The sequence below is a fragment of the Desmodus rotundus genome, chromosome 2 (assembly GCF_022682495.2).
Source record: "Desmodus rotundus isolate HL8 chromosome 2, HLdesRot8A.1, whole genome shotgun sequence".
NCBI classification, from domain to species: domain Eukaryota; kingdom Metazoa; phylum Chordata; class Mammalia; order Chiroptera; family Phyllostomidae; genus Desmodus; species Desmodus rotundus.
Window position 1 is genome coordinate 69,097,872 of NC_071388.1, and position 121,896 is coordinate 69,219,767.

General features: G+C 34.7%; 2 pseudogenes; both read right to left on the reverse strand.

The window, feature by feature from the left end:
* Nucleotides 1–57,848: 57,848 nt before the first annotated feature.
* LOC128780294 (glyceraldehyde-3-phosphate dehydrogenase-like) lies at nucleotides 57,849–71,892 on the reverse strand (annotated as a pseudogene).
* An 18,182-nt stretch (nucleotides 71,893–90,074) lies between these two features.
* Nucleotides 90,075–120,812, reverse strand: LOC112302564 (tropomyosin alpha-4 chain pseudogene; annotated as a pseudogene).
* Nucleotides 120,813–121,896: the final 1,084 nt, after the last annotated feature.

Sequence of the window (121,896 nt, forward strand, 5' to 3'; positions counted from 1 at the left end):
AATTCCTACTCCCTTGAAACAAAAGCATGCAACTGACAGACTCATGTGGATACATATTTTCTGGTTTAATGAGAAACCATCATGATAATTTCTAAATAACTAGACCTGAATGATTATGAAAGAAAAATAAGAATATCTTAGGATAAATAAAGTTATAAAAGAGAACTAATGGATATAAAGAAACAAGAAAGGCAATAACCTAAAATATATAATAAATCATGTGGAGTAGACTTAATAAGAGTGGAAATGATGAAGGAAAAATCTTTGAACTAGAGAATAGATCAATGAAATTTACTCAAGACTGAACAACAAAGAGGTAATAGACAAAGAACAGAATCTCAGGAAACTGTGGGACAATAACAAAAGAACTAACCTTTGAATCATCATGATCCCAGACCAGAGATGAAAGATAATGGAATACTATTCAGCAGAAAAAAAGGAGGGATTCCTACCTTTTGTGACAGCATGGATGGACCTGAAAAGCATTATATTAAGTGAAATAAGCCAGTTGGTGAAAGACATACACCATATGGCCTCACTTATAATTGGAATCTAACGAACAAAATAAACTAATGAGCAAAATAAAACCAGAGACATGGAAACATGAACAGACTGACAGCTCTGAGAGGGGAGCAGTGTCGGGGAGAATGGTGGAAGGAAGGGGAGGGGATTAGTCAAAGAACATATATGAATGACCCATGGATATGGAAAATGGAGAGGGGATTGACTGAAGGAGGAAGGGGTGGGCTGAGTGTAGGGGGACAAATAGGAAAAAATTGGGACAACTGGAATAGAATATACAATAAAAAAGAAAGACTATGTAAAGAAAAATAACAGGTAAAAATTTCCCAAATTTGCTCTAATGATCTAAACCCTGTATGTTAAGAAGCCTAATAAACTCCAAGTAGGACCAAACCTAAGGCACATCAAAATTAAAAGTCTGAAAACTAAAAATTAAGAAAAAATTTCAAGCAACCAAAGAGAAATTGAATATTATTTATATTCAGTGGAATATTACAATAGGAAAGACAGTGAATTTCTTATTTAAAACCATGGAGGCCAGAAGAGAGCAGCATTGCTTTTTCAAGCTGAAAAACAAGAATTCCAACCATGAATTCTAGAAAAAGTACTTTTCAGGAGTAAAAGCCAATTAAAGACATTCTCAGATGAAAGAAAAGAGAAGGAATTTGGTGTTTAGCAAACTTACCCTTAATGAGTGGCTAAAAAAGATCCTCTAAAAAGAAAATGATAGAAAAAGAAGGATTGATACTTCAGAAAGTAAAAAAAGAAATCAAAGTAAGTAAAAAGAGGGGTAACTAAGATAGGCTATTTTACTTCTCTTGAGTATTACAAATTATATTTAATGGTTGAAACAAACATTATAGCACCTCCTGAGGTACTAGTCAATGTATATAGAGAAAATACTTAAGACAATTACATTTTAAAGTGTAAACTTGTGTAGAACATTTTAAATTTTTTAAGTTAGTCAGCCATGGAAGCATGTTTTATTTAAAAATATGTTTCCTCCACTAAATTGAACTAGTGCTTTGCCATGTATTAGTTTTCCTGCACATGACGATCTCACCTTGCTTCTCTATAATGTGGCTCTGAGCCACACTAAAGTTATACTTGTGGGATTTGAGTGGGCACTGATATGTGGAAGTCTTTCATTGGTTGTTCCTATCTTCTTCAGTAGTTGCTCTTTCTTTGAGTTTAAACTTCACTTGGTCCAAATTTTTTAAAAACATCAGTTTGTAATAGACTCTCCAATAAAGGCTCATATTTGTTTAAGGAGAATCAATTGTTTACTATAACTCTTCCTACTACATTTTATACATTTCAATCTACTCAGCTCTTCACTCAGATAACTTGAAGTGAGTGTGTTCTGGCTGTAAACCGCATAACCAGATTTTGGTTATACAATATGGTGTGAAATTAGAAAATTGTGTCAATTGTGGTGCCATTAACTGAGCTGGATAATGTAGAGGAAATGGAAAATTTGTTCATGAAAGATAAAACTTGTCTAATATTATAGAAATGGCAGATGACACAAGTGGAACTGATGGCTTATTTTCCCAATGTTATGAATAATAAAATATCATTTGAATGTTAAATGACTGAACATAAATTAATGTAAAATCTTTTCATATAAATTAAAGATGCTATTAAATGTTGGAGGACATTTTGTTTGACAGCAATTTGTATAAAATATGAGGATTTTAATTGACCCCTACACCTCATGAGAGAGTTGGATTTGCTGTGCTCTAGTATGCTGATGGTACAATCAGAGCTTATTAGTAGTACAGACTATCTCAGTCAAGACAAAGAATGAGCACATGAAGGGCTGAAAATATTTGAAAATCATTTCTAGTTATGAGCATATTAGGAGGTCTTAGTCATATTAGAGTACTTTCAAAATGAGTAGGAAAGAGATATAAAAGACTTGGAAAGCAGGGCAGGAGAGGGTGGTGTTCAGACAGAAAATGAAGATGTTGAATAGAAGGGACTACTTTGGAGAAGTAGAGCTGTGAAGGACATGAAACTGGTTTTAAATATTCACTTTTACTATAGATTAAGATTTTAAAGGGAACAATTAAACTGAATTAAAAAAAAAAAAAAGCTACCATTCCAGTCTTGGTGTGGGGTTTTGAAAAGTTAGAAACAAATACAATTAAAATTATTTTTTATTATATTACTTAGAAAATGTCACAGGTTATTCAATTCATAATTCTGAGCTACACTTTAAATCCCTTCTCTTAAATTTTGATCATTTATAGCTACCAGCCGCCCTGGTGATTCCCTCAACATCTTTTAGATAGCTCTTCAATAAGTAGATCATTTTATTTACTTTTCTTTTAGTATTCTGTAAGAAATAGGTCAGCTCAAGAGCTGATCAAACAAATAAGAACCTGTCTTCATTTTTGGGCTGGCAGAGGTTTCAAGAGGGGGTATATTTGATAATATTCATACATTATTGTCTATGGTGCATATGAAATATACAATCCTCTATTAAACTGTTGTACAGGGAAACATTTTTTTTCCTCTACTTTTTTGGATTCTTTATCTGAGTCTTATAAATTGGACTAACAACAGGAAGATTAATGAAAACAAATGTTTTATTAACATATGCACAGTGTACACATAGGGGAGGCTCCAAGATAAGTGATCCAAAGGGGTGCTTAGATCTTGAGCTTATAATGCATCTTATAAAAGGAAAAATACATTTTTAGAGAAAGATAAAGTAAAAGGGCTTTGAACTTTTAGGGTCAGGAAATTGTTAGAAGGAAAATATATTAGAGAAACTAATGGTAGATGAGGACCAGTTTTAACGAGGTTTGTTATGTAGATTCCTCTCTGGGCTGATAGGAATCTAAAGTTGTCTCCAGTGATTACTTAACTTCTGTCTTTTCTGGTAGAGAGGGGAGGGGGTCCACTTTTACAAGTGTATTTCCTGCCCTTAGGCAACTGGGAGAGGGCAGAGAGCTTTTCTTTGTTTTTCCTTCTCTATTGCTTTTTAGCTCAAAACACTCCTCATAATAAAGTAGCATTTTATACGGGCGTAGTATATTCTGCTACCCTTCGAAATATAGAGGCTCTTTATGATATAATGTAGTCTCTGTCATACTACTCGTCAGGGAAATGTGAGAATATTTATTAGCAGTATTGTGGGAAAAATATTTCTGGGCATAATCAATGATAAATTTCCTTCAAACTTTTTTTTTCTGTAGAGGAAATACCATAACTACAATTTATATATATTTACATTAAAGATTTGGAAATATCATTTTATATGTACTTAAAAGCAGAGCTACTATGATAAAAGCATTATGATTTATTTATTTTATAGAAGAAAGTTAATAAAATTCACCCACATCTTTACATTTGCTTATAAAAAACCCTAGAATTGGATTTTGAATTTCTTTAATTTCATAATACCCTGTGTTTCTTCTAACATTAAGTATTTTAAGATAAATACAAGATATAAAAGTATTATCTATTTATTTGATACTTATTGTTGTTACTTTTTTTTTACTTTTAAAAAAATAAACCATTTTATTGTTTTGTTTCATGACCTTAGAAAGGCCTTTTTTATTTTTATTTTTTTAATTTCATGACCTTAGTAAGGTTGGTTCAAAATATTTCTGGTATAATGGCTTCAACTTTGTGGCATATGTATACCAGAAATATATAGAAATAGATGATAGATTGATAGAGATAGAGATAGAGATAGATATGTATATAGTAAAATAAAAGTATTCTGTAATTAAAATATTGATTTTTAGCAATTAAAATGGAGTAGTTAATTGACAATCTTATTATTTCCTACATCTTGTCACCTGAACTTGATAGTGGTACTATGACTCAGAAATCCCTTGTGTAGAGCAGCAGGATTCCCAAGAGGCCCACCCAAGAGCACTCTGCAAGCCTGGACCCATGCTTGGTACCAGCAGATGTCCATTTTCCCCACCAGCTCCTCGCTTTGCATTGGGTGAACGTGGGTGAGCTGTTCTTGGATTTCTAGACCTTCCTGTTTTGAGATAAGAGGCCCTGACTTTAGTTAAACTGGTTTTTAAAAAGAAGTAATCAAAGTGGCGCTAGAAGTTAAGCGCTGAGATAACCCAAGCTAAAGATTAGATTTGAGATAACTCAGGACAGGAGAAAAAAAATGTGTGGCTGGTTTTTAATTTTATATTTTCAATTGGAATTGTTTTCTGATAGTCTAAAACACATTTTGCTGGACAAATGAGAGCCTGAACTCACTGGGTTCTGAGGACAAGGGTTATTTCCTCTCTCTAGCTTGAATTTTGCTTATTCTTAGGTGACTAAGAACATTTGGGGTGGTGTCAGAGGGCATCCCTCAAGATAATCAGGGGCACAATAGGGAATTGCAACAAAAATGTAACTAAATAATTGACTTATCTGGGGCTGAGCACATAAAGGCTGGTTACCTAGCGCTCTGAGTCCTCACAATTGTGATTCAATATTAGACAGCCAGGAAGAGAAACCAAGACACATAAGAGGGTAGAAGTAACTTAGGAGGGACAGCCCCTTGGAGCTCAACCCATAAGCAGCACACCTCAGCCCACTGCACATTATCCCTAGAATTTTTGTTCAGACTCTGCAGATGCCAAGATAAAACTAAAATTGACATGGAAAATTGTGCCTTCAGGACTGGGAACTCCTACACCCTGGTCCCCATTAATACTTCTGCAGATATACAATAAATAGGAAAACTTTAATTGCAGGTACTTACAGAAATGGGAAGATTTAACCAGAAGGGATATTAACTGAAGATGGACAAAATGGAACTTTTTTGACACATAAATTAATTTTTTTCTATGCAAAATTAGAAAAAGCCGGCTGTAAAATTAAACTGAATGAATAGGAAGTTTATCTTGATTGGAAATTAGAAGCTTATAGAAGCACAGATAAATTCCCTTTTCCACAAGAAGTTAATAAAAACTTGTAGAGCCCGTCTCTGAACAAAGGAACCCTTCTGAAGCTGTTCAAGGCCAACACACCATTTTCCCTGCTCTTTAACTGCCCTGCTGTACCCTTTGTTGTCTGCAATTACTCCTCTTTCTTCCTCCCTCTTTTCTTTCTCTTCTCACCTCCTCCACCACAGCTCCCTGCTCACTGAAGGGGCACTCAGAATGGAAAATCAGACCAAGGTAAACTAAAACAAAATTCTGGTAGCTTCCTTTGGAGAAAGGTTAGTTTTAGGAAGAGGGGAACCAGAAATTGTATACATTCCTTGGACAAGAACAGAATTGAGACATCTACCTAAAAATTTCCCCAACTTTTTCCAGAACCCTGATGGGTTCACAAAAGGAATTTAACTGTTAGAATATGTCATGTTGTCTATTCTGATCTATCCTGATTAATATACCTACTGGTTTCTGGGAGCAAAACAACACAATTACTATATAGGGTCTGCTGGGAAGCTCCCGTAGAGGAGTCTACTCTAATTATAAAAAGGCAGGTCACCTTAAGAAGGGTTATAGAAAACTGAAATGGGATTTAAGAAGAGAAAAGAAACAGAGGCAAGCATAAGATTACTCTAAAGACTATGTGAGATGTTTCCCCATCTTTTTACTAATAGTTTAGAAGAAATTAAAATTACCATGAAAGGAGAAACTGCCGAGGCCTTTGCAGATACTGGGGCTACTTTACTTGTTCTTAACCATACCTAGTGAAGTTGCCTTCCCCCTGCAGAAAGCCTCCCTACACATGGTAGGGATATCTGTCAACCAATGGCTGTGTTTAAATTAGAACCTCTTTCCTTACAACTAGGAAATATTATAGGCAGTATATAGTTTTACTAATCAAATCTGCCTCAGTTCACTTGATAGGGCAAGATTTTCTTTAAATCAATGATGTCCACATATTCTTTTTCCAGAAGGGCAAAATGTGTTTAGAACTAAATGAAATGAGATACAGAACCAATGGGGGAAAATATGATTTTAAAGAATCTCCATAAGAGGACACTAATCTTGATGTTGACTGAACATTTGTTAATTTTTTTAGACTCTTGTGCTTTCTCATACCCATAGCTACCTGGCAATTTATGATCTTCCTAGAGAAAGCTGACAGGATATGCTCCCAAGGCCTGGGGTGCTGTTTCTGCCTGGCTGGTCCAGCTAATATATGTAGATACCAGGGATCTTCTCTGATCCCTCTGTGGTCCCCTGTCTTTTAGAACACCTTTTCTACACACTCCCTAAGATCCCTGCAATTGGGAAAGGGACCATCCTCAGCTCCTTCTATATTCGTCTCTATCCATCTTTTCTTCATTATTAACTTCCCTGGGGACCTCAGGGACAGCCTAACTCGGACCCTCTTTGCCCCTACTAGAGGTGTTTGCTTTCTCCCTCCTAGGATTCTTAAAGGACCAGTGCTGCTGAGAAGAAGGAAGGCAGTGCAACAGGTCACTAGCCCAACTACTAAAGACCAGAATGATAGGACAAGTTTTCCACCTAGAGTGACAAAGTTAGGGGCTCCTCACTTGAGTAAGCAGGCCTATTCATCATCCATGTAGAGTGGAGTCCACCTGTCTGAGCACAGTAAGTCCATCTGCACAGTGCCTAGCACCACTGTGACCACTGTTAAGTCTGCCATCAGAGTATGGGGTAAGCACTCTGCAAAACAGGTTTCTCTTGGGTGAGAGGGTGCCCGCTCTACTATACCTCAGGTGGCCCAAAACATCCTAGAGACATGCGGGAGCACGTCTAATTCTCAGCTTTTTACATATCTGTCTCTCAAGAGGTGGGAAACTATTCCATTGTACCTCGACATATTCTTTCTGGGGTATAGACTCACCAACTGGGAGAAATTTGACCCTGAGTCTCTTAAGAAAAGGAGGCTAATCTTTTGCAGTATAGCCTCGCCCCCGTATAAATTGGGTGATGGAAAGATTTGGACAGTTAATGGTACCATTAATTTTAATACTCTCTTATAGCTAGACCTATTTTGATGCATCCAAAGGAAACGGATGAAGGTTCAATACTCAATGACTTAGGGATTTCAGGGATGACCCTAAACTATGTACTACCACCTGCAAACCAGATCTCTCTGTAATTATTATGGTATACTCAAAGCTGCCACCTTATAACCCCTCCTCCACTACAAAGCCTGAAAAAGATATGTTCCCATGTGGAAAGAAACATTCCAAAAGTGGGCGAATGGATTTTTCAGTTCTTTGTCAATATCTAGATGGTAACCCAATTCTTGAGCTATTAAAATCAACTGTCTTTGTTCTACAAATAAAGTCTTTACAGAAATAATTCAAAGCCCACCAATTCCTTTTACTTTCCCAAAACTTTCACTGTTCATCCCAAAAGGCTTATAAATAATTGGTTTTATGAAACCAAATTCCTTCTAAGAAGAGCTTACATTTCTTTTCTTATACCTTTGAGATGCAAATACCTGGTCTTTTTCAAGAACTCTTATCTAGGACATCTTTTAAAGTAAAAGCTTCTAGGAGGTAATTTTTATTAAAAGGAAAAAAAAAATCTTAGCTACCTGACCAGATGTATTTAATTTATGTCAGTTGTTCCTTTCTAAATTAGTGAGTTTTGCTTTCTGGTACCTGTTTTCTGGCTAAAAGATCTCTGTGTTAGTTTGTCTGTATGTTCATATGTGTTGTGATGTTTTCTATACTTTATTAGAAGTATGTCTTTTGAAAGTGTGAGAGTGTTCGCCAATGGAGAAGTCTCTATTTTAATAAGTAATGAGATGCATTTGCAAATCTAAAGAATGTTAATTGCTTACATTTTTTAGCTGTCACTAAAAGTTATTTCTAAAAGGTAAAAAATTTAATTAAGTTGATAATGGAAGGTATAAGATATGGAGACAATTTTTTAAGAAAAAGGAAGAAAGGGAGTTGCTCTAAAGCTGATTAGTTCTGAATGGGTAAAAGAAGTAACCTAGAAAGGACTAGGAAAGTTGCACAAGGCTTATGAGAAGAAATCTTGAGAGGAAATTATATTATTAAGCTAAATTAAAAATTTAAGTACATGAATTTAAATATCAAAAGTAAGCTAATAGTGAAGAGGAATTTGGTTTTTATTCACTTTGTTAAAAGGACAAGGATTTTCTTTTAGCTTTCCAGATATAAAAATACTTATTTTTTTAGGACAATTTGGTAAATTGTACCTTTATAAGTGATATTGAAGTATTGATATCTTTTCTCTTTCTCTGATCCCCCAGAAATTCTTAATGAATGAGCATTATTTTCATGGAAATGTGTTTGTTTTCATGAATCCAATAAGAATCTGATATCTTTATAATAGGACACAATAGAAAACTGGGTTGATTAACCAAGACTTTGACAGAAATGTCATGTTTGAGAGAGACATACCAAGACTCTAGATGTCACCAGGTAGGAATAAAAATTGACTTTGGAAGCTGTAAAAAGCCCCTTTGAAAAACAACCTGTTGCTTTGTTTATGTACATGGTTTAGGGCAATCTTTCCAGGTAAGAGATGAGGGTTGTTTTTAAGGAAATGGCAACAAAAGAGTGTTAAGATATTTGGGGGGATTTAGAGAATTCGAGAAATTTGTCCTAACTTATAGACATTGCAGGGAAAGCCTCATTTGCAACTATGTGGTTTGACTTCCTCACCCAGAGGGGCTAATTGAAGCTTAATCTGGAGATTCCTTATATTTGCCAGCAAAGCAGATTTAGGGGAGCCTAACAATCAATTACTATTCTTACTGTCTTTATTCAAATAATCAGGCCAAATTGAAACTGGACTTAATAGAGTAAATAAATTGGTCTTAATTTGGTTCTTTGATTAAAAATGAGGATGATTTTAGGAGGAGAAATTGTGTCTCAATAGAATCTATAATACACAGTTGTGGATATTAGATTCCAGTTCAATTAATTGTCTTCAAAGTTTTATTTTTCACCTATAGACTAAACTGGATCCAGAAATTTCTAGTTTTCTTAAATATTTGGCTACAATCCTCCAAACTAATGTTCTATTTTTCTCCCATCCTCTTATTTGCAATAATTAAGAACTGAAACTTTTTTCTTAGCTTTGTACTCCCAAATTACAGCCAAATGACATGATATAAACCTGGAAAATCAAAACAATAGCTCGTACTTAAATAATTTATTGACTGATACTATGTAAACCATGCAGAATTTACCTGAGCACCTAGTGACATCACCAGAGATATTACTTATTAGTTAAATCAAATAATACTCTCAATCTAGGCCAACCAACATGAGGGTGCCCCAGTATCATTGCCTGGGCATTCCCTTTTATGAAACCTTTTGTCATAATCCTCATCATTCTGGCTTTCCCCCCAATTATATAATATTTGTACATGATTTTTCTGCTCCAGGTTACAAACCCTGCCCCTACTCTGAGAATACTGCCCCTTACCAACTCCAGATACCAATGAAAGCTCACTCTGTGCCCAGGCCTCACCATTCCTCTGACAGAGAGCAAGGGTCATTTTGCTTTGAAGGAAAACTCTTCACCACTCTTCAGCGGAAAGCAGCGATACAAGAGACCCTATATTCCTTTCCCTTAGAGAATTCAGAGTCAAGGGTCCTTGTGGAGGGAATAATAGAGTACACAGTTGGACAGGCATAGGCCCAGTAGGAATATAGACCAGGCATGGAATCTCACCAGGGCAGAAAATCCTGGGTGTCTAGCAATGAGAAAAACTGGGGAAACAAGTATTATATGTGAGGACCTTACCCCTATAGTGACCTTTCCTCCATTAGCATATTACTAGTCACACAGTTTAGACCCCCTTAGAGGATGAACATGAAACAGAAGAATAAACTCATACAACTCTCATAAAAGTCCTTGCACAACCAATCCTTTGCACAACCACTCCCTTGAGCATTAATCCCTCATGACAACGAGGTTCTACAGGTCTATTGACCACAGAGACAGCGTTTCAGTCCAGCCAGAGATAATGTCAAGGTCTCAGTTGTGTTTCAGCTGCCCACCAAGAAAAGGAGCAAAACCAGATGCAGTGACACCGTGGCTGACATTAAGAACCAGATGTAATGACTAATGACCCCATCCTCTACCCTGACCAATCAGTAAAGACAATAACCCTAAACAGACACGCCTTGAAAGCTGATGAATATTCTATTGAGATCTTCTCCTGAAATCTCCCCCAAAATTTCACCTTTAGAGAAGAGATAAAAACTCTTAAGACATAGGACCCAGAGCACAGAGGCTCTCTCTCTACAGCAAACTTTTGCCTTTCCCCCTCTTCTTTGCTCATGAGTGTATTCTTTGCTTTCTTTTTCCTGTGTGACATGGGTTATTCTTTGCTTCTGTAATTTGTTTCCTGAGTCAATGTAGTCAAGTTGGCTCACTTCTTATATCTCTGACTTATTACATAAATTTTTGGTGTTTAGAGTTCTAGGTTTTGAATTCTAAAGTTCATGAACCATTATTCTACTCTACTTCTAACACTAGTGGCAGCCTTAATTACACAATAATTTATACTTATAGTATTAACTGAATACTAGCAAATACTAGTATTATTGAAATATTCAAGTACCATCTGGCAATTTTAAATTTAAATGTCAGGGGCTATGTTTATAAATGAAGTAAGGAATATGTTTCAAGCTACTGAAACTAATAATGTTTTTGATCTATGTGAAATACTCAATGAAGAAAATTTTAAATTTTAAAATATTTTACCTTAATTGTAGAGAAATTTTAAATCAAATAATTTTATTAACCTTACTATTTAATTATGTTATTCTATTTCAGGCATTGAAGTCAGAAACTTAAAAATGTATCACTTTTTTACACTGTTGCACTTTAAATCACTTTAAATTACTCAATTTGTTAATTTTGTGCAATAGATTACTTGAAATTTTTGCAGTGAAACTAAAAATCTTATTTATTTTTAATTTATACTTAATCTTGTTCCATAAATTAATTTATATAGTAAGGTCAATTCTTAAGACATAGTTTTGCAATACCAGGTATATAAAGCACATGAATTTTTGAAATTATGCTACAAGTTCTATTTTTAGGTCTATTCTTTTAGTTTAAGTCACACTTTTACAAATGTTCTAGGAAAAGGCAAAAACCAAACAAAAAACTGATGGAAAGAAAATATCTCAATATGTCTTAAAAATAAAGCATATTTAGTACTAGTAGGAGATTATATACTTATTTATAGACCTTATACAATTATTTAACAAGGGAAATAGCTGATAAGCACTGGTCTATGAAGTTTTCCAAAGTGAAAATAATTTTTATTAGTGATTAAGCTTATTTTGTCAGATTATGTTATCAATGTAACTTAACCTGCTTTAAAAAATGCATATTCTATTTTTCTTACACTTCTCTAAATTTAAATAAGTGGTTTTCCAATCCAGTAAAATAGCTGATCATTTGAGACATAGTTAATATACATATATACACATTTCATAAGAATTTCACATGTCACGAAAAGTGATTTCTTCATACAGAACTTACAGTTTGAGAATGTGACAGTTAGTGTTTGGGAAGGAGAAGAAGTTTATCTAATAAGAACAAACTAAATTCTGAAATATGCAGCAATGCCTTCTCTTGTTCAATTTTCCGAAAGTGCTCTAATATAGCCACAGGCAGGATTCAGTGCCTGGCTCAAGGGTCAAAGAGAAATGCAGTGGCTGTCTTTCCAAAGCTGCTGTTTTTCAAATTAGTCTGCCTCATGGGGAACCAAAGTACTTTTGCCAAGTATCATCCTGAATTCTAAAATCTGGTACTTTAGACATAAGTTCAATTTAAAAAGAGAGGAAACATTTTAAAGATATTTCAGATAATATTTTATATCTTGTGAATAAATGCCTTTGGAATTATTTTTAAAAAATATATAAACCACTCCACCATATTTAAAGATCTTGTCATTAATGATTTTAAACTGTTTATAAACCAAAAAGAGAAAAATACTATACATGAAATTTTTCACAATTTTGTAGACCTATGGCATCAAAGTATTTTATATTTTGCTTTAAATTGCTCATATGACAGAGCCTTTCAAAATGCAATATTAGAAAAAAGAACGCATGTATACTTATCACATATACTATTTATTTTAGGGTGTTTGTATTTGTGTGTTTGTGTGTTTATGTACATGTGAATGTATTTTCTGCCTGGCCCTACTGAAGTCCATAATTCATGAATTTTTCTATAAGCTTTCCTAGTGAATTCAAAGAGCCAAACAACCATTCAGGATAGTTTAGGTTAATGCATATGTGTGAGCTGTGTTAGTCTAAGAATAATTCATTAAGATAAAACAAGTTGAAACAAATAATCTTGGGCCTTTTGTCAGGGACATGAAGCAGAAAACTAAAGATTTGAGGAATCTCAAAAGCAAGTTTGGGTCATTGTGTAACAGTATTCCTTCATTCAACCAGTTTTTGGTCACTGCTTCAGGTGAATTCTCTCTGAACCTTTTCTCTATGTACCTTATCTATTATATAGTATTTTCTAAATAATTAATTATGCTACTTAAAATTTTGGTTTACACATAGTCCATGATATAATTTATGTTCTCAATCTTCCCATTCATTATTTTGTAATTCCATGTTCTTGTCATTATTTCCTAATAGAGTGTTCTGAGGAGTCAGGCTTAGCTAAATTGGCAATAGACGTTTTCATACCATGTCCTCCAGTGATCTGGCAAGCCTACTGAATGCGAAGCTTACCTAAGATATCTACTGCTGGTGCAGTCTTCTTCATTGGGCTCTAAGAGTGGGGAATTTACGTACAAATTAAGCTTGGTTTCTAGGGCTACCCATTAGTAGGAACTACAAAAAGACATTGTTTTTATAAGGGATGATATGACAACCTCAGCAATTATCTTTATGTACTTTCCAAAATTGGGGGCTAAAACTTTTTTTTTCTTTTTTTTAAATTTATTTTTTATTGTTATTCAATTACAGTTGTATGCCTTTTCTCCCCTTACCTCTCCCCAACCCCAGCTGAACCCACCTCCCTCCCCCTAAAACTTTTTTTTTGACTGAACATAATAAAAAGATAAATGCTATCTGCAATGGCTTTCTCTTAAAGAAGTCATGGAGATTAAAAAATAAATTTGCCAACAAGAGCCTTGGCCTACTCAGCTTATCTCAGTATGAAACAGTTAAAAGAAAGGTTGCTGGCTCACAAGTTAAGGATGAGCTGCTCTGACTGATGGACAGGTGGCACCCGTGAGGTTGTGTGTCTTGGCAAAACAAAAACAACACGTCTACAACCACTACTGAAAACTTACCTGAAGATTCAAGATTTGCCTTTGTAAGATCACAGTTATCATAAAGCAGAAAATACAGGATAGTTGGAGTAAAATTTTACTCTATAAGGAAGACACCATGAGGAAAAAATTGTATCATTTATATTTAAGAAATAATTAAATTGATTGTATGAGCTAACTTTGTTAGCTAAGCGAAGTCAGATAGAATAACTAAGTATAAAAGGAGCACTGAGAACCCTCCAGCGCATACAGCAGGTCAGGGGGCGTCCATCCAGTGTGGTGGCACAAGGCTCAAGGGAGCACAGAGCAAACACACATCTCAAACACGAGAGCTCACTTCCCCTGCGGTTCCCAGAGCTCTAGCTGCCTAGCGTTTTTCTCCTGAAATTGTATTTGTCCTAATGAAGACTATGGGAGAATTCTTTGAGGAAGCAGATTTGTTCAAAGAAATCATATTCTGATATTGACATTTGTGGAGCAAGGTGAATCTAGTTCCATGACCCAGACGGAAAAATAGGAAAGGTAGCAAGAGAAAGATTTGGATCTTGGAAGTGAAAAAGAGGTAAGATAAAAAATAAAGTTAGAATATTATGGGTGAGCACAGGGAACAATGCTGCTGGTGTTAACAACAGAGGCCTGGTACTACACAGAGAAACAGAAACAACTGGCAAACTGGAAGTGAGTTTTACTGTTTTTCATGGACATTTTATTTGAAAAGATTTTTGTAAACAAGGCTCTAGGACCATCCAGAGACATATTTTGAAATATTAAAATAATAGAAAATATTATGAAAAGCCTAAAAAGAGATTAAGTTAAAGTTTTTATAACTAGAGATAATAATAATAAAAGCTTACTTACCATTCTATACTGTATTAATACACTGCATAATTCACTGTATATTGATACATCGTTCTATCACTCCATGGTCCCTATTCATTTGTCCTAATAAATAAAACATGCCTTTTCATAGCAGCTACATTGAGTATATTACACTTAAACTTTGTTTTTCTCTATGTACAATGTAAACTGTGTTTTATTTAGGTTGGGGAATAAGATAGGGTCAAAACAATGGACGAAAAATAAATAAATTTAAATTGCAAATACTTTACCTGCAGGTGATGATGTGTATTATTAATCCATTATTACAAAGAATAAACTAATTTAATGTATATTAAAAATATATAAGAAGGGGTTGAGATTTCTCCTTGATCTGGATTCAGACTTTCTGATCTTAAATCCTGACTCTGTTGCACAGTCACTCAAGTGAGCTATTGTGTCCTGTCCATGTTCTTCACATTTAAGTGAAGATAACAATGAGAACTACCTCGTAGTATTTTTACCAGGCAATGCAGACTGAACGTTTGTGCCCCTCCCCCCAAATTCATATGTTCAAAGCTAATCCCGAATGTAATGTTACTCTGAGGTGGGGTCTTTGAAAAGTAATTAAGTCCTAAGTGTAGAGCCCTCATGAATGAAATTAGTGCCCTGATAAGAGACTCCAGAGAACTCCCTTGCCCCTTCTGACAGATGAAGACAAAGCAAGAAAAAGGTTGTTTGTGAACCAAGAAGCAGGCAAGAAACCAGACTCACCAGACACTGAATCTTCTGGTGTCTTGATCTTAGGCTTCCTAGACTCCAATACTGTGAGAAATAAAATTTTGTTGTTTACATACCATCCACTATATGGTATTTTGTTGCAGCAGCCCAATGGCCTAACAGATTAAGTTTTAAATGAGTACTGTTTGTAAAACTATTAGAATTGTGTTTGGTACATAGTAAGACCTAAGCGTTTTTTAAAGAAATAAATATATAAAAGTTAACTATTATATGCAAATTGGAAAATAAAATATACATTAAAATTGATAAAATTATTTTCACATGTAAATGTGTGTGTGCAATTTTTCTCCCATATAAAAATATACAAACATTTCTCTGTTAAATTAAACAGTTAAGAGCAGTTAAACAGCTAAGAGTACTTTATACAGGGTTGGGCAAAAGTAGGTTTACAGTTGTTTATATGGAAAATAATGTAATAACAAATAATAATATAAGAATAAACTGTGTTTTGTGCACTTAAACTTGCTTTTGCCTTAACCTATTGTTTGAAATCAATCACTTTTTATTAAAATTCATATTGTGTAAAATTATGTTTTATATTTTCTTTATATTTGTTATTTGTTATAGGGTCTTTGTATATACTTTGTAGTACATGGTTAACCTATAACTTATAGGTCTTAAAAATCAAATTATGTGCTTTTATTCAAAGAGTACATAATTCAATTAATATGCAATAAAACCTTTATGCTTAAACTGTCAGTTGTGATATTGATAACTGACTTGAATTTAATATGGATCATTACTTTCATAAAACTTGAACATTAGCTGAAGGCATTATAATATCTTAATATTTTAATATTTATCTTTGAATTTAGTCATTTCAAATTATATACTTTTATTTTTTTCAAATTATATATTTTATGTAGTTTCCACATAGATTTTAACCATACTATTCATGTATAAAATTTTAAACTAGGTAGACTTGTAGTGATCCTTAAACTTGATATTCTAACATTCCATCCTATATGATTGTCATTATTGTTAATGATAAATAATTATTAAAATCAAAAATGGCCTTACTGTATATGCATAAATCAAAAATGCATACAAAAGTATAAGAATTTATATTAGTGAAGTTATCACTTATCTGAACACTTTTAGATATCCACAAAATTAGCATTATCTTGCATAATAATATTAGTTAAGTACTAATATTAAAATAAAAGTTTCAAAAATATATATACTTTTAATCCTCACATGAGGATATGTTTTCATTGATTTTAGAAAGAGAGGAAGGGAGATAGAGAGAGAGAAATATTGATTGGTTGGCTCCCACACTTGTCCTAAGTAGGGACCAAAAATTCAACCTAGGTGTGTGACCTGACCAGGGATTAAACCCTCAACCTTTTGGTGAGTGGGAAAACACTCCAACCAAGCAATGGGGCCAGGGCCAGAAATATTTTTAAATATATATCAAGAAAAGTTATTTCATTTTGTTTTTACTTCCATTTATGAGAGCCTCTTTGAAATCTTAAGATAACAAGATTCATGCTTTCATATTTATACATATAACTCATTAAAAAAACTGAAAATGCCTTTCTAGATATTTAAAATATATCTATTCACATCAAATAGTAGAAAATAATGTTTTTATCTTTTTTTTAAATTTAGAATTTGTTCATGTAGATTTTTCTTTGAATCATCGCCATTATTGTTTTTTCATTTTACTCCTTCTTTTCCTTCTCTTTTTTCCCTATTCAGTTATCCAACTAATGCCAACTGCAGGGCCTAGTATTTACTGCAAACTAAACTAAACCACTTACAAAAGAGTCACATTAAGCTTTTAGTTCTCATCAAAAATCTCCTTGGTCTTTCAACTTACTTTATCTGTGACTATGACATCCTCTGCCTGGAATGCCAAGGCAAATCCTCCTCTTTTTTTGAGTCCAGGCTTAAAGTATTCTCTCTGTGTTTTTCCTACAATCTCCAGGAATTTAGGTTTTCTAGCTTGGACCTCCCAGCACACTTTGATTCAAACCTTTGTTATATGTGAGTGTATATTTCTGCCAAATCTCACTAGAATGTGAGTTCTTGAGAATAGAGACATAAATTATTTATCTTTATATTCCTAGCAGTTATAGTTCCTGTCACATAACAACCACTTGAGAGTTTTACATAAGTAAATATATTAAGCATGGCAATGTAATATCACACCATCTTCCACTGATACAAGTAATTGGCTATGAGTCTGTTTTAATGTACATGAAGAAAACCTAAGCATTTGAACAAGAGTGTCTAAGTTAATCAACAAAAACATTATCTATATTATCATAATAAATCAAAATCCTATATTGTCCCAAAACATGATAAAAGAATTCTGTGTAAGACTAGGCTTAGGATAAAAATGCTTCTTTTCAGGAGAGAAGAAAAATATACTTTAACATATTCTGTTTTAAAAGATACTATAAAAAACAAATATAACCCCCCCAAATTCACAATACTATTAATATTTACTTACCATATTATCAATGAGTAAAAATCAATGGCAAAGGGATATCACCAGAGCATACCTTTTCCCAATAGCATTCACCAATAAAATTATCATAAAAATGCAAACTGTCAAATATAACATTTTAATTTCTTGCATAAAGTATTCACACATGGATAATTTTGTAACTTATCTTTCACCTCTAGGCTAAAACAATAATGAAATCTTGTAAAATGAAACACAGAATTATTAAAGTACCTGAAAACATATTTGTTCAGGAAGGTTCTGTTATGTAATCCATAAATCCTAAATTAAAAAGATTATTTTACTAGATCCATCAACCTCATTTTGAGCCACCATGATCTAAGCAGAAAGTAAACTTTCATGTTAAGATTCCTGATTCCACATTTACTTGGTGTGTAACCTTAGGTAATATGTTAAATTTTTTTGTCTGACTTAAGTTATCCTTATTTATAAAATGAAAGTACTAATAATACTTACAGTGTCTTTATGAAGGGAACATAAGTAGTATGAAATTAGCACAAAACTCTCCCTGGCATATAGCTGAGCTAGAATAGATAAAATAAAAAATTAAATTAAAAACAAATTTGTGTCCAAAGTACATTTCAATACAATTTCTAATCTCCATCATTATATCATTGTTTATTGTAAGAGAACACACTTACATGGGTTTATACTTATATGCTGGTCAGGAATCCTGAATGATTTGGGCACTGTCTTTATTGAGGGAATCCCAAATTATTATTCACTTTACCATCCTTATGCTCATGCCTCAAGCTCATCAAATACTTTTATAAATTCTACTTATTTTTTTTAATTTGTTTATCTAAAATTCTCTACTATTACCTCTGAAACCCACTAGCCAGCTGAAGTTAGAACACAGTTTCTCAGAAATGGTGTCAAGATTACACTGTAATAGTTTGGGGCCAGAAGATTTTTCATTCTTAAAATATCTGGTCTAATAGTTTTAAAAGTTTGAAATCATACCCTTTATGACATCCTTAAGTGTTTTCCTCAGGTATTTCCTTAATTTCTGGCCTTATAAAAGTTTATCTTTAAACAGGAGACAAATTAAGTTTACCTGTTGTAATCTAAGAAAATGTGGTTGTGCAAATGTTTTGCATGAGCATTATTAAAAATATGTCACAGACTGCAGTCCTCACTGCATAATGACGTTTTGCTCACCTGTGGACCACATGTACCCTGCTGGTCCCATAAGACTATAATGGAGCTAAAAAATTCCTACAGCCTGTGATGTTGTAGCTGTCATAACTTCGTAGCATGTGCATTACTCATGTGTTTGTGGTGATGCTGTTCTAAAGAAACCTACTAAGCTGCCAGTTGTAAAATGTATAGTATGTATAATAATGTAAGGTACATAATACTTGATGATTATAAATGACTATAGATGGTACTGGTTTATGTAATTACTATATGATACTTTTTATAATTATTTTAGAGTGCATTCTTTCTACTTATTTTAAAAAAAACTAAAAAGTTTGCTGTAAAACATGCCATGTTATGCAGGCAGCAGCCTCAAACATCTATTTAACAAAGTCTTTTGATGCCATCATTTTCTCCTGTGCCTGATTTAATCTCATGTTGTTTTGTACAGTAGCATGTTATACAGGCTTATAGCCTAGGTGCAATAGGCAATGTAGCCTAGGTGTGTAGTAGGCTATGAGGCCTGTCCAGAAAGTATCGAGCCATGTACTATGAAAAATAGAGAAATTTATTGAAGATACAAGAGACAAAAAACATTGTACATAAGACAATGGCACCTCAGTCCCCTTCAAAGTAGGCACCTTGGGACCTCACACAGTAATCTCTGTTGCTTGCAGGGGGTATGCATTCAACATTCTCAGGTGTTCAGCTTGTTACGCAGCTTCAAGAACATGGATCAGTTTCAACAGATTCTCATCCATCTTTGAAGCATCTGTGCCACACTTTTATTAGCTCTGCACTCATAGTATCTATCATCCAGAAAGCCTTCTGAATCATCTGAATAGTTTCTTCAGAGGAATGTTTAAGCTTAATGCAAAATTTGATGCAGATTTGTTGCTCCACTAGCTCAGTCATTTTGAATGCGATGGCCACACAGTACACATACTCAATGACATCTACTGCCCTCACTGACTAATACAGTGAAGTCGTGCACATTGGCCATTGTTCACAGGTGCATATTCCATTCCACTTTCCTTCGTTACCAGTTTACATCCATGTCGCACAAAGCATTTCATTATATTAACAATGGCTGGACGTTTCTGGGCAGACCTCGTGTTTTCAAAAGCTTTATATACTTAATTGTGATTCATAACAGTTTTTCTGTGATACAATATTTATTGGGATGTTAAGGCATTGATAGATCTAATTATCTGTAATAGTATGGTAGATACTATTACATGAAAATTTAAAAATATTTTAACTTTGGCCTCGGTGATCTTCCAATCTATAATATAAACTTTCTTTGTAATAGTGATAAAAACAAATACTTTATATTGCATACATATAGAATGACTACAAGCTATAGATTTGTGTTTGATTATGAGGACGTGAATTTATAATTGTAAGCTTACTATTAAGTTCAAAGTCACTTCTTTACAGCACAGTTAAACATTCAATGAGCAGTTGATATTTTCAATAATTCTGCCTCATTGGAAATGACTTATATCCCAAAACAAGTCTAGTTTTTATCAATTTTGATTTAGCTGTTTATTGATTTTTTGGTTTGTTTTATATTTTACATGTCAGTAAAAGAATCTTAATTCAAATCCAGTAAGATGTTAACCTATTTTTTACAGTTGGCCATCTGATAACAGAGGACAGTGATGAGGGAAGCAGACAATTTTTTAATCATCTCATCACCAACATAATTTACCTTCTCAAATCCAGTGTTGAGAAATACAATTAGTGTTCATTAAATATTCCTTCTCTCCTTCTGCCTCTCCTTCTCTCCCTTTCTTTTCTTCCTCTATTTTATTCTATCTACATCTCCCCCAACTAGTACCCACTCTGTCTAATTCTGTCTTTTTGTAAATGGACTGGCTAACATAAATTTAGGCCTATATTTTGTAACATGTTTTGGACTTATTTGCTGTATTTTGAACCATTAAGTTTATATTTTATCCCAAACAATTATTTGAAATATATTATAAAAAAACTTATTTATTTATTTTTTCAATAGAAATTCATTTAAAAATAGCAGATTTGAACCCCTAGCAAAACTAAAGTTATGCTAAAAACTTCCTGACTGAAGTTGACTTTCTTTTCCCTCACACAGCGTGACCATAGCTTTCAAATGCATTTTGCTTCTAGCAATGCCAACTTTTACCTATTACTTCTGATTAAATATCATGTGTCACTTGTGTATTTGGGCATGCATACCACAGTGAAATATTTAGAAACACAGTTCCTATTTATATTTCCCTTGATCATTTTCACATTTCTCAAGAATTTTATTGAAAATTCCAGAGAATATGTAACTTAACAGACAAATACACTTTTCATTTATTTTATATTAATAAATGCATTTGGATCTGGATTACCCTTTGAGGATTTTGATAATTAAATGTGTACACATTTTATAATAAATGCCTTCACTCACTAATAGAAATATATAAATTTATGCTTTGTGGAATGCAGGTGGGAAAGGGTATGCAGGGTGGAGGGGAATAAAGGGGGGGAAATGGGACAACTGTAATAGCATAATCAATAAAATATATTAAAAATAAAAATAAAAAATAAAAATTGCTATGAATTTTCTAGAATAAAAAAAGAGATACACATAATAAAAAAGATGTAAAATATGACATTAAGCATATAAGATTTGGGAAAAAAGTAAAAATGTAGAGTTTTCAAATGCATTTTAACTCAAGTTGTTATGAAATTAAATACACTTATAAATGTAAGTTGTCATATGTAAGTCTTGTTAACCACAAAGCAAAATCTTCTGATGGACACACAAAAGATAATCAGAAAGTAATCAAAGCACACCACTAAAGAATTTCATCAAACCACATAGAAGAGAGCAAGAGAAGATGAAAGGAACCAACGAACTAAAAAACAAGAGATAAACAATGAATAAAATGGCATTAAGTACATAGCTATCAATAATTAATTACTTTATATGTAAATGGACTAAGTAGTCAAATCAAAAGAAATAGAGTGGCTGAATGGATCAAAAAAATAAAAACCACTACCTCTAATGTTGCTTACAACAGTGACACTTAAGATGTAAGCACATAGCAGAGTGCAAGTGAAGGAATGGAAGATATCCCTTGAAAATGGAAGCCAAAAGAAAACTGGGGTACAGTTATATGCTAAGGTACACTTATATACTTTAAAAAACTTTAAGAAACAAAGAAGGTATTACATATTGATAAAAGGGTCCATCCAATAATAGAATATGACATTTGTAAAGATTTATGCACCTAACACAGAAGCTTTTAAATAAATAAAGCCAACATTCATATGCCTAAAGGGAGAAATAGACAACAATGCAATATTAGAAGGAGACATTAATACCCATATACACTGGTACATAGATTATCGAAATCTAAAATCAATACACAGACATTGGCCCTAAGTGACATATTAGGTCAGATGCACTTAATGAAAACAGGTATGTACAGAAGACACCATCTAAAAGCAACAGACTGCACCTTCTTCCCAAGTGCTCATGGAACATCTCCAGGATAGATCCTATGTTAAGCTACAAACCAGCCTTAAATTTAAGAAACATCATTTACAACATTTACAATCACAATGGTATAAAGCTAGAATCAGAAAGCTAGAAATCAATTGTCAAAAGAAAACTGGAAAATGCGCAAATATGTGGAGATTAAACAAGTGCCAAGGAATAACTTAAAAGAGAAATTTAAAAAATATGAGAAATGAAAATGTAAATACAAAATATCAAAACCGATGGAATACAACAAAACCAGTTCTAAGAGAAGAGTTTGTGACAACAAAAGTTACATCAAAAAAAAAGAAACATCCCCCAAAACTTAACTTTACACCTCAAGAAAATAGGAAAAGTAGAACAACCAAAGCCAAGAGTTAGTTGAAGAAAGAAAATAACAAAGGTCAGAAATAAATGAAACAGAGACTAAAAAGACAGAATCAGTCCTCCTGAAAAAGCTGAGAAACAGGTCTTTTTTTCTGTCTTCTTTGTGTGAGGCCAGGTCATAAGCTCCTGGCAATTCAAGGGCAAGGAAATCCATACAACTGAGGGATAGGAGGAGAACCATAAAATACGGTATCTCTTCTCATCCCCAGGACTTCCACAGCTGATATATAAGATTCTCCCAAAAGTACGTCACTTACCTGTAGGCTATCAACTAAATAGCAATATTTTCCCAGGAGTAAGCAACCGTGGGGAACTTTCCTCTGGATTGGAAATGGTTATGTCACCCACCAGAAAAAAAAAAAAAGAAAAAGAAAAACAACAAAAAAACTCAACCATTGTACTGATTAGAGAAAATCAACTGTCTTACAAGTGCTAATAGCATTGAAATACATTTACTTTCATAAGTACTTAGGTAGCAAACAAGCTGTAGTCATTGCAAACATCCACAAGTTCCATTTGGAGAGGCTAGATGTCAGACAGAAAAAAACATAACAAAGGCCAGATCTTCACTACTGTTCACTTCTCCATCAGTCACTTAGTTAAAATAAAAGCTCATAGATTGGGTTGAGGGCCATGGATGGTTCCAAATTGTTTGCATAGGATTCTGCAGCTGACTGTCATTGGTGTGGTCACTCTGATTTTAAGGAAGATGCTCCCTTCTGTTCCTGGATGGCTGAAGTCTGTTGTGTGCTGTATGCCCAGATTTGTAAGTTATACTCCATCAAGTTCTTTTCTTCAATATCCTTTTTCACTTTGATCTCATAAAATCAATGCAATCACCATGCCAAGAATGAAGATGATAGCAATGGTGCCCATGATATTGAGAATCAGATGAAACTGGTCTTCACAGTCAACTCTACTGTAGCCAAATACACACACTTGACAGATTCCATGATCATCTTGCTGGGGGCTGGCAGGCACACACAATTAGGGTTCCCATTGTTCTTCACTAAGCACTGCGTATGGTATTCTGCATTGCAGGTATCAGAACACTTTGGATCTAAAGCAAAACATAAATCAGTCTCTGGGTTTTGTCTTCCCAGTTCCCGTTTGCATTTACACAGTAAACCATTGCTGCAATCATCTTGCTCATTTGCCTCTGCACTACCATAAAACTCACACAGATCCTACATAATGCAGCTTGTAACCTCACTAGTTGTTTGAAGCTGCTTCATCATTTGAATCAGATATGGTCACCTCATTTTCCTTTTTAGTTTCTGCAAAAAGGTTTACCTCTGCTACATGAACAACCTTGTCACAGACCAGTGTTATTCTGATACCAAAATCAGACAAGGATGCCACAAAAAATAAAATTACAGACCACAATCCTAATAAAAATAAATGCAAAAGTCCTCAACAAATATTAGCAAACTAAATTTAACAATACATTAAAATGGGTCACACCATGATCAAGTGGGATTTATTTCAGAAATGCAAAAACAGTTAAAAATCAACAATCAATCAATGTGATCTACCACATTAAAAATATGGATAAAATTGATGTGATCATCTGAATAGATGCAGAGAAATCATTTAACAAAATTCAACATCTATTTATGATAAAAACTGTCAACCAAATAGGGTATAGAGGGAATGTCCCTCAACATATAAAGGCCATATATTAAAAGCCCACACATAGCAACATAGTCAATGTTGAAAATCTGAAAACTTTTCTACTAATATTAGGAACAAGACAAGGATTCCCAATCCCAACAAAACAGGAAAACAAAACAAACAAAAAAATATAACCATTACTATTTCCAGATGACATGGTGTTATATATAGAAAACCTTAAATAATCCACCAAAAAATTCTTAGAACTTATAAACAAATTTAATAAAGTTTCAGGATACAAAGTTAATTTATAGATATCCATAATTTCTGTATACTAATAATGAACAATCAAAAGGAGAGATTACCATTTATAATTGCATGAAATAGAATAAAATACTTATGAATAAATTCAACCATGAACATGAAATATCTATACACTAAAAACTACAGTACTTTGATGAAAGTTATTGAAGAAGACAGAAATAAATAGAAAGATATTCTATGTTAATGGATTAGAAGAATTAATATTGTTAAAATATCCATACTACCCACTGAAATTTATAGAGGCAATGCAATCTCTATCAAAGTTTCAATGGCATTTTTTAAAGAAATAGAACAATCCTAAAACATGTATGAAATCTCACATGCACACAAGCCAAGTAACCAAAGTAATCTTGAAAATAAAGCACAAAGCTAGAGGCATCACATTCTCTTATTTCAAACTTGGTACTGGCATAAAAACAGACACATAGATGGATGGAACACAAAAGAGAAGTCAAAAATAAACCACTCATATACGTGTAATTAATTTATGACAAAGAGCCAAGAGTATACATGGGAAAAGGATAGTCTCTTCAGTAAATGGTGCTGGGAAGACTGGACAGTCATAAAAAAGAATAAAACTGTACTGCAGTTACTATTACTAAAATAGTAATTTTAGACAACACACAAAAAATTAACTCAAAATGGATTAAAGACTTGAAAGTAAGACTTGAAGCCATAAAACTCCAAGAAGAAAACACAGGTGATAATGGCCTTGACATCAGTCTTTGGCAATGAATTCTTGGATCTGACACTAAAAGCAAAGGCAACAAAAGCAAAAATAAAGAAGGGGACTACATCAAAGCAAAAAGCTTCTTCACAGCAAAGGAAACCATCAGCAAAATAAAAACTTGGCCTACTAAATGAAAGAAAATATTTACCTATAATATATCTGAAAAGGGGTTAACATCTAAAATAATAAAGAACTCACATAACTCAATAGAAGAAGAAGAAGAAAAGGGAGGAAGGGAGGAATGGAGGAAGGAAGGAAGAAAGGAAGGAAGGGAGGAAGGGAGGAAGGGAGGAAGGAAGGAAGGAGGTCCAGTTAAAAAAATGGGCAGAGGATCTGAATAGACATTTTTTTTCCAAAGAAGACATACATCTGTCTTCTTTGACAAGAGGTACATGAAAAGATGCTCAGCCTTCCCAAACATAAGGGAAATGTGAATCAAAATGACAGTGAGATATCACCTCAAAAAAGACAACAAAAAGCAAGTGTTGAGGATATGGAGAACAGGGAACCCTTGCGGAGGGAATATAAATTCATGCAGCCACTACCGAAAACAGTATGAATATATCTCAAAAAATTAAAAATAGAACTATCATATGATCTAGCAATTCCACTTCTGGTTTTATATGAAAAAAAAAGAAAATACTTACTTGTAAAAACATATGCATTCCTACATTCATTGCAGCATTATTTACAATAGCCAAGATATGAAAGCAATCTAGGTGTTCATTAATGGATGAATTAGTAAAGAAAATGTGGTATACACACACACACACACACACACATATGCAATGGAATATTATATAGCCATAAAAAGCATGAAATCTCACCAGTAGTGACAGCATGGATGGGCTTTGAGGGCATTGTAATGAATGGAATAGATCAGGAAGAAAAAGACAAATAACTTATTACCTCAGTAATATATGAAATCTAAAAAACTAAACTAACAAACTCAGAGAGGTTACAAAGAATAGGCTGGTGGTTGCCAGATGCTAAGGGTGGGGAGATGGGCAAAGTAGGTAAAGGATATCTTAAGGTACAAACTTGCAGTCATGGGAATAAATTGCTCATTGGAATGTAATTAAAGTATGGAAAATATAGTTAATAATATTGTTAATATTATAATATAGTTAATAATATTGTATTGAATATAGTTAATGATATCGTATTGAATATTAGAAACTTACTAGAAGAGTAAACTTTAAAAGATCTTATCATAAGAAAAAAATATCTGTGGTGACAGATATTAACTAGACTTATAGTGGTAGTCATTTTACAACTTATATAAATATCAAATCTCTATGTTGTATACTTGAAATTAATATGATGTTATATGTCAAGTATACTTCAATAAAAATAAATCTACCATGCTTCTTGATGTAGCTTGTAATAGTAACTTAGACTCCCCTAAAATCATGATAAGATAGAATTGAGTACTTTATTTTAAATGTTTATATCTCTTCCTGTTTGTGCTTTTTGGTATTTCTTGTGGGATTGGGGGAGTCAGGAAAGAGCAATGGGGAAAAGGGCTGGACAATTGTAACTGAACAACAATTGAAAAAAATTTAAAAAAAAAGAAAATAGAATGAAAATTCCTTGATTTAATAGACTCTTTATTTCTTTGTCACTGATTTAGTACATCACCTTCAGATTTGTCATTAGTCACAGAAAACAACATGTAATATAATAGAAACATGAGCCATCATAATTTTCAAAACTTTAGTTATTTCTTTTAAAAAACTTCCCTAGCCCAGAGTAGAAGTTGGCAGATGCGAGTTAGGTAAGGACACATTTGATGAAGAAGCTTCTCTTTGAGTTGACAGCACTCTTTTCCACTTCCCATTACAAAGATTTGATATCTATGTCAAACCCACTCACTTTTACTCTGATTTATGCCACTTAGTTGATAGATCCAACAGTCAAATTGAGATACTCAATCAAAATGCCTTTTGACAAATTACTCCCAATACAAAATGGTTTTAGTATGTATAATGAAGAATTTTATAAAGATGGATTTTTAAAATAATATTTTTAGGATCATGCAGGAATAATGTTACTAACAAAGACAGAGTTCATTCCACATGGTCACTTTTTGTTAAAAGAAAAATAAAGTGTAATTGATTTTTTCTTTTTGGAGAATATAATCCTTAAAGTATTTAAATGTTCAAGTATCTTGTAGTTAAAAGACAAAGTACTTTAGAAACTTGGCCCTTACCTATTCTACCAAGAAAAAGATGGTGGAATCTAAAGTAAAACAAGATTTGTGATACCTTGAGAAATGATTCTAAATTCACCTGAGAATCCATCTTTGTGATTAATCCTTTTTGTATTTTATTTTTATTGATTTTAGACAAAGAGGAAGGAAGAAAGAAAGAAACATTGATTCGTTGTTTCGTTTATTTATGCAGTCATTGGTTGATTCTTTTATGTGCCCTGACTGGGGAATCAAACCTGCAAACTTGGCCTGTGGGTTGGATGCTCTAACCAGCTGTTATCCAGCCAGTGCTCTGTGGTGAATTCTTCACCATGGTTTTAGAAAGTAGACTCCATATTGAACAAGAAAAATGTCTTGTTCTAAGAAAACATTGTTTTTTTTATAAAGATATTTTATCAAATTCAAGATATCACCCAATCAAAATACATTCTGATTTCACATCTATTAAAGTGTGAAAAGTGTACATTTTAGAAATGATTACATATATTCAAAAGGTCACTAATATAAGACTGTATTTTTAGGGCAAACAATAGTATCAGTAACAAAATAATCTAGTGTACTTGATGTTGTCAAACACCACTCCCTCTCCTCTTAAAAATGTATAGAATGCACTTGGAAGCAGGTGTTCAAGTGGTATATTTTTTTAAACATGAAATGGTAACTATCCCCTCAAAATCCACGCTGTCCACACAATCATTTCTGCGTTTAACAGTTTGGGACGGTTTTAGACACAAAGAGAAGATACATCTCCTAAATATTTTAGATATTAAATTGTTGCAAAACAGATTTTGATGAGTATACCCACAGCTTTCTGATTTTTAAAGAAAATGTGATATCCTCAACAAGTAACATTACTTTTGCCTAACCTTTTTATTTATAGAGATATTTATTATGTATGAAATATTCAATTTACTCATGCTTTTATAATTTTTCATATATTAAGAAAGGAAAATAATAGGATCATCTAATATAAAAGATACATTTTTTCCTGTTAGTTTCAATTAATATGAATAAAAGGTAGACATTATGTCTGGTTGTTGAAGGCTAGATTTGAAATTTCCTAATTTGTGCTGTTTTCTGGTGGTCAAAGCAAAATTGTAAGTCAATCTAACTTTAATATTTAGGTCAAATACTGGGAAGTAATTTAACCAGATTTTTTTAAAGTTTTCATGAAATATTAACTATATTCCTTGGTGCTTTTTTGGTGCTGCTTTTCCATGGATGTTACCAAAAAGTATTGAGGTAGCACAATCCTGCCAGAAGCATGACACCTCTGACGGGTAACCTTGGTTAAGGACTCACCAGAGCCTAGTTCAACTCTCCTATTAACTGCACTGTAGTCTGGACGATGTCTCCGTTCCCTCCTTTGTACCTTCGCTGCCTCACAAGGTTCAGAATCCCATCTCTTAGATGTCTCCCCTTGTCTGCTGTCCTGGCTCCCTTCCCCTAGTGGAATTTCCTCTGATAAACCTATTGTACATCTAATCTAATCTTGGTTTCTACCTCTAAGAGAACTTAAACTAATGCAATCTTTATTTAAAAACAGAACAAAAAGCACATAAATTTGCATGACTCCAATTATATGATATACCTAGAATAAACAAATCCATATGTAACAGAGGGGTCTAGCCATATCACTGGGGGTAAGCGAACCTCAATCCCCCCTGAGAGGGTGAAGTCCCCTGAAAAATGGTGGGACCCCCAAGCGGGTTTGGAAGTGCCCAAAGCAGCCTGGGATTGAGTCGGAGCTAGGCCATGATTCCATCCCCTCTAGGCAACAGTCAACCACCTATGGCATTCACCAACGTCTGATGCCCCAGCAACTGAGCAGCAGGGCATGACACAGCTGGAGGCAGCTTGCACAGGGCCTTTGCAGGGCTTAAATGTTACAACACGTGTATAACGAGGTGATGGCCTGCCCTGGGCCAAGAGATTTGTGTCCCCACTGTGGCTAGAAACTCCTCCCTTCTGGATCATGGGGCTGGAGGAGGGGCAGAGATGCTGGGAAGAGTGTGATGGATGCTAGCCTGGATGAATGGCACTCCTGCCAGTCTAGTAAAATGTTTAGACAGAGGAAAACGACCCTCAGACTGGCTTCTGCTACGCAGAGGGTTTTGGGCAGGAACTTTAAAAATGAAGTGCGGGGAAGATCGCTCTTTCCTTCCCCTCGTGAGCCCAGTTAGCGGTCGGAGGCCAGAGTGTTCCAGGGCATTCCGGGCTCGTAGGCCCTGAGACTGCTTGGCCAGAAGCCAAACCCCGCGCCTTTCCGCACAGAAAGCAGGGCAAGCACGCTGTGTTGTTGTGCAACCTTGCTCAACCAGGTACAGGGAAGCACCAGCAAGCCGAGGGCCTGAGGAACAGGACGCAAGCAGTGGGCCAGTGAACAACAACCAGAAGAAAAGGGGAGCACACCAGGAGACGCACACCAGTGCACACAGACTGCAGAAGATGCTTGGAGCTGGCCTGGGAACGCCAAGCCTCCTGGATAATCACTCTGTGGTCACCTGCCTATCACAAAGGATGGCATGTTTTTAAATGGGAGGAGGGATTCCAGGTTCATCCTTGAACTAAGGTGGCTGTGGGTGGCTGTGGGTGGCTGTGGGTATTTGCCTTTGGGTGTTTTAAAGGGAATGGGCTTTGAGGCAGAAGCCTGTTATTCTTTCAAAAATTGTACAAAGTTTGAATTAACTACCTTTTCCCTTTTTTACCAAACCTCTGCTTCCAGAGTTTATTGGCGGTGCATAGCAGAACCCCAAGTGGCTGGATGGTAACACATAGAGAGGGAATACGTATTAGTAAGTTCTCCCAGCTTGGTGGAGGAGGGAATGGGGTATCACTGCATAATGGGCACAAGACTTTTTTGGGGGAGTAGTGTTATAGAATTAGATAATGATGATGTTTGAACAGCAGTGTAAATTTGCTAAATGTTATTAGTGGAACATTTTATATTTTACAATAAAAATTTATTACATTGAGAAGGGGGGGTTATTTCTTTAAACTATTGTTGCTCATGGTATAATATGTAAGATTCCATTTCCATATTGGAAAGTCTCAGTTCAATAAAGTTAAATAAATGTTTAGTTTTAAAATAACAACAAACAAAAATACAAACCAAAAACACTATGCCATTATATTCCTATACTTTCAGATTTTCTTATTTTAAATAAATTAATACATTGAAGGTGAATAATACTATGTAAATTGGATTACAATTTTTTCAGATTTCAATCAAATATCTAATTATTCCCTATACACACTTATTTTTTTTTTTGGTGTTGTTATAACATTACCTATATTACTAGACTGGATGGCCAGAGTGATTATTTTGCATATTATTAATACAGTTTTATAAAATGCAATCAGATGTGATAAAATGGCATGAGTGACTATGTTATGTAAAATGTGCAATCATTTCAAAATAAATGATAGGCTTTCTTTCCTGTTCATTTTTTATTTCCCTTTGGAATTCGCTAGAGGTTCTTCAAAAGATTTTGATACTGGCAACTAAGTCCCAGATGGCCTGGAGGCCTGTGTTGGACAGAATGTTTCTGAATGTTTCTCAGGAGAAAATCTGGTTAATCTCCTGATGCTGTTACTCAGTGAAAATCTTTGTTCTTTAGTACTTATTGAGCACATTTATGGTGCTAACATGCACATAACAGGAAACGGGTTGTCTTCTTTTCTACAACTGACAGTGTCTTAATTGTTCTGTTTAAAGGCTTTCATTTTCTGTAGCTATTCCACAAGGGAGAAAAATGTTTGAAAAAAAGACTTGGTTCATCTCCTTTGAAATGCTTTACTTATAGGCAGTTATGACTATGAAAGTAAATGTTAACCTGGGTATGATAATTCTCTTGTTAAGCTATCCCTTTTAAAGTGCTGATTAAGGGCAAGTCATGGCAAATATATCTTTATAGATGTTTCTAAAAAATTGATTTAGTTATATCAATTGATTATTATCTACAGAGGAGCTTTGATATGTGCAATTCTCTACCCCGACTTAATTTCTTTCTTGTTACATGTGAAACTATCAGCTTTACACTACCACAATTCCTATTTTGGTCAGAATAACAAAAGATTTTTCAGTCTCATAAAGTAACCATTTCAAAATAAATTTGATTATATCATCATAATATTCACCTCTTTTATAATGAGAAATATCAAAACATCTGTGAATTATTATGTAAAAATATATATACTGGTTACTATATTTTTAGACTTGTTCAACCACCACCACATTCACTTTTTGAACACTTTCATTATCCTAAAACAAAACATACCTAGTAACATAAGTCCAAATTTCCCCCAATCCTCCAGCCCTGGGCGAGCAGGAGGCTACTTTCTCTTTCTGTAGATCTGATATGAATACTTACATTGTTTTTTTTAGTATATTTTACTAATTATGCTATTACAGTTGTCCCAATTTTGTTCTCCCCCTTATCCCCCCTCTGCCCTGAATATTTTGAAAAAGTGAAATTATTTGTGTCTGTTGTGACTGACTTATCCCTCTTAGCATGTTTTGAAAGTCTACTTGTATTGTAACAGACATCAGTACTTCATTCCCTTTTATTGCTAAATAATATTTTATCACACACACACAAAATTTTGTATGTGGTTATTATGTTTAAATCTCCCTTAGGTATATATCTAGAACTAGAAATCCTAGTTCCTCTATGTTTATTATTTTAAGAAACTCTGTTTCCCAAAATGGCTGCACGATTTTACATTTAACCAAAAGTATATGGGTGTTGCCATTTCTTCACATCCTGAGCAAACTTGATATCCCACGTCCTTTTCATTACAGCCATCTTAGTGGATGTGAGATGGTATCTCAATGGGATTTTAATTTTCATTTCCCTGATGGCTAATAATATAGAACATTCTTTCATGTTCTTTTTGTCCAGTTTTACATCATCTTTGGAAAAATGTCTCAGATGCAATGCCAAATTTTAATTTGTTATTTTATATTTCTATTACTGACTTGTAAGAGATATTTATATATTACATATTTGGCTCTTATCAGATGTATAATTACCAAATATTTTCTTCCATTCTGTAGGTTGTCTTTTCACTTTTACTTTCTTGACAATGATCTTTAAACACAAAAGCATTTAACTTATATGATGTTCAGTTTATCAGAATTTTTTGTCACCTGTGCTTTTGTTTGATATCTTAGGCTTTACCTAATACAAAGCCATAAATATTTACTGTTATTTTCCCCTAAATAATGCATATTTTTAGCTTTATATTTAGATCATGATTTATTTTGAGGTAGTTTTTGTGTATGTTGTTGAGATGGGAGCCTAATTTCAATCTCATGCGTATGGATATCTACTTGTCTCAGCACTATTTGTTGAAAAGACTGTTTTTTCCCAATTGCATTATCCTGGTATGCTCATCAACCATACAGAAGAATAAATAAAAAATGAATTGAAGACTTAAAATTAGATGAAAAACCATAAAAAGCCTGGAGAAAAACATAGGCAGTAAAATCTCAGACATTTGTCATAGCTACATTTTTTTCTCCTATTATCAGTATGGGCAAGGGAAACAAACAAAAAAAATAAACAAAAAGGTAGTACATCAAACTAAAACATTTTTGCACAGCAAAGGAGACCATCAACAAAATGAAAGACAACTCACTGAATGGGGGGATATATTTGCCAATGATATATCTGATAAGGGGTTAATATCCAAAATTTATGAAAAACTTACAAACTTCAACACCAAAGAACCCCAAACCACCCAAAATGGGCAATAGACCTGAACAGACATTTCTCTCAGATGACCAATAGACACATAAAAAGATGTTCAATGTCACAAAGCATCAGAGAAATGACAATTAAAACCACAGTGAGGCATCACCTCACTTTTCAGAATGGCTATCATCAATGAATCAACAAACAAGTGTTGGCAAGGATGTGGAGAAAGGGGAACCCTCATGCACTGTTGGTGGGAATGCAGATTGTTGCAGCCACTGTGGAAAGCAGTATAGATTTACCTCAAAAATTGAAAATGGAACTACCTTTTGACTCAACAATTCTACTTCTGGGAATATATCTGAAGAAACCTGAAATTCTAAAGTACATACACATCCCTATATTTACTGCAGTGTTATTCACAATAGCCAAGACTTGGAAGCAGCCCAATTATCCACCAGTAAATGAGTGGATAAAAACATTGTGGTATATTTACACAATTGAATACCTCTCTGCTGTAAAAAAGAACAAAATATTAGCCTTTGAGACAGGATACCTGGACCTAAAGGTTATTCTGCTAAGTAAAATAAGCCAAATCAGAGAAAGACTAATACTGTATGACTTCATTTATATGTGGAATATAATGAACAAAATAACAAACAAAATAGAAACAAATACGTAGATATAGACAATAGACTGACAGCAATTAGAGGGGAGGGGTGTAGGGGGTCTAGGTGAAAAATGGCAAGAAACAAAAACATCATAGATGACAGCACGGTGATTAGCAGAGGGGAAGGTGGTTGTGGGAGGTAGGAGAAGGCGAAGAAGGGGTAAATGGTGATGGAAGAACATGACATGCGGTGGTGAACACTCCATACAATTTATACAGAGATGTATTATAGAATTTTACCCCTGAAACTTATATAATTTTAATAATTGTCACTACAATAACTTCAATAAAATAAAGTAATAAATAAATTTAAAGCCAATCTTCTATTAATGTATGGGTTTACTTCTGGAATCTCTAATCTATTCCATTTAACAGTATTTCTACCCTTACACCACCATTGCGCTCTCTTGATTACTATAACTTTGCAGTAACATTTGAAATTGGATGTGAGAGTTTTCCAAATTTGTTTATGTTTTGTTTTGTTTTTTTGAGATTATTTGTTTGACTGTTCTCAGTCCCTACTATTTCCATATAAAATTTAGGGTCAGCTTGCCACTTCTGCAAATAATTAAGTTGGAATTTTGATGGAGAATGCATTGAATCTGCAGATCAGTTTAGACAGTTTTGTCTTCTTAACAACATTAAGTGTCCTGATTCAAGAACAAGTGACATTTCTAATTTAGTAGGTGTTCTCTAAATTTTTCAACAATGTATTGTTTTCAGCATATAGATTTTATACTTATTTTTAATTTATTTTTAAGTATTTTATTCTTTTGCAAATGGAATTGACTTTAACTTTATTTCTGGATTATGCTTTGCTAGTATACAGAATTGCAATTGATTTTTTAACTTTGATTATATAGCTTGTAAACTTTCTGATTTCATTTATTAGTTCAAAAATTAGTGAATTAAATAGAATTTTCTCTACACAGATTATAATATATGCAAAATGAGAATATTTTACTTACTTGTTTCCCAAGTGGACTTTTTTTTCTTTTCCTTGAGCAACTTGCCTGGCTAGGTATTCTAATACAATGCTATGAGAAGTGGTTAAGAGTGAACATCATTTTTCTTTTGCCTCTTTTGTTAAGAAGAAAGCATTTAGTTATTTACCATTCTGTATGACATTGTCTGTAGGTTTCCTATAGCTTTCCTATCCAGTATAGGGTTGAGTATATTAAAAAATAATCTTTTATTTTTATTTTAGTTAGTGTTTTTATCATGAAGAGATGTCTCATTTTGTCAAGTATAGACCATATACTTTATTTTTAATAGCTCATTTTGCACTGTATTTTTCCCATTACAATTTATCCCCCTAATACCTTCTTCCAACTCCACCTATAACCCCCCTCAGCCAATTTTCCCATTGCTGTCTGTATCCATAAGTTCTTTTTATTTTTTGCTCTGTATCTCCACACCTCTAACTTCCCTGCCCTCAGAGCTGTCAGCCAGCTCTCTGTCTATGAGTCTGTCTCTATGTTGCTTCTTAGTTCAGTTTGTTCATTAGATTCCACATATGAGTAAAATTATATGGTACTTGTATTTCTCTGACTGGCTTATTTCACTTAGCATAATATTCTCCAGATCCACCCATGCTGTTCCTAAGGGTAAAATTTTCATCTTTGTTATGACCATGTATTATTCGACTGTGGAAGTGTACCATGGCTGCTTTATCCACTCCTCTACTAATGGACACTGGAGCTGCTTCCGTATTTTGGCTATTGTAAATAATGCTGCAATCAACATAAGGGTGTACATATTATTTCTAATTAGTGCTTTGGGTTTTTCAGATACACTCCCAGAAGTGGAATTGCTGAGTCATAAGGCAGTTCCATTTTCAATTTTAAGGTATGCTTTCCACAGTGGCTGCTGCAATCTGCATTCCCAACCACAGTGCAGAAGGTTCCCCCTTTCTCCACATGTCCCCTGCACTTGTTGTTTGTTGATTTATGGTAATAGTCTTTCTGATGGGTGTGAGGTGGTATCTCGTTGTGGTTTTAATTTGCATCTTTCGGATGATCAGTGCCATTGAGCCACTTCTCATGTGTTTATTTGCCATCTTTATGTCCTCTTTGGAGAAGTGCCTATTCATGTCTTTTGTCCATTTTTAATTGTATTATTTGTACTTTTTGATGTTGAGTTTTACAAGTTCTTCATAAATTTTGGATATTAACCCCTTATTAGATATATAGGCAAATATGTTCTCCAGGAAGAGAACATCTTCTTTCAGTGGGTTGTCCTTTCATTTTGTCGATGGTTTATGATTTAAAATGAGAACTATTCCTTCTTCTTCTTCTAATTTTTGGAAGATTGTGGTTGTGAAGAATTGGCATTAATTCTTCTTAAATATTTGATAAGATTTACCAGTGAAGCCATATTGGATAGGTATTCTTTCGGAGGCTTTTTAAATTATTAATTTAGTCTCCTGTTACATTAAAGTCTATTCAGATTTTCCATTTCTTCTTGAGTCAATTATATTAGTTCATGGCTTTAAAGGAATTTGTCTATTTCACCAAAGTTATCTAACTTTTTGTCATCTACTTGTTCATATTATACTCTTATACTCCTTTTTAAAAAAGACTGTGATATCTGTAGTAGTGTCTCCTCTTCCTTCCATGATTTTAGTAATCTAGTATACTCTTTCATTTGTCTTAGCAAATCAAGTCAAAATTTTGTCAAATTGTTTGGCCTTTGTAAAATACCATAATTCATTTTAGTTCATTTTTCTATTGTTTTTAATTATATATTATATTTAACTCCTTTCTGATAATTATTATGCCTTAACTTCTGTCTGTTTTACTTTTAATTTGTTCTTTTACCAGTGCTTTAAAGTGAAAGAGTAAGATAATAATTTGCGATATTTCTCATTTTTAATATAAATGTCAACAAGTATACATCTCTCTCTAATCACTGTTTTAGCAATATCTTATATTTTGTATGTATTAAATTTATTTTCATTCATGTCAAAGTATTTATCATTCCCTTGTTATTTTTGGTTGGTGCTTTAATTTCCACATATTTGTAAATTTCTCAATTTAAAAATGTGTGTGTGTGTATATATATACACACACACACACATATATATACACACATATATATACATATACATATACATATATACACACACACACATATATATACACACATATATATATATACATATAGCTATCTTGTTACCCATTCATTATCCTATACTCTATAAATCTATATTGGGTATCTACTATACAGAGATCCCTTTTGGAGGGCAAAACATCATATGTCTTTTTTAGAGAAAACATGAGCAGTGAAAATGAGCCTTCATAGAGATCTTCCAGTTACAACAGCACTCAAAACATGTAATGAGTCCTTCCTGCTCACTTCCACAACATGAAAACTCCTGGATTGGGGCTGTCAGTACCCTATGCTTACCTGTAAAGCAATCAAGAAAGACAGCTTGTGAAGTTACACAGATTTGTTTTCACTGAAACAATTATAATAATTTTGAACAAATTTCTGAGTTGCTCTCTTTAAACAAAATGTGGTTTTGAGGGGTGAGATAATTGATAATGCAGTTTACAGGCACGAGAACAAACATTTTATACATACTAACTATTCCTCGCATATCTCTAATAAACGGTTTAGATACTGGCACTTTTGAAAATAATGTGTGGTACTTGAATATAACTTTCAAGATCCAGAAAGTTTGATCTAAAAGACATTTAGAGAGACCTTAAACTGATAACTAAATGGTAGCTGATAACAGAGATTATTGTAACACCTGATTAACTTTGCTGACTAGAAAGATCTATCCCTTATGGAAGAAGTTGTCAGAGAGGGGGCAAAGTTAAAAGGAAACACTTTAAAAACATGCCATTTCATAGTAATATTAATGCTGACTACTTTGGTATTATGAATGGAAAGGCCCATAGAGGTGGAAGATAAACTACAGTTACAAGCAACTTGATTGCTTAGAGACTTCAGGTGTCATATACTATCATTCATGAGTATGAGAAGAAGGAGTAGGAGGAGGAGTCATTATCAGGAATGGGCACAGACACATGAAGAAACTAAGAATTGCAGGGAAGGATTTTGGATTTCTTACATCCAATACAACTTTTTTTTTTTTCCTTTTAAAGGCCAAGCTTGTCACTTTCCCATATTTACTGAGTTCTAAATCATAAGAATCAATTGAAGCTTAAAATTCTTCTCCTGTCATCCATCCAAGGTTAGTTGTTTTGGCAGGACAGGGTACTCATCCATTTGCCATCATCTAAGATCTTGGCATAGAATGAGCAAAAGATTAGGCACTGCTATTTTTACATATTTCCTACTATGAGAATTAGTGGTAATGGCATAAGTACTATTTAACCTTTGGGAAATGTTTTCTTTTCTTTTTTCTTCCTGGAGAAATAAAATCTTGCTTGTTAAAGATTTTATTTTTAAATTTTGAGTTACTATGGTAATTTTATATCTTCCTACAGTTTCAACTCAATTTTAGTTTAAAATTGACATGAAGTAATTTAAGGAAAGATTTTAAAGCTATCACATGAAAAAGAGTGTATCAAATTTCATACCCTTCCAAGGTTCATGTAAAGTATGTTAGGGGCAACTGGATATTTTTAGTATTCAAATGAATGAATATCTTTTCATGTATATATATATATATATATATATATATAATGTATTTTTAACTTTTTAAATTTTTGAGATATATATTTAATAAAGTGTATTTAATGACACTAGTACCATGAACATAGAAGTATATAACATTTTTTATTAAAATGAAAGTATATAAGACATTACTATGTCAAATTGTCTCACTATATACCCTCCCCTTAAGACAATCATCCTCTGTATAAAATTTTTTCAGATATGTGAGTTAACTATTCTTGTGCAAAAATATCAATGCATTGATTTTTCTGTTTGTCTGCAAACCTGCTTCAATTAGTAAACATATATTAAAAATATTAGGTTGCTCACTAAATTTTAAATCATATACACAGTTGGACAAAAATAGGTTTGCAGTTGTGAGCATGTGAAACAGTTTATTTCTGTATTATTATTTATTAATCATTGCATTCCTTTTATACAAACCACTGTAAACCTACTTTTGCCCCACCCCGTACATGTATATAAACATTTTCAAAGATAACTCTATGAATCAGTGGTGCAAAGTGTATGAGTCATTGCTACAAGTATTTTTTGTGTGATTCACCTGATTATTATATGAACATTTGCATGTAAATGAATATGGGGTATACCTGAGTATTTAAAGATTTAAAGGTTGTTTCACGAGAAGCAACGCGGCTAAGAAGTCAGAAAGTAGGGATGAGGCAGGAAACCAGGATTTTCAACTCACAGTAATCTTTTCTTGTATTTCCAGTAGTGGGTCTCAGAAATATTTTAGTCATAAAACTACCTTTTCAAAAGAACACTAAATGAAAGCCTAATAAATAAAAGTAGAACTTTTCTAGCTAAAAGTATAGTAATTATTATTTTACTTATTCTTTCCACATGTCCACAACACTCCTGTGGCATCTGGAGATCCTTTTGGCTCCCTGGAGAACTTTCAAAATATTTTATTGCAGCAGTTGACAGTTCAAGAAGGGGGAGTTTTCAATTTATGTTGATCACAAATGTAATGCTTTCAAAATTAGTAATACAGATTTCTCATAATTAATACACATATATAAGTGGGTTCAGCAATCAGAAAATTTTTTCAGCAGTAGATAACAGAAACCAGACTACCACTGGTTTAAAAGGATAGAGGGTCAGTACTCTCCTGATATAATAGAAGACTTGAAGGTAGGTGGCTGTTGACTTAGTTCAGTAGCCCAAGACTTCAGATGGTTTCTTTAGCTGTTCTTCATGGTTGCAGAACTATCCCTGAGACTTAAACTTTTATAACCATTTTTTAAGACAGAAAGAAAGTTCCTTTATCAGAAAAAAGTATTTCCCAAATGTCCTCCAGAAAACTTCCACTTAAAACTGTTAATAAAGTTAACTGAGTAAATTTGAAATCTAATTTGTTTTATTAAATGACTCATGAAACAGGCAGCATCTTATCTAACAAGCAGAGGGATTCTCTGAAGGATTATACCAGATGGAAGGCTTTTCTAGGAAGAAGGGTGAGACAAGGAAGTAATCAGCAAGGGAAAAATAAAAGTTCATTGGAGCAAAGAGCTCAGGTGACTATGGCTTTTCAAAGGCTAAGCTGTTGCAATTCAATTGGGTGGCCCTGGTGTGGGCAAGAGGAAAATCTGTCTCCATCCTGGGGTAGTAAGGTAGTTGTACTTTCAATGTGGGAGTGCGAGGTATTTATTTTCCTATTTGTGTTTGTAATTGACCTCTTCCTGTTGGGAATAACTGACTTCAAGTGGAGTGTGAGAGCTCCCTCTACAAGCCCTCCAGTCACCTCATTTTAGATGAGATGTCCTTATTAACTTTGGCATATCACGTAACTCCTACATGTTTTATACAGCAACTGCTACCTGAAAAATGGTACTTGAAAACATGCATACTTAGCTTTACCAGTCCTGTAGTGGTCATGAAACAGGGATGAGAAAGTTAAAATATGGAATTGAACAATGAAATACACACAACACTGTCTTACACAGTGATATTCAAAACCGAATTAAAACTTAGTAGATAAGGGAGTGGAGAGCAGGTGGGGCTGTGGAGGGCAAAGGGGGAAAAATTGGGACAACTGTAATAAAACAACAAATAAAAAACTTACTAGATAATATAGACTTTTTATTCAAAAGTTATTAATTTTTCTAGTTTTATAATGAGGATGTTATTGGTGATTTCATTCTTATAATAATTTAAAATTGCTAAGATTTCTGAAAGTAAACTTTAAAACCTCAGAACCTTAATTATATGTGTTATTTCTTTTTGTTTCTCAGTTTTAAGGAAATCCAGAATTTTATTTCTGAAGAATAAATATGACCCTCATTTTTGTATTCATATCATTTCTATAGTCCACCTACTTTTAGAAAATATATTTATACATTGTTTACAAATTCTCTATAGACAGATTTATCATACCCTGAAGGTTCCAAGTCTCTAGAAATATAATTTTCTTACAGTTATTTTCCCCTTAGGTTGTTATGCAGCTTTCAAATCTGATAAGTGATAATGTCTCATAAGATATGTATATCTAGACATATGTACAAATCTAAACTATTGTGCTGAAGAAAATGATTAATTTAACAGACAACTCCAGATGTCAGCCTAGTTTAGTATTTTAAAATTACATTACCTCTTCAGCACAAGATGATCTATAATCCCATTTCTCAGTCTTTATTTGTCTGATTATTATAGATTAAATAATGTAACTATGACATCTACTTTCTTATAGAGCACACCACCCATATCTGAAATGCAGCAAACTCTAAATAATTCTCTGGATAACATCTAAACATAATCAACTCATTTTTGGCAAGCTGAAAAAAGTAATATTCTGAGAGTTTCTTAGGTCTAGAAAAGATTTTAAAAAGGCCCAAAGTCAAGTGTACATTATCAGTCATGATGAGTGGCATGGGCAGCACACCAAACAAATGGCCAGTGGTCAACCCAAGTGTTGCATTAAATCTTTGAAAGCTTTGAAAGTCCAGCTGTGTTACCTTGGTGTTCTCAACAATCACATAGAATGAACTAGTTGACACTGATCCATTACTAAGAAGTCAAAAATCAATTTTATAATAGTGTGTGTGTGTGGCAGGGGGCAGTAAAACTGGTCCTCATAAAATGTTAATGACATACACTGGTGGAGTAGTGAATCATAAACCAGGGTATAAGAGGAAGCACTGAATTTTTTTAAATTGGAAATTCAAACTTCTAGTTGGGTATCAGAATTATTTTGTATAATATAATTATCATTCAAATCTTATTACCATTTTTGGCATAATTGCATAGTGGTAAGACCTGTGTACATCTGAACAAATACTTGCTTAGATTTAAAATACCTAAACATACACAAACAAGTCAATTAGAAATTAATGACAACTTTATAATAGTAGTGAACACACTACTTGGTGTAGTGCATTTATGTCTTTGTAATTTGATATAGATAAATAAACATTTAACAAAAGTTTGGTTGTCTGCAATTTGGTGGACTATAGTGTCAAAGAGAATTTGCCAAAAAGCCTGGACTTGGAAATAACGTACCTTCCTCCTTTTGTATTAATATTTTTTGACTACCCACAGGAGTATGAAGTAATACCCCCGTGTTTGCTATTTTATTTTTCACCATTTTAGTTACTTATAGTCAACCATGATCCAGAAATATTAGATGGATATTCCAGAAATAAAATTATGTGTATGTGTATACATATGTTGTAAATTACATGCTATGCTGAGTAGCATATGAAATCTTGTGTAGCCAGGCTCTGGCTTGCAGAGGCTTAAATCATCCCTGTGTCCAGTGTCTCCACGCGGTACACACGCCCCTCCCGTTAGTCACTTGGTAGCCATCCAGGTTACCAGATTGACTATCATGATCACGGTGCTTGTTTTTGAGTAGCCTTTACTTTACTCAATAATGACTACAAAGCACGAGAGTAGTGATGCTGGCACTTTGGATATGCCAAACAGAAGCTGTTAAGTGCTTTCTTTAAAAACAAAACCTGAATGTTCTCTGCTTAATAAGGAAAGAAAAAAATATATGCTGAAGATGCTAAGACCTACAGTAAGAAACAAGCTTCTATCTGTGCAATGTCCTAATTTATACATTAAATTTTGCCATAGGTATGTATGCATAGGGGGAAAAAAAAACAGTATACTTACTGGGTTCAGTACTAGACACAGTTTTAAGTATCCACTGGGGATCTCGGAATGTATCCCCTGTGGATAAGGGGAAACTACTGTACACAGTTTAAGTACAGTATTCAATACCATCCTCACAGCAACATTGGGCATTTTGGAATTGCTATTGTATAATCACTTAATAAATGAATAAATTAAGGGCCACAGATTTTAAAGGGCTTGCCAAATGGCATGAAGCTTATAAGCAGCAGAACTGGGATCAGAGCCTGTGTTCATCAGCTTCCAGAAATGGCAGCTATTTTCACTAGATGCCAGGGGAGGAAGAATCAGAAGCCAAATGAGCATTCACCTTTTGTGAAATAAATAACTAAGGAACTAAATTAAATGAAAGGAACATAGTATACATCAACCCCCACAAACCTATAAGAAGATTTTAGCAATGATAAAGAGATTTCCTTTGGCAAGGGGATCAGAAAGTTGACAGGAAACAAAAAGACAGGATAGCAGGGAGGAATATGGAGCTCAACTTCAACAGCAGACCCTTAACACTACAGTGTTTTTGTGCTGTGGGTACTTTTGCTCCTCTCACGCTTTTAAGAAGAGTACTGGTTGATCTTGACATAATTGCTCATAACTAACGATTCTTGCAAATAACAACATGTGAGCATGAGGAGCAGACTGAGATATTTTCAAAATGCTAAAAAGGTAAAATAATACTTCAGGCATTATTGCATATTTAAAAATCATAACTCTTTTACAAAAAGTGATTAGTTTTAAAAATAATGGAAAATATATTTCTCTTCACTGTCTTAATTTTGGAGGAAAGAACACCATTATATGTAAAGCTCAGAAATTACCAACTATTATTGTTCTTATTTTTTACTTCAGAAAACAGGAGTATGGAGAAATATTCTTGTTTGCTCAGTATTTAGCATGTGCTTATCAGGAAGTGTTTACTTTATAATGAAATGTTTTAAAGTGTTTCAACTTAAGCAAATATTTTAATTATGATTTTAATGTTATTAATTCAACATGAGAAATCCAGTATGATAAATAATTTATCAAACATCAATGTCTAAAAGGTCTAAAACAAGACCTTTGACCCCCAGTGAAGACTCCATAAGGCACGCTGTAAGTTAAGCTGTACACCCCTGTTTTCCAAAAGATATGCCTCATGCATATTTGGCACAAAAATATCAAAAGCTCGACCTATTCACTGTTTGTATAAAAGCTAATATTTAAGATATACCTGTAAGCATTTGATAGTGGAATTAAAACAAGGGTACAGTAGAACCTAAGAAAATTTCAATTTTTATTTCCATGTTCCTTAGAGAGCTTTCTGAGAGCCCAAGGGATCAAGAACACATTACACCACATTTCTCCTTTGCTCTTGAAGACTTTCACAGGAGACATCAGTCTCCAATGAATGCCCAAGGCATTCAAGAAAAGAAGTAAAACAACAAAAAAATCACTTCCTAGGAAATATGTAAGCCATTCCATCTGTATTCTTTTTTTTTCATCTATATTCTTATGTGATAATGAAAATAATACAATAAAACCACATAAAATACAGCAGTTCACAATGCCCTTTCTCACACCATCTCGTCTGATTCTCAAAATCACTCCAAAGGCAAGTATAGAAAATCATGTTTCAAAGAATCAGCTTGTGAATTTTGCATCCACAGATAATTTTAAACACTCAAGAAAAAATGTACGCCTTCCTTTTGCACTAAGAATAATAATGAAAATTTCATATTTACAGAGTTTTTAGTTTGTAGAAGTCACAGGTCTAAGTTTCTAACAGTGTCTTATTTAATTCTTACAACAACACTTCATACATAATGATGGCCTTTTTGCTGACAGGCCAATTGAGGCATACTAATATTTGTAACTTCCCCAGAATTATAAAGCCAGTACATAAAAAATCAGATTTTTGGCACTAACTGGTTACTCAGTTGGTTAGAGTGTTATCCTGATACACCAAGGTTGCAGGTTTGATCCCCAGTCAGGGCACATACCAATGAATGCACAAAGAATCAACCAATGAATGCACAAATAAGTGGAACAGCAGTCTCTCTCTCATTCTCTCTCTATCAAATCAATAAATACAAATTTTTTAAAAAGTCAGACTTTTAACTCAAGCAGAAAGTTCAGCTCCAGGGTTTCTACTTCATAACCCAAAACTTAATATTATTTCTTATCCCAAAGATGTGTTAGGGAAATACCACCCACACAAGAAAAAAAAAGAACAACAAAACAAAATGTTGTTCTTTGATGACACTTGAATTCTTAAGTTTGTTTTGTAAGCCAAGTCTGCTGCCAATGCTCACCAATGTGTCAATCCATATAAGAATATCAGACAATATCCACATTAATATTTGACTTTCTTATTAGAATGGGAGGTGTTGCAACATATGTATGTGTGACATTTATAAATATGACAGTTACTTGATATTGTTCCTTTTGATATCAATACATTTATAAGAAGGAAAGTTGAATCATATGAGCTGAGAAGTAGAGAATAAACAATTCATTAATTTAAGTGGAAACTAGGAATTTGGAGAACAGTTTTGAGTACTTAAATACTTTTGAGTATTCTTGCCTCAGTGTGCCAGAATAAAATAAATATAGCAGAACAGATATACCTTTTTACAGAAGACATTTGATGTTTGGGATAAGGAAGGGTAATGACTAATTTTTTCTAGGTGTCCAGTGGTGTTAGTATGTTGAGATACCCTTTCTAAGGTGAAGGATCAGTAGTTGCATCTGACTCCTTCTGCAACCAAGAAAGAGGCACAATACTTAGTGAGTCTCTGGATTTTGGAACCACCATATTCCTCAGTGGAGTAAGTTACTCTGGCCCATTTACTGAGTGACCCAAAAAGCTGCTATTTTGAATGGGGCCCTGTCTTAGTTCAGGTTGCTAACAAAATGCTATAAATCTAGTAACTTGTAAACAACAGAAATTAACCATCAACACATTGTGGGATAGAGTTTCTACATATGAATTGGGAGGAGGGGCATAATTTGGCCCAGAATAGAGAAGACTCTGTGACAGGTACCGGCTGCTGTGCAAGCTGCTCTGTTGCTTGGGCCATATGATCCAGGTGATCCAATGATGCTTGAAGGATTAATGACAGAGAGGGATGTTGTTGAGAACATTCAGAAGCCTCCGTACATCCATTGAAACACAGGCCTTTAGGATTTTGGAGCAATCCTCTGCTATTATCCATGGATAAGTAGTTCCGTTTTGAGAAACAGCTCATGGCCTGGTGTTAGACCTTACTAGACACTAAATATTTAACCAAGGGTTACCTAGTTATCATGTAACCTAAGCTGCCTATCATGAACTTATCTAACCTACCAAGCCATAAAGTTGGAAATACACAGCAAAATTCTTTAATAAAATGGAAGTAATATGTATAGAATCGGGCCTGGGCAGACCTTGAAGACTCAGTAATTACACTTTAAAAAAATGGCTTAACAGACACTTCTCCTATGTCCGGAGGGCCCAGAGACATATGAAAGGATGCTCAACATCACTAGCCATTAAAGAGATGCAAATTAAAACCACAATGAGATACCACTTCATACCAGTCAGAGTGGCCATCATAAAGAAATCAACAAACAAGTGTTGGAGAGGTTGTGGAGAAAAAGGAACCCTCGTACACTGTTGGTGGGAATGCAGACTGGTGCAACCACTCTGGAAAACACTATGGAATTTCCTCAGAACACTAAACATGGAACTGCCTTTTGACCCAGCAATTAAACTGCTGGGATTTTATCCTAAGAATCCTGAAACACCAATTCAAAAGAACCTATGCACCCCAATGTTCATAGCAGCACAATTTACAATAGCCAAATGCTAGAAGCAGCCTAAGTGCCCATCAGTAAATGAGTGGATGGAAAAGCTGTGGTACATTTACACAATGGAATACTACACAGCAGAAAGGAAGAACTCCTCCCTTCCACTATAGCATGGATGGAACTGGAGAGCATTATGCTAAGTGAAATCAGCCAGGAGGTGAAAGACAAAAGCCATATGATCTCACGTATAAGTGGAACCTAAACAACAAAACAAACAAGTGAGCAAAATACAACCAGAGACATAGAAATAAAGAAGAAACTTGAAGTAACTAGAGGGGAGGGGGAGGAGGATAGAAGGGGAAGGGTGGTCAAGGAACATGTATAAAGGACTCATGGACAGAGACAACTGGGAGGGAGGGAGCATTGAATGTGGGAGGTAGGGGTGGGTAGGATGGAAGAATGGGATGGGGTAAAAAATGGGGACATCTGTAATTGTACAACAATAAAGATAAACAAACAAACAAACAAATAATGGCTCAAATGCCCATGTTTCTCATTCTTGATGCACTGCCTCTCTCCCTCAGCCTGCATTTAATAGCTTCATGGAATGTCCCCTGTAACCAGGTGACAGAGGAAGAGAAGATGAGCCTGATTTATAGATTTTTCTGCATGACATGAAGGCACCACTCCAGGTGGACCCTGGAGCACTACAGCTCCTCTCTGGGACATCCCTGAAGGACAGTGATGAAAGGCAGTCTTCTCGGTGGGCAGAACTTCAAGCAATTCACCTGGTTGTTAACATCATTAAGAAGAAAAAAATGGGCAGCTGTGTGATTACATACTTATTCATAGACTGTGGCAAATTATTTGGCTGGATGGTTAGAAATTCAGAAGAAATATAGAAAATTAGTGATAAAGAAATTGTGGAAGAGGTATGTGAATAGACCTCTCTAAATGGGAAGAACACAAAAAGATATGTGTGTCCCATGTGAATGCTTAAGTGTGTAGGATGATTGATCTGTGGATTCTGTCACTCTCTTTCTTGAGCCCCTTTGCACCTGTTAAACTCATGAACAAAGTGTCCACTATGGCAGGGAGGGAGACTGTGCTAGGGCTTAGCCATGTGAACCCACACGCACGAAGGTCAACCTGGCTGTGGTCACTGCAGAGTGCGCCCAGTCTTCCAGCAACATAAAACAACAATGAGTCCCCAGTATGGCACAATTTCCTGGGGTGATAAGCCAGCTAACTTGTGGCAGATGGATTACATTGACCATTTCTGTTTTGAAAGGGGCAGTATTTTTTGATTGGAATAGACACTTACTTTTGTTTCATATTTTCCTTCTCTGTACACAATGCTTCTGTCAAAATTACCATCTGTGAACATACAGAATGCCTTATCCACCATCATGGTATTCCACACAACAGTGCTTCTAATCAGGGAAAACAATGCATAGCAAAGAAGTTGTGGCAATGGGCCTATGCTTATGAAATTTACTGGTCTTACTATGTTTCTTTTGTCCTGCAGAAGCTGGCTTGATAAAACTGTGGAATGATCCTTTGAAAACTCAGCTACAGTACTGGATAGGGGGAAACCTTGCAAGGTTCTCCAGAAGGCTGTATATGCTCTGAATCAGCTTCCAATACACGGTGCTGATTTTGCCAATTTCTCTGATAGCTGGGATCCACAGGTCCATAATTCAAGGAGAGGAAAAATAGGAGTGGTGCCACTCACTATTAGTTCTAGTTAGTTAATAACAGCAAATCTTTGCTTTCTGTTTCTGGTGTACCTCTGTAGAGGTTTTCGTTTCAGAGAGAGGAATCCCTCTACCATGAGATACAACAATTCCACTGACCTGAATTTAAGACAGGGCTCTCGATGCTGATGTTGTTAACTGGAATAGTTAATCCTGCCTGCCAAGAAGACATTAGAAATTACTCCACAATGGAGGTAAGGAGGTTATGTCCACAATAGAGAATATCCTTAAATATGTCTCTTAATGGTACCACGCCCTCACACCCTGTAGTTATAGTCAATGGAAAACCTACAACATTCCAATTCAGGCAAAATAATAATGTCTCAGACCTTCAGAAATTTATATATGTTAAATAACATTTTTATATATAAATGTTATATAAACATATAAATATATATGTTATATACATATAAAACTTAAAACTTCATCAGGAGATATATTTTTATATAAGTATATCCTGAAGTCAACATCACTCAAAGAAAGCAAGAGATTGGTGTGTTTTTGGTTGCAAGGGGGATCATTGTTTCTTGTTAGGCAGAACTATTTCCTTATAACTGTCTTTGTTTTAAGGAGATGCATTTGAATGAGCAGACTTACTAAAGCAGTTTGCTTTTCCCAATGTGGATGGGTATTATCCACTCTATTGAGCATATGGATAGAACACAGGCAGAGAAAGAAGGAATTTGCCCATTTTGTTTCCTGCCTACCTGTTTGAAATGAGACAGACCCACAAACTGGGATTTAAACTATCAGCTTTCCTGGTTCTCAGGCCTTTAGATTTAGACTGAATTATACTACCAGCTTTCCTGGGTTTTCGGCTTGCAGACTCCAGCTAGATGATGGGACTCGCCCTCTTATAATCACATGAGCAAATTTTTCATAATACATCTCCTTTTATAGATAGCCTACTGGTTTTGTTTATATCCTAGTGGTTTTGTTTCTCGACAGAACCCTAATGAATACAGGTCATTAGGGACAACTTAGATGAATGAATCTCAGAGTGTTTTAAGCACATAACTGCTTCCTGACACATTGCTTAACTAATAGTTTTATGGCTCACCTCCCACACACTGCATATATAGGATTGTATTTGCCCATATTTGAAATTAGCACTGGTTCTAGAAATTTTACATTTTAAATCTGGAATCCTTCATCACTCCTTGGTATTATAGAGAGATTAAAGGATAATATAGAACTTAAATTACTATAGCACACTGATATCTAAACTATTAATGTGAAGTTGACAGATAAGGAGAATGAGAAGCATTTTGTAGTAAAACTGTATAAATCAATATAGGGAAACTGGAAGAAATTTAAACAATTTATTAGAATCTTTTAATAAGATGCCTAGGCTCAAAAACAACTGCATCATATTTAATAGAAATAAACCTTTACATTTGGATCAAAAGTTAAGAAAAGATGATATGAAAGACAGTGGAATATTGTGCAGCCATGAAAGGGAGGAAAGCCTGCCGCATGCTATATATAGCATGCCTGAACTGGGAGGATGCCATGCTAAGTAAAACAACCCTATCACAGAAGGACATGTACTATATAATTCCACACATATGAGGAATCTAAAGTAATACAAGTTGTAGGAAAATAAAATAGATAGTTTAAAAATGCCATGGGCTAGAGTAAGTATGAGGGATAATTAGTGTTTAATGAAAATAGAGTTTCAACCTTGTAAGATTAAAAAGTTCTAGAGATCTGTTGTATGGTATGTTGATATATTAAGCACTACTGATCTACAAACTTCAAAATGTTTAAGATTATAAATGGAGTATTATGTGTTTGTTACTAAAATTAAAAAGAAAATTTAAAAACAGAGTCTAAAAAGGTAGAAAAGGTTTGACAAAAGAATATTATTCATACCGTCAAAATTCCTACAATTAATATAGTCTTGTTGAAACACAACATTGGTTGGGGAAAAAAAAGGCACACATTTATTTTTTCTTTATTAAAATGGATAGAATAACCTTGGCTGGTGTGGCTCAGTGGATTGAGTGCTAGTCTGCAAACCAAAAGGTTGCTGGTTCGATTCCCATTCAGGGTGCATGCCTGGGTTGCGGGCCAGGTCCCAGTAGGGGGCGTGTGAGAGGCAACCACACATTGATGTTTCCATCTCTTTTGCCCTCCCTTCTCCTCTCTCTAAAAATAAATAAAATCTCAAACAAATAAAATAAAATAAAATAAAATGGCTAGAATAATTTAATTAATCATCTAAAATCAGCTTAACATTAAAGATCACATTATGAAAGCTATTATTTAACATTTCGAGTCACTATCGGTCAAAAAACCAAGTGTAGGTGATGAGACTGGAATTTGGTTTGATTGTACAAATATCTTAAGAATAGCAAATTGAACTCTCAAAGGGAACTAACAATTACCTATCTCCAGTGTTGCATCCCGTAAGATTTGATGCCTAATATACTTGGTTAATGAGAAATTTGCAGCGAATATAAATCAATGAACCCATTTTTATTAACCTAAATGTACATGCTTGTAAGGTTAAATAATTGAATTTCAAGACACCAGCAAATAAATGGGCTACGTGGTAAATAAAGGACTAAAAGCAAACAAAAACTAAATCACATAAACAAATGCCACTTTATAAAAATATGTTAACCATGCTAAACGTTCAAATTATATTAAATATATCTTATGAAATATAAGTTGACTTTCAACATCAATCAGCCTGTCATTATTTGTTTCACTTCATAAATATTGCATGGGAAGACCTGCTTTTTATTTCATCAATTCACTCCTCACTTCAATTACAGTTATATTATCTAGACTTGCAGTGAAAGTGAGGATGATATTACCAATGGTGTTGTGGGCATAAAAGGTTGAAAGTCCCTCTCATTATATTTCTATTCTCCAAGAATGTTATGCTGTATTTTAACAACCAATCATTAAACAGTTCAGAAACAGTCTGTGAACATACAGATTAAATTGTTTAAAATAAAATTAAAAGGGATATGCATCCCTACATTCATTGCATTATTTACAATAGCTGAGATTTTGAAGCAACCTAAATGTTCAATAATAGAGAATGGATAAAGGAGATAATAGTATAATGAAATATTACTAAGCCATGAAAAAGAGTGTAATCTTACCATTTGCAACAACATGGGTGTACCTAGAGGATATTAGGCTAAGTGAAATACATCAAAGACAAATACCACGTGATTTAGTTTACATGTGAAATTTAAAAACATAAAATAAATGAACAAATGAAGCACAAACAAACTCATAGGACAAAGAATAAATTGATAGTCACCAGGTAGGAGGGGAGATGGAAGGATGGGTGAAAAAGGTGAATGGGATTAAGTACGAATTTCCAGTTATAAAAATAGTCCTGGAGCAGAAAATATAGAACATAGTCAATAATATTGCAATAACTATGTATGGTGTCATATGGGTACTAGACTTACTGGGGTAAACATTTCACAAGTATATAAATGTCCAATCACTATGTTGTATACCTGAAACTAATATTGTATGTCAACTGTAGTTAAAAGCAAATTGTAAAATATATTATAAAGACATGTAAATCATTTTATATCACAAGAGCAGGCATAGTAGTCTATGATACAAAGAATTATGACTGTAGTTTCCTATGATTCCATTAAAAAGTGTCACAAACCTGGTGGCTTATAACAATATACATTTATTTCCTCAGAGTTCTGGAAACTAGTAGTCCAAATCAAGGGATCGGCAGTCCACACTCTCACTAATGCTTCTAGGGAGAATGTTTCTTTGCTGCTTCTAGCAGTTAACCTCATACTAACCTTATTACCTTTATAAAGACTGTATATCCAAATACAGTCACATTCTCAGGTATTAGGGGTTAGAACTTAAACATCTCTTTTTGGGGGGCACATATCAAGCCATAACAATGTTCTATAACTTAAACATTATAGTTATAGGATCACAACTTCCTGGGAGAGAGCCTCCTGGGCACAACCTAAAGTTGGCCCCCATACACAGAGGGCAGAGGAAAACCAAAGAAAAAGGCAGATCACTCAGGAATGGTAGATTGCAGGTTTAATAACAAGGGCACTTGGGAGGTTTGTGTTGGGTGACCTCAAGATAAGTAGTTTTTACTCTCATTCTCCAGTATCTTAACTGGGGTCAGTCACATACACAGAAGGCTTAACAGGGTTTAGTCACATATTCAGTCCAGGTGGCCTCATCACCACGTCACTACCTCAAGTCTGTGTTTTGGGGCAGGTTCTGGATTTGGAAGTTTAATGGAGATTACATTCCAAGCACAAGGGAGGGAATGAGTAGCCTCCAATTGTCCAAGTTCTGCTGATGGGTCAAACTAGCAGTCACATCTTCTTGATAACCTACCCCAATAAAGGGTTTTCAATATTAAACTTATTTTTAAAAGCTTTTTAAATATGTTAAAATAGTATTATTAAAGAAACTACATGAGTGCACATGAAACCTCTAACTTGTATCGATAAATGATTTATATACTATATAAATGATTTATATACTATATGTCTTCTAAAATTATAGGAGTTCCTTTAAATAAGTAAAATTCTTAAGATTTACATTTTGCAACTTTAAAATGAGTCTGTCAGAGAGACAGAAAAGTCAACTGTCAATCACAAAATATAGTTTGGTACCTTGTGGCAGCTTGAATGGTTCTCCACAGCATACATGTCTACCCAAAATCTCAGAATGTCATTTTATTTAGAAAGAGTCTTTGAAGATTAAGGGAAGGATCCTAATGAGATGACACTGTAATAAGACAGGCCTAACTTCAGTCAAAGGGTCTTCATAAGGGATAGGAAGTACACTGACACACAGAAGGCCGTGGAGCACTGAGACAGGAATTGGAGTTATGCTGCCACAAACCAGTGACACCAGGAGTCGCCAGAAGCTGAAACCGACATGGAATAATCCTCCCTCCAAAGCCTTTGGGGAAAGAGTGACCCTGCCAGCACCTTGAATTTGGACTTCCATTCTCTACAGTTGTGAGAGAACTCACGTTTGTTGTCTTAAGCCACTAAGTTTATGGCACTTTTTTATGGCCACGCTAGTAATCTACTAAATCCCATATGTCTTGATGCAAAAATGTATAGAATGATGAAAAACAAAAAGCTGGTATTTTTATCAAGCATATTTATAACATAAAAAGACAAAACTAATAAGTACATAAATAATGAGCAACCAAATTATTTAAACTTTCCCAGGAATTCATGAACATATATTCTCTAGGCCATTTCTTCTTCTAAACAGGAGGGGGACCAAATGAACTGTTCATAGCTCTAGTAACTGGAAAGATTTCTCTTCCTCACTTTTGTTCAAGGTCTTGCTTGTTGGAGCTGTATTATAGCAGCTGTATGTTTTTAATGACTACCTATATAGTGAGCTGAACCATGTGAATTTAAATTGGGATTGTACGAGCCCCAATTTATTTCTCCTCTGATAATCGATCATAAGGAAACCCCAATGATGTCATGGGCATAAATGGATAGAGACGTTTCTGTAACAGATCATATGAATGGAAGTCGGGCCACGTTCATGAAACTTCCTTGTGCCCAGGGCCACAAGGAAGCTCAGGGCCAATCCTGAATGTAACATTTCTACAAAAGCTAGCTTTATGAGTTGATGTAGCTAATAATACCAACTAATGATGAGAAGTTTCAGCCATATATATATGGGATGAGTGCTCAGGGCCTACTCCTATGCTAGGAGTTGCTTCTCAAATGGTGACTCTATTTTTTCCCACAGAAAGCATAACCTTGCTCTAGAACCTTAAATATCCATACTGACCAAGAATCTCCTATGGGAGCTGACAAAGATGCCGTATCACTAATATTTCTAGAGCCATCATATCTTCTGCCATAAGACTTGAGCAAGCTGTTCAGTGTGAATTACAGCTTGATATGCTTAAGTATTTGGGGGCATCCAAGGAAAAAGTCAAAGCAGTATTTGGAAATTTATATATATATATTACCTTCGGAATCTAAAATAAGTCTCTAAGCATGGTGCCTGTTTCTTCAGGTAGAGAGTGTAAAATGTAATATCCTGCCTTTATTAAAGGGGAAGTTCCAAGAATATCTGATATTAACTCCTAAAGAATTTAGAATTTACTGGTATAGCAAGCCCCTAATCTGTAAAATATATATGTCCCAACTTGTGTCACCTATATATCTTATGGAATATTCCAAGTACTTGCCATTGTTTCCAAGTTATCCAATTAGCATGATATCATTAAAATAGTCCAACATGATGTCCTCTTCTCTGTAATGTCAAGATGATCAAAGTCCCTGCAGGCTATATTATGACCTATAAGTGACATACCCTTGAGAAGGGGTCAATTTGTTTCATTGACTTGACCCAAGATGCAAGTGACTTGTGATGTTCTCTACTAATAGGAATTGAGAAGAATTCATTCACCAGATCAGTAGCATCATGAAGAATATCAGATGCAGTGTTTGTGTAAATATGCATCATGTGGTATAACAGCTGTTTAGGATTAAAACTCCCTCTTCTTATATCTACAGTAGTCCATTATCATCTACCATGCTCCACAGTTTTTGCAGGGAACAGAGAGAGGAGGAAAATGGGGTTAGGAAAGGGCCAACCATTGCTACCTTACATCTTTTAAGTTTTGATGTGGTACATTCCTCTCAAGAAAATATATCACACCTGGCTTACTATCTTGGATGGAGAAGTGGGAAGTTTCAAGAGTTCCTCTTAGTCCCTCTTAGCACAATAGTTCTGCCATCATCCAACATGCAGGCTTTAACTGAACATCCCAACAGCATATCAGAACCAGCCTCAGGTCCATGTCAATACACAAATTGCTAAATCACAAGGGAGTCAACAATATCTCTACTATCCAGCCTTATATTCTACATCCTCTCATACCTAACTTATATGCTACAGTGCCTCATATATACCCTCCCAGATCAACTCCTTATGTATGTTCACTCAGGACCTGCCAGGGATATACTGAGAAGGTTATGCAATTTGCTGGAATTGTATTATATTTCATGCTGTGTTTTGATTTGACCTTAATTACTGATCTAGAGGCAATGAGCAGAAGCAGAGGAGAAACTTGAGGTGAGCAAACATCCATGTGTGAGCCCTTACAAGGTTCCTAGACAAGGGAGGTATGTAAGAGGTGAGACACTTCACTGTCTCAGTGGTCAGAGGTTTCTTCTAACAACACAGAGGAAAATTAGGGACTCATGGACCTTATGTCCATAATTCAAATGTCCTCATCCCAGACAAGTATCAGTCTTAATTTTTTCATATCAGGGAGCTGAATTAACTTAAGATACCTGTAAATGGTATTCATTCCATATCCTCTGTAACTCTACTACCCTTATAATTAATTCCTGGGCCCAATTTTCAGCCTAGTTAAGCCTGTAGGATATAATGTCTTTAAATACTGCTGTGGAAGCATTTTGACATTTATATTATGCCCTGAATTTTAACTTCCATTATCTAAATGTGCCCTTTGCTTTTAAAAGACTTTCAAGCCATTAACAAAAAATCATCTATATTCACAACCTTATAATTACCATCACCCCAATTTCCTTCAATGCCCCACTAAAACATATGCATATATTTTGAATAACACCTTCCTCTAAAGCCAAATCACTTCCAGGTGAAATATTGCTAATTATGACACTAATACATTCCAGGAGTATCATCTCCCTAATTATCACTAATACTATGACCCATCTATAAACCTTGATTAAATCCTGGGGGTGGAGGGACAGATGGAAATGGCATTATTGCTATAATTAGCCAAATTTAAATAAATATCCTATTTTAGTTAATATTATTGTACATATGATGATAGTATTGTGATTATATAGGAGAATGCTCTTATTCTATGCTCTTCATACTGAAATACCATCGGAGAAATGCTATGACACTTTAATTTACTTTTAGATATTTAGCACAAAAATAATAGAAAATATGTATAAAGATGAATAGGCAAACTAAAAAAGATTAGCATATTTAGTGAAGGATATTTAGTGGTTATTACATCACCCCTTCAATTTCCTGTAGATTTGGAATCTTTGAAAATAAAATAAATAAGGAAAAAATACAACATCGAATAAATCCTAGAAACATTCCTAAAGTATTCAAAGAAGTGAGAGATAATTCCTGGAATGAGAAATCAGAGGAAATTTCAACAAAACTGACACACTTGTACTGGGCCTTGAAAACTAAACTTTTTGACAGGCAAACATGGAAAATAAAGGTGCATGAAGTGGGATAATGATATAAGCCAAACACAAAAAAGATATATAATGTTCAATATTATGATGATTATTATTTATTATTAGCACTAATAGCTATACCTCATGACTATGATGTATAAGACACTAAAGAATTTAAAGAAAATTGAGATAAATTGGTCAATACCTTGAAAGAATTAGTTACAGCTTTCTAAATTTCATTATGTGGAAATAATACGTAATTTAAAAACAGAAGAATAATTTAAACATCATCCAGGTAGACTATATAGCCCTAAAAAAACCCCAAATATTTTATATGTTAAGCCTATGAAACTAGAAATAGTCTTGAAGATGTCAATTAGTACTATACCAACAAGACAAGAATTGTATAGCTACCAGTGAAATATACTTTCTCAATTTTTAAAGCAGTAACTCTCCATCAAAATGTACACATTCTAATAAAAACCCTTCAAATGTATTAGTGATAAGATCCTAAGGATCTTAAATCTTAGTTTTGAGGCCAAATATATTTAGTTCATTTTAAAGGACAGAAAAGTATAGTGCTTGAAAATCTAAGTTCTAGAGTCCAGTGTATGTCAAAATCCTAGCTCAGCAACAGTTTTTGCTGAATATCTTATAAAGATGATTTCCATCTTTAAGTAAGGAAAAATCACACTAAGTTCATGAAGTTGTATAAACATTAAATATAATAAGATGTAATTGCCATCACAGAGCAAATACCCAATAGGTATTAGCAGTTTTTTATCATGTTTTATCATCTAGTGAAAGATATTGAGGATAAAAAAAAAGCAGTGCTAAATTTAGTGACTTAAGAAGTAATTGTTTATTATTATAGCTCATGTGTGATGAGGCTAGAAGTTGTCTAATCTCAAATGGGTTTTGCTGATAGCATATGAACTCATCTGGGGTGACTTGAGCAACTTGGCTCTGCTCCTCACATCTTATCCTTCTACTTAGACCAGTGAGAAAAGAGCAGTGTCTTTTCTTGTTTTGGCTGAGTACACTGAACTTTATAGGTACATAACAAGGTAGGGCTCCTTAAGCCTCACCCCTCTTCAGGGGGTCTAGGATGGAAACTGGAGGTCAGGAGATTTTCAGTGTGTTGGGGAATCAATTTGGGGCAAGGACCCCCCAGCAGCTGAGGGTCTCTCTTCCTGTCGCTGGGGCTGGTGGTCCAGGGGGCTCTTACTCCTTGGAGTCCATGTGGACCATAAGGCCTATCATCCAGTTGCTGTAGCCAAATTCATTGTCATACTGGGAAATGAGCTTGACAAAGTGGTCATTGAGGGCAATACCAGCCCCAGAATTGAAGGTGGAGGAGTGGGTGTCACTGTTAAAGTCACAGGAGATAACCTGGTCTTCAGTATAGCCCAGGATGCCCTTGAGGGAGCCCTCTGTTTCCTGCTTTACTACCTTCTTGAGTCATTGTAGTTGGCAACTTTGTCCAGGCAACAGGTCAGATCCACAGCCTACACATTGGGGGTGGGGACACGGAAGGACATGCCAGTGAGCTTCCCATTCAACTCAGGGATGATCTTGCCCACAGCCTTGGCAGCACCAGTAGAAGCAAGAGTGGTGTTCTGGGCAGCCCCTCGGCCATCGTTCATAGCTTCCCAGAGGGGCCTTCCATGGTCTTCTGGGTGGCAATGATGCAATGAACTGTGGTAATGAGCCCCTCCACGATGCCAAAGTTGTCATGGATGTCACCCCATGGATGATCTTGGCCAGGGATGCCAAGCAACTGGTGGTACAGGAGGCATTGCTGACAATCTTCAGGGAGTTGTTATCCTTGTCATGGTTCACACCCATCACAAACTTGGGGTCATCCACAGAGGGGGCAGAGATGATGACCCTCTTGGCTCAACCCTTGAAGTAAGCCCCAGCCTTCTCCATGGTAGTGAAGACATCATTGGACTTCACAACACATTCAGCACCAGCATCACCCCATTTGATATTGGCAGGAGCTCCTGTTAGAAGATGGAGATGGACTTTCCATTGATGACAAGCTTCCTGTTCTCAGCCTTAACTGTGCCTTTGAATTTGCCATAAGTAGAATCATACTGGAACATGTAGGTCATGTTGCTGAGGTCAAAGAAAGGATCACTGATGGAGACAACATCCACTTTGCCAGAGTGAAAAGTGGCCTTGGTGACCAGGAGCCCAATTCAGCCAAATCTGTTCACTCTGATCTTCACCACTGTGTCTCAGGGTTGAAGCTGGCACTGTGTACAAAGACGTGGCTTCGTGTCAAACAGGAGGAGCAGAGAGCCAAGGTATGTCTTTTTTATGGAGATAAAAAAAATCACAGAAGAAAAATCTAATTACGTAAGCATTTATCAAGCTTCTTCTTGAACCATGCTTTCTAGCATCCTGTTGGTCAAACGAGATAACATGGCTGAAACTAATCTATTGTCTAAGTTAAATAACAAAGGTTAAGAATATAAGGAGAAATCTGAAATTGAGGGCCTTTTTACAATCTACCAAAGAAAATAGAGACCTATTAACCTTGAGAGAACAGAACATTTTATGATAGAGTTGTTTTAAGTCTAAAACTTAAAAACCCTCCCATAAGATTCCCAAAAGAATCACTATATATGGTGATAAATGTTAACTAGACTTATTGTGGTAATCTTTTGCAATACATGCAAATATCAAATCAATATATTGTGTACCTGAAACTAATATAATGTTGTATGAGAATTATACCTCAATAAAAATAAATACATACATAAATAAATATATACAGATACACATACTGTTTTTACACCCCCCAAAAATTCCAAGGAGAACTTAGCATAACAGTTCAAAATCATGGAATGATGAAATACTAATTTATTCTTAGCTGTTGTTTCACACTTCCATCAACACAGTATGTACTCTAGGAACTCTTTTGAAATATGTGTATTAGGTGCAAAAATAATAATCTAACAGTTGGTGAAGGTGTCTAATGCATGTCTCCAGTCCCTGCATGCGGTGAACATGGGGCTATTCTTCACCTCACTACATTAGCCTTTTGGTGGTGCAATTGTTCAGCTCTTAAAGTATCTACAGAAAATTGTATTAGTCAACTTGGACTGCCATAAATACCATAGGCTGGATAGCTTAAAAACCAGAAATGTATTCTCTCACAGTCCTGGAAGCTGAAGTTCCATGATTAAGAGGCCAGAAAATTTCTTTTCTGGTAAGGGTTTTCTTTTGGTCTTACGGTGCGGCCTCATTCTCACTGTGTTCTCACATGGCCCTTTCTCAGTGCATGCACGTCAAGAGGGAGAAAAAGAGAGCCCTTGGGTGTCTCTTCACATGAGGAATCTATTTTATTGCATCAGGGCTCTACCTTTATGACCTCATTTAATCTGAGTTACTTCTTCCTAGGCCCTATCTGTAAATAAAGCTGCACTGAGAGTTCATCAATATATGGATTTTAGGGGACACAAACATTAAGTCCACAACAAAAATGAAATGGATAGTAGTAAAAACTGAGCAAGCCATTCATTAAATTAAAAGATAATGAGGTACTAAATAATTCTCAGAAGAATGCAAACGGATGGATCTACAACCAGAGTGAGCAAAAGGAATCTGACCACCAAACTGTTTTTGCACACGCAGCAATCTAATAATGGTTTTGACATTTTTAAAAATGTTTTTAAAAATTGAAAGAAGAATAACATTTTGTGACATGTGGTAATTATATTAAATTTAAATTTGAGTGTTCATAGATAAAGTTTTATTGGAATACAGAGTATTTGGTCACATACTGTCTATGACTGTTTTGGCGGTGTAACAGGGTTGAGTAATTCCAACAGAGATTACACATGGTGCTCTCATCATTCCGCACTGCTGCTCAGTTCACTACAAACTGCAGAGACACAGTTGTGAATGGACAATCTCAAGTGCCATGAGTAGCACCATGCCACAATATTTTATTATTATTATTTTATCAGAGTGTGTCCATTATGTCAAAATAAAGAAAAAAGAAAACTTAACTTTGAATGTCACATTTTTTTAAACTTTTTTTTTTTTTACAGAGAGAAAGGGAGGGAGAGAGGGAGAGAAACATCAGTGTGTGGTTGCTTCTCATGCACCCCTCATGGGGGACCTGGTCCTCAACCCAGGCATGTGCCCTACACTGGAAATCCAACCAGCAACCCTTTGGTTCACAGGCTGACACTCAATTCACTGAGCCACACCAGCCAGGGCTGAATGTCAGTTTTTTAAAGGAACAATAGAGTGTGCCTTATTTTATCAAATTTGATAGCATTTGGTTCCTGAGGGATTACAATAATCCATAAAAGATAGGTAAGTATTATTAACTATCCAGACCAATGTTCCCCTGTTGAAATAAGACCAAACAGTATTGTATTTATTACAAAATGATAGGATAGCTGTGCTAAAAGTCAACATTACTAGACTAAACATCCATGAAAATATCATCAATAGAAAAAGAAATGGTCAGATAAATTAGAAATTTTAATATGGAATACCTTAGCACTACATAATTTCTTTACAAAAAGAAAAAAGGAAGGAAGGAAGGAAGATAGGGGAGGGTGGAAAGAAAGAAAAACAGAAAAAACAGCAAGTGAGGGAAAGAAAAGAGAAGGAAAAAAACAAGAGGAAAAATAAAATAAAGCTGCAAATGTTTCCAAGTGGCTCTCATGATTAATTAAGCCAGCTCCAACACACCATTGTTAATCCCATTAAAAATTACCAGCAGCAGAATTCTAAGAGTTGTAAATTATCTTTGAACTGGTAGGCTGGGTTTATAGCTAATTAGTATATATTTTCAAATTTGACTAGAAGCATCTATTTATTTTAGAGTCTGAATAGAAAATATTCAAATATTACCAATGATTTTCCCTTTGAAAATAATAACTAATATATTAGCAAATGAGTCTTCAAATATTAGACCTTTTAGTTCTAAGGTATAAACCACTATATAACATGTCAAATTGAAGTCTCTGTAATTCCTATTACAAATACTGCACCTTTAAAATATAATATACTTAGCCATAGGTCTTTACCTAGAAATATATTATATATAGCATGAATTTTCAAAAATGGATGTGTTGATAAACTTATAGTTTGGCTATGGTTGTGCAGATGGTTTAGCATATTCCCTAAATAAATTAAAATGTGTTTTTAAGAGTGTTGTCTTGCATCATCACTAAGTCTGTTATTTATATAAGAAAGACTTTGTATTGTTGCACAGAAAAATGGTTGCTTTCAGTCCCCAGCTATAGGTGATGTCAAATGCAATGCCTAGGGATTTTGTCTGAATCATGAGGAATAAAGTACAGTGTTAAAGGCACACACTAATGTTAGTAGACAGACAGTAAGACAAGGGCAAACTATGGGAGTCATTAGCTGGAGGGTCTGAGTCAGCATCTGCCCCCTTAGACTGTTTTGCCTGGGCTGATAGATGATTGCCCTCGAACAAAATGTATGAAAAGTCTGAGTCTATGACTCTGAGAGTTTCCAGGGAAGATAATAACCTTAGGTGATCAGAAAGCAATTAAAATTAGTTAAATGTTCTCTTAAAAGCAAGTATTTGTTATAAACGAAGGACAAGGTCACAGAAAAGAGTTTCTATAAAATCAAGACACAGAGAAGGTTGACAACAAGGCAAATCCAAGCAACCTTCATTACCAAATAATAATAATAATAAAAACAGTCTTCTTTGTTTTTCTGATACTTAAAAACATTGTGTTCCCAAAGTTTTATGTATGTATTACTTGAAATAATAAGTCCTACCAGCCTTCAGACTAGCTGTCTCCTTGACCTGATTTTAAACTTCATGACTGCAATTTTATTAACATTGGAGGCTGAGACCTTAGCACAGGAACCGACACCAAATAGTACTTGAGTATATTCAATGTATTCACTTTTTCAATATTTGATAGCCTCCCATGTTCCAGGTGCTATGCCATGTGATGCAAATAAGGCAATGAACACAGGATAGAAGATGTATGCTTATATTCTAGTTTAAGAAAACAGGTAATCAAAAGTTAATAAACAATGTCTTGGCATCTCGTAGCAAGTTCCAGAAGGCTGATAGGATAAAGAATAACACCAGGTAGGCTGAAAGACTTGACTTGGTGTTAGCAGTATGCTCAAAGAATTGTTTTCTGAAGAATTGGAATAATCCATACAAAGCACGTAGGAATTAGTACACCCCTCCCTTCATTTATTCACTAAGGAAACAGGCCCAAAATCCCAATGATAAAGTTCTGAAGAAGTTTCTGTTTTGAATGCTTTTGAAAAAGTTTCAGCCTTAGTTTAGCCCTTTCAATGCATATATTGGCATAAATTTTGAAAGGTATGGTTTTAAAAACTGAAATTGAATTTGTAAAATAAATAGACTTTACCAAATAAAATATTACATGCACATACATGCATTAGAAAAAGTTCTGAGCTGTAATTCAGACACAGATGATGCCTTCTTTTATCTACCAGGGAGTACATTTTCTTATTATTGTAAGGTAAATTCAATGATATCATTAGGCCCAGAAGAATATACAGGATTTCTACTGCTGGAAGTTTCAACTATTTGGGAAACCATCTTTAAGAGAAGTAATTCAAAGTTACATGTATAAGATTACTAGATACTGTCCCAGGGCCTTGGAAGAAATATTTCAAATTAAGCACACCAAAGAATATGCTTCATTGGTTTCATGGGGAATTAAAGTTGTCAGATATAGCAACTAAAATACATAATGCCCAGCTAAATTTGAATTTTATATAAGCAAGGAATACATTTTTAGTGCTTTTTATAAAGCATGAGACATACCAATACCAAAAAAAAAAAAAGGGTTGTACATCTGAAATTCAAGTTTAATTGGGTATCTGGTATTTTACCTGCCAAACTTAGAGTGAGTTGGTGAATCTAATACTTCCTATGGTAAGAGGACTATACATAGAAAAGCAATATCCAAACCAGGTTAGTGGAAATAAAGGAGATTTTACAAATCACTTTGTTTTGAGAGACCATTCTCCAAGGGTCTCTCACCTACCTTCCTGTACATCTACGCATTAACAACTAGTATCCTCCAGACTATTGTTTCAAAGTTGTTTGTGTAAACAAACAGCTTTGAAAGAGAGATGGTTCTTTCCCTGGAGCTTATTTACTTACATTCCAAGGAAATAAAGATGCATTTTTCTAGAAGGGGATATTGAGTAGGCTTTGATGGCATTCTCTTAGATAATATCGGGCTTCCTAATTTCTAAGTTCTTCTTCTGCAACACACCCTTACTCATTAACTACTGTTACTAGAGTCCTGAATGGATTCTGTTTGGCATACCATGCAAAACTCTCTTAGCTCAACCTTTTATTTTTTTTCTTAATACGTTAATTTGTAATAAAAACAAACTGTGCAACACTAACACACAAGCAAGCACGGGTACGCGCACACATCGTTGCTGCTAAGAATCATCTTCCCTCTGCAGCTGTTGTAGTCACTTCGTTTTATTGACCAGTCTAGAACAATAAAATGCCCACAACTTAAACAGTAAAAAATCAGAAGTTTGACTTCAGGTATTGACAGTTTGGCAGCTGGCTTAGGTTATTCTGGATTTTTATTTGCTTTTCAGGTATAAGTCTTGTGCCTCTTACTAGATAAATAGCACAAGGTCATATACATACAATGAATTCTTGAAGTTGCAGTACTAGCACTGTAAATTACATTTGATAGATGTTATTGCTTAAATATTTGAATGAGCTCTTTTCCTTCACTATATTATTTGGTAATTTTCTACACAATTGAGATCTTGTCTCATCCCTCCCAAAGTGTATTGTCTCATGCACCACAACATATCAGCATGCATTTAAAAAAGGCTTATCAAAATTGGTGAATTTTTGTGCAGCCATTTTAATATTGAAAATGGAAGAATATACACAACATTTTGGCATATTATGCTTTAGTATTTTGAGAAAGGTAAAAATGCAACTGAAATGCAAAAGAAAAAGATTTGTGCAGTGTATGGAGAAGGTGCTGTGACTGATTGAACACGTCAAGAGTGGTTTTTGAAATTCTTGGTACTATTGACATTTTGGCCAAATAATTCTTTGCTGAGGGACTGCCTTGTGCATTGGAAGATGGTTAGCAGCACCCCTGACCTCTACCCACTAGAAGTTAATAATGCAGGATAGCCAACATATTTAAAATTTCCAAATCAATAAAGTTATTGGTGAAAATGAAAAATGTGTCCTTTATTTTATGGAAAAATCTAAATGGACTTTTTGGCCAACCCAACACCACACTATTAAATGTATTAAACTAAGTTTAGTGGTTATAAACCAAAAATTTATATATTTCTGTAATATTTCTATATTATATTCTATATATAAATATAACATTTCTATATTATATTCTATATTATATTCTGTATATAATATTTCTATAATAATATAATAATTTATATTATTTCTATAATATTTATAGGCCACACTTACAGCTGAGCCCAGTCCATATCCAGTTCTCAGCAGCTTTCATATCCTGCTTTCAGCTCCCTACAATTGCTAAAAACAACAAAAAGAATGAAATTCTTGACTATTCTAAACTAAAAGCAAAGCGCAAACCCTGTCATCCAATAACTCATTTGACATATATGGCTCTATATTGTCTTCAACATTCTAATATATGTGGCTCTTTATATCACCCAAAAATTCATTTTGCAGCATCATTGCCCAAGGATTTATGCGATGTGTCAAAAACCCACAAATTAAGCAGTGATGCCCAGTAACCATCTCCTACCCAACCAAAAGACTTAAATAAATAAGTGAGTAATAAACAAATATTTCACTTGCAATTGCAATTCTGGTTGTGCATGAACAGGAAATATTCATTAGCTCACAGAGTTGGGATAGAAAATAAAATACCAGAAACTTAAAAACAAACTTAATGTAGAGTGGAGTTTGCTAAAGGCTAGTATTCCTCACGCTTACCAAATATAGACCTAATAAAATTCCTAAAAAAGCAAATTCTGCAAACAAAACATTTTTCTCATTTATTATGTTTTGAAATAAAAACAACAATGCACGATTCCTAAAAAATGATCATATGGGTCTTCAGTTTCACCTCATGCTGATCCATATTAGAACTCATTTCTTAATTTTCTATAACACATTATCCTTCAGAATTTTACAACCATGGTTCATGAAAGCAGAGTGACATGTATTGTCTTTGGTATAATCATGAACTTGTGGCACTTCATTTTTAAAACCAGGTGTCAACAATTTTTTATGATTTTTATTACTAGGTTACAATAAAAATCAAACAATTTAAGATAATGCATTTTTCTGCTTTGAAGAATGTTGTTTTCAAACTTAAAGTTCACACCAGAAGAAAAAGGTTATATATCTGGTTATTTTTTAAAAGTATTTATATCTGTTCCAATTATTTCAAAAACTGTGGCAGAAACGTGATTGCTTAGTTCAGCATCTTTCTACTTATTCTCCTAGAAAACACAAAAAAAGCGATAAAGAGAATATGAAAAACAACAACCAAAAAGAAAAAAAAAACTGAGAAATCAATCTTAAAACACAAAACCAAAAATACATATACAAACTTCAAATTCCGTAAAAAACATGAGCTACCCAAAACAATGAAATGTGGTGCTAGTCTTGAGAAGAGAAGTGAAAATTTAAAAGCAAATAGAGGGGTAAGAGAGCTCAGCTGCATCGCATCTGACAAAGTTATTAGGAAATAAATACCTTCTGAAGGTGCGGACTTCACTCCATTGTATGAATCATGTCTGTCTTTAGCAATAATGCATGCAGGTACTGAGATGGGCAGGGCTGATGAAAGAAAGACTTTTGCACCGGATCTACTCTGGCAAGGAAAAATCAGAGGCCTTACCAAAGATCACACAGAGAACACAAATCTACCTGTGGAAGCAAAGCAGTAGCAAGCAAGACCACTATGCCTTCCATTCATTCACACATACACAGAAACCTCTTGAAAATCACTAGTTTGTCCAAATAGTTTTTATTTAATTGTGGATAAGAAAAAAAGTAACATGGATATAATCAACTAAAGTATTATAAGAAAAAAATATGTGAATGTGGACAAGACTCAAACCTTACCATTAGATGAAGAACATTTACTGGAAAGCTACTACCAAGCAGCAAGTGAAAAATTGTCAAACATTTACAATTAAGCAAACAATCAACAAAACAGAAGTCAATGAAACACCATAATTCAGAAATATCATAGAATAGAGATTAACAAGAATAGTATAGAAAAAGGTGAAATATAAGAAGCACTCAGTGATAAAGGAAAGGGAAAATCTTTTACATGATTGACCTTCAAGGAGCACAAAGAAAAAAAAATACATGAGACAGAAAAAGCCATAACCATATATATTATATGTAATAATGATGTGATCATTCACTAGGCATTCTAATGAAGAAAAATGGGGAGCAAGCTCAACAATTATTTGAGGGAAATAATCACACAAACCTATTTTTCTCAACTAGGCAAATATACTTCTTCCTGAATATCTGGACTAATGACTTATCAAAATATACCACATAAATGCTAGGAGATATAAACAAATCAATTTTTGTGGCAGAATTAGAGAATGTTGTGAAACACCATACATTCCCTCAAAACATTAAGCCCAGGTGAATTCACAGGAAAATATTATCCATCCTAGTCAATTAATAAATTATAATGATATATAAATTGTTAAAACCATATAAAAATAAGAAATGGTATCAAATGATGTGTAAGAACAATATCTTTCATCAATCATTGTTTTTATGCCTCACAAATATTACACAAAAATAAAACTACAAATGAAATTACTAATAAATAGATTTTTAAAGTTTTAATTTATATTAAAGAAATTTAAGGTCACCTTATAAGTACAATAAATTGTGATAAATGTTGGTTATGCCTGGAATTAAGTTATGATTTAATGCATAGGTTACTAATGGAGGGGTTGTTGAGTGGGTGCTGAGAGAATGGGAGACTAAGACAGAAAATATTTTTCATTATATATTTTATGTAGAATATATCCTAACATATCCTAATTCATAATTCCATTATTTCTATATCCATTGGTCAGTATTCTTCTCCAAGGAAGATTTCTTTTGTCATTATAATTATTATTCCTGTTTTAGTTTTGTGGACTCATATTTTGCATTTTTAAAATATATTATTTATTGCCATCACTGTGTACTTTACTTATGTAAAATATACAAATACATTTTTACATTTTTTAAGAAATCAAAAGTATATGGACTGAAATAATGAAGAAAAATAACAATTGAGTACAGTTAAACTTAAGTTTATTATTTTCTAAATCTAACAAATAAATATAAGAATGGTATATTTTAGCCCTGGCTAGAGTGGCTCAGTGGATTGAGTGCCTGCTTGTAAACCTAAGGGTCCCTAGTTTGATCCCCAGTCAGGGCACATGCTTGGGCTGTGGGCCAGGTCCCCAGTTGCAGGTGTGTACGAGGCAACAAATTGATGTTTCTCTTGTGCATTGATGTTTTTCTCCCTCTCTTTCTCCCTCCCTTCCACTCTGTCTAAAAAATAAATAAAATATTTTTTAAAAAGTATATTTTATTTTACAGAAAAAAATTAAGAAACATTTCAAAATAATCACTATGCATCTTCCAGGTAACTGAAGAATTTGTTCTCTAATATTTGAAATTATTTTAATTTGCACCTTAGTGTTTTTCTGAAAAAATTAATGAATAAAAAAGTTTTTATTATCACTTAAAGCTACACATGCTTAAATATCATTTTTGAAAACTAAATGTTAAAAATTAGAAAGTGATTAGTTACAAAGCAAGTAACTTTTTTGTTTTAATGGGTATATATCTAAAAATGTTAACATTTTTACAAACTGATTTGATATTAACTAACACCAGTTGTCATGTAAATATTTTCAAGAAATATTTTCAGGAATTTAAATGGCATAGTTTCCTTTTATTTGGTTTATGGTAAATATATCAATATAGAATTTTTATGTATTTTTTCTTTTTTTTAATTGTTGTTCAAGTAAAATTGTCTCAATTTTCCCCCCACAACTATCCAACCCAGCTATCCCCACCTTCCACCCTCAATCCCACCCCCCTTTGGCTTTGTGCATGTGTCCTTCATATACGTTCCTGCCAATTTTATGGTTAAAAAGTCTGGTGGTAAAATCTGAGAGACCACAGTGTGCCCTAGTTGGAGCACTGTTTTCTTCTCAGCGGTCTTCACATTGACTTTTTACAATTTTCTTATCTAATGTGTGTCACTGGTTTTGTTTTTTCTGTTTTTCTTTTTTTGATTTTTTTTATATTTAAAAAATAAAATGTTTTTCTCATTTATATTTGAAAAAGTTCAAACCAAAATAAAGTTGAAAAAATTAAAAACCCTTGAACTTGATTCACCAACATCTGAGTGTAATTTTCCTACTCACAGCCCATCTCACTCAATTGAGACTTACTGTGTTTCAAGAGCTCAACAGGCACGTGTGGCTAGTCACTACCAAATTAAACAGCATAGTTCTAGAACCTTGTTATGGCCCAGGCGGAGAATGACAAAATGAATAACTCAACAATTTTCACCAAACATTTTCTCCTGGGCTACAGTGCAGCCTTGTCTTTGATCCTAGGGGTCTAAAATATCTTATGAAATGGCCCTCAACATTCTTACAAAATTAATGAAAATATGTAAAATAAATGTATTAATATATGAGCCATCCTGTGACTGGAGAAGTTTAGTTCAATCTAGAAAGGCAGACAGAGAGACTCTGACTTGTCCTTCATTGTCTCTACATTTCACATATGTAGTATTTTTCTCCCAAAGTAACCCAGAGCATCAAAATTTGTCATTTACTATCTTGGGGCCCTATCTTTTTTTTAAGCAATAAATGTTCTCTTACGCATAACTAAAATTTCCATTGATGAATTCCATTTCTCAGCTTGAATGCCCCAAAAACAAACCCTGGGAAAATACTTGTTTGTGATAGTTAATTTGGAAATGCTGTTCTGAAGAGCAGAAATACATAGCAGGGCAAGTAAAGAGAGCTGGAGATGCAATCGGTTCAAAGATGTGACCCAGAGGTTGCAAACCTGCAAGTGAATGAATGGCTTTCCTTCTGCCAGTCTTAATAAGCAGTTTAATGAAAAGTATCTCACAACTGTCCATCCAAACAAGAAGAAACATTTACCCATCAGTCCTCATCAGCCATTCATGAACCCCTTTGTTGGGGTTACATTCCCGTTCTGGCTGTGAATGTATACATTTCTGTGCAGAGCAGAGTACCCGCGGCATCCGATTCTTACATCAGCGGCCCAAAGGGAAAGTGGCCTGTCTGAAGAAACTGTCCAATTTTACTTGCACTATACTGGACACAGTTTATATAAAACTGGTTACTACTGAGCTGGCTAAAGTAAATAATAGGCAAGAGAATTTTGAAACTGTATACAGGCACACCTAAGAGATATTGCAGGTTTGATTCCAGGCCACCACAATAAAGTGAATTTTTAAATAAAGTGAGTCACGTGAATTTTGGGGTATGCTAGTGAATATAAAATTTATGTTGACATTATAGTCTATGAAGTGTTTAGTAGCATTATATATTTAAAACAACATGTACATACCTGAATTAAAAACATTTCATTGCTAAAATGCTCACCATCATTGGCGTCTTCTGTACGCCCTCATCTCTTTGCTGGCGGAGGGACTTGCCTTGAAGTTGATGGCTGCCGGGTGGTAGTTGCTGCAAATGTGACGCAGGGACATGAAATAAGCAAACGCAATTGGAGAAATGGTGTTGATAGACTTGCTGCATTCAGGGCTGCCACAAACAATCAATTTGTAAAAAACACGAAATCAGCAAAGTGCAGTAAAGTGAAGGGCAATAAAATGAAATATGCCTGTATAAATGTCTTAGTTTTGTTTTCTTTTTCTGGAACAAGGGTTGTTTTCAAAGCAGGGGAACCACTCTGTAAGGTACATTATTGTGTACCCATTTTGCTGTACATCTGAAAATAATACAGGATAATATCAAATGTAAACTGTAATTGAAAATATAAATAAATAAACTATTGCTACATGAAAATATGTTTCAAGTTCTTACAAAAAGAAGACCTATTACATTATTTGAAACACGTTTTCTAAGTTTCGACCTCCATATGAATATCTAAAGACTGCAGGGCAAAATTTATTAAAAACACGAGTAAACACCCTACCCCTACCAACTATTGACATCTGTCCAGTCCCACCATCTATAATGCACACGAGTAATTAAATGACGCTTCACACCAGGCACGTGAAGCTTTGTAATAAGGGCAGCTGTTGGTGTGTGTCTTCTGATTCTTATTTAAAAAATAAAAACACTTAGTTTTGATTATCACATACAATAAAAAGCAATTAGTTCCTTAGTTAATGCAGAGGGCTTGAGCTGTTTTTTAATACCCATTCCCATTTTTATTCTAGTCAATGTTCTCTTGAGAACTGATCCAGGTGAAATGCTTCTCAATCACTTTCACAACCTCAATTATTATCGCTACTTAACAGTTAACTTTTAACAATATACTCATTTTTAAATCTAGTAGTGCAAAGTTTAACTTTCATTAAGGAGGCCCCTATATTTTTTCACAATCTAATGGAAGAACCTGATGTCAAAAAACTTCAGGAGCTTAGAATTCCGGAAATAAATGGGAGATTGTGTTGAAGTCTACCACAGTGCTCACCTACTTATCCTACTTTACTTATTTTTTTTAAAATTCTTATTGTTATTCAATTACAGTTGTCTGCCTTTTCTCCCCCTCCCTCCACCCCACCCCAGCCGAACCCACCTCCCTCCCCCACCTCCACCCTCCCCCTTGATTTGGTCCATGTGTCCTTTATAGTAGTTCCTGTAATCCCCTTTCCCCACTATCCCCTCCCCACTCCCCCCTGGCTATTGTTAGATTGTTCTTAACTTATTTTTCAAGTCTGTTTGTTTGTGCCTGCGGACAATGCTATCTTGCACTCTGCTTAATATGTTAAACAATTATTACAGTTGGAAGAATACTAAAATTATGTTCATGCTACCATATTTCTCATTTAAAAAACATATCCTTGATTCAGTGTATCTTTCTATTTAAATTCAAAACTTGAATAATTGAAACTGAACTTTTATTTCAATAGTGCTGCCCCCATCCACTTGCCAAGAGATCAACATTAAGGCTTTTATTCCACTTCTGTTCAGCTCCATCCTGATTGGGGAGGCACATACTGCTCATCTAAGCACAGAGCTTTTGACATTTAAAGTAATTGGAGCAAATGAATGTGATTTTTTTCAGATACTACATGTATATTATCTTTACTTTAAAACCTAAATTGCTTATGCAATGAAGAGGCTAACTCTTTTATATGAATATCAGTGCAAAAATATAGTGAAAGTATTAGCAAGTAGATAATGAAGATAAAATTGTCCGAAAGTTAGTTACCTTTGAATTACTCAAAATATACTAAATGGTACTTAAATTTTAGGCCAAGATAAAACTTTTTCTACTTTTTCACTTCAGTTAAAACACATGAAAAAGTGACAAATTTCTTGAGTATGACTCAATATTTGACTCACTGTGAATATGTGTGTGTGTGTGTTTCAAGGTTAAACCCGGAGACCTCATTGAACACTGAGCTTTAATTGTAAAGAAATACTCAGAAATACATGAGGTTTGAAGTGAGGGAGAAATCCACAGACCAGAAGTTCCATGTAAGCAGATATTCTTGCTCTATGTGACTCCATATTCATAGGGCCTAGAGTATTGTAAGTGTGATGGGTACTTTGCACATATTTATTAAATAAATGAATGATTTCCTCATTCTCATTCATTCATTAAATCATTGATTTGTACAGATATATTGAAGTGCTATTCTTTGATACTGAGGGAGATCCTGGAAATACAAAGATAAAAATTTCTCTAGAGTCTGTTGTCAATAATCTCACTGTTTTGAAAACAGATCAGCATGTAACATAAATATTGTAATGTGGTAATAGAATTCTGGCCAAGAAACCATTCTCTGAGCTCTTGCAATGTACTTATTGTGGTATTAATGAAGAGGAAGTGCTTGCAATGTTCCAAATATTGCAATTATAAAGATCTCTATTCTAGTAGGTCATTCATAAAAATAGAAAAACAGCTGAATGGGGGAGAGAGGAAGAAGGTGGTACAATTTTAAAGGAATTCAACCACCTGAGGGTCTTTACAATAGAAAATATTTATAATGAACTTTTCCTGGTGTGTCACACAAAATGATGTGCATGGGGCAGGGGGGCCCCAAAAAACCCAGAATTATCTTCTGGAGGGCGGTTTGTTCCCTTGTAGTACAGGTTTCTGCTGGAGGGTGAGTGTTCCAGGAAGCCATCTATCAGTGTACCCGCTGGCATTGTTGTGAGAAGCTGTATTCTGTTTCAGTGGATCTTTTTGAAGATTCTTTCAGTCTATTTGCCTATTTCATGATGGATGATTTACAAGCACAGCTGCCCACACCGCGCTCAGTGTTTAGCTGTTTTTGACCCAAACTGGCATGACCCCATGCCTCACCCTCCCTATTCACCCAATCTCTCTGAGTGGCTTTTTTTGTTTCCCGGATGAGCAAAGTCCTCAAAGGGAAACATTTTGCCAACGTGGAAGATGTGAAACAAAAAGTGGCAGCAGCACTAAAACACATCAAAATTGACAAGTTCTGAGCAGTGGAAAAATGTCTCCATAGGTGCACTGCATCAAATAGAGAATATTTTGAAGGTGACTGAAGTTTAAACATGTAAGAAAAAATACACAATTTTGTATAAATAATTTCCAGGTTTTCTTGGGTCATCCTTTCTAGATTAATACTCATTGATATAGAAATCAGATTTACTTAATCTCTTGTTTGTATTTTCCTATTAAAGAAAAAGTATACCATTGTTCCACAATGAATAAAATCCATTTATATATTGAATAGTTTGGGTAAATATTTAGAAATAAAATTAAAATCTCTAGGAAAATTGCCACTATAACCACTGGAATTTTCTTTTCAATATGATGTGATACAAACTTATAACTTATAGAAAAAAAAGGACATCATATTTTGAGCAATAACAGATCATTGAAATAGTCATTGTTGGAAAATTTGTTGAAAATTTGTTAAAAATTTAGTAGTTGCTTATTTATCTCCTCTAAATGGTAAACTTTTATTTATATTCCTAAAATACTGAAAGTAGTTAGGGATAAAAATATATTATTTTTAATTAAATTTATTGGGCTGATATTAATTAATAAGAACATATAGGATTCAGGTACACATTTCTATGATACTAGATCTGTATATTGCACTGTGTGCCCACCGCATGAAGGCACACCATCTTCCATCACCACACGTAGTTCCCCCTCCCCCCTCCACTTCCTCCCCCTTCTCTCTGGCAACCACCACATTGCTGTCTGTGTCCATGAGTTTCAGTTTTATAGCTCACTTATGAGTGAAATCATATGTTCTTAGCTATTTCTAACTGATTTTTCTTAGAATAATATGCTCAAGATTCATCCATGTTGTTACAAATGATAGTATTTCATCTTTTGTATTGCTGAGTAGTATTTCATTGTATACAGGTATCACATCTTTTTTATTCAATTGTCTATAAAAAGACACTGGTTGTCTCTTTGTCTTGGCCACCATGGATAATGCTGCAATGAACATAGGGATGCATATATCTGTAAATACATGTTTTCAAGTTTTTCTGGTAGATACCAAGAAAAGGCATTGCTTGGTCATATTGAGAACTCTACTCCTAGTTTTCTGAGGAACCTCCATACTGTTTTCCATAGCGGCTGTACCAGTCTGCGTTGTCCTCAGCAGTGGATGAGGGTTTCTTCTTCTCCACAACTTCTCCAACACTTGTTATTACTTGTCTTGTTGATAACAGCCATTCTAATAGGTGTAAGGTGGTATCACATGGTAGCTTTGATTTGCATCTCCCTAATAATTAATGAGTTTGAATGTCTTTTTATATATCAATATCTATTTGTCATTTATATATCTTTATGAGAGAGGTGTCTGTTCAGCTCCTCTGCCCATTTTTCAACTGGACTGTTCGTTGGTGTTGAGTTTTATAAGTCCTTTAAACATTGAATATGAGACCTTCATTGGAGCTGTTGTTTGCAAATATCTCATATTTGGTTGCTGTCCTTTTTGTTTTGTTGTCAGTTTCTTTTGCTGTGCAGAAGCTTTTTTTAGTTTACTATAGTCTCATTCATTTACTTTTGCCTTAACTTCCCTTGCCTTTGTAGTCAAATTTATAAAATGTTCTCCACAAACCAAGGCCCATTATTTTTGTCTATTTTAAATTATTATGGAAGTATTTATCATCATAATGTCAGATATTAAAATGTGATTAGATAATTTCAATGTTTAAGTGTAAAGTTAACTTAATAAATATACAATTGATCCAAGATGGTGGCAGAGTAGCTGGCAGCTCCGTTCATCTGCTCTCAGATGCGGACCAGATTTAAAATGAGAACACACAGCAGAGAGTGAGTGAAAGCATCTGTGAGTATGCATGTACTGGGATGAGAGTGTGGGGAGTACACAGGAGTTCTCAGTGCTCCCTGGAGCTGATGGCCCGGTTTCTACAGGCCAGGAGCTGATGGCCAGGACGTTCTAGGAGAACTGCCACCATTGCCAAGCCCAGCACTGCTGACTGCATAGAATCTGGCTGCCTGTAGATCAGTTCAGGACTAGCATGCTACGAGGGTGGCAAGACAAGGCCTGGGAGGTGTGGGCTCCAGAAACAGCATGGGGGGAGCATGTATGTCTAAGGATGCAGATCTCTGGAAGGAGTGGGGTCAGCATGCCACCACCACCATGTGTAATAGCATAGCTGCAGGACACTTCTCAACACCATCTGGGAAAGATACAGAGAGAACTTTATCTAAAATTGTCAGAGTCTCTGAAAGGAGGTGGCCAACCCTGAGCATAAGTGACTGTGTGTTTTTTTGTGGGGGGAGCGGCGTGTTCAGAACAGGACCCCCAGGGATCCATGCTATAGTATTGGGACCATAGAGATATGGTTTTTAAAAGGGGAGCTCGGCAGGGACCTGGGCTCACACGCCTGTGCACATGGATGGGGTGCAGCAGCTTCGCTAACCAAAAACTGGAGTCAGAGAATACACTAAAAGAACAGGAAGACCTGACCCAGCATGGCTCATGAGTAGAGGGCAACTCAGAGTGCAGAATTCAGGCCAAACCTCCTGTGAGAGAACAGCAGGCTCAGGTCTGGAAGGTAGGAGTTAAATGCCTGAGATTTGCTGCAGTCAACTGGAGCCTTTCACAAACAGGTGAACCCAACCCCCACCTGCAGGATTACAGCCTGGGCGGACTGGCCAGGCCAGGCCCAGGAGTTTCGTGCTGCATACATTTCCCCAAGGGAAAGAAGAAGAAGCATTGATAGGGCCCTTCTCCAGACACTACATGCTACACAGCTCCTCAGGTCCTGATTTACTAAACCCAGCAACATAGAGAAAATAGAGATGAGTGCAGCAAGGCACTGTCTTCTGTCCTGCATCCCTGTTTAACATTCATTTCGTATCATTCAAGTTTGGGCATAATATGGCACCAGATTTTATAATATAGTTTATTTCAAATCTCATGTAATGCTCTTCCCTTCTGTTACTCCATACTACCTCTTTCCTCCCTCTTTGCATTTTTGTTTTAAATTTTATTTTCTTTCTTGCTACGACCTGATTCTATTCTGCAGTCTTACTATTGCCCCCTACTCCACCCTCTCAAAACTATTTGTGATTGTCATTAGTCATTTCACATTCCTTCTCCTATTCATTAAAAACCCTTTTTCTCTTTCCATCTTTACCAGGCTTTGTTCATAGGTTATGGATAAGGTGGTTGTTGTCACAGTTCTTCAACCTTATTTCTAGATAGTGACTGTCTTTGTATTTCAAATCTCAAATTTCACTGTTTCCCCATTCCAATTCCATTTTGCCTTCCCTCTGCCTTTTCCTTTCCATTCTTTTTTTCATTTTAAATATTATTTTTTTCCTGTCTTAGCCAGGTTTTTATCCTGCACCCTTAGTATTCCTTCTCCCTCTGTCCTCTCAAAATAACTTCCCTATCCTGTAGACATCTCTTAAGATATTCTGTCTTTCCTTTCGCCCTCTTATTCCCATCCCACCTATATAAATCTTACCTCATTGGTTATTGATATTTCAGGGGTGGAGCTGTTTTTACAATTCGGTGTGTGTATGTGTCTATACACATATATACATATACATATTTGTTGTGGTTGCCTGTTTTTTCTCTCACTAGATATATACATATATATTTTTTCTTTATATTCTGATTTAACCTAATATTATATACTTCCCCTCTCTTACACCATTCCACATTTCTCCACCCCTTTTGTAATTACAAAGCAAATTTTGTTTTCTTTTCCAGTTTTCCTTTTCTCTCTTCCCTACTCTTATTATTGCCCTTCCTCTATGCTCACAAAACATCTTTTCCTTCAGTCATCTCATACTCATTTTTCCTTTCCTATATTAGTCTTAATGTCTTTACACTGTTATTAATATTGGCTCATTTGCTATTGATAGTGTAATCGTGGGTGGGTGTTCTTTTTCCAGGTGTGGGTCTGTTTCCTGGGCTGTTTGGATTTTGTTATGGCACTTGTACAATAATGTACAAGGCATGGAGGACAGAGGAACTCTCAGCCAATCAGCTGGAAAGAAGAACCCACCAAAGAACAACCCAGCAACCAAAAGCCAATCACAACCAGAGAACCCACATAAAAGGCTTAAAGTGCAATGCAACAGTATCAAGTTCAGGTGACCAAGGAGACTGCATCACTGAGTCCCCTTAGCCTCCCAATGCTGAAGATCATACCACAAAGACAGAGAGTCAAAGAAGATCAATCTAGCATACAGAAACAAGCAAGAAGTGTTACCTAAAAAGGGAGACAAAGAAACAACCCCAAATCAAACTAAAAGAGGAATCCCTAGAAAGACTGCTAAATGAAATTGAGGCAAACACACTATCAGACATCAAATTCAAAATAATGGTTATAAGGATGCTGAAGGAGCTCAGTGAGAACTTCCAAGAACTCCAGGGAAGCTGCAAGAAACTTACTGTGAACTAGACCAGAATGAAAAAGGACATAGAAATTATCAGTAAGAGCCAGGAGAAAATGAAGAACACAGAAAGGAAATAAAAACAGGTTACATGAAATAGAGGACTGAATCAGCAAGCTGGAGGACACAGTAGAAAAAAATACCCAGACAGCAACAAAACAAAAAAAGACTGTAAAAGAACAAAGAGGGGTTAAGGGAGTTTTAGAACACATGAAACATAATAATATCCATAAAATAAGGATACCAGAAGGAGAAGAAGAACAGCAAGGGATAGAAAACCTGTTTGAAAAAGTAGTGATGGAACACTTACCTAATTTGATGAGTGAAAAAGTCATACAAGTCCAGGAAGCACAGAGGGTCTTAATCAAGATGAACCCACATAGGCCTAATCCAAGAGACATCATAATTAAAATGGCAAAACTCAAAGACAAAAAGAGAATCTTAAGGGTATCAAGGGAGAAACAGGAAGTAACATACAAGGACGCTCCGATAAAGCTAGCAGCTGACTTCTCAACAGAAACACTACAAGCCAGAAGGAAATGACAAGAAATATCCCAAGGAATGAAAAGCAAAGGACTAATCCCTTCTTGGACTTTTGGCTAAGATCAAGTGAAAAGCAAAGGACTGCAATCAAGACTACTGAACCCAGCAAGTCTCTCATTTAAGATGGAAGGTGAAATAAGGAGAGATTCCCAGATAAAAGAAGGCTAAAAGAATACACCTCCACCAAACCAGCATTGTAAGACCTGTTAAAGGGACTGCTTTAAGAAGATGAAGAAAAAGAGTGAGAGAGGGAAGAATACAGGTACAAAAGGGAAAAATTGCAATGAATAAGTGCCTATCAATAATAACCTTAAATGTAAATGGATTAAATGCTCCAATCAAAAGACATAGGGTAGCTGAATGGATAAGAAAACATAATCTGCATATATGTTGCCTACAAGAGACTTACCTCAGAACAAAAGACATACACAGACTGAAAGTGAAGGGCTATAAAAAAAATTCCAAACAAATGGACATGAAAAGAAAGCTGCGGTATGAATACTTATATTAAAAAAAAAATCCAAACAAAGGCCATTAAATAGACAGAGAAAGAAACATCATAATACTCAAGGGTAGAATCCATCAAGAAGGTATAACCATTTTAAACATATATGTACCCAACATAAGAGCACCCAAATATATAAGGAGAATCTTGGAGGACTTCAAGAAATATATAGATAGCAACACACTTATACTAAGGGATTTTAACACCCCACTATCCACAATGGATAGATCTTCCAAACAGAATCAAAAAGGATATTGTGTCAGTGAACAACACTCTAGATCAAAAGGACTTAACTGATATATGCAGAATCTTTCACCCCAAAGAAGTAAAATGTACATTCCTTTCAAATATACATGGAACATTTTCAAAGATACACCACATGATAGGACACAAAACAATCCTGAACAATTCAGGAAAATTGAAATCATATCAAGCAATTTCTCTGACCACAATGTCTTGAAACTAGAAACCAACCTCACAGAAAAAAAAAACTCAAAAACAATCAAATTCATGGAGACTGGATAAAATGTTATTGAACAATGAATGGGTTAATAATGAGATCAAAGAAGAAATCAAAAAGTTTCTGAAAACAAATAAAAATGAATACACAACAGCCCAAAACCTATGGGACATAGCTAAGGCAGTCCTAAGATAGATGTTCATAGCAATATAAGCCTACCTAAAAAAGGTAGAAAAATGTCAAAGAAATAACCTAACCCTACATTTACAAAAACTGGAAGAACAACAGCAAAGCCCAGAGTAAGAAGAAGGAAGGAAATAATGAAGATCAGAGCAGAATTAAATGAAATAGAGACTAAAAGAAGAATTCAAAGAATCAATAAATCAGGAGCTGGTTCTTTGAAAATATAAACAAAAGTAACAAATCTTTAACCACACTCATCAAGAAAAAAAAAGAGAGGATCAAATAAATAAAATCATAAATGAAAGAGGAGAAATTACAACTTGTACCACAGAAATACAAAGGATTGTAAGAAGTTACTACGAACAACTATATGCCAAGAAATTTTAAAACCTTGGTGAAATAGGAACATTTCTAGAAACATCTAATCCTCCAAAACTGAATCAAGAAGCAGAAAGCCTGAACAGACTGATAACAGCTAGTGATATTGAAGCAGTAATCAAAAAACTCCTGGCACACAAAACCCCTGGACCGGATGGCTATGTAGGAGAAATTTATAAAATATTTAGGGAATAGCTAGTCTCTGTCCTTCTCAGACTTTTCAAAAAAATCCAAGAAGAGGGAAGGCTCCCAAACCCTTTTTATGAGGCCAGCATCATCCTAATTCCAAAATCAGATAAAGACATAGCAAAGAATGAAAACTACAGGCCAATATCACTGATATTGCCTATCAGATGCTATAATCCTCAACTAAATATTGGCAAATTGGATTCAGCAATACATTAAAGAGATCATACACTGTGATCAAAGGGGATTCACCCCAGGGATACAAGGATGGTACAATATTTGCAAATCAATAAATGTAATACATCACATAAATTAAATGAAAAATGAAATCACATTATCATATCAATAAATGCTGAAAAATCACTTGATAAAGTACAGAACCCATTTATGATAAAACCATTCAGCAAAGTGGAAGTAGAGGGAGCATACCTCAACATAATAAAGCTCATAAATGAGAAGCCTAAAGCCAACATCATACTCAATGAACTATTAAAAAATTCCATTTATATAGCAACAAGAAAAATAAAATACCCAGGAATAAAGGAGTTATTCCAAGGAGTTAATAGACCAGTAATCATAAAACTACAACAATGAAGAAAATTAAGGAAGACACAAATAAATGGAATCATACTGTGTTCATGAATTGGAAGAATTAACATCAATAAAATGTCCGTACTACCCAAAGAAATGTATAGATTCAGGGCAATCTCTATCAAAATACCAATGACATATTTCACAGGTACAGAACAAACATTTCAAAAATGTATATGGAACTATAAACAACCCTGAATAGCTTCAGCAATTTTGAGAAAGAAGAACAAAGTAGGAGCAATTACAATTCCTGATATTAAACTATATTAAAGGGTCACTGAAATCAGAACAGTCTGGTACTGGTATAAGAACAGACACATAGGTGAATGGAACAGAACAGAGAGCCCAAATATAAACTTGTGTCTGTATGTTCAATTAATATTTGACAAAGGGGACAGTAGCATAAAATGGAGGAAAAAGAGCCTCTTCAATAAATGGTGTTGGGAGATCTGGCCAGATGCATGCAAAAAAGTGAAACTAGATCATCAACTTATACATACCAAAATAAACTCAAGATGGATAAAAGACTTAAGTGTAAGTCAAGACACTATAAAAGTCTTAGAGGAGAACATAGGCAGGAAAATTCAGATATCCCACACAGTAATATCTTCACTGATACGTCTCTGGGCAAGGGATATAAAAGAAAGAATAAATAAATAAGACTACATCAAATCAAAAAGCTTCTTTACAGATAAAGAAAACATCAGCAAAATGAAAAGAGAACCAACCATATGGGAAAATATATTTGCCAATGATACCTAGGACATGGATTTGATCTCCAAAATAGATAAAGAACTCACATGACTCAACACCAGGAAGACAAATAATACAATTAAAAGATAGGCAAAGGACCTGAACAGACACTTCTCCAAGGAGCACATACAGAGGGCCTAGAGACATATGAAAGGACGTTCAACATCACTAGCCATCAGGAAGATGCAATTTAAAACCACAATGAGATATCACTTTACTCCAGTCAGAATGGCCATCATTAACAAATCAACAAACAACAAGGGCTGGTGAAGTTGGAGAAGAGGGAACCCTAGTACATTGTTGGTGGGAATGCAGACTGGTGTAGCCACTGTGGAAAACAATATGGAATATCCTCAAAAAACTAAAAATGTAACTGCTTTTTGACCAAGCAATTTCACTACTTTGGTAATACCCTAAGGATCCTGAAACACCAATTCAAAAGAACATATGTTCCCCAGTATTCGTAGCAGCACTTACAACCACATGAATTAGGAAACAGCTTAAATGCCCATCAGTAAATGAGTGGATAAAAAAACTGTGGTACATTTAGACAATGGAATTCTACACAGCAGAAAGAAAGAAGGAACACCTACCCTTCATGACAGCATGGATGGAACTGGAGAGCATTATGCTAAGTGAAATAAGCCAGGTGGCGAAAGACAAATACCATATGATCTCACCTATAAGTGGAATCTAATCAACAAAACAAGCAAGCAAGATACAACCAGAGCCATGGAAATAAAGAACAACCTGACAGTAACCAGAGGGGAGAGTGGAGGAGGATAACAGGGTTAAGAAAGGGGAGGGACAAGTCAAGTAACATGTATAAAGGACACATGTACAAGGATAACAGGGTAGGGATTGCCTGAGGGAGGGAGTGGGGTGAAAGGTGTGGGTGTGGCAGGGGAGAACAATGGGGGAAAATTGGGACATCTGTAACTGAACAACGATAATTTTTTTAAATTTATAAATATAATTCTTCAAATTAAATATGTATTGAAATTTCCATGAAGATTTCATATTTTGCAGTAATATACCTCCTACAATGTCTGAGGAATTGAAATTAAAATGTTTATTATAGAGTGACTTACATTTTATTGAATTACAAAAAAAATTCTTAAAAAGTTTCCCTATGGACTTCTTTGTTTTGTCATCTACTTTTGTTTCTTTTAGAGGAGTAGTATTTAAACTTAGGTGCAACTACAAAATTATGTGAATATGCTTTACTATAATGAATAAAAGCTTAAATAAATTACTTTTTTAAAAAACTGAGACAGTGTGTTTTAAAATCTTAAATAACCTTTTTAAAGTGATATTGTGTTGACTTTATCAGTGCCTAATTTCAGTAGGTAGCCTATTAAACACTTCCTTTAAAAAATCTTCATTGTTACCTTGAGATTATTAAAATTTCATAATTTTTTAATCATTGGGAACTGCCCTGCCTGGTTTCAGAAGCTGTAACCCCCATGGCTAAGGCTGAGTGACAGACCTGGGGACCATAAGCCATTAAGGAGACAAAGCTTATCTCCCTGGCAGGGGTGCCACCTCTGCCCACTTTACTTTACCCTGCTTGTCCTGCAGCCTGACCAGTTAGACAATGTCTGGTAAGATTCCTCAAGGGAGGGATGACCTAGGACAGGCATGGTCATGAAAAAGGCCCTCAGGGAAGGACTTGGGGGCTATAGAAAAAGGGGGTGATGGACCCTTGCCCCTCGGCTTTGACATAGGCTGAGTCCTCATTCTGTCTGCAAGAAGTCTCCTAATCTCTTGGCTGCCTTACTTCCCCTGCCTGATTTAAGCCTGAAACAATGACAGAGGGTGGTGCAGGTGTAGTCCTGTGCTGGAAAGGGCAGGTTCCCTGGGGAGATCAGACTTAAGAAAGAATACATAAAACCCTGTGAAACCTGCTTTGCTAAGAATGCCCTCAATTTTCTGATAAGGGTCCAATCAGGAAATGAGTTTGTTTCCCAAAGTTTTATAGCCCTTTAGCTAACTGACCCTGACTCACAATAAGCCCTCAGTTCTTTGTATGTTATCTATTGTTTGATCCTAACTGCCTGACAATGATTGATGAGCTTTACCTGTATTCCTGTGCACAATGAACCCAATAAAAGCCCATTGAGGAAAAGGCTCTTGGTCCTTCTCCTTTGAGAGATCAGCCACCTCTCCTCCCCAAGAAGATCATGTCTTGATAGACTTATTCTCACCCACTGCGGACAGGGGGCTCTGAGGGCAAAGCTCCCCCACATCTAATTATGTGGAAAACATTTAGTGAAGCCTGGTCATCAAATGCAGTATGATACAAGAGCAAATCAAATTATCCTGTGATTCCACAAATGCAAAAATTACCCAGAATTATCTTTAAGTGATGAAATAATACATGTGGATCCTGTATAGGTAGTGGACCATTATAAATTTGGGTTCATGAGAGATTAAAAAAATGAAGAGTTCTTGAATGTTCTACATTTACTAATGAGAAATTTCTGATTAGAAGAATATTGCCATAAAATTAATGAATAGAAGATCCATTTTGTGTATTATTACTTTTTTATCAAAGTAATGTGTCAAATAAAGAGTAAATTTATATGAAGTAAATTTATGTTAAGTAAAATTAAGTTAAAAGTTTAACATTTATTGTATATACAATATGCTTGACAACGTTCTAAGGGGCTTTAGGTTTGTTTTGTTTTGTTTTTTTCCTTTTATTGATTCTAGAAATAGGAGAAAGAGAGAGAAAGAGAGGGGGAGAAATATTGATCAACCTCCTTCACACCTGTGACCAGGGACCAGACTCGAAACCCAAGCATGTGCCCTGACCAGCAATTGAACCCACAACCCTTCAGCCTGTGGAACGATGCCCAACCAACTGAGCCACACCATTGAAGGCAAGATATATATACATATATATATATATATATATATATATATATATATATATATTTATATTTACATTGATTCCATTAAATTGGTATGAACATTATTTTCAGGTATAGGTAACATTACTGAGACAGAGAGAGTTTTAAGGAACTTGTCAAAGGTTGTCCAGCTAACAGAGGGCAGAGCCGTATTTAACATCCAGGAACTTGGCTCAAAAGCCTATGAATATTAACAATACATAGCAGAAATAAAGTTCTTAAACAGAAAATAGCTTGTGGGGGGCAAGAAAAAGTAATCTTAGAAGTGAATATTATAATTTTGTTAAATTTAAAATATATGTTACATATGAATAAAAGATAAAAGTATATATCACAGGTACATAAGTCAGTTAATAATAATCTAAGCACTAGAATATACTTATCCACAAAATTGTATTATTTCTGAGTGGTATAAATTTAAATATTGTATCTGTTAGCTAATATATTATATTAGGGAAGAGATAGGATCAAATTTGGAAAATTTTAAATTAGAGTTTCAAAGCAACGAAAATGGCCCTTAACATATAAGTGACTCATCTACTTTCTTTGCCTGGATACTGTATATTTTTTATTTAATCTTTGGAGCAGAAGAAAAAACACATCTTACTGAAAAGCAGAGAAGAAAATCTATGTGATATCACACATTATATTCTTTAGACAACTGTGGATTATAAGCTAAAGGATTTACTTTACATCTGTACACATATTTAATGTGGATTCGCTCCGTTTTATTGTTTATTTTTCCTCTCTTTTATTTCATTATGTTTTGGTGCTTTGGAAAGCACAGATGCTTATATAATTTTAATCAATATAATAAGAATTCTAAATCTCTCCAGTCCTTCTTTGCATTAGTATCAAATCTTTTATTTCTGCATGTCTACAAAATATTGCTGATTTCATCGTTTTATTAAATTAAGAACAAAAAGTGATTTTCAGTTATTTACAATTAATCCTTGATTTCTTAGGTACGAATAAAGGCTTTCTAAATGGTCAAAATCAATCTGAATACCCTGTATCCCAGACATTTCTATCAAGTATTACAAAGTTGGACCTCTTCAAGTGACCTTACAAAATATTATGCTGCTCTTACAACTTACTTAAAAATTAATTGCTGATACTTACATATATTTTGTATAAACCAGAAATTTTCAATCTTTTAAAATCTCATGGCACACATTAACTAATTACTAAAATTCTGCAGCAAACCAAAAATACTACTTTTTGCCCATCTGACAAGAAATATAGATATAATTTTGATTCATTCACACTGGATGGCTATTACTGTCTTGGCTGTTGTTGTCCTTTTATTTGACAATAAAAGAACAGAACAAGGGAACAGAGGTTGGTGCTCTTGAATAAATAGTCAGGTATTGCATGTTTTAAAAAATTTTGTGTTATAGCATTTGAAAATTGCTGCTATATGCATATGAAAATATATTCTTAAAATAGAAAATGTCATAGTGTTATGTTTTACATGTTTTGTGATCTTTAAACATTTAAAGAGTTAACTGTGGGTGTTGGTATCAAAACATATTACATTAATATATCAAATTCATAAATCTAAGTAAAAATTTTAATAAGTATTTTAAATATTTGTTATAACATCATTGCTAAAACAGAGTGTTAGCTTTCCTTAGTACATGGTAAGAACCCATTAAATAGTAGAATCAACAAAAGAAAGTATCAATAAATGTGAATAGAATGTATTTTTAAATTTTCATTCTTAAAAAAAACAGTATCTCATAACCTGAAAACTGAGTTATAAAATCATAACACATTCGAGTTTTAGGATATTCCATGGGGTCATCATACATTAAAATATCAAAAATAAAGGTGGTTAAACAGGGCATTTCATTCAAAAGCATGCTAGGCACTTAATCTAAATAACTTTTATATTGACATAACATTTTAAATGAAATAATGTCTTCTGTGGGGCTGGTAGTTGTTATAAACTCCATCAATCACATTCAGATAAAAAAATTTTATTGCCACTGATAAAGTGAATTGCATTTAGCAATATTACAATGATTTTACCTGTTCTGAAATTTTACATTTGTATGTTTGCTGTTACTGAAGTTTCAAGTTCAGTTTGAAGTTTCAAAAACTAGGGCAAGGAATAGCCAATCTTTCAAAGGAATCTCTAGGGCATCACCCTTCTCAACTGCATGCTTTCATTCTGATGATCAGAGACACAACTGAATCAGCACGTGCTGACAAGTGTGCTTACACAGGCCTCACAGACACGACCCAGAACTAGGCTGGGAGAGTGATGCTGACATAGGACATGTAGGCTTTCCCTTTAACTAGTTTCCTTCATGTTTGTCCATTTTGCCTTTCTTGTTTGATCAGTAGTCTTTGTTCAAGAATGCTAGATAATCAATGAAGGTAGAAGAGCCAGGAGCCCATAGTTAGTTAGTCAAGAAAAATACTGTATTGTACAACATCAGCACAAATTGGCATTTTAAATAGCCTCTCTGAAAAGAGCTCACTGGAAAAATAACCACCATCAATGATAGACCTGGACCTTACACACGGTAAGGGCTTGATAATTGTGCGTGCACAGTGAAGGCAGACGGTCAACACATGATGGCCCAAAAAATGAAATTTACTTGCGTGACTTGATTTGGGCACTTAAAAATGACTTAATTTGTCGATATATGATGGCCCTGTGGCCAAAGACAGGTTGTCATATTACAGCATTTCACACGTAAGGATATACAAGTAGAAATTAAACATGCAAGAAAAAGTTCATCTTTTGTATTATCTTTCCTCCAAGTACCCACTCTTCTGACTTGTAATACCACAGATTACTTTTTGTTTTTAAATTTTATATAAATAGAAACTTGCATTCATAGAATTTTGTTTGTCTACTTTCCTGTGACATTCTAAATATGAGACTCACTGGTACTGATAGTGGTGATTCATTTATAGCTTTCCCTGTTCTGTTGTTGATACACATTTCGATTGTTTGCTGCTTGGAACCATGACAAATGAGGATGCTTTGAAAAGGTGTGTACATGTCTCATAGTGTGCAGATGTACACATTCCGGTTTGGTTCATACCTAGAAGTAAAATACCGATTCGTGGGGCACCTACACTTTAACATTTAGTGAACTCTGCAATAGAGATTCCCAATATAGTTACCACAATTCATCCTGCTTCAGGAAGCTAAGAAAACTACCATTTCGTCACCTCACTATCACTTGGGATTGTTCAGTCTTAGAATTTTATCCATTTTGGTGTGTATAAAATCACATTGTACAGGGTATTATTTTTATTTGTTTCATATTCTAATGAGAATGATATTTTTATGGTTATTGGTCATTGTGTGTAGTTAGTTTTGAAGTCACTGCTCAAACACTTTACATTTAAAATAACCAATTTTTTATCTTTTTCTTGATGTTTATATATAACTTACTGAGAAATGTGTACAAAATTGTTCCACTATCATAGTGGATTTACTTCCTTTTCCTTTTAATTCTGTTGTTTTTATTCTATCTATATTTTGGGGTAAGTTACTAGGAGCTTAGATGTTTAGGACTGCTACGTCTATCAGTTTATCATCGGGAAATGTTCTTCTTTTCTATAGTAAATACTTCTAAACTTTAAATCTGCTTTATCTTTACATATTGCATCATCTCTCTGTTGCTTAATGTTTTGTAATGTAAGTCTCCCATCCCTGTGTGTGTTTTGTGTCTGTTGCTTTGTTCTTTGTTTTGTTTTGATTTGTTTTTATTCAGTTTGTCCATCCTTGACTTCGTTGTAGTTCAGCACTTTTTTGAAATGAAGACAGCTTTTGTTTTGATGTCATATTTTATCAAATGTGTTAATGATTTTTTAAAAATTATTTGAGAACATATTACTATGTGATTATTTCCTTTAATAATCTATATTTTATTTTACGCTTTTAAAATCATTATTGTCAGAAGAAGTCTAATACTTCACCAGATTGAAAAATAAATAAATAAAAGTCCTCCATGCAGCCTCAAGTGCTTAGCTTATCTCACTGGATTTCCTTTCCCTGAACTACTCCTAAAATTCTTCACTATTTTGTTAGTTCTCTGCTACCTTCAATTATATATCCCCTCCTTTTTTTAAGTTTTGATAGTTATTTTCAAACTTGAGATTGATCTGACTTACTGTGTCCAATGTTACCAGGAACTAAACAATTTCATTCTGTTTTCACATTGCTCACTCACCATACATGCGTAAGTCACTGATTTTGGAACCTCATCCATATTCCTGAATTCTCTTACACTTTCCAAAAATATTCAGCTGGGCGTGGGGAGGGGTAGAAGAAGGTAAAAAGGGGATAAATAGTTATGAAAGGAGACTGGAATTGGGGTGGTAAACACACAATACAATGTAAAGATGGTGTGTAGTGGAATTGTTACCTGAAACTTGTATAATTTTATTAACCAATGTCACCCCAATACATTCAATTAAAAAGTTTCAGGTGATTCTTTTGAACTTTATGGGGACAGAATTGTATGATATCTAAACAATAATATTTTTCTCCTAGTCCCCTTATATTATATATTTCAATATTTTTCTTATATGGAATTGCTTTGCCTAGCATTTTTGTAGTTTACTTAAAAATTTATTTGACCAAAATGTAGAAAAAGTGATACTATTACATATGATATAGTTGCAAGAATCTAAATGAAAAGTGTGGGTTTTATTCCGTTGCACAATTTGCTAGTGCATCTCCTGGGTAGTGTAATGCCCAGTAAATAGGAGTGAGGGGCAGAGGAGTTGGGGAAGCTAGAAGCAGGGTGATTTTCAGTCAGAACTGTAAACTTGACTTGCCCCCACCCTGCTGGGGGATATGGAGTGTTTCAGCTGAGATGTTAACTGAAGAAGCAAAAATATAACAAAGCCAAACGTGCAGCTGTGTCTATAAAATACTCTATATACAGTTGAATCAGGAGTTTTCTTGTCTTTCATTAACTTGGTCCTGACAAAGGAATTAAAGTCCTAGATAAGTAAATATTCAATTTACCATTCCCTAACGCATAGAGGAGAAGTTAGGACAGTTACTGTATCTCTGCTGCCAGAGAGCTCCCCACCTTCTGTTTGATACTTAATGGAAAACATGCTCTTGTTATCTATTGATGGCTAGCAGGCTTTTTGATATGGCTTCCTGAACAGGACTGAATTCTACCATATTCACTCCTGCTGAGTGGATTGCCTCACAACAGAGTAAATATTATGACTATTTCTTAAGCATTCTCATGCTGACTATTCAGAAGATGCTGGTTCTGCATGGTAGAATGTGAAAAAGAGAATGCTTAAGTTAGTCTATGGTTCATGGCTTCCCACAATAGCCTAACTCCCCCTTTTTCTGCTCTGGATGGAAAATCATCACCCATTTTAATGTGATGGGTCCTGGCTTCCTGTAGTATGAGCAACAGTGGCCCAGAGGTTCTATTCTTCAACTTTTTTAATTGACCAGTGACTAGATGTTAGAGTGTATGTTTTTAAAGTGTGGGTTTGACTAATCTCCCAGGGGAAAAAAAAATGCCTTCAGTCTTAAGAAACTAATGTTCAATAGGAAACACCCTGCCCAGCTTAGAAATAAATGCAATTTAAGAATAAAAGTAGAGCTGAAAAATTTGGTGTCATTTGGGTGGGGGGGAAAGAGTTAGATTTAACTGGTGCTCAAACCTCCTCTACTACAAAACTTTTGGTCAGATATTCATAATTTGTGCAGATACAGTAACGAAACTTCTTACAAGAGAAGAGAAAGATGCAGAGGTCTGGAGCTTCTGTTGAAAGAAGACTCTCCTGGTTATGGAGATATACTGGTAAGTTTATTTAGTGTCTGATCCACTGTCTGATATAAGCCCGTGTTCTCTTCTTTGGCCTGGGCAAGATTTTCTTCCAGGTCATTGACTTTTTCGGTTTTGCAGCTGTTCTCTCTGCAAATTCAGCACGAGTCTCAGCCTCTTTCATGTTGCCAGACAGAAGTTTAATTTCTTCTTCATACTTAAACTCCTTTTCAGAATACTTTACAGAGGCAGCCTACAGCTAATGTCAGGTTGTTGGTGACATTCTTGAGTTTTTCTTCCAGATCACCACATTTTAGTTCAGAAACCTTAGCACACTCCTCTGCCTTCTCCAGCTTGCTCTCCAGGTTGACCAGTTTAGGAGCTACTTCGTATTAGCCATCAGCCTCCTCTGCAAAGTACCTGGCTTTCTTGAGCTGCAACTCCTGGATTTTCATCTTCTTCTCGTGTTTCATGGTTGGGTTTTTATCACCTTCATTCCACTTTAGCTCTCATCGGTAGCCTTTTCTGCTTCCTCTAGCTTCCACAGGGCTGTGAACAGTCACTCTTGAGCCCTGTTCAACTCAACAGCTGGATGTGTGTCTTGAGAACTGCTACATCCCCTTCAGCTTTTTCTGGCCAGTGGCACTCGCCCCCCAGTTCCCGCTGCAGGCTCCACCTGGTCTGCCTGCTGCTTCAGAACCTGGATCTTGCGTTTCTTGGCTTCCAGGGAATTGAGGCCAGCCAATGGGTGCTCAGCTTGGCTAGACTTGGACAAAAACTGCAGTAGCTGCACCCCAGCCCCAGAACCTTTACTTTCCTGGTTAGTATTTTTTTTTTTTTTGCTAGTATTTCTTAACCACTATTTAAAAACACTGGTGAAAATCGGGATCATTGTATGAGGTCAGTCCAGAAGGAGTAATAGGAAAAATGGAGACATTTATTGAAGAAAATACAAGAAACATTGTACATAAGACAATGACACCTTGGTCCCCTTCAAAGTAGTCCTTGGGACTTCACACAGTTCTCCCTATCACCATCAGCTGCCCCATCATAATTTTCTGAATTTCATTGATGGTCTGAAATCTTTTCCCCTTCAAAGGTGATTTGAGTTTTGGGAAAGGCCAGAAGTTGCAGGCCACCAAATCCGGGCAGTTGGGGGGCTGAGTCACCTGAGTGATTTGATGTTTTGCCATAAGACTCTGTACTAGACAAGATGCATGAACAGGTGTGTGGTATGATGAAGCTGCCTATCACCAGTTGCCCATACCTGCAGTCCTCTGAATTATCGGAGTAGTTTCCATGGAGGAATGTTCAACCTTAATGCAAAATTTGAGGCAAATTTGTTGCTCTACTCACTCAGTCATTTTGAATGCAATGGACACAGTGTACACATCCTCCCTCAATATCATCCACTGCTCCACTGACTGGTATAGTGAAACCATCATTGTTCATACATGCGCGTTCCAGTCCACTCTCCTTGGCCGCCAGGTTACATTGATGTGGATGTTACACAAACTGTTCTCATTATATTAACAATGGTAGGATGATTTTTGGACGGACCCCATATATATATATATAAGATTTTTACTGATATTTTATGATATCTCCATTATTAAAACAATCACAATAGTTAGCACAAACCTTTGTTACTATTTTTTAAACTTATATATAAAAATATATATCTTATATATAGATATATATTTATATATCATATGTATTTATATATCATATATAAGATATATATTTATATATCTAAGATATATATCTTATATATATTTATATATCTTGTATATATTTATATATCTTGTATATATTTATATATATCATATATATATCATATATATATATATATATGTATAAAGAAAGATATGAATTATTTCCAAACTCAATTAGCCATTTAATTTTCTATTCTATATGCCGGAAACTCAACCAGATATGATGAGAGTCACAAAGTTAAAAACATGCCCCTTTTCTTCTTACATGTAAGAGCAGTTTTTATGGTATGCAGACCAAATTAATGATAAGCCAAAATTCAATTAACCTAGCAAACCATACATAGTCATAAATCCAATTCATATGTGTTAGAAGAGTCTTGGGGCATCAGCCCTCCTTCAATGATGTGTAATCATTCAAGGCTACATCCCTGCACTTTCTCAAACAAAGTAAAGCTCTTTCAGAAAATTTTGTTGTGATTCTCAAGTTATAGTTACCATTGGTCCAATGGAGTACCCACTATTTTTTCTAAAATCCAGATAGTTTAGTATTTCCTGAGTATGCTCTTTTGATTGTGGTGCTATTGTATTTGTTCAGACTATTCCTGATGAGTCCTTTCCTTTCCTTTTATTTACCTCAGAAAAAAATCCCAATTCTTATAAAAATTATCTCAAACAAAAGTATCTTTAAATACTTAATGAGAAATTGATTTCATTGTTTTCTGTTTCTACTAGTTTATGTACAGAATGTCACTTGCATTGGATAACAAATACACAGGTACACATGCAAGTGCATGCGTAAGCACACACAGTCTCTAAAAATAGGTAAGTCCAAGACTGCAGCTCTCATGTTCATTAGAATCACGTATGGAGTTCTTCAAGAATACTAACACTGAGGTCTAAATCTCAGAGATTGTTAATTTTAGGGGTGAATCTAAGATACAAGTGGCTTTAAAAATTAATCAAGGTGCTTTACAGCCAGGGTATGATCCACTACAGTAGACATGCTTTTGAGAGAATTAAAGAACTTTAATGACTAAGAAACACAGTTATATTTGTATCTTTCATAAAGACTTGCGTAGGGCACTTAGTCTATTAATTTGTGTATTACCGCAAGTGTTGGAGTTACCTAAAAGGTGATTGCTTCAAGAGAATATGGTCTCTTCTTTGATTGCTCTGCCACTGAAGGGTCCCAGCTCAAGACAAATAGTATAGTTACCTCATGTGACTCTCGTGTATGCCCTGGTGCCTGGTTACTCCATGGGCAGCTAGTTGAGCAGTTGTCTGGCTGACTTATAGGAAAGATTATAGAAAGACTATATGTGAAACTCCCAACAATGATCAATCTTACAGGTGTCTGTTTGCCCTCATCTTTCAACAAGATAACATAACAAAATTTCTCATAAAAAGCTATTGTTCTGAAAACAAATCAAAGGCAATCTTTTAAATCCTCAGGCTTTTCTTTTGCACCATTGTTCCTTTCTTTGATTGCTGAGGGGAGAGGGTATAAGGGACTAAATGGTAATTGAAAACATACAATAAAGATTAAATTTTTAAAAAGTAAGTTTTTTCATCATTATTGGGTCAGGTTATCTGTCAATACACAGTAGAGATTTTATTCCACACAAAACTTCAAATGACATGCTGTTGGTTTTATTACCTATAAATGCTGCTACCTCTCAAAATAAAATTAAGAGGTTTAATAAATCTTTAATGATTGTATAAGATACAAACAACAAGACTACACGTGATTTCTTCTTGTATCATCTGTTGAGTCCTTTCACTTAAGGATTAGTTTATAATTATATCACATTTTCTTGATATTTACTTGAGATGGGAATTTTCTTCAAGAAAAAAAAGGAAGATATGTCAACAAAGAATTAAATAAATGTGTTCTCAGTCATTACGCAAAACAGTTCCCACAATTATTAAGTGGTAACTTAATAATTGAACAGGAAATAGAATGACTTTTAATTATGACAGATCTTTTAAATTAAAAAAATTCCATATTAAGAAAAAGTAAATAATAATAATAAAGAAAAATAAACTATAAAATATAAAAGAGGACCCCATTAAAAGATTTCGGTACTCCTTATATCTCAAAGCATGATTTCTATTATAATACAAATAAAGAAACTATTTCCTTTAAATAAATTTAAAGAACTTTGAAGGCATGAAAAAAAAATAACAGGACAAAGAGATTCTAGGTGAATAGATATAAATGAACTATGACAGGAATTTTGAAAATGCAGGCAGAAATGCAAACAAAATTAGTGGACTTGGCTATGAAAGAAAATACAGTTCTCTACTAATTCAGGTGTTCCTTCCATTTGGTTATATAATTTATCCTTCTTCTAGGAATAAAATTAAATGAATGAGGTAGCCAATAATTATATAATTTCCATATCATAAATGTTTTATCTAGATTTTTCACTTTTAATGGAATGCTGTACCATTCCCTTACAGTGAAAGTGAATTTCTGAAATAAAATAAAAAGCTCAATACCACACAGCTGTGCAGGTTAACATCCGTTGGTAAGCAAGGGTAGGTCTTATGTCTCCTGTCCACAAGAGGCATGGGCAGGGAAGTCTTGGTGGTGGTGTGCAGTATAGGAGGAGAGAAAATGAGAGCTTCTCTGACACATTAGCCACTGTATTGGCACATTGATCTCTGTTAGTGTTGAGCCTAGATCTGTTCCTCTCAGTACTTATTATGGTATTTCACTGAATACTTAAAGGAGTAAGCAGAAGGAAGTGAGGCAGGGAGGGAGGTAAGAAGTGTGAAGGATGGAAGTAGGGGCAGAGAGAGAGAGAGAGAGAAAGAGAGAGAGAGAGGGGTCCAACTCTAAATATTCCCTGACACATTTTGCTAAGAGACATCACCCAAAAGTTCACATATTCTTAGATTGTGGATGAGTATCATAAGTGAAAAGGAAAATGACTTTTAGAAGGAAGCAATTCTTGAAATCATATATGGTTGCCCTACATGACATTAAGTTCACAAGGCTAGAATAGATATGTGATGTACAGTGTCATTACATCATGGAAGGATAGAGAAGCTATTAGAAGACAAATTAATAGAGACTTTTAATGCGATATGAACTGGGAGGCTGAGGCACACACGCTTTAACAATTGCAGAGAATTACTACTTCCCTAGCTCTGGAAAAGCAGAGAGAAGGGATGTGACTGACCACAGTGAATATGGTGTACTGAGAGGAAGATTACTTGATAGAAGCCAGTGGTGAAGAGTGTGTTGGATCCTGTAAAACACAGAATAGAAGTGAGTAAGGAAATGTCTGTCTCTGTTCTCCTCCTGCCTTTAATCTACTGCCATTTCTGCTCTTTGGTCAAATCATTCTTGGAGCCAGGAAGTAAAGGCAACCAATTGATGCAGTCCATAATACTCAGTCTCCCAAGACATACAGCAGAGTACAGAAGGGCAGGGAGGTTAAGTAGACATTTTCCAGTTCACCATCATTGTGTATTGTGAGGTAAAAAATCCAGATAAAGCTGATAGGGAAAAGAAGTGGGTTGTTCTGGTATTGGCGAGCTCATACACAAGAGTATATGCATTTGGGAAGGGTAAGATCTCATTAAGTCACTTATTTTTAATGGATATCAGAAAGAGAAGACTTCATGTCAGGAGCCAAGTGATAAGAAGCAGCTTTTACTCTCTAAAGCAATTTTGAAGGAAGGTTTTAGAGAAAAGAGTGAATGTGTTTTCTGTGTTAATGTGTGAACAAGTAACCATATTTCATCACATGCTTGCATTGCTCTTTTCCCTGCCTGCCGAGCTGGAACCAACACCACTGCTCTGGAGTAGCCTATTGTTCACTTGTGTTTTAAGCCTTCAAGCACATCATGAGTTATTGTTCCTGTAAGTTATTGATGGCTGCATTTGGAGGACAACTTCAACTTTTTCCATTAGCCCAAAAGTGAGCTATTTACTGCTTGTTCATTGCTATAAGTTTATACAGGTTATCACCCAGCTTTTCACTGTAGAAATAGCCTGCATTATGCCTCTGGCTTTACTTCCTATAGGTTTATCATGAGGCAATTACATTATTTCTACTATTACTCAGAATTTTTAAAAGTACCACATTAGATATCAACTTTCTTATAGAAATCATTTAATTTCATCGAATCATCTCACCTTATGATTAGTTGATTTATTGAGAGAGCTAAAAACCACCTCAAGTCTCCCAAAACTTAAGCAAAATGCAGTTAGCCATGATAGATTTGTGTTTACCTAGAATATATTTTGTTTAAGCAAGAAATATTTGTCATCTATTCCAAATCTTTGGTCTTTCCAGTTGAAGAATTATTCCCAAATTCTTTCTTTTTTCTTCACTACCAAGGTCACTTCTTTGTTTTCTTCTCTCAGCATTTTTTCTCATTTAACTTTCTTATTTCTCTCTATTCTTATTTGCTTACTTTTTGTATAAACCATCCTTCCTCCCTTCTTTCCTCTTTTCTCTCTTGCCCTCACTTCCTCCCTTCCATCCTTCCTTCTTTTTCTTCTAGTTTTGTGTCTTCCTTTTCTTTTTTCTGTCATCTTAGTATCCTTTCTCCTTTAACTATATTTTCTCCTTATTTTCCATATTTATAAAACAATATTTTATGTACAATTAGAGAATAACAAAATAGAAAGGAATGTTAAATATAGGGTGGGCAAAATTAGATCTACAGTTGTGAGTACACAAAACACAGAATTTATTAATTATTATTTATTAACTAATGTATTATATTCCTATTTTTGTAAACCTGACTTTTGCCCCACCCTGTATTTGTGAGAACTGAAACATAAAAGATAAGAGCAATGATATTATGATGTCTAAAATACATTAAACTGGTGATCTTTATTTTCTAGTCATGTAAAAAGTATCTGACCTTTAGCCTCCTAATTCTCAAAAAAAGAAGTTATTTTGTAAGACCCATAGGGTATATGATATAAAATAAAAAGCCAGCTGAGATCAGGGAGGATGTCTCATTGACATATTCATTCTTCCTTAAATGTATGTTGAACACTTATCATATGCCAGGAAATGGTCTAGGTTCCAGGATTTAGAATTTGACATAAGCAAAGTCCATGCCTTCATGAAGGTTACATTTTAAAAGGGTAGACAAAACAATAAATGCAATAATATAAATAAAGTATGCTGGATTTTGAATATATATATATATGTATATATACACACACGCACAACACATACAGAGAGATAAAATGTGAAAATAATCATTTGGCTTAATTAAGAATAATATTTAGTTTCTCTAAAAAATGTCATTCTAGAATTTTTCCAAATATTTTTAAACAGTTTATTGATAAGAATTGAACTTCAGCCCTCACATGCCAATGTTATTTGTTGATAATTAAGAAGAGCTTTTTCAGACAGAAATTCTGGAGATGCGGTTTGCCTGTTCTTAGGGAAAATTAGAAACTTAACCCAAATCTAACCCTATATTAATGGCTACGCAAATTTTAAGGGTATGGATCGTTACCTTTATTTATGTTTTAGATTTTTACCTGATTTTTATCCATTGCAAGTAAATAGATATAATTACTATTCTTTTCCTAGCATATTTTTAATGTTCTTACTTACATACACCATTTTGCAAAGATTAAAAGACAACAACATCCACAAATACACAGAAAGTAAAATGTGTTGAGATCAATGCCAATCAGTAAATGAAACAATTTTTCCATAAGTTTCTAGTACAGTGATTTTTTCAGACATTGAAGCTAATGTTTGTTTTAGTTTTCTATTATAAAAATATCAATTGATCCACATTATTAAAAACTCTGGTAAATATATATTTGTACATATACACACATACATATATTTTAAAGGGTGCAATTTCTGGCATTTAAAAGATATGTTAGAACAAACAACACGAGGCACTTTGTGCCAGTCTCTTCCGATTGACGAAAAGAAACAGGAATCAGGAAACATACACCCACTTATTTTATACTTTTTAACTTTTGTGGAAGGGGTGTTCACATTTTTCTTTATTCCCCAATTGGGAGTTGTGGTTTGAGGAGTGTGTTATCACATTATTAAATGTTCAAAGCCAGATGCATAGTTATGAACAATGAACTCTATTTTAGTATACTTCAATGCGGAATAATAGTTTGTTCACATGGCGAGGGGAAGAGGGCCTGTCTGACATCTTCCCTGGCTCTCTTCCAATTTAGAGCTGGTATACAGCTCCATTAGGCTGTCGTTTCCACCTATACACCTTCACGGTTCTAGTGAAAGTACACCAAAGACACAGGCACCAATGTACAGAAAAGTTACTCGTATTCCCATTAGTCTTATTATGTTCTGAAATGCCTAATTTCATATATGTGACAATGTAGACACATTGACTCTGCTGGAAACCCTCACTAGAAAAAGTCACTTGACAGAATTTCAGGAGGAAAGCAAGAAGAATTACAGACTAGGAGAACGAGGTGGAACACAGTGTTAGCCACTCTCCTTGTTCTGATGGTGGAAATTATCCACCCTGGGCATTGAGTTTAATTGCTCCAAACAGCTCCAGAAGGCTGCACTTTCATCCCCATTGTAGGTCAATGAACATATTTGCATGGTAGAAATTATTAGCAAGTAGGCCTGTCCCCAGGAGAGTATCCATGATGCTATTCACAGACCATTAACAGCAGAGTTCACCCATGACAAGTGGAGGCCGTGGAGAAATGCTCTCTCCCCGGGAACAACCATTAGTGAACAAGTGCCATTCTCTTCAGAAATATTTCTTAACTTGTGCAACTCTTACAGATTTTTATGAAACTCGTAATAAAGCTAACCAGGCATGTTATTGGAGTATTCCTTATTTTTTAAATAAAGCTGTTTCCTAATCCTTATGATATAGAAATGTATTGAGACTTCCTTGGTTCATTTTTCCTTATTTGTTTTTTTCTTTAATTTTTTAAAAGTAGAATTGCTGAGTGGAAACATTTGAAGAATTCAAACAAACCTCAGAATGACTTCTCCATTAAGAAGGAAATTTCTCCTAAAATGGTAAACTTGGAATCAACAGTGTAAGACATTAAATAGATCAAATAGAAGAAAATTTATACTCCTAAGAAAATGTATTGAACAATACCTAATATCCACAATGTAGCTAAGGTTTATAAAATATACTTCCCAGGTTGGTTCTTTGCAAATGAATATGATGCCTTTTGCAATTCAGATACCACACATCTAAGTAGGGTACATTTGAAATGAAAATGTGTTTAAAAGGAATATTGTCACTTTAATCAGAGTTTGTTGAGTACAAACAGAAAGGAAAAGCAGAATGACAGTTACCTGAGAAAAAATGGAGAGAATTTACTCATAACTAAATTTTGACAATCATGGAGCTGGAATTAACTTTCAGAAGTCAGTTGCCTCTTGCCCGGACATCAGAAGGAGGGAGAGTGCACCATCTCACATACAAACGGAATATTTTTTTACAACACTGCCTTACTCTAACTTGAGTCTTTACTTAGTATGTTGAAAACCTTCTCACTGAGTCACATTGTCTTTCTTATTTGTTGCTGGACTCCTTTGCAGTAAGCCATGATTTGTATGGTGACAAGATATCATTAATGCATAGTAAACATTAATAGAGTTATAATGCTCCTTTTGTTGTTATCACTGGGCAGGGTACTGAGACAATATTCTTACACTCCTGAGCATCCTCTGGTACCACCCATGACCCTCCCTGACTGCACTGCATAGCCACTATCCCAAACCCCCTTGGTAGGTAAGAAAAACTTTCTTAGATAATCCCATAGCTGCATTATTCTTTTCTCCATTCACAAGTGGTGTGAGAATTAGAAATGGTGAGATGGCTATAACTAAAAATTCTACAGAAAGATTATTGTGGAGCATGTATACAACCACTGTTTCCTAATTTCCTAACATCGAATTTATAGACTCAAGACTCATGAGACTGTGAAATGTTTCCTCATATATAAAAATAATTGATTCTTGTTCTTCCATCACTTGGATACAGGGCCTACGTGCTGTGTCTAAGGGTAAAATATATTCAGAGGAATGAAACCCATTCTATAGAATACCCTGAAGCGGACCCTGGCTGCCCAGGTCCGTGTGTTATGGCTGCAACAAACAAATTCACAGGGACTACAGAAATCCTGTGGAGGAAAAAGCATGACAGGCAGCTCTCTCAATGAAAGAGAGGGCCATGACCCTTGCCCGGAGAGGCTTTTATTGCTTTTCTGGGCGCATTACATTGAGGATGGTCCTCATTTACTATGCACAGGTTTGCTTTAAGTGGTTTACCTTTTACAGAAAACAAAGGAGAGGATGTTGCTAATTACATCAAAGAAAAAGGATATTTGCAAATGTAAAGAGAAAAGTGGTTGAGCTGGTTACACTTGTCCTTAGGAGGTTTACCATAGATTTTAGGAAGTTACTTTAAAGATATGCACTAAACGTTTGCTGCCTCAATTCAGGGTGAGAGAGTTTTAACAAAAGCAAGTCTCATAGCAGCCTAGGTACAATGCCGGCCTGATTCCCCAGACACACGCTATTTTATGACAAGAGCTAGTCACTATCACTCTAGAATAAATTGTAAAATAGAGCTAGATAATTGATATCTAGAGATAATTCTGAGGAAGGATTGTAAACATATTGTTTTTGTCACTGTAATAACTGTTTAGATTGGGCATTCTCAAAGTTAAAAGTTTGAGTCAAATGACAGAAAGAACTAAAATGACCAATGTTTATTGTAATAGATTTTATCTTTTATAAGTAACTAAAAGTCAATCTGGGCTTAGATAAAATGTAATATGTTCTTGGTCTATTCTAATTCAAACCATTTCCTCCAATTCTTATTTATATAAACTTTTTATAATAAAAAATCCTGACCTCATTCATATGAGAGAGTAATCATCCACCAGGCTCTACAGTAAGTGAAGTTGACTTTCTTCATATGAAGTGTTAAGATTAAAGTCATAGATACGGCACATTCTTGTATTTGAAATTTAAATTACATTAAAGAAAATAGAAATTTTATACACAGTGAGATGGACAAGAAGACAACCAAACCAAAATGTGACCATTGCAACCAAAGCGTTTTATCTAAATAACACCAGTCAAGACTGTTTTGCTAAATAATATCTTCTTAAATATTGTGCAAATACCTTAATAACTATGTACTAGAAAAGTTGATATTATAAATGCATTGAATATCTATACATGTTGTACTTAAAACACATATACATATATTTAAATGTCTTATTTGTATACATATTATATACATATATACATCTCAGCTAAAATTTGTTTGGTTAATTATGCTTTCAAGTAGAAATAACAGAGACTTTTTTGTTATGGTTATTGTTCTATAAATACTCTGATGGACTAGTAAAAAGTAAATTGAACCACTCACTAAATCCATCTTACTTACTACTTACTCCAGGACAAGGTGGGTGGAGGTGGAAGTGGGTATAGGGGAGATAAACGGTAATGAAAAAAATAAAATTAAAAAAATGTTTAAAGAAAAGAAAAGGAAAAGAGAAAAATATTTTTTGTATGAAAATATTAACTATACCTACATTTTTACATTTGAAAATTGTTCACAATAGCTGTAGATTTGAATATTTTGTATTTGAAGGATGACATACGTGGTACATAAATAAATGTATGAGGATGAAAGGAGATCAGAAAATGAGCTATCTAAGATGACAAAGGGATAGGGGAGATAATTGGTGTGATGTAAAAATACAGATATGCTTTCAGAATGGAAAGAATTTAAAATTGTGTTACTTCCTGTTATAATTATACTCTGCCACCCAGAAACATTCAATGTACTTCATACATAAAAGTACACTATAGAGGGTTGAGGGAAGGAGCATACCTAGAACATGAATAAGGAGATAAGAAGCAAGAGATGACAGCCTTGGAGAGGGAATACTGAAACCAAATTGCTACTGATCACTGGCATCAAAGGAACAGGTGGCTGAGTGAACCAAGGAGGAATTTTAGTCATTCATCCCTATTTTGTTATCTCAAGAACTTTATGAGCATGGAGATGGTATGTGTTCTGATTGCATAGAATAAAAGCTTGTGATATTCTGTGTAAAAGCTGAGGAAAATGTGTTCTTAAAAACCAGGTATTTGGTGACATATGTGTGTGTGTGCACATGGGCTGATGGGCACATATGTGTTTGTGCTGATATTATTGCATGCAACCAAAGCTCTTTATCATTGGGTTATTTATCTAACACTCTTATTTGCATTCACACATACTATTTTGAATTAAAATTGTTGGCAGTCTTCAAAGCTGTCCGGAATAAGATAATGATGAACAACTATTAAAATATCATTAAGTGCAGGATTATCACTAATATTTTATGATTCAGTCCTCCCAGGAACCTAAATTTTTGGACTTTTCATTGCCATTTGTATTAAACACTTATTGTCATAATAATTATAAGAAAAAACTCTCAGTGGCATACAACAATAGCATTCATTTCTCATGGTCACTGGGCATGTGAGTCTGCTGATATTAACAGCACTGACCTGCACTGGCGCATATAGCAAGCCTTGTGTGAGATGATGAAGGAAACCTGGCTGGTGGATCTCATCCTTTAGCTGTCCAGTTGGTAACATATCCTTTTCAGGGTGACTGAGGGGAAAAAGCACAAGCAAAAGGCACCTCGCTGGCTGAAGTCCCCCCAGGGCTGCCACAGATGGAAATAAAGAGTCATCCCAGATGCAATCTTGTTGCTACGGCAGGAAAGGGGGTGGCGATTCGCTCTAGTGGAGAATGCCTCAAGCCCTTCTCTGACACGGCTTTTATTGGGGTTGGGAAGTGCAGGCAGATACAGAACACATGCATAGCTTACCAATCAATATCCAATGGGTTATAGTCATAAAAACTAACACTATCTATAGATAACAATTAAAGAAACACAGAAATCTTTTCAGGCTGGGCTCTGTGAGACATGCAGGCGCCAGATGGCTGTAAAGGTGTATATCATGGGAGTTTCACTCCTTATGCCTTGAGCTCAAGCATCTGGGTTATACTAACAGGGCTTATCGCTGAGGAGAGTTGGTTTCAGAGGACAACAATGTACATTTCAGGCCTGATTCCCATGGGACCCTCGGTGTTAGAATCGAGCCATGACTGCCACCTGCGATATGACTTGGTTTTCCAGGGAGACTTATTAGCCCCTTTCAGAGCTTGCTTCAGCAGGGCTACAGTCTCCAAAACCATACAGAGCAGTCCCCAACACCTTTACAAGCTCATTTCCCCTTTGTCAAATATTAATTGACCATAGAGACTTGGGTTTATTTCTGGGTTCTCTATTCTGTTCCATTGGTGTATGTGTCTGTTCTTATGCCAGTCCAGACTGTTTTGCATATAGTCATCTTGAAGTATAGTTTGATATCAGGTATTGTGATCCCTCCTACCTTGATCTTCTTTCTCAAGATTGCTGAGGCTATCTTTTTTGGTTACATATAAATTTTTGAAATATTTTTTTAGACCTGGGAAAAATGTCATTGGTATTTAAAAATGAATTGTGTTGAATCTATAGATTTCTTTGGGTAGTATGGACATTTTAATGATATTAATTCTTCCAATCCATTAACAAAGTATACACTTCCATTTATTTGTATCTTCCTTAATTTCTTTTTGTGTGTTCTGCAGGTTTCTGAGTACAGGTCTTTTACCTTGTTGGTTAAATTTATTCCTAGGTACTTTATTTCTTTTGTTGCTATTGTAAATAGCATTTTTTCCCCTAGTTTCTCTTTCTGATATTTAATTGTTGGCATACAGAAATGCCATCAATTTCTGAATATTGACTTTATATACTGCTATTTTGCCAAATTCACTTACTAGGTAAGGTAGTTTTTTAGTGGAGAAAATAGGGTTTTCTATATACACTATTATGTCATCTACAAATAATGGCAATTTTACTTCCTCCTTTCCAATTTGAATGCCTTCTATTTCTTTTTCTTGTCTGACCACTGTGGCTAGAACTTCTAGTACTATACTGAACAAGAGTCCTTAAGCAGGCACACTTGTGTTGTTTCTGATCTTAGTGGGAAAGATTTTAGTTTTTGCCCATTAGGTATAATGTTGGCTGTAGGTGTCTCATATGTGGCTTTTATTATGTTGAGGTATGCTCCCTCCATTCCCACTTTGCTGAGTACTTTTATCATAAATGGATGATGGATTTTATCAAATGTTTTTCAGCATCTATTGATATGATCATGTGATCTTTGTTTTTTTGATTTTGTTTATGTGATGTATTACATTTATTGATTTGGGAATATTGTACCATACTTGCAATCCTGGGACAAATCCCGCTTGATCATGATGTGTGATCTTTTCAACACATTTCTGAAACCAGATTGCAAGTATTTTGTTGAGGATTTTGGCATCTATATTCATCAGAGATATTGTCCTGTATTTTTATTTTTTTGTTGTGTATTTATCTGGTTTTGGAATTAGGATAATACTGGCCTCATTAAAAAAGTTTTACAGTCTTTCCTCTTCTTTAATTTTTTCTAATAGTTTGGGAAGTAACAGTTCTTCTTTAAATGTTTGGTAAAATTCACCTGTGAAGCCATTCAGTCCAGGACTTTTGTATGCCAGGAGTTTTTTGATTACTGCATCAATTTCACTCATTGTCATCAATCTATTCAGGCTTTCTGCCTCTTCTTGATTCAGTTTTGGAAGATTGTATGTTTCCAGACATTTGTCCATTTTACCCAGGTTGTCCAATTTCTTGGCATATTCATAGTAATTTCTTACAATCTTTGTATTTTTGTGGTGTTGGTTATAACTTTTCCTCTTTCTTTTCTAATTTTATTTTCTTTTGCATTCTCTCTCTTTTTTACTTGAAGAACCTGGTTAAATGTTTGTCAATTTTTTTTTATCTTTTCAAAGAACTAGCTCCTTGATTTATTGATCCTTTGAATTATTCTTTTAGTCTCTATGTCATTTAATTCAACTCTGATCTCAATTATTCCCTTCCTTCTATTAACTCTGGGCATTGTTTGTTGTTGTTCCTCTAGTACTTTTAGATGTAGGGTTAGTTTGTTTATTTGAGATTTTTCTATCTTATTTATGTAGGCCTGAACTGCTGTGAACTTCCCTCTGAATACTGCCTTCATTCTGTCCCATAGGTTTTAGGTCATTTTGTACTCATTTTCATTTGTTTCCAGATAGTTTTTGATTTCTTCCTTGATCTCATTGTATTCATTATTTAATAAAATGTTATTCATTCTCCATGCACTTGAATGTTTTTGAGTTTTTTCCTTGAGGTTGTTTTCCAGTTTTGATCCATTGTGTTCTGTGCACATGCTCAATATGATTTCAATTTTCTTGAAATTGTTGAGGCTCATTTTGTGTCCTATAATGCAGTCTATTGTTGGAAATGTTCCATGTGCATTTGGAAAGAATGTATATTTTGTTTCTTTGTGATGAAAAGTTTTGTATACATCAATTGAGTCCATTTGACCTAGAGTGTCATTCAGTGCCAGAATAGCCTTGCTAATTCTTCATTTGGAAAATCTATCCGTTGTTGTCAGTGGTGTATTAAAATCCCTCACAATGACTTTATGGCTATCAATATATTTCTTGAAATCCTCTAAGATTTTCTTTATGTATTTAGCTGCTCCAGTGTTAGGTGTATATTTGTTTATGAGGGTTATATGGTGCTGTTGGGTTGTTCCTTTAAGTATTATGTAGTGACCTGCTTTGTCCCTTTTTATGGCTTTCATTTTGAAACCTGTTTTGTCTGATATAAATATTGGTACCACAGCTTTCTTTTCATGTTCATTTGCTTGCAATATTTTTCTCTAATCCTTCACTTTCAGTCTATGTATGTCTTTTGTTCTGAGTTGGGTTTCTTATAGACAGCATATTTGCCAGTCATGTTTTCTTATCCATTCTGCTACCCCATGTCTTTTGGAGCATTTAATACATTTACTTTAAGGTTATTATTGATTGATACTTATTCATTGTCATATTCTTTACCTGCATTTCTCTCTCTCTGTCTTTCTCTTTCTTCTCCTTTACATAGCAGTGCCTTTAGCATCTCTTGTAGGGCTGGCTTGGTGGAGATGTACTCTCTTAGGCTCTTTTTGTCTGGGAAGCTCTTTATTTTACCCTCCATTTTAAATGAAAGCCTTGCTGGATAGATTAGCATTGATTGCAGGTCATTGCTTTTCATTATTAAGAGTATTTCACACCAATCCCTTCTGGCTTATAGTGGTTCTGTTGAGATATCAGGTGATAGCCTTATTGGAGCTATCCTTTTAAATTATTTGCTTTTTCTGCCTTGCTGTCTTTAAGATTCTCTACTTGACTTTAAAATTTGGCATTTTAATTATGATGTGTCTTAGAGTAGGCTTCTTTGGATTCATCTTGATTGGGGCCCTCTGTGCTTACTGAGCTTTTGTGACTTTTTCCCCTTACCAAGTTAGGGAAATTTTATGTCATTATTTTTCAAACACATTTTCTATCCCTTCCTCCTTTTCTCCTCCTGATATTCCTATGATGCAAGTGTTGTTACTTTTCATATTGTCCTCAAGCTCCCTTAAACTATCTTTGTTCTTTTTTAGTCTTTTTTCATTTTGTTGCTCCGACTGTATTTATTTCTACCTCATCTTCCAGCTCACTGATTCAGTCCTCTGCTTCATCTAGTCTAATTTTAAATACTTCATGTACTTTTCATTTCATATATTGTATTTTTAACTTCTTCTTGGTTTGCATTCATAGTTTCTATGTCTTTTTTCATGCTGCTGTAGTTTTCACTAAATTCTTTATAGCTGTCAGTAAGTTCCTTAAGCAGCCTTATAACCATTACTTTGAATTCTATGTCTGATAGATTGCTTACTTCATTTCATTTAGCCCTTTTTCTGAGGATTCCCCCATTCCTTTCTTTGGGGTTCTTGTCTCTGCCTTTCCATTTTTGATGACTCTTTTTGTTTGTTTCTGCATATCATGTTGGTATGCTTTGCCTACCTGTCTTTGTGGGGTGGATTTGAGTGGTAGGAGTTCTGTAGGAATCAGTGGTGCAGTCTCTTGATTTCCTGATCTGGATGTCCTAGGGTTACCCTTTATTCAGTTTATGTGAGCTCTCTTGTTGTATTTGGGATTTTATTGTTGGTGGCTCATTTGTTTGTAAGTTCCCCACTCCAGCTGGTTGACTGGGAGTCAAAACTCTCATGCTGTCTTGTATGCTGTTGTGCAGGTGCTGATTAATGAATCAATATTACCAGGAAACCAAATCCACACCAACAAAAATACTCCCCTACCACATCAGCAATATCAACAGCAAGTGAGCAATGATTAATAAAGGTGGAGAGATATAAGAATATTATAAGATAAGAAAAAGGGGATATGAGATGACTAAAGAGAAGAAAAATGATTTTGAGGGGGAAGAAGGAGCAGAGATGATAAGAGTAGGGAATAGAAACAAGGTGAAGAAGGGAGAGATAAAATTTAAAATGTAAGTAAAATAGGGAAGGCTGATGGCAAAATGGAGTAAGAAAAGGAAAGACTATACTATGAGGTTTGCAATAAAAGTAAAAAGGTAGTGAACTAAAGGGAACAAAACTGCTGAAAAACCACAGCAGTGTCAATGTCAATGACACCTGAGCAAAGATTAATAAAGGTGGAAAGGAAATAAGAGTATTATTTAAAAGAGAAAACACAATATGAGATGTCTAAAGTAAAGAAAAAATTATTGTGAGAGGATGGGGAGAAAAAAATGATAAGAGTAAGGAATAGAATCCAGGCTAATAAAGGAAAAATAAATTAAAATTCCTAACTCAAAAAAGCCATGGCAGAAGGAAAGCAAAGTGCAATAAGCTAGGGGGAAAGTAATCTTTGAGATTTGAAGTACAAAAATAGTGAATAAGTAGGATTACCAGTGAAGAAGAACAGCAGTAACCATAATATTCATGCCCAACAAGCCACAGTTTATAAAGGTGGAAAGGAAATAAGAATATTATGGGGGAGGGGAAGAATGTGAGCTGACTAAAGGATGAAAGAATGCTTTTAAGAAGACAGAGGGAGGAGAAATAGTAAGAGTAAGGAACAGGAACAAGGTGTAGCATGGGACAAAATAAAATTTACAATGAAAATAAGAAAAGGCAGGGAGAAAAAATGGAGTAAGACAAGGGAAGGGTACAATGTGAGATTTGAAATAAAAAGAAAATAAAAAATAATATAAAATCTGAATAAAAAGAATAAAAAAGAAAGACAAAGAGTAATAAACTAGTTGGAATACAACTGAACCAAAAGAAGAAATATTAAAAGGCTATGTGACAGGAAGAAAAAGATGTTAATTCTGAGGAAGACTGAGGTGAAATTCGTCTCAGCCATTTGGTGACCACCTTCTTACTTCTCTTTCTGGATCCACCACTGGTTTTATCAGCTCAAGGTCCCAGGGTGGGTCGTCCAATCTCTGGCAATACCACCTCTGTCACCTTCACCTACTTCTAGAGGGAGCTCCTGTTGCAAACAGGAGAGTGGGACCCCTAGGTTTCCCCTAGGAGGCACTGTTCAGTCTTCTGGAAAAATTGTGGGTGTGTTCTCATTCCCTCTGTACCACCTGTCTTTGTGTGTCCCAGTTTATTTTCTATAATGTATAGTTTCTGATTAATTAGCTGTCCTTTTCATGGGGGAGGGGGCAATCTGTATAAGAAGGACATCTCTCTCTTGCTTGGTGTTGATGGCAGCTCTGGAAGTGAGCCAAGACAGGGCAGGGTCCTGATTCCCCCTTGCTGCTCCGCTTTCTGATCTCCCTGCTTTGCTGGCCTCAGTAAAATACGGCTCTATGAACCAGTGTATTTTGTCTCCCTGAGTAAAGTTCAAAAAGAGACCTTATGGTGTTCCTCTTGTTATCTGTGTCTTGCATAAATGCACTCTGCAAAGTTCTTGAGCCTGCCCTGCCTGTTTTGCAGATCTTCCCCACTCCTGCAGGAGATGGAGTCTAGGTGAGGCCTTCCTGGAGATTCTGCCAGGGAAGGGGGTTCTGTCTGACTTTAAATAATCTCAAGTGAACAGTTTCCAGCCCACTCCCCTCACAGCAGACAGAAGCCTGAACTCTCCACTCTGCACAGTATCTGTCCTGCCAGCTGTGCCAGGCTGGGGCTGAGAAATCCTCTTGTTGTATACCTTTCTGAGCTATCTGCCCAGCTACATGGAGTGGGAGCAAACCACTCCCTCAATCCTCATGGAGTGAGAACAAAGCACACCCTCAATCCTTTCCCCTTGCTGCCAGGGCAGCTGGGGGCAGGGTTCCTGCCCAGCATGCCTCAGCTTCCCCTTTAAAACTCTCTAGGTACTCCAACTGCAGCACTGAGTCACTGTCTGGCTTTCTGTGCATGGCACCTCTCCCAAAATGTCAAGAGTCTCTTGCAGTCACAGCTGGCTACAACCAGCCTCCTCCGCCTGACCCAGGTGCAGATAGTATCTCTCTCTCTCTGGCGCTCTCCCAGTTGGCATTTGCCATTGCAGCTATGGGCGTGCTACTTGCTGTATGTGTGTGTGTGTGGCCTGGATCTCCTTGACATTGTATATTCAAGTTGCTACCAGCCGGGTCTGGGGGTTCCCTCTCCTGGGAGGGGAGGAAGCTACAAAGCTGCAATGTCTGCCCATGCTCTATGCCACTGCAGGTGACACACATGGGGCACTTCCCCTTCCACTTATAAAATCTCCTCACTGACTGTTGTGAAGCGCCTTCTGTACTCCTTGGCTTCCAAACCTCGTAACAGCCAAAATTCTTTAATGTTCAGTTTATTTGTCCGAAGATCAGCCAAGTGTTCGAGTTGGGTGCAAGAACAAGTGGATTCAGCATCTACCTACTTGGCCACCATCTTTGTTCCCATCTATTTCAGATGATTTTTAAGTGTTCAATCAAATTAAGTGTTTATGGAATGAATACAATAATAAAATGAGTTGGAAAAAATATAGGGGTGAGAATACAACTCTCATTTGTTCACAGTGGTTAGTACAATAACATGCTCAATATAAATAAATAAATAAATAAATAAATAAATAAATAATAAAAAGCTTTTAAGCTTTGTCACTATTGTAAATTTAAGATGCTTACGTTGTTCACTCTGAATGACTATGATCTAGTATAGTCAAATACATTAAATAGCATCATGGAAGCAATCCTGTAAGATGATCTTCCAAACATATCCTTCAAATAAAGTCTATTACTTTTAAAATGCACCTTCATACTGAAAACACATACAATAAAAACGAATACAGGAGAATGGGTTTCAAAGATAGACGTGGACCTATGGACCACCAACCTTGAGATAGCCCAGAAGCCCAGGAGAATCTACTTGACCACTCAGAAGAAACATAAATTTTGTTCATGTTATAGAAATAAGAAACCTTCTAGTTTTTTTGTTTTTGTTATTTTTTTCATAGCAAGAAAATGAAAGAGACAGCCCATCATTTATGTGATATTCCCAAGAGGCATAGGAGGCCACCCAACTTAATTAATTTTGGTTCTAAAAGGTATATATCCATCTACTTTGAATTACAGCTAAGCAAGGCAATAGAGTTTCAGCACTACTTGGTCAAGATTAAGATCCACTCATAAGAAATGCCAAGGTCTAAGATCCACAGAGGGGCCTATTCTACCAGAACAAGAATATGTTACACTGGAAAATATTAATGTGCATGTACTATGTCTCTGACATGACAGAGTTATATAAGATGACTGATGATGCTTCGAGCCAATAAACACATCACAGAGACTCTGATACATTAATCTCTTGCTTTTCCAAAAGTAGTATTCTTTCCTAATATTATAAAGAATATACTTGTATTAAATGCTAATTTATTACAAAAACATCACCCTATTTATCATGGAAACTTTCCGTACCTATACATCATTCATTCATCTCTTTTCAGTTCCTATTCCCAGTTCTATTATCCCCTGCCCTTATATTCTCTAATCATTTGTTTTGTTTGTTTTATTTTTCCATCTATTCTTTCTGCACAATATTTATTTAGTAATGCTAGAGTTCACTAATATGCTAGTCAATGGTGTTATATATTTGTGCAATTTAAAAGCATACATTATATGAATCAAACATATGTGAGGTCTGTCCATACAGTATCCAGCCACATACCATGAAAAATAGACATTTATTGAGGAACATACAAGAAACAGTGTACAGAGGAAAATGATAACTCAGTTCCCTTCAAAGTAGGCACCTTGGCCCTCATACAATTCTCCCAATTGCCATCAGCTGCCCTGTCAATTTTCCTGAATATCACTGATGGTCTGAAATCTCTTCCCTTTCAAAGGTGATTTTAGTTTTAAGAGAAGCCAGAAGTTGCAGGATAACAAATCTGGGCTGTAGGGAGCCTGAGTCACCTGGCTGATTTGATGTTTAGCAGAAAAACTCTGCACAAGATGTGATGCTTGAGTGGGCACATTGTCTTGACGAAGTTGCCAATCACCAGCTGCCTATAGCTGTAGACTTCTGAATCATCCGAATAGTTTCCATGGGATGTTCAAGCTTAACGCAAAATCTGATGCACGTCTGTTGCTCTACTTGGTCATTTTGAATGTGACAGCCACACAGTACACATGCTCACTCAGTAACATCTACTGCCCCCACTGACTAGTACAATGAAGTCATCATTGTTCACGCATGTGCATTCCAGTCCTCTTTCCTGGGATACCAGGTAACATGGATGTTGTGCAAACCATTGTCATTATATTAAAAATGGTTTGACTTTTTCTGAACAGACTTACACATTTCTTTGTTACTTATTTTTCAAAATTTTCTATTGATCAAATATATGCGTATGTATATACATTTACATATATTCATTTATGCTATATTCATATTTACTATATAAATATGACAAATTTTACTATATATGTACATATGATAATGTATATGTATATGTGCATAGACACATACATATGTAAATACCTACATATATTTACATATACAAAGATATGCACATACACCCTCTTACACCTGGAATTTATTGTCTAGTTAAGAAGTCAAACTATGACCCACAAGTCCAAATCCAGACAACTGTCTCTTTTTATAAATAAAGATTTGCTGGACCACAGTTATATCCACCTTTTAATATATCATCTATGGCTGCTTTTGTGTTATAATAATGATCAAGGTCAGTACCTGTGACAAAGACTTATGACCATGTATTTATTAACTGTTTTTCCCCACAAACTATTTGCCTACCCCTGATCTAGTTATTTTTGGAAAAGCAATTATTTCACAGAATATTTCTTCATGTTTTTATTAATTCAATGAAAAAGATATAAAGGATAATCTACATTCCACTGTGCACTAAAAAGTCAAATCGGCAATGACTCTTGCCCTTAGATATTAATCTTAGCTGATTACAGAGCAACTAAAGACAATATGAAAACCATACACAGGGTAATCTGCCTAGACACTCTCTAAGTTGCATCAGCCATACTGAAATCTTCTATGCTAATGTTGGTGATAATATGTGGATTTCTATTATAATTATTATTAAATATATGTTCAAATATATACTCAAGGATGAACATGGAGAACATCATGCTAAGTGAAATAACCTAGTGAGAGAAAGAAGAATACTACATGATTCCAATCATATGTAGAATCTAATAAACAAACTGAACTGAAAAGCAAAATAGAGACAGACTCATAGAAAGTAGGATGACAGCTATGGGGGGCAGTTTAAGGGATAGAGGGATCAAGAGAAAAGGTAAAAGGACTCATGCACACAGACAACAGTGTGGTGATTGCAGGGAGTAGGGGGAGGGAGAGGGAGGTATAGGGGGCTAAATGGCAATGGAAATACAATAAAAATTTAAATATATATACATTCAAATGTTTATTTATTTGAATATATATCAGTATATGTAATATACATAACACATATGTATATTAAATTTTGTTTAAAACCATTTATGTAAATTGCACTTTTATTTCCATGTGGAAGCTCTGTCAACCATGTCCATTAGTTAAGTTTTGTTTTTTTTTTATATCCCTAGTCACACAGGAATTAACACTTCTAACAATCACAACAGAAAGGGAACTCACAACTTCCATCTTCCAGTCTTCTTATAAATACAAAATAATTTATTCCTTGAAATGACTCAAATATAAAATATATTATAAAATCTCACTGAACTCTATAAGATAGAGATATTAGTGAGCTAAGGAACTGGGATGAGACTCCATTTAATTTAGAACTAGGAACCCTAGTGATTGCTTTTGATCAGGAACAGTCCATCTCCTAGCTCTTGTTGATATTAGGGCAGAGATAACTTCAGTAATCTAGGCTTCCCACAAAACTTGATGCCTCAGTGTCTATATACCTTGGTTGTAGGGGAAATCATAACTTTACTAATGTTCCCTACTTATCTACCCCAAGGAGAAAGCGGAGTCTAGAAGGCGTTGTATTGGTCAATGTTTTGGTTACTGCCAAACAATTTTTCTTAAACTTCTATTAATTGAGTGTGGCTTCAGCCAACTGTAAGTCCATTCCTGGGTTGCCTTCCTGTGTTAAGAATTTGTAAATCCAGTGAGTAGGGTATGATTGTAACATTATCCATTTCCTCCACATAGTTGACTAGAACACCCCAGAAATATTACCTTCTAGGGGAAATGTTTGAATCCCATTTTCTATTAGGAGACAGAGAATAAGGAATATAAAGTATGGGTTTAATTGGACAAAACATTTAGGTCTTGTAGGTGACTCAATAAATGGGCTCTATTTTTTGCCTTGTTGAAACAGTCTGTAATATTCACAATCGTGCATCTATAAGGTAATTTCCTAATTTATATAGCAATTGCTGAATTGTGTGATCTTTTGACCATGTCATTGTTTCTCCTATTTGCAATCACATTTTCACACCAGGATTTAGGACAGCGAAGGTGGGTCCCCATAAAGTGGTGTTTGGGACAAACGTGATCTCGTTGATATGAAACTACTCTGATATTTAGTACTGTGGTACTTACTACATAGCGGGTATGTAGAAATGATTATGTCACTTCTAGGTGTCTAAAATAAGATTGATGTTGTCAAGTCCCCAGGTGAAATAAATGTATGTTTCCATTGCTACTGTTGAAATAAGACTGAGTGAGTATGTCTTGGACTTACATACTGAAAAGATGTAGACTAGAAGGTTTCTCTGGGCCGTTGTGATGAGAAACTCTTTAATTTCAGTTAAATACTGTTGATGAACCTTGGCTTAAGACTAGCAGCTGAATATTCTCTATACAAACTCCATTACTGTATTTATGTAACTAGCGTGATAGCATTCTTTGTATGGCTCCATAATTTATAAATACACTTGCTTTATCTTCTTCATTTCCTTTGTGTCTCTCACACATGCTGGAGTTTGTGTAGAGAATATTCTGCCATTCATCTGTCCTGTTGGTGAGAAAACAAAGGCTCAGACATATTAACTAAATGTCCAAGGCTGAACAGTAACACTAAATATAAAATAATACAATTTTTACTAAAATGATTTTGTAACGAGATAGGGCTAGAACTCTAATTCAGCTTTTGGATATAAACTTCTCTAATGCAATGTCTTAAGTAAATTTTTCTATGTAATGATGTATTCTAGAGACATGAATCTTTCTTAATAACCACATTAACCATTACCAGGGGTTTTTTTTTAGTTTTGAAAATATGCCCAGATATTGAAGTTAACAATGCTCAATCCAAATAACACAGTTTGAGAAGTTTATCCTGAAAGCATGTGATTCATATAAATGTAAATTAGCATTACCAATTTCACCCTCCTAAGATTAACTATTGGCATCTCAGTAGTCTCCTTCCCCCCTAAAATTAGACATCTCAATTTCCATGAGTTGTGTCACTTCCACACATGAAAGATAGCTTGTCAACAGACAGAGAATGAAGTTGCTCATTACTATACATCACATCTTCACTGCAGTCCTTTATGGTACATATTTTAAAAATCACACCACTGACACTGAATACACATCTTCATTCTATATCCCTCTACACTATAGACATCTTTGAAAGAATACCTACTGCAAAAGTATTTGCACTTTTCTCAGTCATTAGGCATTGGCAAATATTTTACATCTCATCAATTATTATACTTAGTAAAGTGTATCTTTGAAAATGGACATCAGTCATCAAATCACTCTAAAACTGTAAAATATACAGAGAAACAAGCTGTCAGCTGTTGGTAATACACAGAAATGAGGATTTGATAAATAACTTATCATCCTTGATCAACAGAAATTGTGATAAAAGTTTGCATTTGATGACAGATATAAAATAAATATATCTAAGAAACTGGATATAAATAATAAGAAATTTCTGTTGTCTATGCAAATAGCACATTAAAGGAATAGCTACAGGCTATGATGTTGTTCAAAATTATTTAACACAATACCATAGAAAATTGGCCTGAAGATTTTTAAACATTGTTAACTTTGAATAACACAAAAACAATACTGATACCTAATGTTATCAGTGAAAAGAGATTTTGATAAATATTATACAATATTTTGGATGACATGCAATGTCAAAGATCACTTTGCAATATGAAATGAATAGTGTAAATTCTTCACAAATTCAGTAGCTATTTGAATCAGTATGTGTATTTTAAAAAAGAGATAATTTGAAGATGTTTCTAAAAATAAGAAATCCTGTTATAAACATATATGACCACTTACCTATAGAGATGTTTCTATATGAGAAAAGATAAAAATAAAAGTTTTCATTTCAGAAAGTTAGATATCTCTCAGAAGACATTGATCTATTATTTTCAAATTGATATAAACAAATTAATAGATTTTCTTCTTTAGTCTTTGATATCTGAGGCTCATCTCTATCATAGATGGCCTGCAGAACTTTGGGCATTTGGTTAAACTGAGCTGAAGCATAAAAATTGGTAATAATCATTTTCATATGCTCATATGTGAATTTTATATATGTAAAAATCATTACAGAGCTCAAAGCTGCTTATGTATCTCTGTTAATTTGGGTTTTTTTTTTTCAGTTGAACTTTGGAGTTAAATTTTAAGCATGTTGCTACTGATAACTTCTCTTTGTTGTTATGAAGGGGATGTTATTGTAAGCCATTGATAGTTTACAATATTGTTTAAATAATTTTGTTTAAATACTTGTCACAGAAAGTAAAAATCTAGTAGTTTTGAGAGGAAAACTAAATGTCATACTAAAAATGTCATAAAACAGTGAATTGATAATGATAATTCTGAATTATATGTTTTTTGGAAAAATTATAGTGTAGTACATAGTATATAGCCAGTAGTTTCTTTCTCATTTCCTTCAGTTTATTCCACATTGGGAAGTAATGTTATGTTGAAATGTACTGAAAATAATTAGCTCTGAACTAGAAAATACTTTTTCTATCAAGTACTTTATGATATACATATTGAAAATGAATAAGAATTTTTTACTAAAAAGACTAAGATTAAATATGAATACATAAAATGTCATTGTTTTAATATATATTTCAAAATATATACAATGTGTATACTTGTTCTTAATTTTATAGAGTATAAAAATATAATCCCATGAGCATAGAATATGGGGGGAGACTGACTCTAGGAGTGAGGGGACAGGGCAGGGGAGAGCAATGGGGAAAAAGGTGAGACAAGTATAACTGAACAACAATAAAAAATAATGAATAAACTTGGGAAAATATATAATATGTACATATTTAATGTCTGATAATTTCAATTACAACTTTAGTTGTGTTATTATTTTTTTAATTCACCCAATATTTGTGTAAGGTCAACAACTAACCATTTGTTTCTACGAATTCTGGGAAAATGCCAATAAATTCTACTTTTATCATGATTTGTCATTCTACTAGTATTTCAGTCCCTGTTCAACCTACAATTTTCACTAATGACAAAACTACAATTATATAATATTGTGGCTTTATATGTTATCATATAATAAGAATATGCTTAAGTCTATTATTTACTGTCATATTATTATATTATATTTTATATTGTCATTTTTCTACACAACAGACACACTTGTAATTTATAAATTTTTGAATGACCAATTAAAAAAATCATTCCCACTTTTAGAAATCTATTCAACAATTATTACGGGTTAATTTTTGTGAGTAGTGTAAGATAAGGATCCAATTTCAAATTTCTTCATGTGATTATCAACTTTTCCCAACATAGTATATTAAAGAGACTGTTCTTTCCTTATTGGGTATTCTCAATTATCTTGTCAAATATTAGTTGTCTGTAAATGTGAGATTTTATTTCTTGGCTCTTAATTTTGTTCCATTGGTCTATATGTCAGTTTTTATGACAGTACTGTATTGTTTTGATTACTACAACTTTATGGTATAGTTTGAAATTAGAAAGTGTGATGCCTCCTACTTTGTTCTTATTTCTTAGCATTGCTTTGGCTATTTAGGGAACTATTAACCTAAATGAAATGTCTTTGTAATGATACCAAAAGAGAAGATTATATATAAAGTAATATTCTATTAATATTTTGCATTTGTTATGTAAAATACAATACTGATGGACCCAAAATAGAATAATTTCAAGTTTAACCTTCTGTATTATATCTCCTTTGGCCTCTGAAATAACTCATAAAACAAACTGGTGTCTTCTCTGGGAATAAATTTGCACAGCATTCATAAGGTTGTATATTTCTGGAAAATATCAAAACAATTTCAGCTTCCCTGTTGTTAATTTTTTTTAATTTAAGTGTAGGGGATTGGCTACTCTCACATCTTAAGTTAAATAATGGAGAAATTGGAAAAATAAAATGCACTTCATATAATTATTAAACAACTGTAACCTTCTGGAAGACAGAACGACAACTATGAACTGGAAAATCAAGAAAGCCTTTGGATGAGTAATATAAGACAAGACAGCAGTTTTCTCATCTTCAGTATGAAGTTATTAAGGATATGACTCTTTAGATCCATTTAAAAATGATTGTCTATCATCTATTTATCTATCAATCTATCATCTACATTTCTACCTACATATTTGCCTAAATATATATATTCATACACTTGTAATTTTTACCCCTAACATGCTAACATACCCACAGTCTGAGTCTCACAGGTTGGCTTCTTCAGAAAGCTAAGGTTGACGTGGAGTTTAGTACTCTTGGGAACAATATCTATGAGAGCGTAGCAAGATTGAACAGTTTTAGGGTTTATGGTACAAATCCAAGACATTAAAGGAGCCCACAGGGAATGCCGAAACTGGGGTGGTTTTTCAAAGTGTTCCTAACTAGGAACAAGGTAGCTGAGACTATATACCGTGTATCTAGAAGTTAATGAACACAGACATCCAGGGCAGAGAACTTATCTTTAGGGAAAGTAATCTCTAATTGCTGAAGACAGTTGTCAGACAAGAAACCTTGGATAGTTTACATGAGTTCTTCAGTCCTGAAGAAGGGATCTTCCTGGTGCAGGACAATGCACTAATATAGGTAATATTTGTGATATCCCAGTTTTTCAAAGAGATCCAACTAGCTCCTGGAATATTCTGAGTGTGAATAGTAAGAATCAGGGTGTTCAAAGCCCTTATAACAAAATAGCGAGCTCCATCAATGAACTGGTATGTGCAAGTAAATTCCTATGTTAAATTTGGTTACAGTATACACTCCTCAGAATTTATAAAGTCTACTAGTCAGAATTCTCCAAGGTCCTAGAAACATTCCTCTATTCCTTTGAGAAAGTAATTTTCACAGACCCAACACACCTTTTCAGTAAAAAAATAATAATTGTAATGCCATTTTTATTGCCCTGAAATGAAATTCATAGGTAATACAGCTTATCTGTAAATATAATTTCAAAAGATCAATAATACTATTGCTATAATAAAAGGAGAAATAGTAGAAAATTCACTGATAATAAAATAACATGGATTTCAATATGTAAATATTCAAGCAAAACAAAATTAGAAGACATGTTGAAGAAGTAAGATCCATGCTCTATAATTTGACTGCTACGAACACAGCCTTACACAAATATCCTGTATGGAAAATCTAACACCACGAGAGGAGTTGCTATTGACGGCCTAGTATCCAAAATTAAGGAGAACTGTAAGTTCCTGAAAAAACAAATTAAAATTTCTTTCCACTCTACTAGCATTTACATTTCCTGAAAATAAATGTATTATATCTTGAAAATATAGAAAAATGTGTTTATATATAAAGAAAGTTAAATGACAAGTTCAGTTTACTATAAACATATTTTTCATCTTTATAAATGGCTGATAGGACATTAAAAACACATATAAAACAAAGAACAGTTGGTCCTTCTATAGAATGGTTGCAGACTGCATCTCTTAATAACTGAGATAAACAAAAACGTTCTCTATACTTGCTTGATGCCTCCAAGGGCCAGTCCTCCCCAGTCAAGCTGCAGGTCAGGCCTGCTCAGCCCTCTCGGGCCTGGAGGAATTAGTACACACTGATCTATTTTTGGTGGGTACGTATGAAATTTCAGCTAAGTTCCCATATCACATTTATCTGTTATAGAGCTGGTTATACTTGTTTTGACTACACTTTTTTTGGTAAGGAGTTTATAAAAACTTGCATTTTTCTGAATTTTTCGAATGAATCGAATGCTTGAGCTGCTTGTCATAACATGGGTGCTGCCATATAGCTTGGGAATCCAGGTTCAAAATTTTCTGCTTAGGATCTTCACGGTCATTAGAGTTTAAACTATTCTGCCTGGCAATTCTCAGATTATTTTAACTAAAAATACTATCACATCCACAGTTGCTGTGAGAATTAAAAGAAATAATGTCTAGGAAACCTACCAATTAGCATAGGTTTTGAGAAGCATATCATTAATAATACTGGAATCCTATGCTATAGGATAGAAGAAATAATAAATGATAAATATAGCTAGATAAGTACCAAAATAGACAGAGATATTAAGTATATATATAAATAGATTCCTTCATGATTGCAATCCATAGGCAGATAGTGGCAGATGGGAAAATGTGGAAGAAGGAAGAGAATTAGACTCACATTTCTGTGTGACAATATCTAATTACGTCTCCCCACCCTGACTCTGGCATGTTATTGGGATGTCTCATAGGTGAGGAGACAAAGCAATTTATCATTCATCATGGAATACTTTGGAAGAAAGGGTATGCTCTTAATAAATACATTAGGAAAATGGAAATAACTGAAGAGGTCTCCATACAAATTAAAACCCAGAGACACTTTAATCATTTCTTACCATCTTACTCCATTGGTAGGCATGATTAAAATAATCCTGGAATTACTGCCATTCTTCTATTGTTTTCATGTTAGCTAGTGAACCCAACAAATGTAATTGTGTTTCTTTTTAATAAAATCTTGATTTACTAGTGTTATTTTATATGTCATGATATATTCTATTAACCCATATTTGGTAACTTGAAAAATTTGAGCCATTGGTGCTTTACTCATTTAACTAAATGTAGGCATATTTTATTGGTCACCTTTGTATTTATAACCATATAAACTATTGCCCTCCAAATTTTATTTTGGTATTATATTTAAATTTTAGACTCAAACATTAGCTAAAAAATTATCTTATTTCATTCATTGTTTTTCAAATGACACATTGCTAGTAATAGTGGTGTGTAGAGGTGAAGGTCGTAAATGATGTAACCAAAGCACAACAAGCTTTGGAACCCTATTGACCTGAGTTAGCATTGCTGCCCCTCTACTTTCTTACTCGCTGCACAACCTTAATCAAATGGTTTATCCTCCATTAATGTGAATTTCTTATCTGGAAAATGGGGATCATAACATCTACCTTGTAAAGTTGTTTAAAAGAACATTAAGGTACTTGTCTAGAAATGACTTATTTAAACATACAATGCCTTTATTCTTTACATTTTAAACTATTATATGAAGTAAATGAGGTCTGTAAAATAATGGTATTATAAATTTGATTAAATATTTTCATGATACATATACCTGCTGAAACATTACATCTTCTCCCATAAATTCAGCTACTATTTCTATGCCAATACCTCCAAGATGTTCATCTTCAGCAAATTCCAGGGCCATGTATCCAACCTTATGTTCTACAGTTCTTCCGGATATTGTACAGCCACCTCAAATTCAACATGTGCAAAGCTGAACTCACAACCTCCTTCTCAACCTACCCTTATCCTGAAGTCGTTCGCTAAGTAAACAGCATCATTACTTCCTGTGTTTCCCAAAAGAGACACCTGAAAGAGTCTTCATTCTTCCCTCACCTTTACTGCTCTACATCTAACTGGCCTACGAAGCCAGCTAATTGATATATCTACAATAAATAAAACTTTGTTTCCTTCCTTCTATCCCCCTTAAAAACCATCTGTCATCATTTCTGCACATAAAGAATTTTCTTTTTTCTATATTCCAGGCTCAGAAGTGACCACACTAATTCCGATCATACCCTCAAAATTCCTTTGATTTCATTGTGACTGGAATGATTTAAATGCTAGCTAGCATGTCTCTCCTTTGATATCTTAACTGCATAACTTCAGCAAAACATTCAGACTTCTTTCCATGGCATACAGAGACTGCATCTGATTTTTCTCCGCCATTATTTGCCTCTCCCAACCTTACATTTGCCGCCTAGTCTGAAGAAGTTGCACTGTGAAAAACTGATGTGTTAAAGTTTTAAGAAATGTGTAGACTAATTATTTGGACCCATATTTCCTTTAATTTAATGTATTTCTTCAAAACTCAACTGCTGACTCACATCCGCAATAGAGTTGCCAGAAAAATTCAAGATGCCCAATGAAATTTGAACTTTAGATAAGTAAGTAACTTTTTAATGTATTCCCCATGCAATATTTGAAACACACTTGTACTAAAACATTGTTCATCCTGCTTTGTGTTGGACATATTTAAATGCCTCTACCTGCCAGTACACTAGCAAGAGAACACACCTTAAATTGGATCAGTTTTGAAATTTCCTAAATGAAGATAAAAATGTCATCTGACAAAGCTGGACTGATTGTAGTACAATTTTAATATTCTATATTGATAATTATTATAATTAATGTTTTAATTTATTGGATTTTATATGGCATATTTTATTTTATTTTCAGAACACTGAAACTATGTAACTTAATCATCATGGATGAGTTATTTTTAGAAA